Genomic DNA, 128,667 nt, shown 5'->3' on the forward strand with positions numbered 1-128,667 from the left:
TCCAGGAAATGACACTTCTAACTTACCTATGAGGGAAAAAGAAGTCAGAAGAATTGCTAAATGTATAGAGTTGTTGTCATATGATTGGTTGAGTTGACTTTTGCAAATTCAACAGGTGTTCTTCATAAAATGCCTGTTAGAAATGGGTTTTCCAGTTTAGCTGCATTTTCATTGTCAATGTGCGCAAATATTTGAAAAATATGCTTTACTGTTTAAAAAATAAAAATAAAAAAATACAATACTACGATTGTTGTTGTTGGTTGCAGCATTTCCTTTAAATAAGAAACAGTTGAAAGGAATAAGTTTTGTTTATGCAATAAATTATTAAAATTCATGCCACACCATTATCCTTCCACCACTGCCTGTTGTCTTCTCCATATTTCCGGCAGTAGTAAGTACCAGTTGTTGATCACAATTCGCAAGATGCAAAAAAATGTCTTTCTATTGCTGTTTTGCAAAATACTGTAACTTTGATTCAGCCTAAACCCCCCTCATCCTAGCACAAAAACTTTTTATTAAAAAAAGGTGAGCTTTGTAGAAATTGGTGTGTTTCCATTAAGTAAATGTATTTTTGTAATTTCATTTCGTGCAATTACATGGTCAATGGAAACGCAGCTACTGAAAATGACAGTTTGACATCCTGGATCACAAAGTTAAATCCTGGTTAGTTAGAAAGTAGCTACTTTCTATCTAACCAGGATTAGTTAGTTTGATATTTTCCTCAAGCCAATAGTCTGAGCCTGAAGTTGGTTGGGAGTTGGAGTTGTTGAAGTTGCTCAACTGTCATCATTAAATGTCAAATCAGCACATGTTCTGTCATGGTTTACTTGCTTCTGACCTTCAGATTTGTGTACAGCGTCCTCCACAACTCCCACCACCCCAACCCCAATTCCCTCAGGATATTCATCATGTGATGAATACACAGCTGTTGGCAACCATTTAAGAATCAGAAACGTAATTAACATATCCTAAAAGTGGAAGCACGAAGATCATCCAAATCTTTCAGCAAACATTTGGTTTAGTTGTTACCCAGTATAAGAGATTATACTAGCAACACAGAAGAGTCATAAGAATGACTGACCCCTTTCCAGCAGAGGAGACAAAGCTTGTTTTTGAGTCTTAATGTTTCTATTTTAGTGTCTTGCTCAAAGACACTAAAGTGCAGGCACTGTTATTTCATGGGGGAACAAACTGCTGAACCTTTTAAAAATCTTCTTACTGCTCGAATATCACTTAGAAATGGAACTGTCCCCATATAGACAAAGCTTGGAAGAGCAGCCAACCTAGGACTGGATATTCTGTGGCAACTCTGGAAGTCCAAACCCTGAACAGGAGCTGCTGGTTGTCCATTATTCAGTCTGTCTTGTGTTTGTCCATCGCTGTGTGATTTGATTCATCCACAAAAGAGGACAAGACCAGCCAGTCACGAGCAATTAGGTCTACAAAGAAGATTATTGGCGTTGACCTTCTCACCATTCAAGACTTTTTCAGGTCTAGGCTCAGGAAAAGACCCCTGCAAATCCCACAGTTTTTTTTTTTTTTTTTTTTTTTTCCCAGGCTGACTGTCTGATGAACACAACCCTTCATACCAAGTTCAAATGACAAGGTTTATATCCCACTTTTGGTTCTGAATTCCCTTTTCTGACATTCTTAAATATGCCTTGATTATCAGCAGAACTCTTACAATAATCCTAAGATATTCTATAGAGAGTGATCTGGTCTGCTTGGGAAAACAACAGGACCAAGCCAATCTAGAATCCAGGATATTCAACATGTTGGATTGTCTTGGCCCAGCATCAATGTGCGCTGTTCTCCAAGAACAAACAAGAACGCAGTCTGCTGAATATGACGTGCAGCCAATCAGACGTGCGCTTTGACGAGGTGATTTCTGGATGATGATTTGATGTTTAGGCCTCTTTGAATTCCAAAGAGCAGCAGCTGCATCTTCAGCTCCTGTGGGCACCATGTTCATCATAGCACCCTGTCAACAAAATTTGCGATGCCACGCTGAACAGCCACGCAGCGGCAGAATCACAGTATTTCTGTGGTTCATAAATTTAAATGCTTTGATTGGCCACACCTGAAACAAAGTGCATCTGGAATGGATTCCTGATGAAATGTGGGGCATTTAGGGCCTTACTACTGGAAATCAAAATGTTTGTTTATGTTTTTGTACTTCGTAACAGGCAGAGGTGTTAAACTTTAATTGCAAAAGGTTCATCAGAGCTGGCATTTGTAAAACACACATTAGTTTTAGAGATTCTGAAAAAAAAAAAAAAATGTTTTATTGAGATCATGCATTGGTACTTCTAAGGAAATTCTCTCAGTGTTGGTATGTGTGTGTGTGTGAGTGCTTATGCTTGAGTGTGTGTGTGGGTGTGTGTGTGGGTGTGTGTATGTATGACATCTACAAGCCTGAAACTGCAAAACTCCCAAGGGCTCACTGAGTTAATTAGAGCCAAATGACATTCTGAGACATTAAAGTTAGTAGGAAATTCACTTCTATAAACACCAAGAGGAACTAGAGATCTTTTTGATTTAAGTACAGAACTTCTCTCCATTTTAGTTTAGTGGATGTTCTGCAAAAGACTCCAGTTTTTTTTCCTTCTCATTCAGACATTCTCAAGAGTTTTGTTAATGACTGCCCTGCAGCTTCTTCCTGCCTGAATGCCCAACTCTATATGAAGCGGGTGTTTGAACACGCTTTGTGATGCTCTTAAAGACATAACAATCTTACGTATTTTTATGTGTTTTGTTGTGTGGTAATTTTTTTCCCCCCTCCCTCCACAATAAAAGTTAGACCCTTGGACACAAACATCAACAAAAAAAAAAAAAAAGAGCCCCGTTTTTGAGTGTGGAGGGTAGTTTAGGGCCAGATGTGTTGAATTAACTCCTCCTGCTGCATCCCAGAGTGCCTCTAAGGCAGCTCTGGCTCATAAATCAACATGATCTACGTCTACAGACAACAACGGCGCAGTCAGGGACACCCGGGTTTTTTTGTTTTGGTGTTAGTTGCTACCTCTTTTGTAAAGGCCACCTTTATGCTTTTCCGCAATGACTCAGCAAATGTCTGCCAAGAAACATCCACTCTTCAAAGTGTTGTTAAAGAGGCTCAGGGTGGAGGGCTGTCAAGGGAAGAGGGGGTAGTGGTTTGAGGAAAAAAGATCTGCAAATAGGAAGACCAGAGAATGGGGTATAATTTCCATGCAAATTTACCATGTGGTCCAAATTTTATACTGACATAAGCTCACGTGTTCCAGATTTCTTTCTTATGCAACTTTCCGGGAAACCGTCTGTTTGGGTCTACTTCTGAGACACACACATATCTAAGCATTTTATTGGACTGTGTTACTATTAAAATATTTCTTGAAACTAGCAGCAGTTACCTATTTACCTTTTATTAAATCTTTTAAAGATGTTGAAAACAGAATTATTCCCCTTCAAATTCTGTTGAAAGTTTATGAGCTACTAATATTTAACCTATAGCAAAAACATAAATAACTAGCTAAGTATTTTTAAAAATAATTTTATGTTTAACTAGCTTAAAAATGGCTAAATTTATCCCTGTTTAATTGTAATTCAGTCCCAATGTCAAAATAAACCTGACAATGCACGCTTTGGGGTTTCCACAGGCAGAATAAAGAATCCGAAAATCTCAAATTGTGTTTGAACTGAATTTTAAATTAACATTCATTCATTAATAATTGTAAGAAGGTGTGGTTTCTCATATGGGCAGAGGATCAGAAAGATAATTGCGGTGGTTGTGGTCCCGTATAATGATGCTAGAAACTTACAACGCTCTCTTTCATCTCTGAGTTTTGACGTATCAGGCTATGATGAATAATTCAGGTATTTCTATCACCTCATCATAAAACAGCATACATGCATGTCCAGGTATAGCTAAAACTTGTATTTATTTATTTTTCAAACAAACAAATGGGGAAAAACAAATACCATCATAAACTTTATGGAAATTTTTATTTATATCACTCCATATTTTGCAATTTATTTGTGTCCTAGTTTTACTGTTTATCGCTGGTAAATATACAAATATTTTTACAGTGTATACAGACCTGGGTCCTGGTTTGGTTGAAGTGAACTCTGGTGGGGTTTAAATGCAGATGTAGACCAGAGACTGCTCCAATCTTAGAAAGTGGGCTATAGCGCAAAGCATTCTGGGTAAATACAGCCAGAACAAACAGACAATAAAAAAGACAAATTGTACATCTGCTAAAGTCCTGAGACCACAACATTTTTGTTTACAACTTATGAAGAAGGAAGTTGCGTTATGTGTCTTCTTCTGAGGTTTTGGGTTTGATTTGGTTCATTTGCCACGGTTCTGTGTGAAAGCAAAGCACAATTAGACTGTTTTGAAGACTGTCATGTTTGTAAAGGACCATTGCTGATATAAATCAGCTGTTTAATTAAATCAAGTTCTGCCTTCAAAAGGCAGGGTCCAGGATTCCTGCACATTCTTATTTAGCCAAGAAAAATTCCACTGTTGTGCCAAGATTTAAACATTTGAACTGATGAAAGTTTTATATATAAATATATATACCAATCAAAATTTGGAACTTCATTAGAGCTTTTTAGTCACTTTGGTTAGATCATAAACTCACAGATTAAGTAGTAAATTCTGCAAACTCAAATATATTTTTATATTCTGTTTTCCATTTAATAACTTTTTTATACCTAGAAACCCTGGAACTCTACTTTGAATTACAATACCAGAGACAAAAAAAGATATCCAAACCAAACTTTTGAACTCTAGGAATATTGGAAATATATTGCAAAAATGGGAACTGAATCTAACTGGGGTTATTAAAGTTAAAGCACATACAAGACATGAGATGCTATAAATTAGTTAGAGATGAACAACAATAGCATTTAAGCTTTATAATTTTATTGTAAATGTGTTTTACATAGTAGAACAAAGCAAAAAATATATAAGAATTTGAGTAAATTCTTATTTTTAGTGTGTACAAACCACATTTTGTAAACAACTCAGGAGATATTTTATGATGCATCATGTAGAAGCTGCTATTTCACCAGCTGATATGACTTTGGTAAAAATATGTTTTTGGAAAAATAGATGTCCAGGTAAATCTGAAACTGTATCCTGACATATTCACTGAGCTACTTTAACATATGTGGTCTGGGAACACCAGAAAAAAAAATATTCTCCTTATTTTACAATATACATATATATTTTTATATTCGAAATATTTTGTTATGTACAGTTTCTCTACATTTTCACAAAAAAAAAATCTTTCACAATCACAGATATCATTACAAGCAGTTGTCCTTTCTGATGCATGTACATTATTTACATACATTCATGGATCACATCTATAATACACATTCAGAAAAGTGTGTCTTCTGTGTGCATGGAAGGAATGCCTGACAGAGCAAATACACTTTCTACATACAGCATCCAGGGCTACATGCTGAACATTCAATTAGATCCGTCAATCACTGAGAAAATGAACACAAAAAAAACACATCATTTTACTTTTCAACAATCATTGTTTTAAATGTGATTAAAAAACGCTGACACCTGTCACATTCATGTCAGAGAAACCGACTCCTGCCTTGCTGTGGCACATTTGGCTTAAGTTCAGCTGAGATGAAGAGATACTTTGCATCGTACAGAGGCGAAGGAAAGAAAGAGGAAAACTTAATTTTTAGGAAGATGTGACGTGGCAAAAAGCCCAACACTGTTCCCCTAAAGAAAAGGACAAAGGCAGATAGATATGTGACATGTTCAACACTGAGGATAGTGTTTCAGTGATGCTTTTTATTTTCTGTTTACCCAACTCTGCTTTGATGAAAACAATGGGTGAGTTACATGATGCAATAACTTCCAGTCTCAACAAATCCAATTAGAAAAAAAACAATCCAGTTGAATTTGTTCATTTCAAGTTTCTTTGAATTTTTTTCAAGATGAGCCCAAACACTCCACAAATTAAAGTGACTCTACTAATGGTTTATGAACAAGACATTGGACTTTTATTATTAACTGTCTGCCAGTCCAAGTTTCAGTAGTTGACATCAGGCATTTTTCCATGATTATTACTAAGATTCAGTACCAAAGGTTCTAAATTTTCATGTCGTGCCCATAAAATACACCAAAAGTAAAATTTCCCACTATGTTCAATCAGTAAATGCATCAAAACACAGCATGTACTTTACTAAGAATCAGCTGAATGTTATTCAAATGTGGTTTGATAAATAAATGAGAATACTCCTCTAATGTCTTCATTTTCTGTGTTTTAAAATTACTCTCTTTGCAGCGTTTCTGTTTTTTTTTTATGTTTAAGACCTACTAATAATAGAAAATTGCAATTAGTAAATATTGGAATCTGCAGGTCAGATCTCAGATTAATTGATATGAACCAAATTACCAAAATGATTGGTGCATCATTACAAATTTTCCCAAAAAATGATCCTGGTTTAAACCAGACAGTTGCCTTGTTTCTCTAGGATTCTTCAGCTATTAACAACAATAGATTCAACAGAAAGTTCCTGAATTGCAACAACGGTGTAAAAACTGAAAAGATCCTGATAATCATAAAGATAATGAAAGCTGCTAATTATCTCATTTTATTCAAATAACTGAACCTGAAAATATACAAGATGTGATTTTCTATAGATCTTAAAAATCAACTATTTCACAAGAGAGTGTTGTAAAGTTTGTTGCTGAGTCTCAGTTGAATGTCTCTTTGAAGGTGTTGAAGGTTATTTTCTGCTGACAGCCTGGCAACCAAGTCACTCTGGACATTTCCTGTTTGGGTTTTTAAAATACCGAGCTCGCTAAAAGGTCCGTTTGACTCTTAGTCTTCCTCCAGTCTGAGTCTCTGTTCATTTCAGTTTGTAGAAACATTTTACAAGTTTCTTGTAGAGTTTCTACTGAGGGAAAGGAAACTAACACTGAATAGAAACTCACTTTAGAAAATATGAACTTTACATCTTTTGAACTTTCCAGTATTTTTTTTAATGGCCCAGTATCTTGCCCAGCTTTTTTCTTAAAGTCTTCCTTAGACAGTTACGCCACAGATCACCTTTCCTCTGACAACCTGGGGTGATTTCTAAGTCAGACAACATAAATAATACTGGTGTTCACATTCAAAATCTTATTTTTTTTTGGCAGTGGAAGAGAAAAAAAACAAACAAACTTTGTTTCAGCTTATTCAGATTAGGTCTACTGCTATTTCACCAAATGAAATTACATAAAGATATGAATGATATGGCAAAATATCAAGTTGTAAAACAGAAGTTGTGCTGCAGACACACAGGACCATTAGAATCCACTGTTAGCTTTAGCTTCCAGTCACAGTCGTCCATCAAAATAGGTTTCAATCTGATACAAGGGTTTTGAGGAGAATCAACATCAGAACTGACTCAGTAAAACAAGACAATTTACTCAGAGATTCTCCCATGGTACAGACCACTGAAGATTTCCTGTGTGCCAGTGCTAATTACACAGTGTGATTATTTACGATGGAGAGCAGTAAATCAACATGTAACCGAGATTTATTATGTTTTGGAGCTTTGTCAACATTTTTTATTCCAATTTTGAGACTCTGGGGCGTCAAAGAAACCTTTTTAAAGCTTGAGGAATGTTGATGCATCTGCTACTTTGACATTCTTGAGAAAGAATTCATCCAAGCCTGCTGTATCATCCTGTTATATTTAGGCTCCATTTTCACGTTGTTGGACAATAATTTGTTTTCCTTTTCAAAAAAAAAAAAAAAAAAAAAAAAAACAATTACCAGAAAGGTAAAAAAGGGAGGAACTTAAAAAAGTAGAACATTCTTCAGAGACTGAAGAAAAAAAGATTGATATGGATGATTTGTTCATAAAATGCTCTTAAAAGTGTAAAAATAGCAAATTTGTCTTCTAAACAGATAAGCTAAAAGATTTGAGGATAAAATTTCTATATGATAAAAGCTTATTCCACCTGTGACATTGGTGCGTCAAGTAACAATTTCCTGTTTAGTTTTTTACAGTCTTCTCCTCGTTACCAATAAATTATCACAGTACCATGAAAGCGCGTCACACGCGCATGCAGCTCTTTAGTGAGGCCTTTTAAGGGTGTTTGGACTGTCCTCCTCAGTCTTTCGTCACAGACATCCAGCCCTCCTGCCGTCTCCTCCGCTGAGCGTCACTCCGTCACGTCAGGGGTCAGAGGGGTCCATTTACAGACCGTCCTGTCCTGTTGCTTCGGGGAAAGCGGTGGACTTTGAGGTGTTTTGACAGGTGATCACTGCGAGCAAACTTCTTCTCGCAAACGATGCATTGGTACGGCTTCACACCGGAGTGGGAGCGGCGGTGCCTTGACAGCTCATCGGACCGGGAGAACCTGCGGCGAAGAAACCAACGAATGAGATCCATCACATTTTATCAAGCGAAAAATAATATATTTGTAAATTTTTTTCAACTTAAACCTGACCAAAAGTGTTTTAAAACATTGAAACTACTTCAAAGTGGACAAAGACAAACCTAATCTTCGGTATAAAGTATTTTCTGAAAAGATTAAATTAAGTCTTGTTTTATGTGTCCCAATAAGATAAAAAAGTTGTCAGTCTGTTTAGATGAGGGAAATCTGAGAGGTGTAATACTTTGCATGCAACTTCTCTGTGAAGTCAAAGAGCCATCCCATATTTAGCTCAACACATGAGCACGGTTAACCTAGTCCAGGTCTATTCCTGTTCTGATCTGCCGTGGTCGCTACGGGCTCCAGCCAGCTCAGCTGCCGTGACAGCAAAGGGTTAAGTGGATGACAGAGTCGTGCCTCGATGGACTACATGTGCATCTGTATACGTTAGTGAAGCTGTTAAGATCAAATTAATCTGTAACAAAGATCAGTTTCACAGTGGCTGCAACCTGCTGTAGACATGAAGGTGATAATTCACAGAGATGTAAAAACATCATTCGCGGTTATGTTTGCCTATTTGCACTCCAGACACGCATACCACAAATGGCATACCTGTTACTCAAAAGACCCATGTCTAAAAGAAGAGAAAATACTGAAAAAACACATCAAATACCTATGAAGGTTACATTATTATTTATTGTCTTTCTCATCTGATCTGACATACAGTCAACATACAAATAATCAGGTCAGTGTTGTACTCAAGGTCAGTCTGTAGCAACATGTTTTGAGGCTGCAGCTATGCCTTGGGTGTCACGACATTGGAACATATGTCACCCTTTGTAAATAACAGACCAGTATCACCTTTCCATGCATCTGGTGCTGCAATTGGATCGTCAGCGCAACCATCTAACGCAAATACTTAGTCATTTCACTCTCCTTTTACTCTCTTCAACCAAATTAGTTAACATTACTAGAAAATTGAATAGAGACCAATTGCCTTAAAATGATGATTTAAGGCAATTAGATTGCCTTAAATTCATTTGATTTAAGGCAATCTAATTGCTTTAAAGTTAAATGTGTTTAATGTTAACGTAGAACCGCAGAGCAGAGTTAACACAGCAGGAGCCCCAGTGAGCTTCATGCTTCTGTCTTTAACTTCCATGACAGGCTTCATATTCAACTGGACAGAGATTCTCTGAGAACTAAACAGGCTGGGTTTAAATGAAAAGCAGGTTAAAGTTTGGTCAATAATAGCTCATCAATACAGTCATGTCTAATTTAAAATGACTTGCTAAAACCTGATTGAAGAATTTATGAATTTGTCAGCAATCTTCTGAATTGGAGTAAATTTCTGTGAGTGTTTTACTTTCTTAATATAACAGACAGCTAGCAGCATTAAAAATGTTGAAGATGCAAAGCAACTTGTTCAACAAAAAGCAACGGTAACGCGCCCACACACTGCATAAAACTCACAACTTAGGCCATTTATAGCTGTTTCAAACTCAACATGCCATCAAATACAATCCAGCCTGGAAGTCTTTGTTAACATAAAACATTATTGTTTTGACAGACTTGTAATAACTTGAACGGTTGCTGGCATTCATAATACAATCTTTGTTCAAATGTTTTTGTTTTTTTTATGAGTAAATTATTGGTCCAAAGTTTTTTCATACTCTATCAGAACCCATTATACACACACCAAATGTCCAATAAGTAGTACAGTTAACTACTTTGCTAATGCCTTTCTAATTTAACCCAATTTGCAGTGTAGGACAGATAAATACAGCACTGCCTTATGGCCATAAGTCAACAAAGTAAATGTTGTGCTCCACTAATGAACTTAAGTGATCCTGGTTGTGGGAGCACAGCTAGTCGCTCTTGGTTTGCCTTATGTTGGTTCCCACAACCTCCAAAAACAAACATTCAGGGCATCACAAGATATTCTTTATGTCCAAAGGCAAGAAAAGTGTGTTGATAACATGATTTTGTTTTAAAATCCATAAAGTCATGGAACTGACTGTTGATAGAGAAATAACACTTGGAGATTTCTATTCAAGCCTTTGACTCCCAACATATATATTGTGACTTTCTTCTAAATCCTGCTGCATCCAATCCTATCCAGGTGTTTTACCCTCTGGTGGAAGATATTGCCAAATATATTTATGGAGCATTAATACCTGACCAACCATAACGTGATTGGTTGTACAAACAACCGAGTTTTTCATTTTCCTGAAAGAATCAATGACATGACGCTTGATTTGCATGTCAACAGAAAGCAGCACACCTTATGTCTGAGTAATCCTGATCAGACAATGACATTTCCTCTGTACCCAGAATGCATCACTGTAGAAGAAGATCTTGTATCTCAATAGTAAGCAATTTAAAACCTACTGATGTCCTCAGTGCTTTCCAACAAAAGCCTTATCACAGTCAATTAGGCATCAGAGTTAGTAATACTCAACAATTCTAAAACTGAGACCATGAGTTAAAGGTCTATTCCAATTCCAAAGAAGCTCAACCATTCAGGAAGATTTACTATAACAAATTAGACCTTGTTGAGTGATGTTCTATGTTGTAATGTCCCACTGGCACATAATGAGTAAAAACATAGTTTAATTTAGTGCTCTAGAATGAGCTCCAACTAAATACTGTGTTGACTTAGCACTTTAGCGTTGAAGTAATGTTTACTTTTTTTACACTAGCAATTAAATTTTTGGTTAGAGGTGCTTACCACTGTAAATAATATAAGCAGAATATGTTTGGTTTAACAAAGTCTTAATAATATAATATTTTACATCAAGCATCCTGAAAAGGAAGGTCAGGTATTATAGCTCATTTATTGAGAATTTATGGCAACATCTAAAATGTTGTGTTTATTTTACGTTAGGCAACTTTCTGGGATTTGCCATCCCAATGACAATATTATGATTTAATACCTAATCAATATCCCACATCCTTATTTAAATCAGACCCAAAGTTTCTGAAGTAGGTGTTTTCTACCACAGGCAACAAATCTGGAACAAAGCAACCAGTTCAGGTCTTTACAGGAAAACCTTTTCATCAAAGTAAACTCTATACTCTAAGTAGCTCTACATTTGCTGTTGGTAAGCTTTGGCTGATGCATATACACACATTAAACCCTGGAGCGGTGCACAACCAACTTCAAGCAGGGGCAAGAGAGAAACCATGTGCAGCTCCTTGACATACTGGCACGAGGCCAGAGTCCAAGTATAACCAGCTACATCCGGAGAGAGAGGGTGGCACATTTCAGCGAACATGAAAAACTCATATGTTTCTCATTTTTAATTTGACTCACCAACGGTTTCCTTTGAAATAATTCATTATCCCATATTTATGGTGGAGGTTTCTGAGCTCTGTAATCTCTACATTTCAGGGATTGTAACCGATGTCAGGGAGTTTATGGCTGCATGGATGGAGGGCACTTCTGTTGATTGTCTAAAAGTGTTTTTCACTTTTGATTGTGGGTTGGAGTCCTGGAGGCAGCTTGGTGTGGCTGCTGTGCGACACATAGCACACATATCAGTGTTGGTGCTGTGGGAAACATGTGCAGGCTTTGCCCCAGCTTGTTCTTAAAGCTAACACTGCAGCTACGAGAAAATAAAAGCAGCGCCGAAGGTGGGGCAGTCAGGTTGGTTACAGTTGCACTGCAGCCAGTATTCGTACAGTACACAATTGGCTGCGTCATCTTCACTTTTTGATACAGAACGGGATCTCTCCTCTCGTTTTGCCTCTTGCTTTCACTCCAAGAGTCCAAATGCTAAATCAAACTGCAATACGTCTGTCATCACCTCCGATTGTGGTGTTGTGATCGCAGATGAATCAGTTGTCAAAGACAACAAACCACAAACCTGATGATAGATGACAAGTACACACACGCCGCAGTGTTGCTACAGCAAACTCTGCTTCAACGCCCAGCCAATGAGAACCAAACAGTGTCTTCAAGCAGGTGGGAGCTGGAGATACTGCAAGCTCATGGATGTTGTATGTGATCCAGTCCAACAGCACTGCTAACAGCAATGCAGATTGAGACGGCAAAACATTAAAAAAAAAAGTTAAAGAGTTCGGTGAAAAGAGAAATACAGCTTTGACTGAGTAACCTGTTGGCCAGCAGCCAGTGAAATACCACCTCTCTCAACATCAGAGGGGGTAACACATGGAGCTCTTCTAAAGTTACAGAGGGTAAAAGGTGCCTGCCTCACTGGTTTATGTCCATTTTCTGGTCCAGCAGGAAATTGGCAGTGAAGGGGCAACTTTATGACACAGTAAATTGCTGTGGTCACACACACAAAAAAACAAAAAAAACAAAACAAAACAAACAAAAAAAAAAACAGTCTGCAGGTGCCATTTTTAGTGCACTGAAGGTTCCCAAAAGGAACAGAGACCTGAATGTCTGAAATACATAAAACTATTATTATAAATATACATGATGTTTGGCCAAAAATATACTATTTATAGTTTGGGAAATGTATTCGTTTTGTATTACACTCAGAGTGCAGACTGTCGATATGTAAAATTTTCAACATTTTGGAATGGATTTTGGGGCATTTTGAGTGAGAGACCAAAACAAAGTAATGTAACACTGGGAAGTGGAAGGAGTACAGCTTTATAAAAATATGCTTACAAGAATAGCAGGCATAAAAATTCAACCCTGTTTGGTCCAATATAATCCATTGTTACCAATTACTTTTAAAAGCTCCACATAGGATGTGCGATTTAATCAAAAACCCAAGTGTTTGGATTTTGGAGTTGGATCCCCCTGATTTAAGGGAGCCCCACCAATTGCACAGAGTCACTCAGTGTGGAGCCATCTCTGCTCCTGCACTAGAATTTGGAATAGTTGATTGAATCGATGTGTTAACTTTGCAGCAATCCCTCATGCTGAGCATGCATTTAGATGGACAGAGGAAAGAAACCCCCCAGAGAAACAGACCACCAGCAGAACACAACTCTGGCTCCAGACACAAAAACACGAGTCCAGGAGGCCTTTCTATGTCAAAGAAAAGTTGCATAATGGATAATCCATCAACTGACAGTGGAAAGACTGTAACGCAACTGCAAACATTTAAACTGGCAGAGACAATCACAGATAGAGATGTCCTTTTTTTCTCTGGACAAAAAAAGTACCCTTCTGAAGTGCGTGTAGGTCATGGTACTATTTGTGATTTAAAAGCCTCTGTTTCTACACGTTTGCTATTTTGCCCCACAATATAAGAGGACACTTATATATATATACATGATGTTCAAGCTGGGCCTGTAATAAATCTCACACAACTAAGGCAGGTTCTGATACACACGCTGCAAAAACAAGACAAGATCTGAATGACTTGCGTTTATTGGCACAAACATAATAGTAGCAATTGTCCTGTTTTTCCCCATTCCCTCAGTAAAATACTTACTGAAAGAAATGATTTAGAAATGAAACTATAGTTACTGGATTTTTTTTTTTAACCTAAATTTACAAAATTATGCCATGCCATGCTAACTCTAAAAAGCCAATATATGGAACATTTCATCTCCAATAAACTTATAATTTTCTTGAAATATCAACAAAGAAAAAGTTTATACATGCAAATGTATCCCAAATAAATTCTGTATCAGAGAAAGCCTTTTCTCTTTCCAGGAATGGTCCATCAATGGTGGAAGGACAAAATGAGTGAATGGTGACAGATGTGATCACATTACTCATAATCAGACATTGTGTGCTTGGATTTATGAAAAGATTACAGTGCTTAATGCAGTCTATTTGCTGGAGGTTAATGCCTTGTTTTTCACTGAGCCAAGCAGTGTGCTCTGTTGCATACAATAGGGATAATGCTGTTGGTTTGTGCTCAACTGTTGTCAAATGCACATACTCCTGAGACATAAATCAGCCATTCACTGAGTGCAGAACGTTTCCTCTTTGTCCACTAGCAGCTAACATGGAATGCAGATTTTAGATTTAACTGTTTAAAGACTGGGATTATATGGACAAAAAATAGTTTTGCAACAGCAGTAATGCAGTTTGATCACTCATTTGAGTCTTTTCATTAAGTGGCTGTAAAAGTACAAGTAAAAGTATCCTGTGAACCTTTCAGATCCAGTTTTGCAAAATCTAATATCAAGATTGACACAAGAAAATCAGGAAGTCAAAACATTTTTCTCCAGTCAGTCCAACCTCATGAATAAAAACTAGTTGTTCAATCTCAGTCTCTGGAGGTAAGTGCTCTGACGGTGTGAGATTTCTTGTTGCTGCCCGACTTCCTCACTGCACTTTTGTCTTTTAATTAATCTCTTATCTCCAGACAGCCGGAAACCCAGATAACTATTTTCTAACCTCTTAGATACAGGACAATAAAAAATAACATAAATTGTGAATTGTGACATCTGGAGGGGTGGAGCAGTTGTTTTTAAATCAATTTTGAAAGGAACCAATATTCATATTCACCGATGACACTGGAGCTTCTTTAGTGAAACCAAACATAAACGGTGGTATAGAATCATTAGAATTATTTTTTACTCTATTCACAAATATTATGTTAATCCCCCCGCCCCCCAAAAAAAGAGTTATTGTTATGATTTGACCAAGATCCTGACTCTTACCCTATCTTGACCCTGTCAATAGCAATGCAAATGCACACGACTCTGTGTATAGCTTTGAGCCCTAAGTATACCTTTAGAGGTTGAATTTATTGACCGGGAGTTCAGAAGTTGGCACAATTATCCTAGAGTTAAAGTACAGACAGGATTTTTCTCTTCAAATGGAGGCTTTGATTCCAGCACAGAACGCTGCCTGGAACCTGGCAAAGGGAACTTTGTAACTGTGTCGTGGACGTATGATCATGTCAGGCACAAAACATGGTAAAAAGTCTTTTTGATGCATGATTGTGTATTCAGTGGTGGTGGACAGTGAGCAAACAGGTGCAATAACTAACAGGGGACAAAGTCTGCATATGGACGACTTGAAACGGTGCTCTATCTAATCTGCAACTTAGCCGTGGTTCAAAAACACACTGATAGCAGAGGAGACACAGCTTGCAGACAAGAACAAACTGTAATTGTAAATGAACACTCCATAGAGCTCCCATAGAAAATAAGCTTCCTGATTGAAATCCAACCATTTCTTCCTCAAACTATTTTTCTGCATAAGAGAATATGCAGAAACACTCTGCTTTGGAGTGTTTCTTTGAAAGGTATGACAATCTGCCAGTGCATTAGAGCTAACATAAAAGGGATAACAGCACAGGAAAACAGTTTGTCACTTCTAATCTATAATTACTCAGCAAAACAGGGCACTGATGATATGCTTGTTTATAACATGTAATAAACTCTCCAGATTGAGTAGCATTTTATCAACAGATGTCTGTGAATTAATTTATATGGTCCCATATGGAGTGGAAGTTGATAACCTTGTTTTCTGTTATATCAGATGTGGGGAAGAGTAAAGGTATGGAAAAAAGTGATGGTGGTAAAATTGTTGCCTACTTTGAAACTGCAGGACTATGTTTGGTCTAGTTCTAAGCAGAAATGGCCAGTGTGACACCAGCCCACACAAAGGTGCTGGCAAACGTAGCACAGCTTGGCACAATTAGTATTTATGTCAATCTTGGCAGAATTTATAGCTATGCTATGTTTTGTAGCATAATACTGCCCACTTCCAGTCCTTCTTTCAGTTTAATGATAGGCATGTGTTGGCACATGAGTCACTTTAGAACTAATATATTAAATTTGGTTTGCTCACCTCCATCCACAGCCAGGCCATGTGCATGCAAAGGGTTTCTCCCCTGTGTGTCTTCTCAAATGTGCTTTGAGGTGGCTGCTCTTGGTGTACATCTTATTACAGCCAGGAAATGTGCACTTGTGCATTTTGATGAGGTCTGCCACTGTGCTCTTCTGGTACCGCTGACCTCCAGAAAGGACGCCCGCCGCTGAACCTCCTAGACCTAATGTCGCTTCCCCAAGCCCATTGGGCTTGGCTGCAATAGGCACTGGTGCAATTCGGACGAATTTGGATGGAGCAGCGCTCCCTGTTTTGCCTGAGTTAGTTGATGCAGGGGAAAGCAACTGAGGCACTAAAGCAAATGTCTGTCCCTGGATGTTGACGAGGAGCTGGGCAATTTTGATAGATGATGGGGATTCAGTTGGTTGGGAATGGGTTTTCTGTGACTGATCCAGGATGGTGTCTGATGCAGCACTGGAATTTGGTTCTTGTTTGACCTGTATGGGCTGGATTTGGAGGATGACAGGCACACTTGAGGCAATGGTAGCACTTTCTGGTGTCAAAGGTGTCAGTGATCCACAGTCTTCTTGCTTGATCCCATCAACACAACTGTCAGTGGAAGTAATTACACAGCCATCACCTTCTGTCACTGGTGAGTTGTCTGTATCTGAGGCACATGCAGCATACTTGGCCTCTGACTTGGAGGCCACAGGGACAGTTTGATCTGAGTTCTGGGACGGTGATTCAGGTTTTGCTGCGAGTGTCATTGAACCTTCTGACTCCGTATCATCTGACATAGATATGGGAGGTGACATTTCCTCATCACTCCCATTCTCTTCCTTCTCCATTGCTACCATCATGTTCTCTTCAAGGAACTCTTCAATCTCCTCTAGAGTTGGCTGAAAGAGGAGTGCTTCAGGATCCTGCAGCTCATCAAGGAAAACTGGGAACTCAAAGCACTCCTCTTTGGTCAAGTGCTGCTGGACTCCAATTCTCTGCTCCCTCTTGGGCTCCCATGCTAGGCCCATGGGTAAGAAAGGGGATGATGGAGAGGAGGAGGTAGAGGAAGATGGGGAAGAGAAGGAAAGAGAGGAGGAAACAGAAATGTTGCCGCAACTGGAGCTGAATGAGGTTGTAAGGGAGGCCTGTGAGAGAAGGAGGTCCAAAAGACTCTCTTGATTCTCTCCTCCTGACGAGTTGGAGCACCCACTGCTCCTGTTGCTCCTGCTTTCGTAGCTAGAGCAAAAAACACTCCGTGACGCTGAAGACGTGGATTCGGGGCTGGAGCAGAGGGAGGAGCGTGGGCTGGAGGAGTCACTGAGGTCATCTTCAGAGAGACAAGGCGAGGAGGAGAGCTTCAGCCCTTGGTAAGGCTGGTGCTGATAAGTGCCCGCATCAGTCACCATGATGCCCTGCGAAACACCACCCTTGGTGTGGCGAGACAGGCACCCGTAGTCGGACCCTGGAGAGCAGGAATAATACAGGAAGGTCTCCTCACCAAGTGGCAAGTGATCAACCATTCCTGTGAGGATTGATGGCTGCTGACTTTTCTGGGTTCTGACGATCAAGCTGTTGATGAAGATTCTTTTCTTTTTTCTGGAAAAGAAACAAATATTTTACTACAACATAAGCTTTACCAGACTTCTCAAAACTTTGGATATATCGGTTAGAGTTAGGCATTTCTTTTCCCCATTCCCCTTTCTTGCCCATAATCTACCAACTTCACACCACTGCTACACTGAGTAAGGTCATACTGCGAGGTACACAGTAGTCCCTTCGGGGTCCTTAATTACACAATGAACCACCAGACTAAAAATTATTATACATTTCTGGTCCCTGTCAAATATCTGCTGCTTGTTTGGAAGCTCTGCAAACTTATGGCACTTCAAAAGGGAAGGCAACCACATGTTAGGGAACTGGAATGTGTGTGAATGTGTGTGTGTGTCTGCGTGTGCATGAATGTGTGTCGAATTTGCAGCTGCTGGTCCAAGCTTCAAGCTGACCATGCGGAGTCAGGCGTTCCTCTTTTCTCACCACTTTTAAGATTAAAGCCACATGGTCACTGAACAGTGTTTCTGTTTGTCTTCCCTCGTGGTTCTCAATGCATGCTAATCTGAGCAATAGAGATTTTCTTGCACCGTGAGATTAGAATGATGAAAATAATCTACCAACTTCCTGCAGACTAACCAAGAAGTCCATTTATATGTCAAATCAGTTTAGAATACATAGAGTTTCAGGAGGATGATGCATAAGCAAAGGATTTATTCTCTATTTTTATGCACCCAGAAGCTCAGGAACAATGCTCTGCCACTACATTAAACGGATTAAAAATACTAGACGACATCAGATGGCTTTGGAGGAAATGAGTGGCCCTGATGTTTAAAATGAGTCTGAAATCCTTATTAAATCCTCAATAGTGTCTGAGAACTGAAAGGACTGCCGTTCTTTCAGTGAGGCTGTTTCTTATAAAGAAAAGAGGGAAAAAAACAGTTCCTATGAAAGGCTCCATATGTTTCAAGTAAAATCTGGTGTTTAATTGAAGTGGTTGACACAACTACACAGTGCTTTACTCAAATACATTTGCATTCAATTTTGCATTTAGTAATCTGAGATCTTATGAAGGGGGTTACATCAAATTACATGGATTGTCAGAGGAGGGGGGTCTGCAGCTGTGGCTATGCCTCATGGAAGGGGAAAAAAGTTTGCGAGGAGAGAGGACACCTCACTTTGGCCAAGACTGAAGTCATTTGTCCTGCAGTAACCCTCCGGGTGTGGAACATCAAAAAAGGGCTTTGACAGCTGGATGCTGTCTTTACCAGCGCCGAGGGGTTTGACCTGAAGGGTTTCTCCTCAGCATTCGTGGCATGTTCAGCGCTGCAGCCTGAGACTGCAAGTCCAACCGCAGTTTCAATCAGGCTTTGGTTTCATGAAAAACCGAGACATTTGTTCAAAGTTTGGTGTTGTTTTTTCACCAGAAAGAGAACGTACAGAAGCTCATGTTGCTCACATGATACAGATGATACAGACTTCTATTTACTCACCAGTGCATAAGAGATCATGCATTGTTGGTTAAAAGCGAAATGAGCTCACCTGTCAATGCAAGGAAACTAAACCCCGCTCCTTCACAGCGTGCGCTCCAGTCCTGGACGAAGGTTTCTGTGCGTAACAGCACGCATTGGCAGTGCAACTCCAACACACGAGCTTTGCTCTTTGCATATCCTTATGCCGCTCTCTCTCCTTCCCTCCCCTCTCTCTCTTACACACTCACACACCCCCCCCCCCCCCCCCCACACACCACACACACACACACACACACACACACACACACGCATGCACTCACTCACTTTGAAGGCCTGGCGGATCGCTTAACCGTCACATGATCACAAGCTGGGAACCCGTCAAATCAGGGGATTGGCCCTGTGAAGGCTCGCCTGCTTGGAGCATTACAATTGGCTCAGGACAGAGAGAGGCAGCCCTCAGAGAGTGTTGTGAGAGGAAGGAGGTGTAGAAGGGAGTGTGTGTGAAAACTGGTTTACATCATAAATCATTTAAATGTCTTCATTCTAAACTCAAAGGCTCCAGATGAGACATGTACAGCACTTTACAAAGGTTCACTTACATGCGGCAGAGTGTGCAAACACATGCCTCTTTTATGGACTGTTCACTGCGCTGCTCCTCATGCAATTTGGTTCATGTGATGTTGGAGTTCTTTTCTTTTCCTGTTATTTATTCATTAATATTATGGCTAATACGAGATGATGCTGTGCCACCTTGAGACCAGACTTGGCTCATTTCCCAGCACAAGGACACAGCACAACATGTTGAAGGACTTTGATCTGAAAAGATGAGATCAAATTGAAATATTCTATCCTAAATGCAAACAAAGCACATGACCCTCAACACACTCTATGGTAAAACATGGTGGTGGGAGAAACACGCAGAAGGATAATTTTCTTCAGCAGAACTTGAAAAATAGAGTTTTAGTTAAAATTGTTTGTGCAAGACATGCGTTGGGGCCTAGAGGACGAGGAATCAGTTTACATCAAATCATTCTCATGTGTTAAAGTGGCCCAGTCAAATTCCAGACCTAAATTCAACTGATAATCTGTGGCATGACTGGAAAACCTTTGCTCCCTTCATTCAGTTTGACTGATTGTGAGCTACTTTTCAAAGAAGAAAAAGCAAACTGTTCAGTTTACATGTGCAAAGCAGGTACTGACCACCCCCCATCAGTAGGGGGCACTGTGAGAAACAAAAATGTTTGTCAGACTTTTCAGGTTGTATGCATTTCTGTTTTAGGCTATGCTTACAGGAGGCAGGATGTGTCTTGGGGAATCGTGGACAAGAATGCAAACACATTGATCTGTTGTAGGTGTCATTCCAAGCCACTACACGGCACTGTGATGTTAGCACTTCATTAAAATGTCCATGCTCTTTTGACAGTAACCAGTTTTTTTTGGTTGTTTTATTCATTTATTTTTGTGTGTGAATTGTACAATTCACAAAAAAAAAAAAAAAGCTTAGAAATTTTTACAAGCGGAATTTCACAATGAGTGGGCTAGTGCAAGCATAGTATGTTACTCCTCCATAGGGGGTGTTACAGAAAAAGTTCCTCTCTGAGACCTGGTTTCAAAAACTATCAATGTCAAAGACACCAGAAATATGAAAACAAGCGACTAGATCACAACTAAGGTGCTATAGTTTCCTGGATCACATAAAATCCTATTCAAAAGTTGTAACTTGACAACATGTGAAAAAAGTTCAGTTGGTGTAAATACTTTTGCAAGGCATTGTTAGTGGTCAATTACTTACTTCCCATGGGTTTCAGAAATAGAAGTTTTTCTTTCTTGCCAGTTAAAGCAGAGCCCGTATAAACAGCTTAACAGGCTGAAAAAACATCACTAACCCAAATTAAACTGACTTTTCTTCTTTAGGTTACCTTTCAGAGTTCTGAATAAACAGCCCTTTTTTACCTGCTTGTAAACTTTAGGACTGCTTATTAGTAGTAAGGGGAGTATACACTCCAAAGCTAATGGACAGTACGCTGTGTAAAAAAATATGCAATATCACACCGTGAAAGCCTTGTACTGATTCCACCTTGTTCAGTTCCAGCCATTGCTGTGCCTGTTTCTCCTTCGACTCTTAAAGTCTTAGTTGCCAGAACATTTACTGCTACTGTTCAAACTACCAAAACTCTGGATATTTTTAGTTTTGTACATTTTCTCCACCCAACATGCATACATGTATTTTGCCTGCAGAGAGCTTGAAATTCCTGTTTTTAACTCTGGTCTTTACAAATTACAGGTTGATTCTGTAAGTACTTGATGCTTTTTCTTGCATTTTTAGCTGTCATACTTGTATGTTGCATTGCACTGACAACACTCAAAACTTGTATTTACATGGCAATAAGTTAACTAAATATAACATCAGTCATCATTTATTTATTGAATGGTCTAATCTGGAGAGGCCTCATACACGCTGCTAGTAAGTATTGACCCTCTGGCAGATTTCTTTCATTTTTGAGATCAGTTTTAATATCCAACAAAAGTGACTTGAGTGAAGTTGAGTGCCAAAAATGAAGAAATATGGAAAGGGTGTTAATACTTTTCAACTGCACAGTACATAGCCAAAAACTTTGTTGTACCACATAAGCAAAGCTCCTGAGCCGCTGATAGCCGGGGAAATACAACATGAAGGCCATTTCAGTCCCGGGGTGAGATGTGGGGGAATAACTTCCCGTCCGCTAACAGGGGAGTTAATTTGTCACTTAGCTCTTTTGCTAGCTTTTTAGATTTTTAACACACTTAGCTTCCGTTAAGTTTATTTTGCCAGATAAGTCCTAGAACCCTAATTTACTAATGCTTTGTAATTTTTTAAATTCTTCAGACATTTATATTCCTGAAGTAGATAAGGACTGTTCACACCCAATAAGTTTCAGCAAGAAATATACATATCAACAAAATAAAAAAAATAATAAAAATGTAATAATAAATACAATATCGAAAGTTGTTATAAAATATCAATTATTAAGTCAAAATTAAATTGCAGTAGTCGTTCATGGACAGATATAATTAGAATTGAAGTTAGCTTTAGTGTTAGTGGACCTAATACTTATTATTAGTGCTTTAGGGTTAGCACCCCTAACTAAAGTTGTCCTGTTTACATGGTATGCCAGATTTGAGATTTGATACTTTGCTTATGTACTTTACAGAGTGTTTAATGTATGTAAGTGGATTTGTGTGTGATCTTTCTGATGTGGCAGCATGTGATGTAACTGATGACACAGAAGCAGAATACAGTATTTGTGACTGGCATAAATATATGGAAATAAATCAGACAAAAAAAACAACAACAACAAAAAAAACAAACATTGAACATGATTATGAATGGACTGATACTGATTTAAGTTCTGCACTCGGTCATTGTCCTGATCAGATGCTTCACTATATCTTCCATTATGGCTCATGGATAACTAGTGATATTGTGGTTCAAACATGCAATGCTAAACAGCTTGAAGTAGGAACATTTACTTTTCATGGACTTCGGTCAGTGTTTTGACCTTTTGCTGTCTGCATTTAGGACTCTCTGTGATCTCAGGTGAACCAGGTGACCTGGATGTTCACTACAAACAAACTTATTTATTTAGCTCGCTTTTCGAAACTTTGCTATTTTGGCAAAATCCTGCTTGGGAAATTCAGTCTCTTTACCTTGTTGCACATGTTGATCCTTACTATGACTGGGCACAATGTTAAGTCAGTTCAATGAAACTCTGCCATGCGTTGCACCAGCCTGAAATGTTTACTGTCTCTTCAATCAATAGTAGAATTATTCCTACAAATGTAGGGAAAACTGTAAGTTCTTTTCTGTGTCTATTAAAACTGTCATTTCCATTAAAGTTTTTGCTGCTGTTTCTATTCACTAATATCTGCTATTAGTGCTCATTGACTGCATTCCTGCTATCTCGGAGTTTTAGATGTATTTAGTTGATGGTAACTATCACTCTTAAGGTGGTAAAGTGTGAATGCTGGTGTGAAATTGGAGCCTTCTGGACAAACGGGTGACGGCATGAAGTGGAGCTTCTGCTGTATGGAAGGTAAAGGAAATGGTACTACATCACTTCCTGGTGCCAAAACCTTCCAAAACGAGGATTGATCATGTAATTGCATTCATTGCCGTAACAGATGATGATATTTGGTGATTTTTAAAAAATGAAAATCAGATTTTTCTTGAAAGAAAAAGACAAAACAGAACAAAAAAAACATTGGCTTTCTCAGCAAATAAAATGGATCATTTACGAAGAACACTGGCTAATTTAGCACATAAACTCTCACACCAAGTCTGTTAAGTTGCTAGTTTAAAAAAACATTAAATGTTTAAAGAGAAACAGATTCACAGCAATCTGTAAGCACTTGCCTTTCCTCCCCAAGAAGTTGGTTAGATCTAGGCTCATTTTATGGTTAGCTCGTTTAATTGAGTTCGGCTCGTTTAACCATCTTCTCTCTGCAGGTTCCACTTCCACTGGAGGCAAAAGAAATAAATATTTACATTTTCTATCTTGTGTAGATATTATATTTTTGGAGAAGCTGAGTGAGAGCTTGATTAAGTCTGCAGTGGGTCTTTTCTTTGGCAAACTGGTTAATTGAGTTCGGCTGCTCCATTCGAACTCACAAACACCTACACATATGCACATTATGTAAGCCCCAGATGGACTTAATGAGTCAAAATGATTTATATCCTCTGGTAAAAGGAGCATTAAGCCAAATTTGAGAAACAAATGTGTGTTTCTGTCGTCCCTAACAATGCTTGGAACAAAGCTGGCATTCTGACTGAAGAGGGTAAATAATGCTGAGTCTGTGAGGGACAAAAACCAAAGTCTGTTCCAAGGTTTGCATATTTAAAGAAAAAGATTTGCATCTGTACCGAAGTTTCTCGGGTTCTCCCTTCAGCTACCTGAACAACTTCACAGTTTTTTTGAGTATCTACAGACATTTCTATCAAATGCTGCAAAAGTATGAATACAACAGCAGACACCACATTCTGCTACTTCACATTCTGCTGTGTTATGAATACTTTTTTCAGTGTATTATATTTACAATTGACAAACATTAAGTACCTCAATTAAGAAGTAGAATAAAAAAATCCATGTTTTTCCAAATCAAAACAACATTTTGCTCCAATGCAGAATACATTTAATTGCAGTTTTGCATCTACAGAGACAAAATTAATAACATTTAAAAATGGTATTAACTTTGAATGTTTTGTTCTAACACATTAATATGCTTTGATGGGAACCATTCATCATATCAAGTCTTTTGCAGTCTTCGTTTAGGACGTATGCTAACTTTGAAAACATTTGGTAAACTTTTAAATTGATGTTTTCTGACAAATTCCAAAATGTTAATTTACACAGCTGTTTTATGAACTAGCAGAATAAAGTTTGACATCTGTGTTGATGTTTTGGTTATCGACTTTGGGTATCGACTGTATCAAATCGTTAGCTGCATGTACTCACGCTTGTGGCAATACCTGCGTTTCTATTACAAATGTGTGCAATATTCTGCTAATGTAGAAAAAATAAAGTTTTGCAATTGTGTCCAATAAAATAAAAATAAAAATAATTAATTGAAATCACACAGAAATAAGTGATAAGTCATTACAAATCATGGCAGCGATAGATGTGAACAGCTCCGTCCATGTATTTTCTGCTCCTTAACAGTTCTAAGAAATATTTATGTTATTTAGTTTTGGATGATAAACCACTTCAAAATCCTTTATCAGAAAATGTGATATTTTTCCAACGTTGCAGTGTTTCAAATAAGAAAATGTATTTTTGTAAATTTGGCTTCCTCAAAGTTAATGGAAATGCATCTCGTGTCTTGGGAGGTTTTCAGTTGTTCTGTACTCTTTTCATATTCAGATGAATGTTTGAATAGAGGCCTGTGTGATATTAATATTTTGGGATTTGTTTTTCTAACATAACTCCACTTTAAACCTCTCCAGATCTGCTGTTCCTTCGTCTCTGTTTGTACACTAAGAAATTTCCGAGGCCTTTACAGTACGGCTAAATTTATACTTAAAGTTTATACATTTTCATTTTTATTTAAAATAATGCAAAAATAGTTTTTATCTTGTCCTATATCTGTTACATAAAATTCCAATAAAATAGATTTAAACTGTCATGTAACTTGAGAAAAGGTAAAAAAGTTGAAGGGAATGGTTTTGCAATAAACTGTAAAACATTTAACTTATTAATCTTCCAGGTGTATTAAATATATATTTTTGCTAATCTGATGTTTTCTGGATGTTTCAGTTAAAGCCATCCTGACTGTTGTCTCACTGAGTATTTATGCTGTAACCAGCTTAAGCCTCTCCAGCTGACCAGCAGATCCCTGTGGCTTTAAGCCCTGCCATGTAAACAGGAAGTTGTAGAAGTTCACTGGATAATCAGAGCTAGCCTCTCCTCTCAGATACCAACTTGACACTCTGTATGTACACAAACACAACTCATCTCATCCACTGACGACAGAAAAAGAATCAAATCTGCTTCTGTTGTGACAAAAACAGCATTTACTTTTTTCTCTACCCAGTGTTCCAAGGTAACATCTTTCTTATTGTGAGTGAGTGACCCTTGACCTGGAAACAAAATAGAATGTTTTCCCTAGTACAGCAGAGACATCTATTTTAAGAATCCCTTGAGATCATCAAAGTACCAACACGAAGAAGAAAAGCTCTCTTTAGCAGGGTTGCAGGGAACAGAGATCCCCTCAGAGAATTATGTAACAGGTTTATGATAAAACTATAAAGGACCTTAACCCTTTCCACTCTCACCCAGTCCCTGTCTCTGCCGTAAACACTTGCTCGTATAAACACCCCTCCTCCATCTAATGAACTTTGTAGACAGCTTAGCTGGCTTTTAGTTACACTAGCAAGTCTCATCCTATTTGATGGATTAGGTATACTTTCTATTTGTCCTCAGAAACTTTATGGCACGCACAGATTACACAGATAGATATGTACCTGGATACCCTGACATATCATGTGGAGATAAAGTAGACCCGCTGGATCCACTGGATCCACGCACAAGAAATTGTCCCTCTTGGATATTTTTTTAAAATCCACTCAGTCCAACACAGTTTTGACTCAGGCTACTGACTCATACTAAATGTGACAATAAATGACCTCTGATGAAGGTCAGAATCAACCAAAGAGAACCACATTTCCCTAAATTAGACTGACAACATTTTTTATAAATTACTTTTAGCTATCGATTGTCAACACAGGTACAAATTTATGAATAGCAGGTAAGAAATGTCCCATGATGACATGGTTCTGGCTTAAACATCTGCAAGGTTCACATTTTGAGTAGCCTGGTTGATTCAATCCAAACCAGTAAATGTTTATATTTTTTTCTGCTTTTTTGTCATCGTAAAATTTCGCTCAAAATTTGTATGACAACTGAATGAAAACACAGAAAAGCATCTTAAAATGTGCGTATTTGTCCGGTGGTATGTTGATAGATCATCATTTCATTTAAAGAAGAATGGGGGAAGGTCTCAAGTCCGAGAACCTTTCCACTGTATTGTGTGGCTGCGTATATGCAGGAGGAACTGGTGCACTTTACAGTGTAGATAATGTCATAAGGAAAAAACCTCAAATATTGAAGACGGGATGTCTTCAGATGGGCATTCCAAATAGCCAATGACTCCAAGCATTTCATAATTATCTCTGAAGTGCCTTAGGGAGAAAACTGTTTTTAGAGTGGCCAAAATCTTAAAATCTCAGTCCCACAGAAAATGAAAAAGGTCAGGCCTCCCTGACCCAGTTAGACCAGTTTTGTCTGGAGGAATGAGCCCAAAATGACAGAAAACTATTATGACAAACTTGTGGAAAGACACCTGAAACATTTGCCCCACGTCAACTTGAAAAAAATCTCTTAGAGATTTTTTTTTCAAGTAAATATAAAAACCTTTGGCAATTCTAACTGATCTACATTTGTTTGTTTCCCTCTTGTAGTTATACTGTAAATAAAGGCCAGTAGTGCCAGGAAAACCTTTAAGAAAACAACAGTTTTACACCCCCATTAATGCTGTTAAAAAAAACAAAACAAAACAAAAAAAAAAACACAATTTTGTCAACTTTAGGACCGAGGCACACACTGAAATCTCAAGTCAACTTGTCAAACCTAAACTGGATTTGTTTACACTGATGACAGCTCCTTTCAATGCAACTTGTGACCAGTGAAAAACAAAGTTACTCCCAACAGTATTTCTTCAGATCTCATCTCATTGTTTCTCACCAAACCTTTCAGTACCTCTGATGTTGTGTCTGATCAGTTTAAACTCTGTAGTCGAATATTAAAAAATATCAAATGTAAAAACAGGCTTTTGGCAACAAAGTGCATCTTCAGTGATGATCTGAAATGTGAGAGTAATCTGTAGTACATCTGTAGGTTGTTTGCTTTTCTTCCCTTTCCATTTGTTTAACCTGTAAAAACACCAGGTCATCAAACAATTCTGTCGTCAGCAAAAACCTTTACATGCGTCCTTACTTCAATGTATGCTTGTTTCAAGTTCTCTAAAAGACGTAAGACTTTTGAGTTACTGTCACTACTGCTAAGTTTCTTCATCAAATCTTCCTCCTTTGTGTCCTTCTGAGTCTCTGTTTGAATATGCAGATAAGTCATCACTCAGACTGAAGTCTGAAATGAAACGTTCCGCTTGGAGGAACTATTGGAGCAATCTGTCTGTGAATGGCTGTACGATAAATACCAGATGCTAATGTGAAAAAAAAGAAAAAAAAACAGTTTACTCAGACGCAGGACGATAGGGGGTGAGATAATATGCAAAACGCCTGTTGAGAGATTCATGTCCCTGCTCTGCTTTCTCTAAACCTGCTGGGGGCCGAATGGATCAGCGGCAATAAATATCGTCTTCCTCTCATTTGATGGGATTTCTCAGATGAAGATTCATTCATCAGAGAAGAAATTAGGCTATATGTGGCAAAGCGGTGGTTCAACTGGCCTTTTAGTCTTGGTTTTTATAGAATTCCTTTCTTGGCTCTTCAAAAATAATAGTGTTTTTTCAAATTTAAAACTATAGGTTAAGCTTAAAAGATGGTTATTTTGTACAAATCCAAGAAAGTGTTAAAGATAAAGGTAAAAGCTAAAAAATCTCTACTAAAAACTAAAAACATTCACAGTGAAAATAATAAACAAATCATTGCAAAACATAAAGTATAAAAATTTTTTTTGACAAAATACTCTTAAAACATACATAAAATGTAAAACTTCTTATTTAGCTGTAGTTATTGGCATATCTTTTTTCAAAACAGGTAAAATATCAAAAGGGGAATAATTATGGAATCAGGTTGTATTTTATAAAATGAAATTTGATAAGAATGCAACTTACTAATATTGACTTTTCTGTTTTTTTGGTTCATGAGTCCATTTTTCTCAAAAAATGCCCAGTGTTTGAAAAAATGATACTTATTACAATTTCTTGAAAAGGTAATTTTACAAATGCATGCTCGGAATAAATAATATGAGCTGTCATGTTGAATTGTTTTTTTTTTTTTTTTTTCCAAAATGTGAAATTTAAGTTTGCAATGGGTTTTATGTTGTTTTAAAGGCTCAGTGTGATGCATGTGCTGACATCTACTGGTAAAATTAAAAACTGCAACCAACTGGAATTTTGTCATCCTGAAACTTCTATATTGTGGTATTTTAAACACTGTGGAGGTACAAATGAATCGTTAGGAATCATGCCATCCAAGAGTGAACCTTTTGCTTCTTGGACGTTCGATGCGGTGAAGCTGAATAATAAAATAGATAATCTCCATGGTTTTTTTCCACACTCTTGAGGTCCCAGATGCTGCCATTTTTACCCACACAGAGGCTGTTCTGTGTAAAAGCTGCTGTCATGGCTATTGTCAGGGCTCCACAGAGTGCATTATGCCTCCAAGTCCTGCATCTGTCGTACCAATCCCAACTGTTTCCAAGCACAGAGAACAAAGGCTCTCCTTTGTGCAAACTCCAAAATCTGCGGTATTATATGTCCCCTTGCTCCTGTGTGTGTTCTGATCTAAAAATGTTTCGCTTCAGTATAAAGAAGCCAAGTCCGGATTTAATGGTTTTAAATGATGTCTCTTAGTAACAGATTCCAGGCGCAGAAGATATTGAATAAGAAGGAAGAGAGGTATTGTCAAGCCAGCGCTGTAGTAGGCACACACTGATGCTGAGATACTCAGGTCTGGAGGGACTGAAGAGAAGGTTTGGATAGGAGGGAAAAATAGTAATGTGTTATGCAGAGCCTACACACTGGTGGACAGGGCCTGAGGCAGAATTAGATATGGGGCCCTATTCAAGTTGAGCTCACTGTCTGCTAACTGCTACAGCACTATCAATGTCATAAGTTTTCAATGCCTGGTCATTCCTTACATTTACTAGAGATTGTTAGTTAGCTGGAGATGACATATTAAAAGGAATAGTTTTTAGATTCTTCATGTCTTCCATTGTAATTTCAAACTGCAGCGTGCACTGAAGAGTACATTTACTAATATGAGTTCAAAATGTCATATATAATTTGTTCCTAGGTTGAAAACAGTCAGCCTGAATGGTAGAGAAAAAAAAAGCCTCCAGATTTCCTTACAGGTACTGGAGTCCCATTATACATGTTCACAGAGGCAGCGACTGTGTCGACTTTGGCCGTGTTTCTGTTCAGTTTACGCCTCCATCTGCAGCACCTCTCAGCTGTGACAGCATAACAACAACAAGAAGCTGTTTTATAAAGCTGCTCAGAGGTGAGGTAAGTGGAAAAACAGAAAGCCTACATAGTGGCTGCCTAACACTAACACAGCTTCTACTCGTTTTTAAAAAAAATGGAAAACCCACTGCCTTCTTGATTATTTACTCAGGGTGAATGTACATCAGAATCTGCCACTTGGTATTAAACACAGTCATCTTATGTGTCTGTAGCCTCTTCATAAGTGTTTGAAGAGGCTCCATTCACGTTGGCTCTTAATAATGTTTTGAGGAAACCGCTCTGAACAAGCTCAAACATCTCCACTTTTTTGTCCTCACCACATTTTTCAGAGGATCCTAACAGTAGTTTGTACAACTCTTGTAAAGCAGCTCAGTGAAAACTTCCAGAGCGCCCCCATGTTCCAGCTTGAAGGTCTCATTTATATTTGCCCAAAGTTTCCCTGAGCTAAGCCTCCCTGACCTATTACCCAAAGTCCCACAAAACATGGTTTGTTCGAGTCCTTTTAAAAACACAAGTTTTCACCAGATGTTTTTTCTTGTTTCTTTCCACAAAGTCATAAAAATAGTGTTCAGAAAGAGTTGGACTGGGTGGGAGGTACACTCTAATGACATCATGATCTCCTTGTTGTTGTCCAGAGCCACTGCAGAGTAAAGTGCTGGGAGGCTATTAAAACTTAAATCATCTATGGTTGAGTGAATTTCTACGGAAAAGCTTCCACATTGCTTTAAAAGCTCTGGTGTCATTTTCTGTAACTATTACCTGCTTCAGAACGCCTCCTTAGGCAACCTGATAACATCTCCCACTTGCTGTCATTATAGTTAATAGGCCTTTAAAGTCTGTTCAGGACTGCAAAAGCACTAATATGGGAGGCTAATATAAAAAGCTTAGTCAAGATGCCAACATGACAAACCAGATTGATCACTGTCTTTGGCCAAATTAACATTTCCACATGGCAAATAAAAAGACAACTTTTTTATTAGTTTGTTTTACACAATATAGTGGCAAAATGAACAGTACCAGCTGAAAATATAACCAAAGTTGCAATTTTGGTCAAAGTCTACCAGACTAACAGGTGTGAAAACATTCTTTAAAAAATATCACTGGTGTTTCCTGTGACATCAGACTGAAGCTGATTGTGGAGGCGCAGAAACCAGATGTATGAAAGGGGAATTTCTGATGAAACTCTGCAGATGTGATAACTTTGGTATGAACATCGTGGCAGGATGGACATCTGGAGCACACCTATTGTCTTGAGAGATCTGAAGGACATTTTCTGCATTGTTTCTCCATGACCTCTACTCCTTGCCCCCTTACAATTTTTAAGGAATCTCACATTTAATTCTAAATATTTTAACAAGGAAATGTCTCCCCCAGCGTGAACAATGTAGTGGCTGCAAATGACAAGATATTACATTTCATGTGTAAATCATAATTTCAACATGCAACAGTTGAGTAGTTTTATTTGAGTAGTGATTTTACAAATGTGCAGCTGCTTCTGACTGCTTACTATGAAACATCACTTTATTTTCCCTGAGAAAATAAAGTGATGTTTCATAGTAAGGAACGTTGCGTTGAGAACATCTCTGTGATGTTCTCATTACTAGATGCTGTCCACATGATCTGTTGACTGGTTTCAATAGATCTGAATGCGGTTTAGGTTTTCACTGGGTATTCGACAAACTGCTGTTTGGCACAACAAAGACAGTTGTCACTTTTACATTGGGTTGCTCAGCTTTCCCTTTGTTGTGTGACATCTCTTTGTAGTGTTTTTAGTGTTTGCAGTTTTTTGGTGACTATTGTGATTTTGCATCATTTTCTTGTCATCTCGAGCTGTTTTTGTGTCTCTTTGTTGAAGTCTTGACATAAAAACAAACAAAGTGGAACTTGGAAGACAAAGATGCGCCTGTCCTGGCAATTCAATGCATATGAGACATTGCATTGTTTGATATAAATAATAGTGAAATAGCCTCTCTGTGACACAGTGGGAGACAATTCGGAGACGTACCAAGATGATGATAAAAGCATCACAGTGGATCATCTATTTCCATGTCTTCTATTGTCTTACAAAAGTATTTATAGCCTTGTTTTCACAATAGCTACAATTCCATTACAAGTATACGTAAGTTTATTTTTTGATATTCTGCTCATTTTGAAAAAACTCTATTTCACAATTGCATTGTTTCATTTTATTAAGAAATGCAATTAAAATCACACATGAATAAGCTTGGTCACGTCACATCATTAAAAATGATGGCAGCTGAATGCCAGGATTCCAACTGCCAGGAGTATATCGCATGTAAATACTTACATGGGATATATTAAGTATATCCCATGGGATATATTAAGTATTAATATCTTTTATTAAGAGCTTTTTGTTCTTGGGATCAGCCACACATTCTGCACTTTTGGAAAATTGAAGTTGGTGGTTTTATAGAAGGTCAACAAATGTGACACTTGACAGACAAACTCTGCCTTTGATGAACTGTGTGATGCTGGATCCATCTGCATGTTGTCCAACAATGTCAATGCCTACAAATAAGTGTTTTACTGTTGCTGTATAACTTATTGTTGGGTCTCGCGTGATTCATAAAGTTTTTCCATTGAAATACTCCATTTTTGATTTAGCTGAAAAACTACCCCATGCTAGCACTATTATTTTTTTAATCAAATTATGTTTTTTCAAAATTATTGTTTCCAGTAAGTGAATTTATTTTCATAATTTATGCAATTTATGCAAGTTTTATGTCAATGAAAACAGATAATAAAATGAATCAAAAGCTATTATATAATCCAATGATTCCCACACCACGTGTCTGTGTGGTTGATGTGTTCAGGGTGTGAACACATCACACCCTGAACATTTTGCATTTAGATCACAAAGTTCCAATTTGGCTCCTTTGAACGCAGCACCTTATTCCACTTTTACTGTCTTTAGGAAACAGCAAACAGAACTACTTACTGCTTTTTCTCTGCAACAGATTTCTTCCGGGCACTCTTCAATTAAAGCTGGATTTGTGGAGAGATTAGAGCCTCTTGGTTGCTTCTCTGTTTACTGCTCTCCTTACTTGGACTGTGAGTTTAGGTGAACGGTCACGTCTCTGTAGGTTTGCAGTAGTAGATTACTCTTTCCATCTTTAGATGATGGATTTCACAGAGGTCTGTGACCTCTCTGCTGTGTTTCTTGGTCTTCATGGTGCTGTTTGTTCACTAATATTCTCTAACAAACAGGAGACTCAGCCTCCTGTACCTTACCTGTCCTGTTGCTTACACACATTATTTGCTTTCCCCCAGGCACACATTTCCTGTTTTTACTGTCTTCACATATCACAGCATTGCCTGACAAACCAACTCCATGGGGACTCCTGGCAGACCTCATGTGTCAAAGTGTCCATCACCAACCCACAGGGTGACAGACAGCTGAAGAAAACTGAAGTTTTAGTTTTGCCAAACTAAAACTTAACCCTAACCCCGAACTAAAACTTTAGTTTGGCAAGTTGATGACCACTTAAAACTCTCTAACCCCCACCACTCAGCTACCCTCAAAAGTGGCATTGCCTGCCAAGCTCCCAGTTGGTTTGGAGATTTCTTGAAAAGAAAAGGTTGACCTCAAAGATCACCCTTAACGCTCAGATCCTATTTCTCTTTCTGACATACAGACTCTGACTCAAGGGTCCGTCTTCAGACCGTTGGACTCACAAGAGTTGGTACCAGAAATCCTGGCAGCATAAACTCAAACCGGTTTGGCAGTAAACTCAAAGCTGCTCAAAATAGATTACCATTTCCGTAACATTTTTCTGTACATTCAAGGCTAACTACAGAGCTTTTTCTATATGAAAAGTATTTATTTTATTGTCCTCCAAAGCAGATGTAGTTCACTTTTCCACCATGTCTAACTTCCTGTCTCATTCATTCCATTCTTGTGAAATAACTGTGTAGTTCTGACCAAGGCAGACCACAGGTCTCTAGCGGTCTGCAAGACCCCACTGACATTAATGCGTTCTGATTTCTGCGTACATTTTCCAGCTTGATTTTCTGTTGGATCGGATGCCAAATCAGATCCAGTGTGTGTTGGTCTTCACAATTTTTTATTTCTAATCCCTGCATTAAGTTGTCAAATGCTTTCCTTCCATTTTTATGCAAATAACTCTGCAATTTACAGGCATTTGAATCTCAACAGTCCACTTTTGATGCAGTAAATATTTGTCTCAAACAATTGAAACCAAATTTAAATGATGAACAATTTGATACAAAAACATTTTTCAAATTCATCTATCCCTTCTGAGAATGTTCCCTTAATATGAACTCTCCAAATTAAAACTGTCAAGCTATGAGCCAAGTAGGACACAATTATACATATTATACATAATACACTATATATATATATATATATATATATATACATATACACTTTAATCTGAAATCCACATCAAACATTGTGTGCAGAGTAACAAAATCAACAAATACAACATAAAATAATCAGGTTACAGTTGAGACCAGCAGTTTACATACACCAAATTAAGATTTTTTTTCTTACTGTTAATTTCCTTACTTAACTTTCAAGTTTAATCAGAGTGAATTTTAATTACAAAAATATTTTTGATTTGCTGAATACCGCAGTCATGACAGAAACAATGTTAGAGTTAGCAATATCTATCAGCTATCAGTTGTTAGTTAGCAATATCTTTAAAAACAGTACAAATCTCATCAGTATTTGGTAGATTTGCTTTTACATTTTGTCTTTCCTTCCAAAAGATTCTCACAATACTTCATATTTTGAAGATGTTTATAAATAAGCCTGTGACATATTGTGTCATTATTGTCGCATTTGTAGAAATAATTTTGGTAATGCTAACTGAACTAAAGCAAGAGAACTTTGGTCTGATTTGACTTCATGAAGTAAGAATAAAATGTGTTAATGTCATTTAATTTGGTGTTTGTAATCCTCTGGTTCCTGATATTAAAACACAGCAAGATATTCATCAAAACATTTTTTCCTAATTTCTACATTCTTCTTATTGGACATTCTTCAAAGGATCTCAACACACATTTATACAGTAATTTGCAAAAAACAAACAAACAAACAAACAAAAAAAAACATTTCTACTCCTTATGAATCACATTTTGCCATTTTTTATCTACAGAGCTTGATGTATTATTACATTATAATTTTACTTCATAGACCAACACAAGTAACCTTTTATACTCTGTGTTTGTTCATCACATATAAACCCAATAAAGGTTTGTTGCTGTAAGGTGAGTTTAGAGGAGTTAAAACTTCTGCAAGAGAGCCATTATGTCTTCCCGCAACACAGATACAGACTGCTCTCTACTTTAAGCAAACAAGTGAAAATGTTTCTTGTCACAGACATATATATATATATATATATATATATATATATATATATATATATATATATATATATATATATATATATATATATATATATACAAATAAACATTACATCTTCCTTTCTTTGAAGGATTACACAGTCAATCTTAGTCAGGCGATAAGAGTCATCTGAATCAGAGGTCTGCAACCTTTACAAGCTAAAGAGACATTTTTACCCAGCTAAGTAAAACTTCAATGTTAACAAATGTTAAACTACCTTCTCACAAAAAAAGAAAACTTACAATTTCTGATAAATATCTATTGCAGAAAATTTGTTGTCATGCTTAAAGATCCGTTTTACTTCTATTTTTAGGTGTTAAGATAAAGAAAAACATAAACTCTTACATTTTCTTCGACAAAAACAATATTTTATATTTTTGGAGCAAAAAAAAAAAAACAAGACAAAGAACTTGTAAACAAGATTTTAAGACTTGATTTCCAAACCCTAAAATCTATATCTAAGCCTCAAAAAGTATTTTTGGTCTCTAGAGTTAATATCTTAGTGCACTTGAATAAATAAAAAGCTCCTAGTTCCACAGGGGGCTGCACAGTGGTGCAGTCGGTAGCACTGTCGCCTTGTAGCAAGAAGGTCCTGGGTTTGATTCCCGGCCCAGGGTCTTTCTGCACAGAGTTTGCATGTTCTCCCTGTGCAACGTGGGTTCTCTCCGGTTACTCCACAGTCTAAAAACATGACTGTCAGGTTAATTGGTCTTTCTAAATTCCTCTGACAGGCTGGTGACCTGTCCAGGGTGACCCCGCCTCTCGTCCAGAACGTAGCTGGAGATACCAGCACCTCCCGACCCTAATAGGAACAAGGGTGAACAGAAAATGGATGGATAGTTCCACAGGACTTTAAAAAGCTCCTATATCTTGTTGAAAAGTAACTTGTTAGTTAGTTTTGTCTTATTTCAAGTGCACTAGATATTTGCACTAGAAACTAGAAGAAAAGACATATATATATATATATATATATATATATAATATATATATATATATATATATATATATATATATATATATATATATGCAGCTCCGGCCCCACAGCTTGCAGACCCCTGCTCTGACTTCATCAGCATTCAACAGAATCCAAAAATGTTTTGTCTTGATTCTTCAAGATATATGTCAAAAGAAATACACATAATTTCACCGGATTCTGTAAAACAGACCAGATGTGAAATCTACACACAAATGTTTCCATAGACACAGAAAAAAAAATGCATATATTTGTTTGTATTTTCGTTTTGAAGTGGGGGGTGTGTAATATTTAATAATACACTGTTATATAATTCCCCCTCCACCCAACATGCACAAAGAAACATTTTTTTATTATAAAAAGGTTCACGTATTTACAAAGCACACACAGAACACGTCTCTACACCACGTGACGCTGAGGCATCGCACACGGACGGCTTGCATGTCTAGGTCTGTTATTTCTATGCAGTCCTCGGTCGTTGTTGAATTTGGCTGGATGTGTTCATCATGCACGCGTCTCAGAGGAACGGGGGCTGTACAGCAGTTCATGCATAATATAGATAGAGGTCCAGCTATACAGGGGGTGAGCACTAGGTGGCAGCCTTTTCCCACTTTGTAAGCAGCTCTGAAAGGAGCAGGACATGCATAAGGCAAACACTACGCTAGGAGTCGGTCATATTGCTTTTCATAGAGTGTGCATTGATCCTAGATTAGCATTGTTTGGGGTTTAATTGTGCATACTTTCTTTTTTTAAACTAAAGAAGGGACAGAACTGCAGCTGGAATAAGATAGACACTTTCTCTCCACCTCACCACGTCCTTGAGCATACCTGTGTCTTGTCTCCTCTCTTCCCTCCCCCTGGCTCTTTTCCTTCCTTCCTTCCTCTTTCCTCCTCCTCTCCACAGGACAGCTGGAGAGACTGGCATTTCTCTAACAGCAGGGGGGAGGGGGGGGGGGCATCTGCACCCAGCCTGGGCTCACGCTGGGCAGAGAGAGGGGTGGGTGTGGCCTCGCAGACAGAGGTGTGTGTGTGTGTGTGTGTGTGAGAAACTGATGCATCGTCTGACCCTACCCTGGAACCGCCAGCGCTCGTCTGCAGCCTTCACAAGAGTGACTCAGGCTAAATGCTCCGGAGCAAGAGTCGCTCCGTTCATGAATCAGGGTGAAAACTTCTCACAAGAGACGAGGTACTGTACCTGTACCTCTCACTCATCAAGGGCCCCAAATGATTTAGTTTAGATTAAATACCAAACTGGGCTCCTAATTGGAGAAAATGAGACAGATTGTAAACCTTCTGCAGGAGAGGTCTCCGAAAAAGACAAATGAAGGGAGTTGGACACAAACACAGTTGGCTGGTTGAACACCAGCCAAATGTGTTGAAAAGCAGACTGACTCTATACGGACAACAAAGTGAAATTTTGTCCGCTTAAAAACCTCCATCTCTGTTTGGTTGACGTGAACTATGGTGTGGTTTGAATGCCAAGCTGACCGGAGATTGCTCCCAAAGCAGGAAGTGGATGACAACACAGGGCATTCTGGGTGAATTTTGGGTGAAAACAACCTAAACTTCTCACACTAGAGGAAAAAATGAACTTGTGGTCTTTGACCAAAAACAAAAGAGAAATCCTACAACAGCTAAATTCAGACTCCACTCCATTTCTTTACTTTTTGAGAATGTAATGAAATTGTCACGTCTTATTTGGATGTCTTTGTGTTGTTTCTTTCTGTGGTTCTTGATGTAGCGCCAGCACAGATGAGGAGGGGAACAGGTTTTTCAGAGTTTGGATTGTTTGACGAAGTGCAAACAATCCTAAACATCCAGCTCTGAATGTTCCAGAAGGTTCCAGTCAGGGGGTCGGTCCCAACGCTCTTTAGTAATGTAACAGAATAGTAAGAGGAGAGAGAGGAACAGATGAGTTACAGCAGCAGGTGAGTGGAGGATGAGCGCCTGCTGTGGTGAAGGGAGGCCTCTGTTTAGACTCTGGGTGAGAGAGCAGCAGGTTGACACTTCCTTCTTTTTAAAGAGCCAAAGAAATGGATGATAAGAGAAGCCAGAGGAAGAGGGAAAAAAGGAGACAGACAGACACTGGGAAGATGTTGGGGATTGTGTGGGTCAGATGTGCCGGTGCAGCGCCGGTAGGGGGGAGGAGGAGAGGGCCGGTCGCGGTTCGATTCCTCGACTCTTCATGAACGACAGCAGCTGGTCAGGGATCTCTGCCAGGACGTCTTTGGCCAGCCGGGCCATGCTGAGCACCTGGTTACCAGACCTGTCGATGTAGTCTCTGAACGGAACGAACTAGAAGCAGGAAGGAAAAAAAAAATCTGTGGCAAATATCACTCCTGGTCACGCTACGACCACAGATTTCACCGTATTTCATCAGAATTCTAAAGACAGATCAACATAAAACAGAGCTGTTTGGCTGAGCCGCAGAGGAGCGGCGGCGTCTCTCATCTGTCCTTGATGTGGGACAGAGGAGACCAAACCAGGTTCAGAAGTGTGGACCACAACCACTAAATCTAACTGGTAAAAATCTTAAAAGTGTGGTGTGCAATTTTGTCAACAGAATTCAGAGTCCATGTTATTGATGATTTTGGTTGTGTGTGGTTTGTATTTTTGCTTTTTTTGATGTTTTTGGTTGTGTTTTATTTTGGATTGTTATAATATCTTCCAGCTCTCTTTTGCATTATTATGCCATTATCAATATATTATTTCGAAATGGTCTCAATACAACCTTATTATTATTATTTTCTACTGGGACAATTTATCATGCAGGATAATTTGTTATTGCAACAGGCTTAGTAATACATTTTGGTTATCAGCCACAATAGCAGGATTATTATTGGCTATTGATATTATTATTGATATTGGCCTTTATTTTCACATTCTTGCATTCCTAATCGAAACCATTCCAAAATCCTAATAAAAAGCATTCAAATCTGTTCTTTTATTAAGGATTGTGATCATCGTTGCAAGCATTTAATCAGCTGTGGACAATAAAGACTGAAGGACATACGCTTCAGGTAATGTTCTTATTTTTTTTTAGGCAGATGACATTTTAAAATGAAGCAATTTTCACTCAAGGAAGCGGTTATTTCTGTAGGACTCTACAAAGAAAGGTTTGAAAAAAGATGATGATGCTTGACAATAAGCAAAAAGAGATAACAGAAATGGGAATGAAAGAACGGAGACGTGAAGATGAATTTAGACTGATAAAGAAGCACTAAAGAGAGCTTCCAGCAGATAAACCAGATGTATAAATAGCCAGCTGTAAGAAGTGGTTTGACACCGCTGATGTCTCTGGGGTTACATAATCGTCTGAATGTTGAATATTTGTGTGTGGAGAAGGCCGATAAAACTGCATTTTTAGATTAGATTGCATCCGACTGGAGGATTCGGAGCCGTTGCTGAACATCCAGGATGTTCAGACCAGAAAACAAAGTCAGCAAGAACGAGATGGATTTTTAACATTTTTGTTCCGGAATGAAAAGAAGACACCTGTAGTGGAATTTTTTGAGTGTCCATTAGCATGAAAATGCTTCTGCCTCCAACCAGTTCTGAAATTATTCAAAAATAAAGAAAAACACCCACTACTGTTTCTATTGTGTTATTCAGTTTTGAAATATTAAAGAACGTAAAAATAATAAGTACGGGTCAATAAATCGATCAAGTATTACAATTTGAAACAATGAATAGATATTTTACTAAAGCTGTTTATGTAATAGCAGATTTGGGTTTTTTTACTTTATCAAACTGGGTCTCAAAAGTCTTTACACCCCTGCTTTTTATGTGACATACATCTTAGGGCTGCAACTAATGACTTAAAAAAAAGCCATTATTTATTTTATTTTTTTTACACTATTTCAGAAATACTTTAAAATATGCTAACAATGTTTTAAAGACAAAAGATTCCTTTAGCATATGCTTCATCTAAAGATGCTTCTGCAGCTGAAACATACTGTCTGCTTAACTGTTGGTCACTTTTTGGATTAATAAATAGCAAAAGGTGCTTAAAAGGAGAGTTTTTTTTGTTGTTTTTACAGGATTTGGCAAAACAAAATTACAAAGATTCATTCATTGTTTATCTTATGCCAACATTAATGTCTAAATTTCTTGGACAATTTGGGCTTAGTTACTGCTCTGAGTGTGTTGTTCTTTCAGCAAATGGCCATTTTTAGTCTGAATCTCCCAGTTCATGAGCAATCGATTAATAAATTAGTTGATAATAATTTCAATAGTTGATTTATCACACATAATTTGATTAGTCGTTTCAGCCCTAATACATTTTGTGTTATTCAAGTGAAAAATCTGATCAAATCTGTAAAGAAGCTGCAATAACCTGGTTCTGTGTCTACACATCCTAATCTAATACTTGTAGGATAAATGTACAAAGATATGAGTCAGGAGAAACGCCATTCAAGCACAATCGTAAAATGTTTTGTGCAATCATCTGAAACCACAGTATGTCTTATTTTGGCCAAACAGTGTCAGCCATCAGAATCTGAGTCCCTGAATCATCCCGTCTTCCCTTCAGAGACCATTTTGGGAATGAATGAATATGACCTCGTTTTGGAAGACACATAAACCTGAAATGGATTCTGGTTTACTCTAAATTCAGAAATACTTCAATCTTTTTCTTCATTTCAACTAAAAACCATACAGCTTACAGTATGCGACCTGTGTGATATGAAACAGCCTGAACGTGACAATAAGGAGAAAAATAAAATATGACACAAACAGAAGGAATGTGTTTTGCCCCGTCTGTGACGTCCTTCCCTCTGAAGGCTTAATTAAGGCAAAAACGGAGGGAGAACTCTGCGCTTCTTCAAGTTGATCCTAACAGAAATTCTCTCATCAGTTGCAACTTTTATGAAATAATAATTTCATCTGCATATTTCAAAGTCTCACAGTGCAACCACAAAAACAAGAGGGTACTGTGCATATTAAACACAATCCTTTGGTAAGCTAACTATAGCGTTGCACTTTGAGCTCACGTCACAGAAAATGAACAATTGTTTACATGAAGTAACTTGTGGGCCATTAAGAGGCACCTGCAGACCACCAGTGACAAATTTTTTTCACAGATTATCTTTATGATTTTATGGTGTCACGACAGAATGATAGTATTAATACATAAAAAAAATATATTTTGTAATTAAAGTTACCTACTACAGTTTCCAAGCTGAGCTTCTACATTACAGAGTAGCCCTAATCTGCCACTCCCCCCACTCAGACCACAAAATACTTTAATCTGGTTTAATATGCACAATGGAAACCATCTCAGCGCTACTGCAGAACCTAGCATCAACTGTCTTCTTTATATCTGCTCTTGGGGGTTCAGCCAATCAAAACCAAGGAAAACAAATGCTACTCCTGGATTGGCTACTTACGCATTTATAAATACAGCCATACAGTTTAGGGTACTATCTGCATATTGCAGAGTAATTGCTAAATATGGAGGAAAAAAAGAACTGAAATGTTACAGATCCATCATCCTGCCAAACATTTGAGCTGAGAATCACTGTTGTTAGAGCAAAAGCAGTCACCAAATGAAAATAATGACACAATTAAATGCAAAATAGTGTGAAGTGATTGAACTTCCTTCTGTTGCTGTTAATCTACACATCCCTGTTAAGCCACTGCTAGAAGGTTGAAAGCAACTGAGTGATTAAATGTGATTAGCATTGCTGGGAGAACAACTTTAATCACCAGGTCAATAACAATAAATAATAACAACAGTGTAAAAGCAACATAGAGAAAAAAAACATTTTTATTAGTGAAGAATTCTACTTACGGTATTCAATGTGTGGAAATAAACAGATATTGACAAAATATGAAGCAAATATGTCAAAGTAGATTCTACAAACTGATAGTTTATGATCTAAAATCCTAACATTCCTGTAACGATGATGATGATGTGCATTCATCATCACAAACCCTCATTTATCATCGTATGGTACTCTCTGGAGGCGACAGAACGGTCCTCACCACTGTCATCTCAATACTTAATAGCACATTGTTACCACAAGATACGCTTATCTGCTTCCTCATATCCCTGAAAGGTTCTCCAAAACAACTGCTGGCAGATGTGGTTTTATCGCCTGCTCACGATAAAACACACAGCAGAACAAGTTTTCATTTTGCCAAAAAGAATATGGGCAATTTTAGAGCTGGTAATGGATGAAATAGTGAATGTCTTTGAGGAGGAAATGCATTGAGGACTCTTCTTCACATGCTTTTTAGCCACTTCCTTCATAGCTCCCTGTGAAGGATTGCTATTTTTGGCAGATAAATGTGCTTTCAAGTGTTTATCAGGACAGTGTTGTGCTTAATGCATACAGTAAAGGAGAAGAAATCCAAAACTATATATGGAATTGGACATAATACAGAAAAGAAATTTAAAAGAAAAATGCTGTCGAAAACCCTATAGGTCATGAAAAATCATTAAATATCACATTCACTTTAGTTGGAAAACACAGACATCATTTATGAAACTGCAGTTATATTATTATTATATTGCCCTTTTATGTTGTGAGACCTCAAAGTGCATAATATGGATTTTCTATGTGGTTTTACCCTTACATTATATACTTGTATGTTGTGACATTTCAAATTAATTCATTTAGTAAATTATATTTATATATATATATATATATATATATATATATATATATATATATATATATATATATATATATATATATATATATATATATATATATATATATATATATAGTAGATTTGCAATATATAAAAAACATTAATATATTTGTTGCATCGAGACAAAATCAGGAACAAGTCACCACAGTGGGAACAGAAAAATAGAAAAGAGAATCATACAATTCAGAGAAAATAAGGATGTTCCTTTTTCTGTTTAATATCCTAGTTGAAGTTATGAAGAAAATGCACCATGCATTCAAAAGCAGTTTCTGAGCTTTTAAAATGGTAAACGCTGTGTTTGCATTTAGCTTGTTTACAGAGTAGATTTGCATCGTTTTGGGGGGAATTTATGCTTCTTTCCAAAATGTAGCTTACTTGTTGAAACCAATAACAGAATTTGTGTAAATATCCAAACAAAGCCAGGATGTTGGTGAGTTTTCTCCAGCCCCTGCAACGGATCTGATGACCGTATGAATTCAAACACAGTTTACCATTTTAAAACCTGAGTAACTGTAGCCTGCCTCTTGGTTTTATTTTCAGCATTTATTCTAGTGATATCTGACGTAAATGTTACTGTTATGGCTGATAACATATAATTACTGATTATGTATTTGAGAGAGCTTGAAAAAAGTCAGCACACAGCTGCCTGTTTGTATTGTTTCTGTTTGTCCTTCACATGACCGACCAAACACCAAATGACCAACCCTCTGCCCTCCAGAAACAAACAGCAACATTGTGGAATAAATATTGGTATTTCATATCAGTCCAGTTTTTTTAACACATCAAAACAATGTGTTAAAAAAGAGACTAATATAAAAAGAAACCGATGTTAATGACGATATATTGTGCATCCCTAATTTATTCAAGTTTCCTTCAGTTTGTGTTTTTGTTGTTTTTGCTCAGCAAAGAGCTTCATAATTCTTAAATGTGTGTCTCCCAGTATTTTTACTGTCTGGATTCGGTTGGTCTCTATTGGTCTGCAGAGCCTTCTAGACAGTAGCTACTAATAAAGCTCAGTTTGTACATCCGTGCTCAAGGCACATCCTTGACTCATAAGGATCAATAATTACTCATATTTGCTGTGCCTTTCATTATTTTCAAAACACTGAAAATGATCCAATTTAAAAATGTCGAGTGGATATTCTAGATCCCATTTTCCCAATTAGCAGCACAAAGATTGTGTCTACAACAGACTCCACACATTCTGATTGGAGGTCTGCTTCACAGTACACCCAAGGTCTGGCTTAGCGCTTCAGGATGTTACTTAATGACTGCTATGTCTGTGACGTTCTGCTAACTCATAATTTAAAAAAATTAAGACAGTAAACAAACAAAACTTTGCGCGTACTAAAACACAGTAGGCTCCACTGATATCTGCATTAAGTAACTTTCTACCAAGAAGGCATCAATATTATTATTACTATTATTTAAAAACAATAACAATAATAAGAATATACAATTATTCATGTTGTTATATTATAATATTCTTAGTACAATCATTATCAATAGTAATAATAATTATCAATACAAACAATTCAAATTGTTATCATTTATTAAATTGATAATAATTATTTATTGTTATGAACAATAATTACTATGATTTATTATAATTATTTCGGTATAGTACTTAGCAATATAATTATTAAATTACTAATTATCATATTAATTAGATGCTATATAATTAATTGTATGTTGATAAACATACTAATATATTTATATTTATATTAATTTTGCTATTATTATTACTAATAATAATACAAAAAAATGTTTCCATCATCCATCTATGATCTAATGTGCATAAAGTCTTTTTGTACTGTGGGAGGAAGCCGGAACACCCGGAGAGAACCCACTCATGCACATGGAGAACATGCATAAAGAACCCACAACAGTCAGGACTTGTTCCTCCACCTGTACGGGGAGGAAGGTTAACCTCCCGTTCACCGGGGTAAACCCCAACGTAACTCTCCAGAAAGACGGAAAACATCGTTACTAAAACCTCCTCCATTTGAAAAAGTCTTGAAAAACACAGATGGCTAATAGTCAAAGGGCTGCTTGTCTACTACCTGATGTTTTGAGATGGAAGCATTTATAACCTCAGATGTTCTTTGATCTATGACATAGATCTGTGTCATAGACAGTGAGGTCATAGCTACAATGAGCTCATTGTAGTTCTGGGGTAATGTCCTGCTTCTGATCGTTGCTATTGAAACGGTCAAATCAGTTCCGGCTGACTCTAACTATTAATCCTATGCAACTGCATCACTTTACCATTTGAGGCAAACAGTTAAACATGATGGACGTTTGAAGTATATATTTCAGGGGGCTAGGGATTAAAACAGGGATATATACATTTAGATACACATTTAATGTGACATGATTGAGTCCTGAATGAACTTTAAAATATTTTAGTTATTGTTTCAAATGGGGAAGTTGGAAAACTTCAGTACAGCTGTGTGATTCTCTAGCCAATCAGAGTGCAGAGTGTGTAGCTGGAGTGAGATAAGAGGTCTTGCTGGTTTAACTGGAGCTCAGCTGGCTCCATACCTCCCATCCATCCCTGTGTTTGTGTTTTCTTTCTCTTTCTCTATTCCTGTTTACTTCCATTTCACTCAACTTTACTTAGTCTGCCTGGAACACCCAGCTTGTTTGGGGAGGTGTGAATCATGGTTTGATGCTAGATATTTTGACTGTATTACCAAGCCACGTTTATTTTATAAAGTTGAGACAATTTATGAGTGCATGCTGTTTTTTAGCAAATGTGTCTGAAAGGGTCATTGTTTAAAATGCTTTTGAATGTTCCATGTGTGTAGCTAACTACCTGACCCCAGATTTCACCAAACATCACGGGTGAGATTACAGATTAGATTAGATTGTCACTCTTCCAACATCTGTTCAATTCACCCCTTGCATGTGACTAATCTACATTAGTCTAGGTGATGTCAGTTGTCAGATTCTGTTGTTATAGAACCTATTATTAGATTTTAACGTATAAAATCTGTTTTGTAAAAACAAAAATGGGGATTCTTACTTTTACCAAAAGCTGTATCTGTTTGTTGTATAAAATAACTTCTATTGTGTTTTGCCTCATTTTATGAATTGAATATGAAATTGCCAGACAAACCTGGGAACTTAACAATGTAACACATTTGGGTATAAACTGCTGAACAAGTTGAAAAGACACGATTAAAGGACCCTGCTGAATCTTTTTGAGACACCAGTTTTCCAACTCTGAAAAAAATGTAAGAATACAGTAACCGTATTCAACCATATAACTAAACATTAATGTAGGCCTGTTTATTTTCTCTCAGTTGTCATATTATTGTGTGTTTGAATGCCTGATGTAAATTGTAAATGTGACCCACTCTCTTCGGGGGCATGTACCTCCTGTGGTTTTTCTTTTTGCCGAAAAGCTCTTGTGACAGACCTGCAAATTTAAATATAATCATGAGGAGTACCTGAACAATGTCTCTCTCAGCAAGACGTCCTCTGGAGGATACTCTCACCTCGTCTCCATCAAGCTCCTCCATCGCTGAAAGGACAGACAGCGACACGGGGAAATTACTCAGTACAGGAACCACCGGGAGAGAGAATAAAAGAAGCTTTGAGATGTTGATTTTGCATGTTCAATGCGTAATTGCTGAAGTGGGACACATCATGGGGACTGGGAACAGGTACACAAACTGCTTTACACATGGAAAATAGGATTCCTCATGGAAAAGAAATAGGGCATAATCAGACCAGTTGGAAAATATAGTTGAGACCACTTATTGGGAAAATTTTGTTGTAACCAGGACTTTCTGTAAGTACAGCTAATTACAGAATTGTGTCTGATTGCAGATGATTGTTTGAGCTGGCTTCACAAAACCTTCAGCTTTAAGTTGCCAAACATGTAACATGATTAACCAATTCCAAGTAGTTTTTTCAGGTCATATAAGAATCAGTCTACTTATCAAAATCAGTTTCATTAGTTCAAAATCTGAGTGATTTATTATATACCCTTTCTATGCTCTATTAAATATCTAAAGACAAGCAAAGATATTTATGATTAGAAAATCTGAATTTAAGTTGACTAAAATTGTTACATTCGTTGAAGGTTGATCAGTTTTTCCCAGGGTTTCTGTTATAGACACATTGTAGCTTGACTACATGCACAAGCTCCCTGCTGCAGGGCAGAAAGCTGTTTGCTGATGATAACTGCAATTAGTCATAAATCTACATATGATACTGTATATATTAGAAAAAGGAACACAGGTATTTGCTACTAATCGTCAACACTACAACAACTAGATTACAAGACAAGGACAAAGTTTTGATAAAAAAATGAGAGGAAGAGTAAAGTATGTCAGTTTGCTTTGACGGGTCTGTGTGTCAGCTAAGCTATGTATATATATATATATATATATATATATATATATATATATATATATATATATATATATATATATATATATATATATATATATATATATATATATATATATATATACATATATATATATATATATATATATATATATATATATATATATATATATATAATTTTTTATTATATTTAGATTTTTAAATTTGTTCTCATACATGAAGAGTTAACTGATAGTATGCACTATAAAGACACTCAGTAATCTAAAAGTGTGGCACTGCCATATAAAAGATAGTGATGCACAATGTGAAGCTGCATTAGCAAGAACTAGTCAACAAACATTACAAGGAAACACTATTGCATGTCAAATTCAGAACTAATTTGAAGAAAAGAGCCACAAAGACTGTGAGGTTCTATTGACAACATGACCTTCACCACACCTTGGTGCTTTCACAAACCTCCTGCCACTCAATTACTTAAACAAGTGGGAAATAATAGGTCCTACGACACCGTGATGAAGTGTGAAGTTGCTACACCATCCTGATCTGAAACAGATTGTGCACACTCTTACTCCAGCAGTCCCCTCTGACAAATAATCCATTGATCTAAAGCCTGTGTGGCGGCCACACACTTGACTTCATAGAGCTTCCACAGTGTTTCTTCCAGGACGGGGAGCAGAGCATTAACCAACATACAGACGTCATTATGTCACAGCTGCTCTGGCAGCTTTCCTGTTTGAGCCCCTCAGAGTCAAGCCAAAGTCAAGGTCACCATTAAATGATTTTTTTCTGCTATAAAACATCACTTCTGTGTGTCTTAGACTGAGTGATGCTGGAATGTAAATGGCTTTAGATGAAAGCCTGATCTATTCATGCGGGTGTCTTTTTTTTCAGGGCTTACTTGTTATTTCAGCAATTCATTTATAGGACACACTGTTGGTATATTTATTTTCAATAGTACAATTCCCTTTTACTTTTAGTTATCAATGTCTTTTCGTAGAGCTATGTAGACTTTAATATTTTTAAATCACGCTAACGGCAGAATCTGCAACTAATTAATCACATGTTGATGAAAAACAGAGAATCAATAAAATAAGCAAGATTTTCAAATCAAAAAACTTATTTCTGCTAAATTGCTGAACTAATGGAAATGTGAGATTTACAGTTTGGAATCTGTTATTTAAATTAATTAATAATCAGATTGATAAAAGCTCAATTTATTTACCTTCTTTGAGTCGTATCATATTCTTTCTACTTTACAAATATCTTCTAATTTGTGTTAGTCACATAAAATCCCCAATGAAATGCATCAAGATTTGTGGTTATAATGTCACTATATGTGGAAGCTGTTCAGGGATATAAATACTTTTGCAAATTATTGAGCTTATTAACTGTGTCAACTGACTGAACAGCTCTAAGGTGATGTTAACAACTATATAGAATTAAGAAATGTTTAGTGAAGGTCATTTTATGTTTTGTGAAACTCTTCCAATTATTTTAATTAAGACTGTTTCCAAACTGCTTCTTGGTGTCTCATCGTGATTTTTTAAATGAAGGACACCAAAGCAGGAAGAGCAGGACAACCATAAGAAACAAAGGCTGGATTGAGGAATTGTTAAAGCAATTTATCAGTTTTTTGTGACTCTCTGTATCTCAGTTTTTACTTGCTCAACTTCAACTTTCCTCCCACACTGTGTTCTATCCTGACAAATATTTTCAGTATCAAAAGGCATGGCACATGGGTATAAGCGTGAAAAAATGATATGCAATTTGTGGAAAATCAAGTCCTTTCACATCTTTGAAGACACTGTTATTTCTGATGTGCCCCCATGGTGTGTGGTGTGTGTGAGAATATTGTTGATTTTTGCTCATATAAGTTCTTTTTCAGTGCAATGCTGGTAACGACTTCAGGACAAGGGGACTGTTTAAAAATTAACTCATATCTGGGGAAGACACTTCAGTAGAACGAGTTTTTATAATTAGTCATAAAATTATTAGCTCAAATAATCAGAAAGAAGGTCAGGTTGCTGTTAGCTGGGGCCCTCCAAACATCTAAGCAAATTACTTAATCTTCGTGAGTGCAGACAGAGGGTGTGCATAGCACAGCAAGTGGTTATTTGATTAAAAGGGTAGTATTATGTAAAATCAATTTTTTTGAGCTTTACATATTTGAGAAATACTTTCATCATTCATCTTTGCAAAACATCTGAGTGAATATAGCTCCGCCTTCAAGACGCAGCTCCTCTTGGAAGCTACAGTTTTCAAGCTACTGAGCTTCCGCCTCACATAGCAGCCCTCCCCATCACTCCTCCACTCAGCTCCTTCAAACTAGCCAGCAACAATTAGCAAACACCTGGTGGAACAAAATTAAAGTTACTCATATGAGCTTGAAGGCTGAGCTCGGTCCACTCAGGCATTTTGCAAAGGTGAATGGTTGCCATGGAGATTAAATGATTTCTCAAATATCAAGGCAACATTCCAGGTATGTTTTTGATGAGGGAGTAACATCATACCAAGAGGTAAAGCTAAAACATATAGAGTTTACAGAATACTCCCCTTTTTATCAAATATCCTCCAGCTGATAAAAATATTTAAATATTTTTAAGCCAATCTTTTGTCAGAAAACCCCACATTCTACTCAATTTTTTTTCAAATCCCAAGTTAAAATGTTAAATAACGGATAATCGAAAGTTCTACAGCAGTTTTATCTTCTCTGTCATGTTTACTCATAATAAAAGAAATGATTCTGCTCACCGTCAAACTCAGCAGGGCCGACGCCAACAATGATTATGGACAGAGGAAGTGATGCTGCCTGTTAAAAAAACCCAGAAATATTAAAGATTGCTTACATTTTAAATTCAGGAGATATTATAGATGTTTATTAAGTCAACTGGTCGTTTGGCTTGTCAATGTATTCAGTATATCAATATAATTGATACAGGGAAAATGAGTTATTCAAAGACACTGTTTTGTGTCAAAATCAATACCATATGAATAGCAGTGATTTGATGTGAAAAAGCGGAGTCTGATGAGTTCCTTTCACTTATTGGCTCAACAACTTTTTTACCCCCAAAAGATCAATGTTGTCAACACAAACTGTAACTAGTTTTGATGAAAACTCTGAAAGCAAGAAAAAAAAAAAGATAAAAAAAGCGTGTCATGTTTTCCAGATTTACTTCCAATTATTGGGATCTAACTGGGCTGATTCTTAACTGTGCTAATTTGTGAAAAAGGTGTGTTTGGACTAGAGGAACAGCCTTCAGGTAAACATTCTGGAATTTTCAGACATAAGCAGAACAGTGTAAGATGTTTTGCAGCTTCACTTTGGGGAAGGCTTTTAAACTGATGCAACACCCTGAAAAATGCTTATAGTCAAGGTTCAATGAGATGCCAACACTATTTTTTATGTTTTACAGCTGAAAGTTTTGGGGGTTTAAAGCAATTGTCTCAATTTTTTTTACCTGGCAGGCAGCAGGTTTTATCAAAATCAAATAAATAAAAACACTTGTCAGAAATATATTCTGCCTCATTTTCTAGCAGTACAAAAACACAATGAAGGGACACAACAATATACATAAATATTATCGCTAAATGAGATGACAGGACAGTAACCCATCAGGTTCTAGCTGTGTTTTCTTTTGTTTCTTTGCTTCTTTCTCCATTGTACATGTGTTGTGTGTGTGTTGTGTATTTATTTATGTGTGTTAGTTCACTCACGTTGACCACTGCCTCTTTGGTCTGGACCATGTCAGATATCACTCCATCTGTGATCATCAACAGGACAAAGTACTGAGAGCCATCTGTAATCTCTGCTGCACAGCTGGACACACACACACACACACACACACACACACACACACACACACACACACACACACACACACACACACACACACACACACACACACACACACGGTTTAAAGCTCACATTTTGATGAGGCACAGAAACTCAAAGAGCACCTGCCTGACCTCTGGAACAGGAAAGAGGTTGAATCAAGTTCTCAAAATCTAACAGTGTATATGGAAGGCAATGTTGGACAATGACAATACATATAATGTTACAACAGAAAAATGTACAAAGCTTCTAGACTTGAAGTTTGCTTTGTAAATATTGATATTCTAGTTTCAAGTATATATTTACTTATAATAAGTAATATTTTCTTAGTATCAAGGTTTTCTGTTTTACTGAGATAATTAAGTACAAAAACACTTAAAAAAATATTCTAACATTGTTGAGAAAAATTATCTTGTCAGAAAGAAAACAAGCATAAATCTCCTTAATTTAAAATATGTAATACAATTTCAGTTTTTGCAATGTAGGTTCTAATTATTGGTCACTCATCTGGAACATTATGGATAACACTAGTCCTGCCCGTACATTTTGAAATATCACTTTGGAAAAGGTTGCTGGAAATAGCAGAATTTGCAGCAGCTTCTTCAATCGTGCACTAAAGTTTGTAAAACAACACACATTTGCTTGTGTTGTTTTTGTATTTCCCAAAGAGTCCTGGAACCCATTGACTGAATAGGTTCTGCTGTAGCAAACGCCCGGGTCCACTGGTGGATCTCTGGTAAGGCACAGAGAAACAAAACTCTGAGAAATTACAAAGTCCAAACCTCCAGGGTGGAGTGGAGAACTTTGTGAATTAAATTACAAAATTTTTTTTAATGAAAATATTTTCTCAGCTTTTAGATTTTGTTACCAAACTTTCTTTTTAGGTTCAATAAACTAACTCCAGTCTTGAAGACAGTGTTTAAAACATTTTATGTGCTTGCTGGTTTTCACAAGACTCATACATTTTAACTGGTTTGGTCTCAGCAAGCTTACCTCCAGCCAATAAGGATCATTTCCCAGTGTTATAGTTGGTGCTAAAAAAAAAGAGCAAGAACTGAAACTATTCAAGCTCTGTCCAAGATTAGGAATGGCTGGATTTTTCACATCAAAACAAGAAATAAACAAGCGTTATGGTTAAACTCCCAGCTTTTTGCATTCCTTACAATTTAGTGCTGATAAAAAAAAATGACTCAGATACTCCTTGATGTTATTGGCTGGGCAAAAAGAATCACTGCATTGTGTTGTTTTTCTTCCTCAAATGAAAGCATCAGGAGCTCCTCAGCCTCATTTAAATTCAGCAAAAGCTGGTTAAACAAAGAGACAACGCTGTTTTTATCAAGGGACTGGACACATTTCGATGCAGAAGGTAAGCCACAAACAAACACTTGTACACAACAGAGAAAGAAAATAGGGCGTTCATGAAATAAATACTTCCAGCTGGAGAAACGGTCCTATTCAAACGTCAGCAGCTATTGTCTACTCTAATGCTTTCTGAGACAGGGTAATGGTTTTCCTCTTTACAGTTTCCATTATGAAATTTAATGGGATATTGAATAAGTTTTTAGGAAAGCAAATTGTATTCCATTTTTACAATCCACTCAGAAAAATGACTATTGTAATCCATTTGAATTCCCATTTTTAGATGTTCTTGGTTAATTCTGATGTTTCCAGATATTAATGATATGATGTGAAATATGTGATGGGGAATGAGTTCAGTTTCAACATGGACAGTTCTCCTACTAGAACATTGACAAAAGAGAAGACAGCCTAATAATTCAAACCACTCACTTAACAACATATTAAAAGCATACCCTGCTTTGGTTTCATTGAACTGCTGTTTTAATTTGAAACCTGCAGGTTTACAGCTGAAATTATAAATGGTTTCTTTTCATGTTTTTTTTTTTCTTTTCTTTCTGAACTAAAAGACCACTGACAATTTGATAAAGACAGACAACGCTTAATAGAATGTGTTCATTTGCTAAATTATGTTCCCGTTTAGAATCATATAATGAAGAAGCAGGTCATGCTTCAGCCAAAACCACCTTTTGAGCGAGAAGTCAGTGAAATGTGAGTCTGAGTGGCTTTTCTGTCAAAGCCTCCTCCACCTCACATCACTTAAAAAGGCTTTCATGTTGGAGGATCAGTTCTGTATCATAGGTGAACAATTAGGGCCTTCAAGGTAGGGAATAATAATAATTTAATGGGGCTTTTCATTGACAGCATAATGTGCCCTCTGATGGATTTTTGTAGCTTAATGCAGAAATTGGTTCATTCAAATATTGTTTAAATGTGGTCTGCAAGGAGACTTTTAACCATTTACCACATCATGCATTGTAAAAGTCTATTACACTTCAACTACCAGTCCACAAAAAGCTCCAAACAGAAAGATTGTGGGACATAAACATGGTATTTCCTCCAAGAATCTAGATTAGGAGACAGCACGACAGAGTCTGAAGGGAAATCCCAGATAAGTTTGAGGGATAATGAAAAGATCTCCACTCCCTAAGCGAAAGAGGAGGACGCTGTAAACAAATTTTAATGCAGGAAAAGCCTGCAACAGCAAAATACTATCAGAAAAAAAAAAAAAAAAAAAAACTTGCATTAGTCACAGGATTTAGTGGAAACAGTCGAGAATGTACTTCAATCCATTTTGTCTGCGTCTCATGTGATTAGAAGAGACAGTAACAAGTGCATCCTGCACTGCTCTGTCATACAACTTTAAGGCCATTTTACCAGCAATGTTAAACTTCTGCTAACCATGATATCAATGGAATTAAGTGCAAATTAATTATGAAAAATTAATAAATGTGGGAATTTTTACTGATATCTTTTATAAAGCTATAATCTTTTTAGCTCACAGTCATGATAAAAATAAAGTACACCCCCTTTCTGTGGTAGGTGTATAACTGCTGAATGATCTGTCCTCAACAGTTTTGAAATTCATTTTAAAAAGTCTAACATTTTATTAAACAAGAACAGATCAAGAGAGAGAAGTGTGTGAAAAAATAGATACACTTCTCAATCCTTTAAGTTTCAGATTTTAAGATAAGAATCAAACAGCAGCCCTCCCAAAGCTATTCTGACCTTTAAGTTGATTTCTAGGCCTAAGCTTCAAGCGGTAGGATTTGTCTGAAAGGAATGTTTGTGTCATCAGCGTAAAATGTTGAATTCCTTTAAGCTTACTTTGCTACTTTGTTGATAACTGGTGCGAAGTTGGTGGGTCCATACAGCTGCACTGTCCTCAGGCTCTGGAAGTAGGCCTCCAGAACTCCCTCTATGCCCACACAGTTTGGCTGATCGCTGTCGCCATTCTGCAACACAAAGAACAATATGGAGACACACATAGCAAAGAAACTATTCTGATGGAAATAAAGTGATTGTGATCAATGTAATTAATTGATACTGTGAAAACTACTACAGTTCAACATTATCACATTTCATAAATGAGAAAAAAGTTTTAATAACTTTTTCTGAGTTTTATTTTAATTTTTTTTTAGCTCCCGAGCTAAAAAAAAAATTGCTAGAGAGAGGGACAAAGGTCAGCCACGCGAGGTTGACTTTAACAATTTAATATGAAGAAGTACTACAGAATTTGGTGTATTTCTGTTCAGTTAAAAAAGAAAAAAAAAAGTGGATGACCCATAAACAGACAGAGCAGCAGGAGACAGTTATCTAATCAACTTCTGCTGTGTTCAGACCATCACTTATTCCATCCATTTTCTTCCACACTTAGCAGGAAAAATAAATCCTCTTTGGAGCACAGTTTTGCATGCTTCTAAAAGAAATTGAAAGTAATATTAACAGGTGAATTGTCATGTATGGAAGACCAATCCTGATATTATTAGGCAATTCAGAAATAAATGCATGAAAGCTTAATAAGTTAATTACTCACCACAAATTAGTTCAACAAATGAATTAATGTGCCATCAAATGCAACAAGATAAAAACACTGATCAAAATTAGACTTAAATTAATACTTTTTAATTAAATTTTATCTTTTTATCTATTATAATGTATCAATGTATAATTTTTCTAATTTTGTTTTAATATATTTTTCTTTTATATTAGAGAGAGGACAATTTGTTAATATATTTTTGTAGTCTTTGTATTTTCTTATTTTATTCCTTAACAAATATATTCACAAAAGAAAAAAAAAGCATTTTTTTGTTGTTCTTTTTGTATCTTACTTCTTGTTTCTGGCAGGTTGGGACCTCCAGGAACTTGGTCTTCAGACATTTTGGAGACTACTGCTATTTTTGAGTTTTCAAAAAAAATAATAAATAAAATAAAACTCCCTGGCTTCCCATGAGCACTTTAGCTTCCGAATGTTTACCCACATCGCAATAAATGTGTACACCACATTTCCTGGCTGTTCAAAAACAAGTATTTTAATATAAAAGATTGTGGTGAAACGTAAAAGTAAATCTGTTTCTAATTATTTCCTTCATAACATGCAACAACATATTCATCTATAATACAATAGAAAAAACTACTGAATTTGAAGCATTCCTTTAAAATTGTGTGTTCATTTGCCTAATAATCTTTGCCTATAAAATAAAAAAGTTTGTGGTCATCTAGAGTTAGCTTGTATCTAACAATACAAATCCCTTAGTTTTGCTTCAGCTTAGCATCCAGAAATGTTTGACAGTCTGCCTTCTTCCCCTGGGGACGGAGCCAAGAGGAAGAAGAGAGTTTGCCGGGAGATTCCCGCTGGCAGGCAGATGAGCTATCGTCTCAACTTGTGTGCCCAGCTGTTGTTGTAGCCACACGTCTTGGCCCAAGCCGACTGCATGGACGTGCTCCGCAAGTGTGAATTTATGTTTTGTGTGCATGTGTCCGTCTTACCAGTGGGAAGGCGTGGGAGATTTTGCCATCAGGGGGCAGCTTAGCTCCAAAACCGTAGGCAGGAAAGAGCTTGTCACTGTCGTAGTCCTGGATAATCTCCCCCACTGCTTTCAGGGCCATGGCATATGCATTCATCTGGTAGGGACTCATATAGTGGAGGGAGGTGGGCTGGGACGGGTTACCTTAAAAGACAACACAATAGGCATTAACAAAGGAAATATCTCCATGCTGTAACAGAGGGTTTTCCCATACGTCACACTGCATGTTTGACCAGCAACAGATCTAAGTGGATTTTCGCATAAATTATGGGATTAGGAGTACGACTCTTCATGTTCTCAATGTTACATTTGTCACATTCTCAGCTGGTGTGCTTCGTTCTCAAACTGCATGGTGTCAAATGAAGCAAACCCTTAGAAAACCTGTTCCATTCTCCCATATGGTGCCGCTATTGAAGAAAATAAAACGCAGCTTCCTTCTTTAGGACAAGTGAACAAAAATCTTTTGTCATTGGTAAAGTCTATAAGACTACATTTCTCCTGCTAGTGCTAGTATCTTTGTTTTGGTTGTATTTACCTATAATTCCTTGCAATGTAGTCCGTTTCGTGCTTTTGGAGCGGACTCCGGTCCAGTTGGTGTTCACATATGCACAACAGTTGACCTTAACCAAACCTAAGCCTCGGTTTTTTGATGGACAAGAGTTAACTTGTCTCTTGTCCATCAGAGTTTGATCCATCAGAGTTTGATTATACATTCATACTAATGGTAAACCATGTCCAAATACAATGTACATGATGCTAGAGTGGCTTTTGTAAGTGGCATATTTTGATAAATGTCAATACACATTATGTGATTCTCTTTGGAGCGATGGTCTATTTCTCCTACTTCAGAACTCAATAAATTTTTAAACAAATTAATTGTAAAATGTGACACTTACAGCCTGAATTAGACTCTGGCCTCCAGCCAGACACATACTGTTCAGGTGTCTCGGGACCGTCTGTACCTGAAGACCGTGACTCAAGACAAACAGTAGGGTTTGAAAAAATACGGGCTCCTTTCTCTGCTTTGATTATGTAATCTACTTGACACACGGGCTTCTGAGAGTTGTGTGAATGCTTGGATAGTATCCGGATGGGAAAGGAACACAGATCCATGAGGAGGCCCAGTTGAATACATCAGCCTAATCAACTTCATCAAAATTTAATGGCAATGTGTTTTACTGGGAATTGCCGCATAACTTTATTTGTGCCCCAATAACAATTTTTGGCAGTGTTCACAACTTTGGCCCATAGGAGGCACAGTGGAAACTAAGTTGTAGTTTGACAGATTTTGGAGGATTCCTCCTCCTCCATGGTTTGCCATGGTGGGTTAAAATTGGCCGACCACACTGATTAAAGCTAATTCCCTTGAAAATGTGTGGCTTTGCTTTTTTCCAAACTTTCATTAAACTTGAATGTAGAACTTCAAATGATAAACAAATCCTTTGTGTTTCATATTGTAAGAAACTAAACTGACCCGTGCCTGGCTGGTCAGGCTTAACGCTACAATGTTAAAGTTTCATCAGAAAATAAGTTTTATATATATTTGTTAAAACTGCCACCATGTTGTGATAGTATGTTATGACACACAGATGTGTGAACAAAATTTATCTACTCCATTTTCTTAGTATTGCCATCTGACAAAATGCACCACTCCTGACCAAAAACAACCAATCAAAGCCGGGAGGCAGGGCTTAGCGCTGTCAATCAATCTCTTGTATTCACTGCTAAATGCTAATGGCAGAGAGAAAAAAAAATACTTAGCAATGCAGGAAAACCGTTTAACTGCCGTTATCAATGGCTAGACTAAGCAGCCAGTGCATTCACAACAAACTCTGCTAACTGCAGATTTGCTGTAAATGTATGTGAAAAACCCAATGCTGCTAAACCTGAGAGCAGAAAGGAAGAATATCACATCTTATAGCAAACAATAATCAATAGAGTCATAATAGGAAGTAATCAGTCTTATTATAATGTTTTAGCATTTACCCCCACAATGATTATCATTCCTGTAGTAATAGCTCTTACGACTAAATGCCATCTGTCATTCCTGGGTTTATGATAAGATTCTCGTCAGAGAAGCTTTCTATTAAAGGACAGGAAAGGACCCATTTGATCTAAAAAGCCATAGTTACGCTGACGTTTTCCACACTGACAGATCCAGCTACGTGATTCCCCTTATCTAACTGAACTTCCAGTTACGCTGCGGGTGTACAATACGCTTCTGAAAATATAAATATCAAGTTGAACTGTGCGGATCTGACATGTTTTAGCAAAACTCATTCATTATTTTAAACCTATTCACTCAGTAGAACACCAAGAAGTCATGAAGGGATTCCAAACAAGAGCGTTCCTGGCCATCACTCTGACCACGTCCCAGATAAGAGGTTCAATGGATCATACTATTTCTAAAAGGTTGTATATAAAAAGTGAAGTGTTCCTTATTTGCTAAAACACGTTTTAGAAACGGCCTGAGCAAAATAACATAGTCTGCTCAGTCTGTGTGTTCAGTAACTTACCATCAGATGCTGTGAAGTCAATCGCTACAGTGAAGTTCATAAAATAGGGTTAAATTAGTCATAATCTTGTGAAAATATAGTCATAATAATACAAAAATAAACTCAACCAAAAATAAAGGTGTAGTTTAGACTGAAGAAGTCTTCATTCATAATACAAGAATGACGTCATAATATTCCAACTCTCTCCTCTCATTATTTTATTTACTCTGGTATACATTCATTTTCATATTACTATGAGTTTATTCTTGTAATTTTACTTTTTAAAATGTTCTTAGCAGAATTCGAATTCTATGACCTAATATAATCTTATGAATCTTAAAAGTCAAGTTTTCATTAGATCATAATCAACAACATAAAATCTTGAAAGCATCAATTACAATGGAAATAATCTATATAATGTATTTCACCTAACGATAGAGTTGCTGAAATGAACTTATTAATAATATCTTAATGTATTTCAATAGTTTGATCTTAAATCTGAAATGAATCTGCATCCAAACAAAACATTGGATAAAAAGGATGTGGAATGAGTAGAACATGGCTGTTCAGCCTGGAGGAAACAAAGCAGGTGAGATCTGTGATCACCAGCTGCTAGATAAAATTAAATGAAAGGTTTGTTTCACAGCTATCAGTTTGAAACAACTGGATCAATCACAGGAGTCCTCCCCTGCAGCTTCATGCACCTTTCATGACCTGACATCATTTCCCCCATGACTTCTGCAGATAATTGTACACAGAGTCTAACGTGAAACAAGTCAAATGTGTATTAAGAAAATAAAAGAATCAAGATGGTGCAGTAAAATGGCAACGACAAGGAATGAAAAACTTCAAATGCAGCGCATGGATAGCTGCGTGACTGACAGTTCAACGCTCAACAGTTCAACAGGAGAAGGGAGGCAGCGAATGCTTTGTGGGAGGTTGTCTGCATTATTAAAAATGTTTTGTCTTCCACATTCCCAAATCACAAATCTTCAGTTGTATTTTTGATGGATTTTTAACCTAAGCTGAATCAACTGAATCATGAAACAGATAAAACAAACCTTCATGATCTTACTTGTTTTCTGAATGCTCTGATAAAATAAAACTACATATTTTTCTACTTTGCTTAAAGCAGTTTTAGTGAATGTTGTAATTTTTGTAAAACAGCATTTTGATATACTATGTTGTCATCAGCATATTTAATAGAGCCACAATAACAGAAAGTTCTAAAGTCATTGGACATTTGGTGGTTCTGTTGTTAAAACCTGGAAAGTATCTCTTACAAGTCATAGCAGACAACAAATGATGTAGTTAAAATGTCTGAAAATATTTTCCCTCTATACTCAAGATCTATTCCATTGTTTGAAGATGTCTGTCTTCACTACATCTTACTCAACTCAAATCTGGCTACTCTTTAGAATAGATACTACATATTTTAAGTCTTCTGAGAAACATCAAAATGATTCAAAAAGCCTTTTGAGAATTTTTTGTGATAATTGAGACTAAAATTAGGCTAGAACTTTTTATCTGTGGCATAGTTCATTAAAATGGCACATTTCTGAAGTATTAAAATTGATTTCAATAGGCACTGTATTAGCGATTAGGTAATGCATTCAACAAGTACTTTTACTTTTTTAATAATTTTAAAATCCAGTACTTTTTCACTTTTACTAAGTGAGAATGTTTATGTAGTACTTTTACTTTTACTAGAGTACATTTTTGTTTGTGAAAATGTTTTGAGTACCTTCTCCACCACTGATGAGTTACATGGGGATCATTGTCCTAAAATATAGCAGAAACAGGCAAGAAAAACGCAGCAAAAATTTTAGTAAATTGTAGTACAGAATTGATGTAACACTTCTCCTGTCATACCAACAGCAAAATTTCACAATAGCCCTGTAGTGTCCGCTTTAAATGAACTCTAGTCCATTTACCCTAAAAAATCCAGTTTGTTTTGAGAGATGTGAAAGTGCAATCAAACTCTGATGCTCACTCTGGTCCATCTAAATACTTATGTCTCAGTTCAGTTGAAGTGAACTCTGGTCCAGTTCAAATGCTTATGTGAATGCAGGCACCGACTCTACCACTGATCCACAGGGACCCCTGTTAGGCTGCCGTCTTTCACTTGAAGATCAAATATAACTTCTGGATGTTTGGTATTTTTAAATAAAATAAAAAATACCATAAAAACTGTTAATTTCCTTGAAAATGAGCAAAATAACAGTCTGCTCAGTCTGTGTGTTCAGTAACTTACCATTAGACGCTGTGAAGTCAATCGCTACAGTGAAGTTCAGTTGTGTCCTGTTGCACATGGAACATGAAATGCTTCAGTAAACCTGACATAGGTTATATGTCTGACACTCAATACACTAAAAATATACACTACAATTCAATCAGTTTCTTGCTGACTGCTTGGTGGCTAATTAGTATGACATGACAGCAGCCTCACACCACCCTGTGGGTTTAATTGGATCAAACTGATGGAAGCCGTAATTAAAGGAGAACTAAATAATAAAACTGCAATGAGACCTTCCTCAAAACGTAATCAATTCTCTACAAACATGATTCCATATTATGCCCACACTTGAGATTTTGGGGAAATCCCATCAAGTCTCTTCAGTCAAACACATGAACACACATTTACAAACAACAGGGAAAAAAAATCTGTTTGGTGATGTGGTGATTATCATTCCACTCACCCTCCACGGATGAAATCCACAAAGGTATACTCCGACTCCACTTTGAAGGACAGCAGAGTTACCTGGAAAAACAGAAACACACACGCATATCATCAGACACACACAGAGGCGGCGAGTGGATTAATGAACGACGGAAGAGAGGAAGGTAAAGAAACAAAACAGCTGGCCAAACAGCAAAGAGAGTCAATAAGAGGAGCAGGTCCGAGAGGTGAAATTTAATTCCTTAAAAAATACGAACGATGCGGTTCAGAGAAAAGGACAGAGAGTTACAACCGATCAGGGCGCACTTACAGTCCCAGAATTGATGTATTTCTTCTTCTTGCCTTTCTTCTTGGGGTTTAAAACCTGCAGATGAATGGAAAAGTCATTTGGAGATTGAGAAAATTTAACAGACACGCTTTGTACTCCAGCAGGACAGTTAATGAATGAGCATGAATAAGTCAGTATGAAGGCATTTGAAAAATGATGAAGTTGTAGTACATCTTCACTGACACAACTATGGACCAGTGGACGTATTAAACTCACCATACAATTCAAACCCGCTGATGTTTAGGCCTACCTATCAATGTACTGCAGGTTCAGTTAGTCAAATGTTGCTAGGATGGCGCTCGGCCAGCTGGCCAGATAAACAGAGTTAGCTACCTAAATGCACTAAGTGGTCTTTTCAGGCTCTTAGAGGGTTGTAAAATGTTATCTTTTATATAAAAATTACAGCATAAAGATGAAAAAAAGAACAAACAAACAATGCTGAATAGAAAGAAAATAAACAGAAGCATATATTGTTCACCTCGTAGACATTGAACTGATTCTGCCCTCTGGACAGCTCCCTGTAACTTGTGGTGAACTCTCCAATGAAGTCATGGCTGCAGACAGAAAAAATAAAAAATAAAAAACAACATAAAAAATAATTGTCTATTCAAATAGGCAAGCAGGAGACATCATTTTATAATCTAAGAGGGGTTGATGTGTTTTTCTTTCCATCCACATTTCTTTCTGAATTTCGCCAGATGTTTACCACATTTCTTTTCTTAGAATAAATAACTTTTAAATCAGTTTGCTTTTCTCAAAATCTTTGCCAGAAACAAAAACACACACAATAGAAAAAAGGCTTTTACCTTCCATCTCGATCCCAGTCGTACACGTCCACCTTCACAGTCCTAAAAAACAAATTAAACATGAGACTTTTTCTGTACCACACGGCCTCATGTCACTTGAAAAGAACAGCAGGTTCTGGTTTAAGAGGAAGGGGAAAAAAATCTCTCCATCATAGCAGAAGCAGATAGAACAATTACAGTATATATTGAATAAATGATAAATCACACTGAAGAACTGTTGGCGCCGCAGGTACTGGTGATTATCTGAACTCTGGGCCCAAATTAGTCCAGAGAGAGAGAAAACAATTTTGACATGTAGGAGAAAATCATTTGAAGTTAGAATGCATTAGCATAAAAATTATTTCACCTTCATGTTAATTTGCTCAGTTGTGTGATTTGAACATCACATTAGTTGGCTAAAATATTGCATGTTATTCAAAGTCATTAGCATAGACAGCAGAAAATCTGAGCATATTGGGCTCTGACTGCAGCTGGGAGGGACTGACACACGACGACCAGGTCGTAGGTGAGAGCTGTGAGACACAGGCGACGCTCTGTAGTCACTCTATCTGTCATTACACTAATCCCATTTTGAAAAGTAATTACAGACTGGTCTGAGTGGTCTCCAGCAAGTGATGTGATGCATGAAGCAACTTTTAAAAGCATGGCTGGCCTCAACCTTACAGCAGGTAGTCAGCAGGAAAAGTCCAGGAAATACATAACTATTGGCTTTACTGTGAATGAAAACTGTTATGTTATTTAATCTATTTTGATATAATGAAATATAGACAATATTGTTGTAAATTTTGCACAAAACATTAAGATACCTTTGTGAAAAAGATTAAGCTGATGAAGCCAACAAGTAATGGAGCTTAAGCGAAAATTCAACCTTGGAGACTCGATCCAGCTGACATTCGTCTCGCAATCGCCACGTCCTACCTCAACCAATCAGGGCTGGAGCAACTCTCCGCTTCGAGCCTATCATCATCCAGGACCGTCTTCAAAAGGCAAGCTATCAGAGGGTCGACCCGCTCGTCGCTGCACACAACCCACCTCCCTTCCCCTCTTCTCCACCTCCGTCCTGACGGATGTTTCCAGGATCCTTATGCACCCAGCTCCACCACCGGTTTTCGGCCCCGCGGAAGACTGTCCGAGCTCGGCCGAGCTGATGTCCTGCCCGCGGTGATTCGCGACTCACAGTCTTCAGCCGGGGCCGAGCGCCAAAGATTCTGTATCATTAAATCTCTAACTGCTATTCTCTTCTCTGTGTGAGTCTCTCCAGATTGAAATGAGTGTTTGTAGCTTCAAAAGGTTTTCTGTGACGAGCCTGGAAGATGTTCATTGCAGTGAGTTATTTACACTTTCTAGTTTGAGAATCACACAGTCTGAGAAATCTCCATTAAATCTTATAAATTCTTAGTAAACTAAATTTGGAAGGTATTTTAAGACTTAACTTAAACAACATAATTTAGGGGCTGCATGCTTTGAAGGACCCAGACTGTCTTAACCCTATATACTCCATGACAAGTTGTTTTGGAAAAATGTGGCTTTTATTTCTTACATTATGACTTAGCATTTTTGTGTTTCATGATGTAAAGAACTTGAAAATGCCTTGTTGTTGAAATGTGCAATAAAACTAAAATTTGACTTTGATTTTTATTATGAGTAAACAACCCATAGAGGTAATTATTTTCTGAGGCTGAGAAATATGAACAAAACATGGAGCTGCAATAGCATCAATAAACATTATGATGACAAATAAATGTTCATTAAAATCACCCTTCCTTTTTCCATTCGCAGTATAGAGTAGAGTTTTAATCCGTGGCAGATACTGCCAAATATTATATCAAGGCCTCTGAAGTTCCCTTAAAAGTGATTTTAGTTTTCTTGTAAACCAGTAGGGTGCTACTATAAATTAAGCATCCTGGCTGCTTCGCAAAATAAATTGATTTGTTGTAAGATAGTGTTTTAATATTAAAAAAATATCTTCCTTTATCCCCATCATCTCTGTCTATTGTAGCTTGGAAATTGTTAACAACGTATGAATGTTTATTAAAAAGCAAATATGACAAATATGTTGAATAAACAACCTAATAAAGAGCTGTAGTGAAGCGAGGCTGAGTGGGATCTGCCTGCATTCGTCTCTCTCATGAACTGCTGATGGGAGCAGCTCTCAATTTATTCCAGTGTGCTGCGAGAGCCGACTGTCAGACATGAATTCATGTAGTGTTGTTCTATATGATAATGCATGAAAAGCAGCTACATTTTCATCTGTAAACCCCATAAAAGTAGCATTCAGTTGGTCGGATCCTATCATCAAGGCTTTCTTAAACAACAAAGAATTTAATATGGAATGATTAAAGGTGCATCACTTAACTTTACACAAGCATCTGCTGTTCTAAAGGGTTGACAATATGTGGTACTGTAATGGTACTGTAACACTGTGCCCGGTCCGGCCCGATTGGTATGTATGAGACAGCGCTGTGTGAACACTGAGTCAGTCTCAATAACACCAGTGCTGGTCCCTGGGACACCATGACCGACTGCTGGCATTATTCTGACCGCCCCAGTAACAGGTGATGTCATCTATTTTAAAAGTCAACTTGAAACTTGTCCCCATTTAATTGCATTTTTTATGAGACTTGAGTGCTTCTCTCTTAATTTAAAAACGTCAACAAATTTGTGGATCCCGGGATAATAAAGCGGTGAGAAAATTCCCGACCTGTCATAGTCGCCGTTGCAGAGGGCTCGAACGGGGATGGTGAAGGGCTGCCACACCGGATTCAGCGTGTTCTTGATCACCTCCGTCTTGTGGCAGATGGTGAACCTGCCAAAAGAAAATGACATATGAGGCGATAAAAAAAATGTGCAGATAGCTGTGGGCAGATCATTACGACAGTGTTAGAAAATTCTAGATAAGAAATAGAATAATAAATCTCTGCCAAAAAAAAAAAAAAACGCAGACATTTTCTAGAAAAATAAGGAAATTTCAGAGTTTGAAAAGTCTTGGTGAATCTCAAAATATTAGATTTTTTTTCTGGGAAATGTTTGACTTTTCAAACAAAACATGTCCAAAAGTTTAACATTTTTGAAGCTCAGAAATCTCCAAAGTTTTTTCTAGAAATTTTCCAAGATTAGTCTAAAAACGTTTCGAGTTTTTATTGTAGAAATTTAAATAACTTTTCAAACTTAGAATAAATTATTTTTTTAAAGCTAATTTTGGACTATTAAAACCCAGAAATGTCCTTGTTCTTTTGTAGAAAATCTCATAAATTAATAATTTTCTGCTAGAAATATACTCTTTTATTCTTTTCCCATCTGAAGTGGCCCTAATACTCCATCTCCTGTATTTTTCTCTATAATTTGGCAAAAGGGTTCAAGGCAACTGTGAATGTTTCTGCATAAGTACTTTTTTGAAACAGAACAATTGCAGATGAATATTTATTGCTGCAAACATCTCTAAAAGGCACATCTGTGGAAGAAAATAAAAACTGATGGTGAAAACTGCGTTAGAAGACACAGGCGGCCGAATTAATTTATGTTCAAACAGTAAATGTGGTAATTGGTGTCACTGAATGGATGTAAAATCTCCCGGTGCATTCCCAGCACATCTCTGTTATTTTTTAAGCCTGGACTGCGCAGAACCAGTGACTGCTGAGGTTCAGTGCTTCCATCAGCGTTGCCTATTAGTGATGGCGGTACTTTGGGATAATTGCCTGAAAAGGTTTCTCTATGCAGCCTTATCCTGTCATCCCTGGAGTTGAAGCTTAATAATGCGGAACTGAACATGATTGACTGGATGCATTTAGAGATACTCAACATAAAATACTCAATGAGGTTTTTCAACGTTGGACAGCTGTGGCTATACAGCCTGTAAGATTGGTATTAAACACCTCAGTTTATTTCTCAGTAAACATCAATTTACTATTTCTATTGATATGACATTTACACCATTTGTCAGTGTCAATACATGTGAAATAAAGCACACTAACTGATTAGTTTATAAATTAAGACATGCAGTAAAGAGGAATAATATGGGCAACACGTTCTGAAAGGAAACAACGTCAAGTTGCAAACAATGATAAAGAGGCGACTTATGAATCTGGCCAGCAGAAATTTATAAAGAGTTTCCCAAGATGTAACTTTGTATTTTATTTATTTTCGGGGAGTTCAACTCCACATATCAGCTGATGACTTTGCATACATTTGCATGCACTTAGGGCTGAGGTACTTTAAATATTTAGTTTGAAGCAAAATCTTGAGTTTGTTAGCTAAATATTTAGTTCAGAGCTAAGTATTTAGCTTGCTAATGAAATATTTTGGTTTGAGCTAAATATTGTGTATGTTAGCTAAAAATGTCATTTCTTTTGCAAGTTTTAGACAAATTTATATATGTAGTTAATGATTATTTTCTTGTTAGTCCCATTTTTGGGGATATTTTTTGTATTTTAAATAATGCAAATAATTTTAAGGCCACTTACCCAGAATTTCCATTTTGTGGACTAATATATTCTCATTTCTTTGTACATGCACATCACTTTTATTAATAATGATTTTACATGCTGTATGAAGAATTTTCATACACAGAATGGTTTGATCTTATTTATTCTCATGGAATGCAGTGAATAGTGCATCTGGAAAATATTCACTGTGCTTCATTTTGTCACATTTTGTTATGTTACAGCTTTATTCTAAATTTTATTAAGTTTATTTCTTTCCTCAAAATTCTGCATAAATACCCCAGTTTGACAATGTGGAAAAAGTTTTGCGATTTTTGCAAAATAGTTATGAATTAGAAAAGACCAAGAAATTAAATTTACATAAGTGTTCACAACATTTGCTTTATAATGTGTTGATCCACCCTTAGCAGGAATCACTGCTGCTCTTACAAGCCTGTTCCTTGCAAACTGAGTCACTGAATTACTTTTGGTTGGTCAACATTCATAAAAGTTTGTGTCCATTCTGAACCATCCCGTCCTGGCTAGTTAACTTGGAACATAACTCTTTCTGTCAGTAGCAGCGTTCCATTGACCATTTAATTGCGCAATTTGGCATTGTGAAAATAAATGTGCTTAATGGAAACTCAACAGCTTCAGAAGAAACATGTTTTTCAATAAAAGAATAGTGGTACAATTTTGGGCGCACATTTGTAATGGAATGACAACTATAATGATTATTCAATTCCATTTTTCAAACTGTAAACGTAAAAGAGGCCCGTCCAGCCACCCTGACGAGTCATACTCACGTTCCATCCTCATTACTGCGGTAAAACACCAGGAAAGGGTCAGACTTTCCGAAAAAGTCTTTCTTATCCAGCTTGTTGGCACACAACTGCATCGTAGCGATATCCTGACGGAGAAGACAAGTGGGTTTTCAACATAATGGTTCTGATGCAAGTTCTGTTCGAACGGGGCAACCTCGTTTCCAAAGGGAGACATTTTTTTTGTCTACTAGTGCAGAAACTTGGTGCAAGACTTTGGCAGAATAGGTTTGGAAATGATTGGCAGAAAAAAAAAAAAAGTAATCCATGTTGATTTAAATATGAACCAAAACATTAAGAAGGATCTCTATGAATAGTTAAGTAATTTTTGCATAAGAATTACACAATTTAGTAGGGAGGGAAATAAATCTTATTAGGCCATGTCTGCAATATAGTGAAGGAGGCAGAGAGGGATCGCCTCATACATATGCATGAGTGGCTATGGCTGTTAATGAGGAGCTGTGTTTTTCCTGCTTCTATGCAGAGATGCCTGGGACAACCGAGGCAGGCAGGAAGGAAGGAATTAAAGATAGACAGATAAATAATTAGACCTTTTAGTTGATTTCTCCTGAGGGAGAGCATCTTGGGAAAACCCTAAGCTTGCCACTGACAGCAATTGGATCTTGTTAGGGAGCAAAAATCTCCCGGAGTAGCAAAGGTAAACACAACTAAGATAAGCCAGTTTATATAATGATCTCATGAGCACACACATGTGCACGCGGAAATTCTCCCAAGCATCTGATCGGCTGGTTGTGGAGTTAATACATAAGTGTGTCGGGGGGCGTTCGGGGGCACCGTGAAATTGGAGGGGAATTTTGCTTCGCGGCAGAAAACCGTCTTGACAGTTTATCTGAAACCTGTTTAGAGGAATGTGGAGCACTCTTGCTAATGGAATGTGATTTGTTTAACCTTTGATGGGGTAGGAGGAAGTGGTGTGTGTACACACATTTTTGGGGCCATGGAGGAAGGTCCTCCAGTGGGGAAAAAAGGGCAGCTTGTGAAAATGCAGAATTGTTAGTGTGAGATTCATATAAAGCTACAAACCTGTGGGGCACTGTTACAGTGGGCTTTTAAATCCAGAAAATGCTACATTGAGCCCCTCACAATACACACTTTCCCTGGAAAAAAAAAAAAAAAGAAAGAAAGAAAACAAGAAAAAGATTTCAGAAGGGCACTCTTTTTTTGTGTCTGGAGAAAAAAAATGGCATTGGCCATTCCTAGAGTCTGTCTGTGTACAACCCTGATATAAACTCTGGGGAGTTCTGTAATACAATTTTCTAGCCATGTTTGTATGGACTAGGATTTGTTGCTGCGTGTGTACACAGACAAAGGCAAACTGCTACAGCAACTTCATAAATATTGCAATGAAAATTTCGAATATTCAGTCTGGATTTGGGTATGTTGATGAATGCATGTGCGCGCATGTGTGTGTACTGACCCTGCAGTTACTGAGCTCCTCCGCTGCCAAGATTATGACTCCACACTTCTTCCCTGGTATCCCACTGAGATCATAAAGAGAAGGAGACAGAGAGATGCAGTAACTGTATCGAGGCGTGAATAATAAGAATGGAAAGCAGATGTCATTCATAGCTAAAAGCTGTTATTGTGCCAGCAGACAGCCCGGCATGCAGTTACTTGTTTCCCAGAAAAAATTCACAGAGGGACTCACACTTACTGTCTAATGGGCGAGCTAATTCTAAAAATGGACTACAAGTGAAAATGAGACGGCAAACCCAACGCCATGCAGCACAAAAATACATATTTGAAACCAAAAATATACACACTTTGTTAAGATCGTTTTTGTCACTGACATTAAATTTGGGCATTTTTTTGGGTTAGGAAAATAATTTATCTTTGTCAATACAAAAAAAAAATGACGAAATAATTTAAGATGTCTTTTATTACTGTCTATACATGCAAAATTGCTTCCTAACTGCATGAACTGGGATAAATACTTTTGGTATCCCCACAATGGCTTATTGGAATATTAGCCCATTCAAATACCCTGAGAATTTTTTGGATGTGGATTTTCCTACATTTTTATATTAAAAGAAATCAGGGCTGGGAATTCAGAAGTTTCATTTTGAATAAATGATTACATAGATTTTATCGGGTTAAAATTTTTAAACACAAATAATTGTACTTATACACGCCAAAGCAAAGATTCCGGCTGAAGCTTTCATTTTGCTGAGTTTCTGGTACAACAAAAAACTTGTGTTCAAGTTGTGCTAAAAAACGTTAGCCTAAAAAATTATTTCAATGCTAAACATGTAGCAGCAGAACATTAGCACGCTAACATCCACGGTCCACAATTCTAAAAAAGTTTCATGAATGATCATGAATGCTTATTGGACAGAATAGCATTGTAATACATTTGAAAGAGGAATAACATTAAAAACAAATATTTTTGTTGTTTATGACAAAGAGATTTAATAAAGTGAATTATTCTTATTAAAAATGTAATCGAGTTGCACCACCATAAAAACACAAAGAATATCTACACTGTGGGCCCCCACTCACCAGGGGATTTCGGTGTCATAAAATGGCAAATACAAGAAATATTTTAGAAATTCAACTAGATTAAATTTTCTGTTGAGCCTCATCAGGACATTAATCCCAAACATGTGCTTCTGATTAAATAAAGCAACATCATGGCAGGAAAATAGGTTATCTGATGAATAAGTGTAAATGTGATATTTCAAAAAATGCAAATAAGTAATCTTTGCATAAGTGCAGCATATTCATGGCGGTGGACGGTATTTTGCATTTGTTTCCTGAGCAGAATGAGTCATGAAAAACTAGAAATGTGTTCGCTCAGGTGTGTGCAAACATGCATGCGTTCTTTGCATAACAAAGTATATGTTTAGTTTCTAGCAAGTGTTCAAAGATTGCGATTGTTTCTTTGCCTTTTTTTGTGTGTGTGTTTCTGTTTTGGTCTTATTTAAAATGACACTGAATGTGAAGCTTCGAGATCAAAAGGAATGCAGTGAATGTACAAGGGGAGTGATCTGTCAAAGAGCACTGCACAAAAACACAACACCATCTACGAAAACAGAAACGGCGCACGCCTTAAGAATGAACGGGAGGCGCAGCAGCAGCCGGAGAGCCAGGGAGGCGAAATGAGAGGATAATTTCAAAGACACCAGGGCACAAAGGGGCCAAGCCTGAGTGCTGCTTCATTACCTTTTTTTTTTTAAAGAGTTGGAGAAGGAGAGATAAATGCAGGTTGAATGAAGACAGAAAAAGGGGGGAAAAAAAAGGGAGAAAAAGATAACCCTATGAGATATTTTCAACTCTGACTTGCCTTCACAGCAATTTGTGCTGGGTGACTGTTTCAGGCTCTCGCCAAAATGAGCAAGTTGTCTGTCGGCCAGCCGCTGTAAGGAAGCACAGCTGGTCCGAAAGACAATGTCTGATTAAAACGTTCCACTTTGAGGAGAAAATTAAAGGGCTTTTGCAACCACTTCATAGGCTATCCTTCATTTTTATTATGTTAACTTGAAATCCAAAGATCTAGCAAACCACAGAGAGAAACTGGACCTGATCCATTCATCTCATGTTGGGAGCCATCATCGGAGGCTATCATAACAAGCTTTAACATTTATGACAGGCTAACCTGACAGGTAGAAGCTGTGGCCTACAGAGGGTTTTTGTTACACATGAACACGAACTTGATTAACAGCGCTAAGACCCTCCTCCTGACTGTGATTGGTTGTTTTGGACAGTTTTGGGGTATTTTTTGCAATTAGCACTGGGAAAATTCAGAGGAATTGTGTTTGTTTTTTCACAGATTATCTGTCTCATACCAAACCATCAGAACATAGTGAAAGTTTTAACAAATTTAAAAAAAACATTTTTGTTCATAAATGTTCCATATCTTTTATGAAAACAAGCCAATTTCGGTGCAGCTTTTTTTGCGAAAAGGTTTTGGCCTTAGGATGGGGTGGTTTTTCAGCTGTATCATAATTGGTGTATTTTTGTAAAACTGTAATAGAAACACTTAGCTCATCATGGCAGTTTACATAGCAAAGTGGTTATTTGTAGACACGAGCCTCCGTGGAGAACACACAGCTGGCTCTACCAGAGGACTCACAGCATCAAAAGTCGACTTTGTTTTTGGAAAGAGTTGAATCCACCGGTATTTTATAAAATCAACGATTATAAAAATATATAGACTGATCGCGGGCCTTTTGACCCCTGCAGACCCTATGTGTACATGGAGTCCTATGGCTCGCAGTGCAACTATTGACTGGTTTACATCATTAGATGTACTTCAGATTGCTTTTCAATGAGTAATGACTTCCTTCAGGATAACAGTTTATCTTGAGAAAAACAGGTTTGATCTCGAAACAAGAGACTATTTATGTTACAAAAATGAGAGGTTTCTGAGAGTAGATCCAATTTCAATGTTTGGCATCACTCTGAGAAATAAGGATGATGTACAGTGGTGATCAATGTCTTTCAATGATGGATGCTTGTTGATTTTTAGCTTGAAATAGTTTTCTGCATCACTGGTACACTGACATCAGTGTAACAAGATATATTTTCTTACAAAAACAAGTTTCTTGACTTAGAAATACTGACCGGTATCAAAAATATATATAACTTCTGTTTATGTATATATCAATGAAACACCTTTTAAAATTGAATCTTATTTCTGGTTATATTCTGAATTTTTGTGTGCTTTTTGGACTAGTGTCTAGCTAGTACATTTTAGCTAATGTACTAGCTAAAATTATTGATGCTAACTCCATTTGCTCTAGTTATAGTTATGCAATTCATAAAGTATATTAAAGAGATGTGTCTGACCAACCTGCTCAATATTTTTGAGTATAAAATATTAAGTGGAAGTTAATTTTAATTTTTACTGTAGGCTCAAAATGCATTGTTGTTTCTTTCAGAAAATCTCAATTTCTGCTGTAATTTCTCAGATAGATTAATTATGGCAGGTAAAATAAAATTTGAAGACATCACAATTTTTTTCATAGTCAACATATTTCTAAAGAGATTATTGGCATGGCATTTTCAGCAGGTGTTGGTAACAGATGAGTAATCTGTACATTGAAAGAAAGGAAAACAAGTTCCGAAATTAAGTGATGTGTAATGATGTTAAGATATTAAGATTAAAAGCTGATCTCATTTCAAAGAAGGAATTAACATTTTTCATAAAAATAGGAATTTCCTGTCACAGTTTGTCACAAAAACATGAGAGATTTCCTCTAGGAATAGTTTGAGTATTTCAGGAGAAACTTTGAATTTTTCATAAATGTTCAAAGGCATTTCTTTTCCCACCACATTTTGATTTAACATACAAAGCAACTGCACAATCACACCAACATCAAAAGATAACAGATCAACTTGACTGTTTTTTATTATTGAGAATCAAGATTACATGATGATAGGAGATGAAAGCCCATGCAGAGGAGAACTGACTTAAGGTTACAGAGGAAGAGGGAGAGTGTTGTGTTAGCTATTCACGCATCGCCTCCTAAATCCTTAGCCTTGCATGACGCACTTTTCAAATCGATGGATTCTCTCACTCACGCTGACTCCCAGCTGTACCAGGCAGCAACAGTGAGAGAATTATTTATGAATTTACCTGCTCAGTGTTTCCAGCTGCACACCCGCAAGCCAGCCCACCGGATACACACACACACACGCACATGCACACACACCCTGCCTGGACTCTGGAGTATCCATCTGAGCCCTCATGGCTTCATAAGTGCAGAATAATAATGACATAGCTGTTCTCCTGCTTGACCTTGGCCTGTTTCTCTCATATTGACAAGTTTATGATATATTTGGTTTGATGAGGGAAAAACAATATAACACAATGTAAAGCTTAAAAAAGTTGATTTTACATAACTATGTTTTAGAAGAAGATGAAAATGTTTTTTCACATAAATAAGGTTAATATGAGATATTCCATATGCTGTAAACAACAAGAGGAAACAAATCAAAGCTGACATTGGATGCTAATAGTGTAATCAAGAATACATTAGATGTTTAATAAAAGACTAGCTAACATGATGGATTCCTTTGCAGTGCCATTACAAGTATTTTGATATCACTGATATCACTAACTCATATGGTACTGTTTGGATTCGTAGCATCACCCCAGAATAGTCACAATAGATTTTTGTCCAACAGTATTTTACTCAGACATTCCACCTTGGCTTTTAACCAATGTGTAGGTTTATCATTTTATAAATGATTCAATAAAAAACAAACATATTCCAGAGCGGTTAATTAACAATTTTCTAACATAGTTACACACTCATTAAATACAAATGCAATAACTTGTCAATAACACAAATGATATTGGTTTTACTTATAAATAATAAAAGTGATGTGTTTACCAATAATTAATGTTCCTTTTCCTGATATTATAACTGACAATGACTTCAGGGAACATTCTGCGGCTCCATGAACCACTGTACAGTCCAGCATTTTGGACTTTTGTCCACTACATCCCAATGCCTTTGCATTAGCTTACAACGTCTGTAAGGCTCTCTCTCAGCAAAGATCTCAAGCAAAATGAGATGCTTGTTTATTTGTGGATGTTTTGTAGCCGTATGTGACAAATAAGTTCATTAGAAAGAAACAAAGAGAAGGAGCTTTGTGAAAGAAAGCATTAAGGTGCCGCTATGAGTGGGAGATTCAAGGATTCCTCAAACATGCATGAAAGAATAAAGGCAACAATTCAGGTTTTTTTGATGACAGAATAACATAAAGCTATTGGGAAGACATAAAGCTCAAAACTGTCAATGTTACATTATAGTGCCCCTTTAAAGTGAAGATTATTTTTACATTTCCCTGGTTGTCCACACTTCAGAAGATGATCAACTATTTAAATGTTTTCCACTCTAATAGTCATTATTACTATAGAATGGAGTTTCAATTGTTTGGTAAAGACCTCATGACCCTTCCCAGGTTGATGTTTCGAGAACAGCCGTTATCTTTCTTAGTAGTGCACACATACACGCGCCAGTTGAACGTGTTGCACAAATTATGCTGCACCTGAAGCTTCATTAGTTATGACAATGAATGCAGTCCATATTGCCCGTCACAAGTTCACAGCTTTTCTTGACTCCAATCACAAGACAAAAACATTCAGCAAAGATAAGGAAGTTCAGTCCACAGAAGTTCTGACAACTGACCAAGCAAAAACACAAAAAAAGGCCTAACATGTATATTCATGAGCTGAAGCACAAGCCACAGACTTTTCTGATCATTTTAATCCACCAGTGTTTAAATGTTTATCCTCTAACCCGGAAGGACACCAGACATTTTAGAACGCCGCTGCTTCTACGACATTACTTCCATCAAGTGTGCAGCTCTTTATTTCAGTCATTTTTCCAGTACGGTTACATTTTGTACAAATAGAAGCACCATAAAGCGACAAATCCAGAAAAGTAGCTGCACTTCTGCGTGTCTGTCTGCTGAAGGTTGAAGCTGATGGGTGCAGCAGGCTCTTCGCTGGAGGATTTTTTGCATCCCATTTTTGGCTGTTGAGTGAGTTCAAGGCCAATTATGGTTTCCAAAGCGGAAATTGTCTGTGTTTAAAACATTTACTCAGTCCCCTTTACCTCTGTTTCAGAGGGTGCTGAACAGATCTCTGCTGCAGAAAACAGCTTCAGGTACAGCATGTGGGTGTCATTTTCACATTTTGGAAGTACTACAGAAAACCGATACGGACAAAACTTTAACTGTCTGAATAAAGAAAAAATGTCTCATAACTAGTTAAATTGATTTTGGAATTAATTTAGCTGAAGATTTTCACATTTTGTCATGTTACAACTACAGATTTAAATTTATTTTATTACAATTTTGTGACAACAGACCAAGACAAAAATCAGAAAGTTTTGTAGGTATCTTTAAAAGACCTGTACTGCATTTTCATAGTGGTTCCAGACTAAACAAGGTTTGATTGAAATGCACACCACATTTTTTGTTTCTCCTCACAAAAGCAAACTGTTCTGGGCTGATATATATTATAAAATGACAAGCTGAGAATTGAGTATATAGAAAATATCACAAAAGAATAAAATGTCAACAGCAGTGGCGGCCACTGCTAGTTAAGACGTTAGCTGTGCTAACCCTAAAGCACAAATTTTGAATATTAGTAACTTCTGCTAACGTTAAAATGCCACATATACCAACATGGTATTTAGCGAAAGCTAATGCTAAAGCAATAAATTCAATTATGTGAATTTCTGCATATATTTGTTTAATTAACTCATTTGCTTGTTTGTTTGTGTAAGTTTTGTTTCCTTCTGTATATCACATTTGTCTGTTTGTTGTATACCTGCTACTTTCACAGTAAAGTTTTAAAAAAAGAAACAGAGTGAGAAGAGGAAACAGAAATAGATAGTCTTCACCCACCTCAAAATAACAGCATAGATTTAAAAACTGAACTACTGGTACAACTTCTGACACTCGATAACCAAAACCTCAACACAGACCTTGAACTTTTTTCAACTAAAAGTTTATACAAAACAGCCATGCCTATTAATTTAGGGGAACTAAACGTTTTCAAAGGTACCAAAAGTGTTGAGCTGCTAAACAAAAAAATAGCTATTAGCATATTAGTAGAAATATGCCCACCACTAGCCAACGGGAATTTAAAAATCAGTGAACAATGACAGATAAATGTTTGGTTTCTCTAATACAAGATATTCTTCTTTAAACTAAGAATCCTTTGCTGTTTCAACAAGTGCTTCTGGTGATGGATAACTTTTGTCACTGCTTATGGCTGCTGCAGCAAAAGAAATTAGCCAAATACACAAACAAATCCTTGATTAACCCACCCTCAATTTCCAAAACCACACAAAGAAACCCTTGTAAAAGCGTACACAGGGTCAGTGCGGTTCTTCCGTACTGCGCTCAGAGTAAAAAAAATGTGGGGTCTAAAAGACCATGTGTCTTAGGAGTAGCTAATATCTGTCAGTTGAAATATATAAAAATCTGTTCAGTAGATTTAATGGAGTTTTGAAATTGATAGAAATATAAAACTCAGTTATTCCACTGTTTTCTCAATACTCACAACAACATACACAAATCCTCCCTGAGGATAGTACTTGTTAAACTTGAAGCTCGACAAGCCCAGCTGTAATAATAACAACATTCATAACAGGGTAACAAAAATGTTCACACTTTTAGCATGTTCCAACAGAAAAGCAGCAGAAAAGAAGAGTCTTGTCTGTGTGTTTGTCATGGTAGAGCTGGCCAGATGAGTTGTGAACTACAGGGCCAGATGGCAGGTGACCGTACGGGAAGACGAGGACCGCAGGGGACAGATGGTGACATGGAAATGTGTTCACGGGTGTGCCACAATATCAGGAGACAGATTTCACAGAGTTTCATTTTCTCAAATCTTAAATTTACCCCGACTTTCTCACCGGAGTTCAGCAAATCTAGTAATAACTTAAAATAGACAACATTGGAAAAAAACTGAGGCTCAATCAAGTCTGAAGACAAGTTCAGCAAATAACAATATGTTCACAGCAGATGCTTAAAGAACAGTGCTGAATGAATAATCTTGCAAAAGGAAAGAGAGATGCACAATACATAACAATTATATTGCCATTGCAATATTCATATTGCAATCTATTGTCTTGAGTGGCATATTTGTTGGATAGCAAATTTGAACTGATGTGAACTTGCATTTTGCATGGTAATGTTATGTTTAGTCAGCTGGACAAAGTCATGGATACTCCCACCAGACAAAAAGAAATGCTCTTTAACTTCAAATTAAGGGTGGTAAACAAAGACAAAACCAGGCTATGTTCATAAGGGAATCTCCTTCTTGGTCTTGTCCAGGTTTCACCAAACTTCATCATCTGTACAACATGTCTGCCGACCAACATTCTCCCCGTTCAACCTGTTCCAAACCTCCATCGCTCCTAAAGTCAACCTTTTCTCTGTCCTCTCCACTCAAACTGCTCCAAGTTCATTCACCTCTGGCTACTACAAGCCCCCACACAGACCAACCTCCCCAACTCCCCTCATTCCTCCTGATGGATTTTAGTGCTTCATAGCCTCATCTCTCATCTCCTGCTTTCAAATTCATATATCTCAACTCATGAGTCATCTGTCATTGGCATGGCGAGGACATAGAGGGACTGACACACTGCCTGACGGACTATCTGAACTTCTGCGCAGATGTGGTATCCCCTGCTAAGACTGTCCGCTGTTACCCTAATGACAAGCCTTGGGTAACGCAGGAAGTCAAAACTGTCCTCAACAAGAAGAAGGTTGCCTTCAGGAGAGGAGACAGGGAGGCCATGAAGGCAGCACAGCAGGAGGTGAAGCAGTGTGTGAGGGAAGCAAAAGACAGCTACAGGAGAAAGGTGGAGCAGAAGCTGAGAGAGAACAACATGAGGGAGGTCTGGGAAGGTGTGAGGACCATCACTGGCCTCAACACAAAGACCAGAGTCGTTGAGGGAAACAATGGAGAGGGCAAACGAACTGAACAACTTCTTCAACAGGTTCAACCAGTCTGTGCCCCCCCAACCCCCTCTCACTGCAGCCACCTCTGCTCCTTACCACACACCTCCCCACAGACAACAAAACACTGACAACCCCCCCACACACCTCAGCACAACCTCGACCCCACATCACCACAGACCAGGTCAGAGAAACAGCTGAGGAAGCTCAAGCCCAGGAAAGCAGCAGAGCCGGACCAGGTGTGTCCAAGGCTGCTGAAGACCTGCGCTGCTGAACTGGGAGAGCCACTACAGCGGATCTTCAACCTCAGCCTGCAGCTAAGGGAAGTGCCCACCCTCTGGAAGACATCCTGCATCGTCCCAGTGCCCAAGAAGAACAGGCCCAGCGAGCTGAATGACTTTCGGCCCGTGGCACTCACTTCACACCTGATGAAGACGTTGGAGCGGCTCTTCCTCGGCCTCCTCAGACCTCAGGTGGAACATGCTCAGGACCTCCTGCAATTCGCCTACCAGGCACATGTTGGTGTGGAGGATGCCATCCTCTACCTACTGCACCGGGCCCACTCCCACCTGGATAAGGGCAGTGGCACAGTGAGGATCCTTTTCTTGGACTTCTCCAGTGCCTTTAATACAATCCAGCCCCTTCTGCTCCAGGACAAACTAAACAGCATGGAGTGGACCAGCACCTGGTCACCTGGATCCATAGTTACCTCACCAACAGGCCGCAGTATGTCAGGCTAAAGGACACCGTGTCTGACACTGTGGTCAGCAGCACAGGAGCCCCTCAGGGCACAGTGCTGGCCCCTCTTCTCTTCACCCTGTACTCCTCTGACTTCCACTACAACTCGGAGCTGTGTCACATACAGAAGTATGCAGATGACACAGCCATAGTCGGATGTATCAAGGACGACGGAGAGGAGGAATATCGCTGTCTGGTGAGGGACTTTGCTCTCTGGTGCCACACAAACCACCTGGAACTCAACACCGCTAAGACGAAGGAGCTGGTTATAGACTTTGGGAGGTCCAGACCAAAGCCGAGACCAGTCGTACTAGAGGGAACGGAGGTTGAGGTCGTGGGCTCCTACAAGTACCTCAGGCTGTGGCTGGACAGTAAACTGGATTGGTCAAAACACACCAGCCACCTGTACGGGAAGGTGCAGAGCAGGATGTACTTCCTGAGGAGACTGCGGTCCTTTAACATCTGCAGCAAACTGCTGTGGATGTTCTACCAGTCAGTGATCGCCAGTGTCCTCTTCTACACCGTGGTGTGCTGGGGAGGCAGCACATCCAAGAAGGACACGTCCAGACTGGACAAACTGATCAGGCGTGCCGGCTCTGTGGTCGGCATGAAGTTGGACTCTCTGGTGACGGTGGCAGAGGCGAGGACACTGAACAAACTGCTGGACATCATGGACGATAGCAGCCACCCTCTACATGCCGTCATCAGCAGCCAGAGGAGCCTGTTCAGTGACAGACTGCTGCTTCCCAAGTGCCGGACCAATAGATTCAAGAACTCCTTTGTCCCCCACGCCTTCAGACTGTACAACTCCTCACTGGGGGGTCGGAGGTGACACAGGACAGAGGGAAGAAGGAGTAGTTTTTCTACAAATGTGAACTCCATACTTATCAGGCCAAACCATACAGTGCAATACCATATCACTGGTCAATCTATCCACCAAATTGCTATAATTTCCTTTTGTGTTGTATTTATATTCTTTGTTTTGTATTTAATTTGTATTTTTTTGTATTCTTTAGTGTATGCTTACTGTGTGCCACATTTTTTGCCTGTGAGCTGCTGGTAACTATAATTTCCTGAGGGAGTCTTCCCAAGGGATCAATAAAGTCAAGTCTAAGTCTAAGTCTAAGTCTAAGTTCCAGATCTATACATTACTTATAAAGGTTTATTTAACCATGATTTAAATCTTCCCATGTTCTCATGACAGTTATCTTGCACGTGGATCATGAGCTTATCTACAACTATGATCAAAAGACAACAAAGCCGACACTGCATGACAGAAAATAATTGAAGACAACTGGCCTTTTAGCAGTTGCTCATAATAATAGGTTAGACTAATGCTGTTTATAACTGGATTGCACTTTGCCAGGAAACAAGATCTTCTTGCTCACCAGGCAAAAGCCCATTAATACCCACAATTAAAGCATGAAACATTATGACCACAACTTTCTCTCATATTTAGTGATCTTTAGACAAATATTACGAACAAAGAATGCTGGTTTTGTATCTTAGTTTATGCTTTACATCGCATCAATGAGAAAGCCAATGCAGTTTCATAATAAGGATCAAAAGATGAAAGGGGTTCAGGTTTTCATTATCATGAAAGGCTCAAGCAGGCGCAATTCACTCAGGAATTATTAAACCAACTCTAACCAACTGACAGATCAGCACTGCCATCCCTGTAGAGGTTAGTGGGTTAATTAAACTGCAAGAAACATCAGCTTGCATTGATTTACAAAGCTCGTATCTTACAGATACTAAAAAACAAAGCATGAAAAAGATATTTCATTAAAACCGACAACGTTCAATTGATTTCCTGGCATGGCGTACAATACACAGTGAATTGGAAAAAGATTAATACCCTTTAAATAATCTCATACATTGTCATGTTCCAAGCACAAATTTTGTCTTATTTGGGATTTTATGTGACAAACCAGCTACGATGGAACACAGTTGTGATGTGGAGCAGAAATGATGCGTAGGATTACATTTTGTTTGTATAAATGCAAAAACTTAAAACTGCCCAATGCTTTGTTTACTTTTTTTTTTAATTCAAACTTATTTAATACAATACAATCCATCTAATGACTATACCAACATCCCCATGCAGGAACACGGAGGAGTTGGTGCGTATCTGTAGTGGTCATTGGGTGAGATTTAGGTTACACCAACCCACCAAGAAACAGAATCTATCATACACAAACACATTTTGAGAGTACACAGCAAGAATCCATAAGGGAAAACATGCTAACACCATACAGAAAGACACCAGGGTGGCATTTGAATCTCCTGTGGCAGCCAATCAAGGCTGACTTAACATCTGCTCATACAAAGCACTGCTTATTTACCCATATGTCCGCCTCAGAGCTGCAATCTTCAGCTGAGCTCCACAGAGCACCTCCCCCACACAGCTAATTCAAAACTAGCAACAGCAATTAGTAACCGCCTAGTGGAACCGCGTGTCTCCTCAGCTCATCATAGGAACTACAACACTCATGAATGGTTCCAAACAGCATCAATGGTCGACATGAAGCAGTGCTGTTGTGATGATGTACTTTGTCAGAATAGGTAGGAGGTTCTTAAAGAGACAGAGGCAAATTTCAAGGGGTCAGATTCAGCTTTGCAAAGTCAAATTTATTTTAACTTGTTTTTAATATGAACTTACTTGATTGTTGTATTATATGGTACTTAGCACCTGGAAAAGCAGTTAGAGGTTATTGAAGACTTGAGATTCAGATGGATATTCACCTTCCATTTGGGTAACATAGTCACTACAACAAAATGCTTTTTCTAAGGCATGCAAATGCTGTAATAGTGGCCAGCTAAATATTCAACAGCTACACTAAAGGACACAGTTCAGAACTTCAACGTAGAATCAGGTGGCAAGACTTGATATGCACATAGGCTCTCCACCCAGTATGTAATTTACCTCAAGCTCAGCCAAACACAAATGGCCAAAAATGTCAGCTTCAATTTGCACAGCAGTTAAGAATATTTCAACAAGCATCATTTTCCATCCTAATCACAACATGAGTTCTCTATTGGTCTATCCCAGGAAATCACCATGAAATACGTTGAAGTTTCTACTTCTTACATAACACAATTAAAAAATAAAAACTTTTCCAAGGCACTGTGGTGAGATAGCAGACTTTTTGAATAAACCAAACTGTTGCATCAATCTGAAAAATCTATTGCCTTTCATCAGAACATCAGGCAACTCTGCTGGCGGCTTATCAGTCATGGCAGCAAAACAGTTGCTTCCGTCTGCCCGGTGTTTTTTGCGACCGCTCACAGAGCAGAAAATGTGTTATTCTGTCTGGCTGACAGTCTTTTCATTCATTACGGTTGTTTTCGTTCTATTTTTACCCGCTGGCCTTTGTCTGTGGCTCACGCTCATGAGCAGAGGGCGTCCTGCTAACTGCCCCCAATCACACACCTTGGCCTCCGACACCCGGTGCCAATGTCTAAATCTCTGTCTTGCAGCAGAAACCCAGAAAAACACAACTTCTTGTCATCAGGCAATGCTTTGAGAATCCCCACCATCAATCTAGGTGTGGAAACCTGGCAGTGGGCGGGACTGTTAATGGATGGCCCTCATTTTTTAATCCCTGATTGCATTAAGGAATGATTGATTTGTCTGTTTTTTTTTTTTTTTTTGTCCATTACTCATCTGTAAGAGGTAATAATTGGTATATTCAAAGTTACAGCTCATGTTGGGCATTGCTGTACTTCCTAAACATGGACACACATTGATTGTGTGGGTGTATTTGGTGTACCCGAGGTCGCGGGGTTTCTCTCTAGACAAACACCGGTTTCAAAAATACCTCCAGGTTGGCTCGGCCCCACGTTTATTTCTTTATTGTTATTAATATACATATATATTTTTCACTAATGGGTGTATATTTCAGATCACTGTTCCACTTTTGCCGCCTCTGCTGATAGCCTCCTTGGGTTACCATGGCAACACACAGGTAAAGTGGGGAGAAGGAGTGCTCAGTTCGCCCGTTTCTAAAACTGTTGACCTATAAAAAAAAAAACGAACACCCACCGATGAGAGGAAGCTGGAGAAATTATGTCCCAGTGATCAGTGACGGCACAGAGAGAGAAATATCTAATAATGACTGCACATTTGAATTTTTTTTTTTTAATAAATATTGCTTTTTGTATGTGTGTCTAATTGGTTTCTCCGCTCCTTTCAGCCGAGGCAGCTGATACGAACCTGTCTCGTGAAGTTTGTCCTCCGCCAACTATTCCTTTAGCTAAGGTATTTCTCCTCACTCTACTTCCTTCCTGACTGATCATGCTGTCCGTCACCCAGAGACGTCCCCTCTCTGTCCCCCTGCCTCTCCCCCGTTTGCCTTCATCTCCCATCATCCCCTTACTTCCCTCCCTGTGGGCTTCTGCTGCGTCTGATGTATGTGGAGAAGCTGACAGCTGTCTATTCCCTGTAGGCAGCCTTCAGAGATTCTGACCATATGGCAAGAATAGTGATTGGGCTCTGCTGGTCTCTTATTGTTTCCTCTTTTTTTTATTTTATTTCCAGCCTGTTATTTCTCTTGTTTTAGTTCCTTTCTTGCACAGGCTATCAAGTAACAAACTGTTAAGCCTGTTTCTGTGGGAATGTCTTTGCCCCCCTAACCAATATCTTCTCATGGACTGTTTTGTAAGAGTTATATGTTTAGGATCATTAAATAAATCTTTCATTAAAGGGAAAGAAGCTACCTAAACCAAACTGACCCTATGTGGAACAAGTAATTGCCTCCTTATCCTAAGGTTATTTGTCCATTCGGTACGGAGATAAGAACTTTTTGTTGGTTGGACATAAATTACAATATTATGGGAATGTGTCCCTTGATGGCGTCAGAACCAGATCTGCCCTCATTGAGAAAGATCTGACAAGTGGAAACCACAAAAATAAGTCACAGGAATGATTGGGCCTCATGTGACCATGATACCACCGGCCTGAAACTTCCAACCCACTACCAGAACGTAACAAGCAAATTGAAGAAATTAAAATGACAAGATCTCCAAATCGGTCATTTCAATCTCTTAAGATTTTGGCGGACAACTGAGAAGTTACACCAACATATCCTCTTTGTTATTTTTAAACCTTTTGAGCATTTTTATCGATGTACTTAGAAGTGCATCGTCGGTTTTAAACATTACCCACCAACTTATCTTCTTTTGAAACACCACTCTGTCACATCAAAGGAGGTTTGTGCATACCCGCTTCTTTTGGACTTTGAAGACCTAACAAGCAATAAAGCGGCAAGAAGCTACTTACTGCTGTGAACAGAAAAGCCAATGCCATGGAGATATTTTTTTTGTCTTTGTGTTAGATCTCTGCAACTCTTTATTTTTTATCACACACACAAGACTCCGACATTCCAACATGCTCATGCTGTGTCTCCTTACTTTAGAAATGTTTTTGTGAAGTGTAACAAAGCAGTCATGGTCTGAAACTAAAAGGAAAATGAATGTAAAGCAATGCAGTGTAAGTCTGATGTTGGTGAGAGCAGCTCGGTGTGGAACTGCGTGTTTGTGTGTTGAGATGATGGCGAGGAGCTGAATCTCACTGTATCTACCCACATTGATCTGCGAAGCTGTGTGACAACCGGAGGGGATGGAGACGGCACTGCTAGCATCGATGTCAACGCAAATGAGAATGTAATTAAATTCTAATGCTTAGCAGTGAGTGAACCTCAGTGAGAGGAGGATTCACTAAGAACAAAAAAGAGCCACACAGAGCAGAGCAGCTTGCTTTTTTATCAGATTGAAATTTTTCTCCATTCTTGTCTGCAAAATAGCTCAAGTTCAGTCGGACTCGGTTGAAAGTCTTTGTTACATTTTTGAAATTTCTCAGGATATTTTTCAAAGATTCTACTCATGTGGACTGAGAGCTAAACTTTGAGTAGGCCATTCTAGCATGTGAATATGTTTTGCTCTAAAGCATTCCATTGTTGCCCTGGTTGCATGTTTGGGCTTTTAGTCCTAGAGGGTGAACCACTTTCCTAGTCTCAACTCTTTTGCAGCCTCCCAGTATTGCCATCCATCTTTTACCAGTTATGATCAACTTCCCAGTCCCAGTTAGCCTGGTCTTTGCCTTCCACTCGATTCCCATCTCTCATCTGGGATTTGTCCAGCTGAAATTCAACTGGACCAGTCAGCGAACAGAAGGAGGAGTTAAAAACAATGATGTTGTTTTTCTGCACTCTTTTGACTTTGCTAAAAATCCAAGAGAATAACTTTAAGTATGGCTTACTATCCCCTTGTTTTAACATTATGTAGGTAACATTAGAGTCTGAGTCTGAGCCAGTGGCAGAGGCTGTCTCCACGCTGCGGAGAGTGGCGGCAAAACTCTGGTCACCTGCCTGCCTGAGCAGAAACTCTAACACTGACTTCCTTCTATGAGGCTAAGTATAGTTCCAGGGTTTCCATGCCGATTTAGAGTGATCCGTCCTTTATATGATGTCTGAAACAAAATGAGCATTTAAGCATTGATGCTGAAAATTGCTTCTCTACATGTAGCCTAAAGAAGACAGAGCTTCCCCTCCCTCCTCTGAGTGCATGTTACGGGTCTAGGTAGGTTTGCAGTTGTGCTGGATGAACATTGCTCTGAGACTCTGTGAGATTTCTGAATCTTGGGATTCTGTTTAATAACCAGACTGCTAGAAACTTCTCCACAACTTTCTTTGTTGCCTGCTGTGGTCCTTTATCTTTCTAATACAGTTTACTCTCTAATGTTCATGAATGAAACACTTCACAGTTTTTAGATATTTCTCAGAAAATGTTTTGTTTTCACTACTTTGTTTTTGGCAAATCACATCAAATAAATAAATGTGATTTGCCACCATTGGCTACAGTGTGGCAAGAAATTAATAAATATTATACGGAAACTAAAACATGAGTGATTTGTCTGCACTGTATGCTGTTGTTGTTTTTTAATATTCCAAAATGAATGGTGTCCTAAGGAAATCTGTGGCTAAAACTCTGGAGCTTTTCATTACAACAGACTGGGGACTTTAAACAAAACTTATAACAAGATCTTCCTGGTGATAACGAGTATGCGGTGAACTTTTTTTATGTGATGAGACCTTTGTTCTGAGAAAATGTCAGCTTGTAGCTTTCCAAATCCCACCTTAATATTGGAGGGCCAAAATTTCTAATCCAATAAAGCACTCCTTGTCCTCTTAGAATATGTCATTCGAGAATGTCATACAAATAATTAAGGTTTCCCAATCAAAGATTAAACAACCGGAACAAAGTTTTTGCTGTACATCAAATGATCAAACTATAAACATTGGACTGTCATGCTTTTGCTCCTTTTTATTTCTTCAGAGCATTAAAGCTGCAGTAACTTATAGAAAGATGGATCTTTGTTAAAACTGCCACTATTTTGTGACAGTATGAGACATCTGTTGCATAAAAATGTGACAAATGTTGCAATTTTGGTCCACAATTTTACCCAGTCCACCAGACTATCGAATGCAAAAACCACCAGAGTCAGAAAGAAAGTCACCAACTGGGGAAGAACATGTAACTCAGGTAAAAATCAAAATGGATTTACTAATTAAACCGTCTATTGAAGAGAAAGCTATGATTAATTTTAATGGTATTAGAATAAATGTGAGACAAAATAAAATCCCGGTTAGATAAAACGACCGTACTGATAACTGGAAAATATTTTAACCAAACTCAAAGCAGGCATATTGTCACTGCTATTTCATAAAGAACAATCTCTCTGACTGCTTTCATTCATTTAAAATAGTATTTAACAAAATTACCTTTTTTTCATTTCTTGATGAGGGCATTTTATGAAAAATTGGAATTTCAAGACAGTTCAGTAAAGTCTTTTGGCGACTTTTAAGGAGTCACCAAAGTCAAATATGAAACCACATCATTTTTAATAATTTGTGCAAAACAGCAACAGCTACTGATTTATGACCTGTGAATAATATACTGCTTCACATTCTAATTGAGGAATTCTGCAAGCCAACCTCCATGGTTGGTAAAGGTAAGCCTCGTCTTCATATGAAGAGACAAAATGAATTCAGATGCTCTGGACTCTGACTTTTGTTTCTGGACAATGCAAAATGCCATCTGAAGAGTAGAAAGTGCAATCTGTTCACATTTATATCCAGAATGAAAAAAAAATATTAAGGTTCCACCATTTATTAATTTTTGTTAATCTTTGTCAAAAAATATATTTTGGTGTATCACAAAAATAACACATCATAGAAGGCCAGAGAAAAGTACAGCATAATAGTCCAATATATCAACAGATGAAACGGTTTAATTTGGTTCAAGCATAAAAAAAATACAAGCTTCTAGTGAAGTGTTTTGGTAACCAACATAGATATGGAACAAAGACAAATGAGGGATTCATTAAAGTTTGAGTGACTGAACAATTCCATGTTCACATAATTTGTATTCAAAATAAATGAACAAAACACCCAAGCAGAAAAAAAATAAAAAAAGGTTTTCCACATGGGACTTACGACAGGGTCCTTTCCAGCCGTCCTCCTGTTGAGCCGATTATCTCTCCAAGTGTGCAGAACGTTTGGCCCAAAAAGTCCTGGGCATGAGGAAAAAGTATTAAAAAGAAAACTTACTTGTGTACATCAGCAGAAAGATGGTACCTTCATCTGCAAAAGCAAGCATACATCTCCCATTTTTCACATTTTGTCACATTGCAACTACAACTTCCTTTACTTAATTACTGAGACTTCAAATCATAGATCAACATAAACTCGCACAGAGTGGAACGTGCAAATTTGAGTTTCAAATCGAATTTTTTAAAAGTGATCCCAAAAAGATTTTCTAGTAAATTTTTGATTTTTCAAGCTCAGACAAAATTCCCTTGTTCTTTCTAAACCCTTTATGAGATGAATCTAAATATTTCTGAGTGTTTTGGCAGACATATACTCATCTTTTCCCCCCCCCACATCTACAATAATGAATAAGTGATGACCATTGTTGACACATTGTAAGGACGTTGAGAATCACCCCTTTGACACCATGGAGATATTCTAGAGATAAAAAGCTCAGTAGCAATTATGAACAAGTGTAAAATTGATGGGGATTGTTACGGAGATATTAATGCCATTAAAGTTCAATCTCATCGTTAGTGAAGGGCAATTTTAAATTGAACATTAACTTTACAGTTTAATTTCTCCACATACGCAGACATGCGTGCATTAACCCAACGATGTCAAGCTGCAGAATTTAGCTGCCTGTTGGAAGTTTTAGTAAATGTCATCAAAACAGGACAGAAAGGGTCAGTGAGGAGGAGATTTTTATGTTTACAATCTTGCCACAGTTGAAAAAATAAAAAAAGAGTATGGCAACATAACAAGTAGAGTCGATGTGGTGTAATAAAACACCGCACAGCATCAAGAGCTGAGCGCTGATATTTGCGTTGTGTAGGCTCGAGGTCTGCTGTAGGTGTGAGTCCCAGCGGCCTCTGTGAATGACCCGACGCGCATGATGTGCCGTAGTACACAAGTCTAGAAACCACAAAAGCCACTTTGAAGTGCAGTTCTGAAAGTTGCTTTTACCTGAGCCACTGAGAAAATGCAGACAGACAAAATGTGGTGCAACACAACAGGAGAAGCGTTCCGGGTGTCTGCGTTTGTCCACGATTAGACGGGTAAAATGAAAAAAATGGGAGAAAATTCAATATAAACCACAGTAAATGACTCACGTCACAAAATTACATGATGACAAATGAAAATGGAAATGAACAAAGTGCAATGAGTCATGACGTCAAAAATGTAAAGGCAAATGTGCTCACCTTCTGCTCCACAAAGAGAGTCATTTTGGAAGGAGAAAAGAGAAATAGGTAAACACACAAAGAAAGGGTCAAGGGGCATATCAGTGACATAATAAATTGAAATTAAATTCATAATGAATCCCTATCCGGTCTTATTCACTGCAAACAAACTTTAACAGAACATAATTCTATGAATAATAAGATCACTTCCCATGTCTTTTGACTTTAGGCTAGTTTCACATGCTGTACTCACGTGTTTGGATATGTTACAGCTTCTAGAATCCACATTGTACCTGCAAGCACAGATCAAATATGAGGACACTTTGAAGAAAACTGAGGACTATCAGAAGACTAAAAATTTGTGAATTATGGTATATTATGGTATATGGTATGTTGAAAGAGACATTTTCACATCTAAACCAAAATATTGCTACTTAAGGTTGATGTTTGGTAAATATCTTAGTTTCTGATAACATATGTTTGGTGTTTCCAGCAGGAAATTATACTTTTCTTTTTATTTCTTTCAGTCACATGTCAAGGATAAATGTCTCACAATGTAAAAAAAAAATTATCCATGGTAAATGAAAGAAATGGTTAAGTCATTTGGGAGCATGGCTAGTAAATGTCCAGTTCTACAGTATTCTTGTTTTCAGATCAGCACTGCTGTCAGTAGAGAGGATAATGGTGTTTTACACAAATTCATCAAAGTGAATGCAGACATATTACTCATTACAATCCACCTTCAAATCAACACAAAGCTTCATCTGTAGCTCCATTAAATGTATTTTTCCTACCACTTTTCATTTTTCCCAGTCTCTAAACATTTTGGTTCGTCTGGTCCCTTTAGGTGAGATTTTTGGTTGGATTTTGATGAAAATATCTTCAACATATAAAGAATCTGTTAGAAGTTAGGCTAAACCTACTTTACTAAGAACTGTGATGGCCTCCAGTTGCTATAGCCACAAATACAGGATTTTTTTAATTTGACGTATAGGACAAGAGTCTGAAGCAGAATCCTTGCATAAGTCTTGGATAACTGCAGGTTGTGGTTCCACAGAAATAAAGATGCTATAGGCTAATTTGTTAGCAAATGAAAAGCTTTGTGACACGACTCTATTACTTTCAACATACAAACTCTGTTTTCAACATTAAGACAAGGTCAGATGGCTGCTGCTATATAGATTACTTCAGCGTTAGTCATGACTCTCATCTGGACTGAATGCAAGCTAATTGTTGATTCTTAACTGCTACGTTTATATTCAGTCCAATGGAGAGCATTCGCTCTGTCCACCTTTCTTTCTCCATTGTGCAGACGCTGTTTTGTTTAGATGTAGGTTCATGTGCTATGCGGGTCATGGGTCTTATAAAATATGAGGTGATAACAGAGTAAAAAAGGTTTTCTTGTACAACAGTAAAAGTGTGTAACATAATTTGTTTGCTTTTATTTTGAGTTTGACGATTGAACACAGTGCCACATAGTGGATTTAAAACATATTCCTATCACTGCCAAATAACCTAACATATTATCTGTATTATATTACAGATAATATGATGTTATCTGCAGCATTCAATGTATTCTAGGAATTTGACACAAAGACTTAAACACAGAATTAAATAAAGGAGCCACAAAATTTTATAGAAATTTTAAAACTGTGCTGTGTAATATTGCACTTTTTGCTACTCTGCTCCTTACAGAGCAACCCTTTGGTTTGATCAGCAAGTTAACAGACATGTTATGTCATCATGTCTCTCCAAGAAGTGCTCCTTTAGTCTTACCACCATAACTTTTGAAAATTAAAAATCTAACCTAAATGTATCTTATTTGTGAGAAAGACATTTTGTAGTCTACTTTCTGCCAGCTGAGCTACTGTGAATAAAAAAAAAAAAAACATGTATTGGCCTTATGAGTATTAAAACCACTTTATGTAAGTACTGACAAAAGTGTTATTTTGATCACTTATCTTTGATTATGAGCTCAGAATCTTTAAAGTTGGAAGGTTGTCCAACATCAGCCTCATTTTTTGTGCCCTCCACAGATTTTCTATCAGATTTCAGCCAGGACCTTACCTGGTTCACTCGATAGCATTCATATGATTATTTATTAACATTATTATTATACCTTCATCTAGTTTTCGAGGTGAGAATTGTTTTTTTAAAAGGTGACAAGTAAATACTTACACATCAAACCTGAGATTCTGCTTCTCTTCAAAGAAGAAATCCAGCACAAACTTTCTGACAAAATCGGGATTTCGGGTGTTGTCGATAACTTCTGTCCTGCCAAACTTTCAAAAGACAGAAGAGTTCAATTATTATCAGCACTGATTCAATCGTTGATATTTTACATTATACAGACAGAGGACAAAATAGTTAAAGAACTGGATAAAAAAACTCTTTATAATAGAATCTATGGGTACAAAATCTATTTTACAGATATGGGACTACCCTGCATAATGCCAAGCAGTCTGTGCTAAAGTCCCTGACCCCAGAGAAATCAGGGTAGCTACATCAAAGTGATCTTTGCCCCCCCCTCTCCCCCGCATTGTGTGCCCAGCAAGGCCTGCTCCCATCTTCCCTCCAGAACCATGGCGTCTTTCTATCAGCCTGACAATCACACCGCTAATCCTCCCGGGGGTTGCGGCCTTGCCTTCGCAAGTCTGGCCCGACAGCACCGTGTAATGAGCTATTGATTTTGGCACTGCCTCACCGCAGCTTCAATACCTCGACTCGTGTCTTCAGAGGCCGGCGCACATAATCCGTGCTATCAACTGTGTCCCCAGCCTATCCATTACCAAAACCAAGCAGGGAGGTGCATGGAAGCTCAGAAGTACTTGCTGCATTGATCCAGGCAGGAAAGTCCCATGACGTTTGTTTGCGCTGTTTCTATTTTTGGCCTTGGGGGACCAGTTTGGTTAATAATTTCAGAGATGAGATTGGTTAATCGGCGCCTTGTTGCTGCAAATTAGGGAACAGATTTGTCACCATTGGAAATGTTTTAGTTGTCTGAAAGGCATGTATTTCTTAATAGTGTTGGCTGAATACACTGGACAGGTTCAAGAGTGTTTTTACTTGTACGCTTGCCAACCTTAACGCATGTAATGTATCGTAAAATAATGAGAATGAAAATTGTGTACGGTGCTTTGAAAAAGCCTCTTCAGTTTTTTGTTTTCGTGTGTAAGGTCATACTACAATGTCTCAAATGGATTTAAGTCCAGACTTTGTTTACACCACTCCAAAGCTGCGTCTTGGTATATTTGAGTCATTCAGGATTCTTTCCCAAAAGTCTCAGGGATCGTCACAATTTTTTGATAAATATGAGACAGCCATCATGTCCATTTTGGTCAGCAGTGATTTTAGCCTTGGAACTCTTCAATGGAGGCCTATTAAGTCCCATTCTCGTCCTAATTGTCAAATCTTGAGCACTTACCTTAGCTGAATTTTTGTTGAGCTCTCCTGGAAATGTTTCCTACTGTCTTCTCCAGTTGTAGATTATGGCTCTCATATTAAGTTTGTAAAGTCATAGAAATGGCCCTGTAGCTCTTTTCAAATTAATAACTTTGTTTTTCCACTGTTTTTCTTTGTTGTTTTTTTTTAGATGATGAGTTGCATTTTGGGATATTTCAGCCATCGGAGAGGTTCTGTTTCAATGTTTTATTAATATCTCCAAGTCAGGTAATAGTCATGCCTGCTTTTGCCTGGTGAAATTGAGCCCAGCTTTCTAAAAATGTAGTTTAATCACATTTAATGCATGATTGAACATGGGAGGCAATTACTTACCCCCACAGGCTCAGGTTGGTTTGGATAGCTTTTTTCCCCTTAATGAATAAAATAATCATTTGAAAATTGCTTCTTGTATGTACACATGCTATTTTTATCCAGTGGTAATGTTTGTTTGGTGATTTGAAATATTTAAGATTTTTTTCCCATACAATATATGTGTATATGTACAGTCCTAACTTTGCTTGTGAGAAGGAAATATATATCTATTTGGATGGACATATATAAACATGTCACAAAAAAAATAAGCTTCATTGTGTTATTTAACACTTTATGAAAAGATTTATTGAGGCTCTCAGAGAAGCATGCCACAGTTACTGAATGGAAAAGTTTGAGCTTAAACTAAAGGAACTGTAGCATAAACATAAAAGCTTAAAATTAAAGTATGTGTTGACAGCAGTAAGACCTGCATGACGCTCAGTGGTAGAATGCGTTCAGAATCGTCCTTGAACAGAGCTTTCAAGAGATAGTGGGTGTGATTTGATAGGAACATACTTGCTGATGAATGGCCCTGGAGCATGGGCAAGTCATTTCATCTTTTCCCAAAACATTTGCTTACACACCCTGCTAAACACCGTTTGCTGATAGAGCCGATTGCCCCCTCCACATTACAAGAGAAAAGTAATTATGACTCACACAAATATCACTTAAATAAATTAAACTAATCTAATATAACACACTAATGTATTTTGTTAGTGCCATTGGGTGTGTGGAAATGTGTTGTAATTGACTATTAGCTTCTGAGATACTATGCTGCTAGCATCCAACCTAACCGGAACTATACCTGGTGAAATTTCTCAAAACAAAGTAAAAATATAAATAACTAAAATAAAATAATAAAATAATTGCTTCTATGAGGTAAAAGATTTTTCTAAGCATTTCAAGCCAATTTTAGATGTTTTCTTTACCATTTTCTTATAATGATTTGATTGTGGGACCTCACGGTCAACTGTCCTTTGTAAATAAAATCCTGATCAAAGTCTTAACACTGAGAAAAAAGTTACGGGTTACAAGACGTTGCTGTGGAGCCAGGCAAGAACAAAAACATAGCAGGTGAAATGAAAGCATTCTGTTATGCAAGTAAAAGCAGCAGTGTGTGGGGTGGCATATAGGTAAAGCAGGTCCCCCAAGTAATTAGTCTTCAACACAGCTGTTTGTGGTTTGACTCCAAACCTTGAGACTCTCACTGCATCCCTCTGCAGAGAACTGAGACTTCTGAGAGTAAAGCCAGAATATGTTGTTTTTTGTTTTTTCTTCCAGTGGTTCTAATTCTCTTTTGCAAATTGTTGTGGATAAGAGCCATTAAATATATATTATTTAAAGCAGTATTCAGCTGCAGATCAGCTTTGTTGCCCAACATTTTTCCCAAAATAAATCTTCAAATCTCTAAAACGGACTTATTTGTAAGCCAATGGGAAAAAAAGAAACAAAAAAGAAAGGTGAAGCCATCAGCTTTCCTTGTGAAATATTAACTTATCAATAGCTGTGTTTCCATTGGACATATAATTGGGCAGTTTGGCATTTCAAAACTAACTCTGCCCAATAGAAACACAGCAACTTCAAAAAACTAATTCATCCATAAAAGGTTTTGCCGCTAGGATGAGGCTTTTTAAAATTTTCATCTGTATCAAACTTCGGTTGTTTTACAAAACTGCAATGGAAACAATTCCAAGGCATCACACGAGTCATATGGTCAATAACAGGATGTTACACCTGGTGCAAAATCACGGAGAAAAAGACGTCAGAAAGTTGATGCAGTCTGGTGGCAAGGCATGTTTTTTAATGACATATCAAGTGAATTATTCACTTGTGATTTTAAGTGCATTTCTAATATAATGGAAACAATGCAACTGCAAAATAAATAAATAAATAAATAAATGTGTTTGTTTTTTGGGTTTATATTAGTGGAATACTGCCAAAGATTTGTACACATTTATAATGTAAACGCAGCCACTGTCTGAAGACGCTATGGTGCTTTTTAAGTTTAACGTCTTACTTCCAGAGTTAAAGCAAACATCTTGCTTCCAGTTTGACTCAGGTTGACTACCATCACCACCTACTCAGAATTTTTCCAGTCCTTCTTTGCACAAAACTTGACAAGGAAAAGTTTGAGAGATGAGAGTGAGTGGGGGTGGGGTTGGGGGTGGGAGGGGCTGTAAGCACATAAAGAACTGCTGAGTGCCAGAGAGGAAACTGGAAAGAAACAGCATCATAAAGCACCTGCCACAGAGCGCTGTGAGGGAGAGGGCTTTGCTCCAGCAGAACCCCTGCAGCAAACAAACGGTGTGGTTGGAGACCAGAACGGTCCCGAGCTGAAACATGTCATGTCGTTGGCTGTATCCACAAAAACGCCCAGAGCAATAAAACCTTAGGTGAAAGCAGTGGCAGCAGGTGTATGGAAATCTGGCATTAGTTTAGTATCGAAAGACGGTAATTGTAGATCACCAATAAAACCCAGACTCCGAATAATTATCCAGAGATCAAATTATGTGATGACTGGGGTAAACAAGCCAATTCTATTCACAGAGCACCAAACACCACTGCTTTGTGTCATGAGTTCTGATGTACCAGCAGCTACAACTATAAAGAATAGTGAGGCATTCTGGACCATTACACTGTAAACAAACCGCAGCATTGCTGAAGGGAAAGTGAAGAAATAATTGTGACAAACATAAGACCCAAGTTAGTGAGTTGTGACAACCAATACAATATTCTTTTTTTTTCTTTTCATTTTCACCCATGAATGGGTCTACTTCAGGTTTGACTCCCTTTATTGTACAGCAATGATTGATGGTTATGTTGTCAATGTCAGATGTCAGATTAATTGTTATACTGAGAACCAATGTCAAACAGTGTGCATACTAGTAGAAAAAGGTATCAAAGTGATAAGTAGCTTGTTGAAATTAAGTTTTATAAATACATATGTTTGCCATTATCTTTAGAATCTTTTCTGTTTCAAAAATCAGTACAAGTTCTTATGTATCAAATGTTCATGGTTCTTTAAAGGTATTATCCAAACAATGCCAACCTTCACAGATCAATTAACTTCTTCAAAAGGGATAACTCTGAGCTCTGATATTGAAAATATAACTTTAGGGAATTACCTGAAGCTAAAATAATTTCCCACACGGCTTTAGAGTCATGTTTTCAATGGACCAATTTCATCTAGTTACCTGTTGAGACAATACTACTTTGTGCAACACTTTCTGACTGTTCAAGATTTCAAAAGTCACCTGTTTTCACTCTAACTCGTTTCATCTTTATGGAAGATATGAACATTTCCAGAATATTAAAATAACACATCCAAATTAGAGATCTGGTTAGATTTTATAATTTTTGCAGTAATGCAGAAAATTAGTCATACCTGTGATAAAGCACACAAGAATGGCACAAGGTTGTTTTCAGTATGACTTATACATGTTTAAATTCATAAAGCAAAATGTTGCTCTCAGAAAAAGCAACATTTTTATTTATATATCTACTTATTAATTTGAACAGAGTTCCATGCTCCATTGGATCCAGCCTTTGTCTCCACAAGCTTGGACCTCTAATTGTACAGCATTTGCCACGGTAGAGTATCATAGAGTGTACAGCTGGTGACAAGTTGTTTACTCCACTAATTGCGGCACAGTTTGTACCGGGTTTCTGATTAGGACCTTCGAAGTGGAATAGAAAGTCATGGGGTTCCTTGTGGGTAGTGAATAAAAGCAAAAAAAAAAAAAAGAAAAGAAAACCCTCAATGCCTCAATGACACAATGTACTAGACGTTGGATTTCAAACCGCTAAGAAAAATCAAACTCAGCCTAAACATAAAACTGCGTGACACATAAGAGACAAAAATGAAGAAACTCACAGAAGTCACCATAAATCTATCGAACATGATCCTGATTCAAAAACAGTGTCTGGTCTTAAATGGCCACAAGTCAAAGGGAAGATTTTAGTTGTGAGTACAATACACCTATATCTTTCTTCTTCCCTTCAGTCACGACAGCAGTTAGTTTGGTGTAGCACAATAAAATCAGCAGGTCCTTTATATTTGGGATTTGTCAACCTTTGCTTTCACCTCAGTTATTACAGGAGTTTGTTGCTTGTTTCGCCCAAAGCTGGAAAGTTGTCAGTTTAGGACGTAACTTCTAGACTCTTGTTTTAGTAACACATCTCCCTTACATAATTTAGACATAAAGCATTCTCTGATATTAGAAATTAATGTTAGGTTTCTCAACTTACCTCCCTCCACTCTTTGGTTCCCACACCTTGCACATATAACACAACCACTGGAAGAGAAGCAGAAAGAAGAGAGAGGTGAAAATGGGGATTAAAATAAAAACTGTTCCAGCTGTAGCAAAAAAGCCCATTTGGTTTCTGTATGTTGGCACCTGGAGCACCTGCAGATATCAAAACATTGCCTCTCAATTCCAGTTTCATTACATTCGTTGTTGCTGGGGGTGAGTAAACAATTCTTTATTAAAAGCCAAACCAGCACCCTTTAAGGAAATTAGTTTTCTTACCTCCTACCGAAGACATTTGTGGTAAATATTTGAACATACTGGATCCTAAATTATTAAACTACAGGCGAACCAGCAGAACAGAGCAGAATTAATAAAACTTCTTCACAGATATGCTGCTACCTAATAATTTGAATAAATTCAAAAATAAGTGGGAACCGTTTGGACAAAACAAAACATGACCAGGATGTAAACTAGAGGAAACAGGAAGAAGATCCGTACCTGCTCATTTATTTATTTATTTATATGTTGCTTTGCTTTGTCTTCACTAACAATGTTAAGCGCTAATGAATCTTTTATGTCTGAAAGTCGTTTTTTTCCCCCTTAACCACATCTCTATGGAAATTGCATTTGTGGAGTGAGAAGTGTGGGTCAGTACTGAGGTCATCAGGAAATCAAAAAAATCTGTCAATGTTAAACAGCTCATTCTGTTTTTGACTCTTGTTTGAGCCTCTGGTACCTCTGGTACAGCTGAATCAAATGGAATCGACTTTTACCAAGTCCTGCTAAGGTTCTAATGTGATCTTCTGTGATTCAAGTTGAGAGTCCTGATTGAAAAAGAAATAAAAGAACTTTCAAAGGTTCTAAGATTTATAACAAAGAAGCAGTGGTAGGCACACTTTCACTAACACTGGTAACAATGGAGCAATTTTTTTTGTTTCATGTGTTTGCTAACTTGTGAAGCGGTTAGCACACTTAGCGCTCCCTATTTTTATTTTTTATTTTTCAGATATATTCTAAAGCACAAATTTACTTTTTTAGTTATGTAGGCTTTTAGTAGAACATTCAAAATCTCACTTTTTTCCTCAATAACTTTATTTCAGACAAACACACAAGGAAAAAAAACAATCAAACACAGACAGTAAAGAGCAGATATGAAGATTTCGGGGATTATAAAACATGTAAATTATCATCTCAGTATCACATTGGTGCTTGAGGTTTGTATTGTTTCAAGGGCAGATTTAATTTGGGTTGAAATTAGCGCTTTAGCATTTACTTCCATTAAATGCCATGTCACTGCAGTGACATGGCATTTGTGAGTTAGGATTAGTGGGTACTAACATTTCAATTCGCAGTACCATTGGTCTAGCAAAATATAATGAAAAAAATGTTGCTTACTTTTTTTTTGCTAAAGTTTATGCATGATTTAAGACCATCTAAGTGAAGAACTTAAACAAACAAACAAAAAAAAACATTCATTAAAAGCTTTAATGTGATGTGCATTCATCCTGGCCAAGTAATGTCATTTGTGTCTAGACACCATCAGCCACTTTGTGCCTGTTTGAAGTTTGGACATTAGCTCTAATGAACTTTAGATCGTCTAAATTAGAAGGTGATTAAAACCACATTTTAGTGTCCTAATGAGCAATTAAGAGAGGAGCAGTAAGAAAGATAAGGGGGGCAGGCAGTGGATCTTTTTGGCCGGTGCTTTCACAAGAAAACAATCTTTTCTTTGTCACATTGGTAACCATGTGGGAAGCTGCAGATTAAATTGGTTTTGTAAATCTGATTAGTACAGGCCAATCAGTTCGTGACTTGCATGTTCATATTTTAATTGAACAAAGGGGAAGATAAGTAAAACCAAATGAAAGGTGTAGTCTGTCAATTTCCTACCCTCTAACAAACTACAAAATGTAAAAGCATGGTGCATCAAGAGTTTGGGGCAGTAGAGGCTGAAGGAAGACTCACATTCATTTGAGTTAAGGTCTAGAGGACCTAACTGACTGCGCAAACTGCACTCAGAAAAACCCCAGGCCACAATCTGAAAACTCAGAACCTCCTTGCTCCAAGGCAACAGTGGCAGCAACTGTGTCATCACGCGGCCTCAGGCAGAACGTCTTAATGTCATTCCAGTGTTGATGGCCAAGTTTGACAGCAGCAGTCTGCCCTCTTTATTGGGCAGACTGAGTTGGACCTTTTGTCTCTGGAACTGCCTCAGTTCTTTCTGCCTCAGTTCAGCAACTTTGAATCTCTGAAGGTCTTGTTCCATCACATCCCAATGCAAAGTACTGTAATGGATTGAGCAGACATCAATAGACCACTACAGTGTGATAATAAAACATTTTGGCTCTGGCAACAATATTAATGGAGTGAATACACATGTAAGTTTGTGACTAAACACAAACTTAAATGTTTCTCACTTGGTCCAAAGTGAGCCCAGAAAATATCCTCGACGCCATTACAACACCAGCAGCATGGACCATGGAGTTAAGCCTGGATAGACGGCCGCTAAGCGAACAGAAGCATTTTGGAAGTCCAAGTTAAGCAATGTGAAGCGGAGGCAGATTTCATCTGAAGTAAGAGTGCAGTTCTAAAGGTGCTGGCTGTCAGGAATCTCTCTAAAACACACCCCTCACATAGCAATTAGGTAAGTGAGGGTGGTCACATCCCACCTAATCTAGTGATTAGCTGTCAGGCGAGAGATAAGGCAAAGTAAGCCAGAAACCTAATTCTTGAACCCTGGAGAAAAGGCCACGGCAACTCTGCCGTATCAAATCGAAGGAAATCTAGTGCAGCCGACAGGTTTTTTTCCCCACTGGAATTCCCACAATTGGTTTAAGTCGTGAAATTGTGTAGTAATACAATACAGCTGACATATTTAAGAAAGTAATAACTCAACAACTTATTTAATTGCCCAAAAGCTCAATAGTGAAATGTCAACCACATTTCTATTTTTTGCAATAAGTGAGTCATGCACTTGCTTTTTTTTTTTTTTCTTTTTTTTTTTTTTGACTTCCAATGTAATTTCTATTCATAACTCTTTATATTTTTACAAAGACAGAGAATTTAATTAAGAAGTAAAGAATTTAAGTATAACAGGAAACTGGCTAAATACAAACTGGCTGTAAAATGTAACTATAAATCTCAAAAGTATCAGAACATTTTTTTTACTGCATAAAAGTAGAAAAGGAAAAGAATCTTAAGCCATAAAGCACCACTTTGTTTTCAGTCAGTTGTGCTCTGCATGGAAGAAGAAAACTGGTCCAGAAAAAAAATCATCTGCTGTTGTATTTTGTCGTGGCACTTGCAAAAATTGATTCCTCTGTCAAAACATCCATGCTGATCCGTTCATGCGAGGTCAGGTTGTGGAGACAAGTCAAGGTGGGAAACCCAGACATCTTTCTCCCTAGCAACGCTCTCCTAGCAACTACTCCTGAGGGGATTCCACTGCACTTCTCGTAGCGGTGGGTAACAGCACAACATTTAAAATATACAAAACATACAAACAGTCAATGTAGTATATCTTAGAGCAGGGGTGATCAAGTCCAGTCCTCAAGAGCTGCCATCCTGCAGCTTTCAGATGCTTCCCTGCTCCAAATGAACAGACGTTAGCAGGTCTGTTCAGAGCTGATCCTGGTCCGTCGGAGTGAGGATGCATCTAAAAGTTACAGGACAGAGGCTCTCGAGGACTGGATTTGATCACCCCTGTTATAGTGTATTATTAGTATTAGTAGCAGTATTTTATGACTTCTTTTTTTATGATTAAGTATTTTAATTTCCATAAATGATTATGGGTTTGTGATACAGTAGAAAGCGGAATGGGTAAAATAACACACTAATAGACTCATGGTTGAATACTGTAAAAAAACACCTTAAAACCAGTTAATGTCTTTGCCGTTGAGTTTATGTGTATGTTTATTCAAAAATTTAGCAGCAAAAATGCTTTTGAATCAAAAATGTTGCCTATTTTGTCAATATGTAGTTTGGTTAAAATGCAATTAATTGAATTGCCCTGATTCAATATATTTTTATCAAGTTTCACCTCTAGTTATACACAAACTTATTTTAAAATCAAAATATGTTGTGCACCTGAGTGGATACATAAAAAAAATGATAATAAAAAACAGGAGAAAGTGAATGAGGTCATCATAATTCATGCATGAATTGATTGCTAATTTATAAAATGTCCTCATGCAGTTTTTAATAATTAATTTTTTTGGATAACTTTTTTTCAGGCTACATTCACATCATGCATATAGATGATTATCCTCATTATAATGTAGGGGTATTCTAAAGCTTGAGCTCCATCTCCTATTACTGTTATAACCACTGGACTGGTAATCTGTTTTTTTAAGTTGTCATGGTTATTAAGTAGAGTGAGTGATGGATAGAGGTCTGTGAATCTGTGATTCAACTGGTGATGCTCACTCGTTCCTCAGATCTCATTAGGAGACCTCAAAGGTAATTAGAGACCAGTGACCTTTATCCAAAGGGTTTGTCACAGGCCTTGCCTTTAATTCACTGATTTATTTACTCATATTTGACCAGCTAGACATAAAATCTGTTAACCAACAAGTAAAAAAGAAGAAAAATGAAACAGTATAGATTTTAATATTTTTGCCTCCCACCATCCTTTACATTCACATTCTTAAAACAACTTAAGTCATTACATTTAGTTTTAATTTCAACCTTAACCTTAGTCATCTGGTATAAATTCACCAATCAGGCTTAAGCATTGACAGGTGAAGTGAATAACAATGATTATCTCTTCATAATGGAAAGTATTAGCAGATGAAATATTTCAGGCTGTGAGTTGACATTATGTTCTAAAAGTAGAGAAAAGGTGGAGCGTAAAGATTTTAACAGGAGGGAGAAACTTTGAAACTCTTCTGGGGTTGTTTACAGTCTCCATTGTAAATGTGCTCAAATCTTTGTTGATGTAATAAGTCATAAAAAAAAAAAAACATGCCGCACCATCATCCTCCCACCACTTCCTGTTGTCTTCTTTGATGTAAAACCTGAAGTAAAGAGCAATAAAGATTACTGTGGATGTTGGCTTTTGTGGTAGTTCTAAGACGGTTCCATTGGGCGCATTAAAGTTTATTAAGGTTAGTCAGGGTTTAAACCATTTTAATAGGAAGCTATAAGTGCTTTTAGAGGAGGTCTCAAGTACTTGCTGAAGATATTCACCATAAAACTTATCAAAACCCCAAATAATCAATAATTTAATAATGTCAAATCCACTACATTAGATCCTATTCACACAGAATTAGTTTGACATCCACAAGTCAGAGGATTAATTAATTTATTTATTTATTTATTTGACTCAGCAATGCTGACCTTGAATTTTCTAAGGAAAAACTGGTATTCGATTAGCAAAACCGATGCTCAGTAGAAAATTGTGTATTGGACTGAGGGGATTTTATTTATGCTGACAACGTAAGACTGGTGAAGTCAGCACAGACAATAAGAAAAAAAGACATTCATTTTTATAATAATCACATATTTTAATGAGATTAAGTAAAGGTGTTACAGGACTGTACAAGAGTAGACCTAACCTGGCCCCAGCCTGTCCCAAGCTAACGATAATGTGGCGGTCTATCATTAATCAAACCAGTAGCTAGCTTCAGAATGGATATATTCTGAAACATGGAAGTAGCCACCGGTGGGTACGCAACCGTTCTAAAAAAAAACAAACAAACAAAAAACATTTTTTGCTCTCAGGCGAAGCTCAGGACAAAATCTTAAAACTCATTCCACATTTGTTGCACTTCTGAAAAACATAAACTCCTACATGCTTGTGACTCACAATCCTTTACTGACCATGTACAAAATAACACATCGTATATAAGAAATATAAGTGACTAACAATCAGAGACTACACTGAAATTACAGTATGAGTAATAGAATATCATACCGTATTTTATTCAATCATTGATTTTACTTTTAACAGATGCTGAACTGGTGGGCGTTGGATGGCCATCTCTCATATGGATTTTAATGGAGTGAAACACTTGTGTGTGTGTGTGTGTGTGGATGGAAACTTCCAGTATTCCCCCAGAAAATGATATTACATAAGATAAGTGGGATGTTTCATATGGAGGCCCGAAAGCAGTGTAGATGATGGTGTACAGAAATAAAAGAGAGCGAGCAGAACATTATGTGTTGCTGCAGGAGGCCTACACAATGAGAACAGCTAAAAAACACTATGTGTTATTAAAGCTTTCCTAGTTGTAATGATTCAGAGGGACATGAGCATTTTTTCTGAGAATTTCTAAAAAAAAAAACACACTATGTTGGAATGGGATTGAGAGTTGGACGCTGCTGTTGGAGAAGTTATGGGAAGAAAAACTGTAAAACTGAAGAAAGAAAAACATGTTAGAAATTCAAATATTCTCTCATTGTGCAAAAGAATGCATCACATCAATATTTCTTTCTTTGGGTAATTAACATAGCCATTTCTGTGAACCCGTAATGTCATCTGCTTGCTTTTGGTATTCTTAGCCACCAATTTTTACCTGCTCAGAGAATTGCACACAAGCCGACTGTATCTCTTTCCAAGGACAGCGGCGTGAGGTCATGCATGCCTGGAATATGCTAACATCCCATCAGAACAGCTCTGGATCAGACTGAAACATAAGTCAATGTGTGCATTCAGATGCCTAACAAAGCATTGTGTGTAGAAGGAGCTTTGTAATAAAACCAGGCATCTATCAATATTAAAAGACATGTCTTCTGAAACACTGCTACATGTTGTAAATTGGTAAACATTATAACTGGATGCCTTTCCACAGTGACATATACGACCTGGTTACAGTGATAAATCTACTGTGTGTTGACTGATAGGATTATTATGCTTCTCCTTTCCAAATCTTTTCGCTGTGAAGGTTTTCAAAGCAAATAGAAAAAATATACATTTCTTATTCTGCAATCTGTCCCAAGAAAATGCCAGTTATTATACCAACACTGAGAAAAATTATCAGACTGTAAAAAATTAAAGTCTTGATTAATTCTTGACTGTGAGCCTAGGAGAACAGGAGCTGTGCTTCCATTACAAATGTGTGAACATCTTTGTCTTTGTTTGTATTATGTTAATGTCAAAAAATCAATTTTGCAATGTGGTGTTTCCATTAAATACGAAGTTAAATGAAAATCACATGTGAATAACAAGCAGTTGACCAAAATACACCTGTTTTGAGAAAGCTGAAAAACCTCTTCCTCCTAGCACAAATACATTTTAATCAAAAACATTTATTTATTTATTTATTTATTTTTTATTTTTTTTTTATTTATGTCATGTTCCCTTTAAATTAATTTCTTTTTGGAACTGTGTTATTCTGTGGGTCATGGAAACGCAGCTTATGGCATCGAGCTGCTAATCATATAAACAGGATTTTACAGAACTGAATAGCAAACAGTATTTAATAATCACACAATGTGTACAATTGATGAGATGTTAGAGGGCACTGAGTTGGACTGCAGATACTCTAGACAGTTAAACAGTCTGATAAATACCCCTTTTCAGTCAAATTTATGTTGAGTTTTCTGATGACAAAAGTATTAAAATGTATGAATTAAAATTCAAACATAAAGCAGCTGCTGTTTTACTAAGTCAGTCGGTATGCCATATAGTTTGTGAGCAAAATCAAGAGGGAGTAAAATGAATACTAGACAGATGGAATAATTAAAATTAAATGAACTATTTATCAATTTAAATAGATTTTATCAGGCCATTGGCATATAGTCACCACTAGATGCCTACAATACTCCAAACTATCACATATTCTATAAAATCAGAGCAAATTAGTCCATAAATGAAGCAAATGAAAGAAACCAAATGACTGTGTTAGAATACTTGGGTTCTGGCTTGTGTTTTTGTTTTGATTATTTTCTTCTTGTATTGGTCTTGGCATATTCATGGCATTCCTCTCTATTCATTATTCATAGTAAGGTGTTGCAATACTAGTTAATTCTTTGTTGTCTAGTTTTGTTATTTATTCTGTTCTCTGTTATTCTAAGAAAAAGCAGCACCTTGTTCTATGCTTCACTTTGTCCAGAGGAATTGGGCTCTTGGCTGTTGCTTCCTAGAGATAGTGAAGTTTGAGATTTTACCCAATCGATAACGTCTCCATGATGTATGTATTGCCAGTTCAACCCTAAAAAGCTTCCTCCAGTGCGAAAAGAGAAGCTGTTAACAAGAGGCGGCTGTTAACGTCAGATCAATCCTTAGAAGCATGACCAACATTCACTTCCTCTGCTGCCGTTGCACACGGACCCAAAAGAAAATTGACATCATTGTTCACAATTTCTTCTGTTCACTGACTGGCTGAGGTTCTACCAGAGAAAGTTAGGTCATTTCATTTCTAATTTTACTGCTACTTTTTTCCTGCTTGCTGCAAATGCATAGAAATGATTTCCTGCATCCAATCATTACCAGCTCCTTTCCATCAGGACAGTTCAAACATCTCTTTAAATTTACTTTACAGCACCTGCTTTGAAGGTCACAGTCCATCTTAGGAACATGAATTACAGACGAACACAATTATGATCACTAAATTGGAGACGTCTCTTATATCCCACAGCATGAAAAAAAAAGTTGTACATGCAAAGGTCAAAGAGAACGAAACATGCTGCCTCATTTGCATGGAAAAAATGTGCTGCAGTCTAATGTCTAATGGCGGACAGATTGCATTCAGTTAGTCAAGGCTACAGAAGAATAAGAAAAAACCTCTGACAGTCATCTCAGTAGTTCTTCCCTTCATAAAGAAGAACACGTCGATTGGAGCTGCACATCCTTCGTCCATGTGTGGGCGGACACACAGAAGCATGAGGTAATTTAATGGCGGTGTCGGAGAAACTCAAAGTTAATTCATACAACGACTAGACCAAATTGTCACAACAGCACCAAGGACAAACTTTAAACGACGATAAATCTGATGAGAAGAGGTGCTTGAAGAGATGAGTCTAGGTTTGTGGCAAAGCTTTGTACAAACGAGCGACACAAACACACGACACATAAAACTCTGACAGGATAAACTGGGAGATCTTTATACTTTACATTCAAGTTACTAAAAGTCACTTGAATGTTGGTGAATTTAAAAATGTGTGCTTTGTGAATTTCAGAAAATGAGGGTAATTTTGTGCAAAATCAAGTCTGATGTAAGTCAAACGTGTGTGTGCCTCGATGTGCTCCTGTTCTGAATAGTGAGACTGTGCAGGGATCAAGGGTGTGGGATTCCATGTTCCGCTTGGTTTTTAGCAACATTTTTTTTATGTTTAAAAGTGCATTATTATGTGTTTCCCGCCACATAGTGCAATTTTATTTCGCAATCAAATAACTATATTACCTTCAGGTGTTATAAAAACGCTACTTATATCACATGACTTAAAAGAAATTTGACTTCATAATTTAACGGCTTGAAGTTGACCTTCTGTCTCTCTAAGAAAGTTCCTCTTTCTGAAACCTCCATTACAACATGGCTCCTCTATTAACTATGTAATAACATTTTTACCAGCTTTAGATGTAGGTCCTATAATGAGCCCAGCAGATGCGCAGATACACCAGGTGTTTGCTAATTGTTCCTGGCTAATCTGAAGGAGCTGCCAGCAGCGGTTTCCTTCTGTGTGAGGCCACTTGATGATAACCACGTGTTTTTTTTTTGTTTGTTTTTTGTTTTTTAATGATCACAAGCACATCTGCTAAACTTTGAAATTAATAGGGACTTCACTGGGACTTTTTGCACTGTTTCACCACTGCAGACATTATGAATCCACTGACATGAAGTTCTCTCATTATTTTGAGCTCAGGCATTGTGTTTTTCATCAAAAGCCTTTCTATTATTAGCTCCACCTCTTCTTTTCATCAAAAGAAGTCGTTATATGTTAAATCTCATAAAGATGGGAAAGAACGGCGCAAACAAAAACCTCCCAAACTTCTTTGATGCTTCTGCGGTGCAGCTAACCCAGTTACTCAGGCCTTCCTATTAGCTCGGAATAACATTAAGAGTGATTAAATCACCTGCGATTTTGTCATGGCAAGACACACTCTTTTGACCTGATTGCATGCTCCGTTATTTTGGCTCTCTGACTATTGAAGTCTCTATATTTAGAATTTCGACAATCAGCGCAGCTGCCACAGATGTACCTCTGATTGCTTTGATTAAAACATTTTTTGTGAGGATAAAAAGACGCCAGAGAGCCGAGTGCAGTCTCCTCTCAGTTCCTTCTCCCTGCCAGGACATTTGCTCTCGCTCATCTTTGCAGCCGGATATCAAACACCTAGGCACTTGGCAGCGATAAAAACTGGACGAGACATGGCAGAGGGAGCAGCTGTGAGAGGAAAATAAATCAGTTAACTGGTTTGACTTGGGGAAACCACCTGTGACGTACAGCTAGAAACGAGACCAAAATGGACAACTTCAATCCGTTGTAACAGCACAGAGGACGTTCCAGGAACAGATTTGTTCAACGTTCTCCAGGATTCTGCTGGGCATATTGTCAGATGAAGGCTTGGCAGGAAGCGGAGAATATATTAGAAATTCCTCCAGTTACAATTAAAATTAAAACTTGAGACAGCAATACATTCAGATTCAGCTACATCACAAATATGTCCTGACTCCTCATCTTTTTCTGTGTATTTTATTGGAATGGTTCATGACAGTCCAACACTTGGTGTGAAAATTATAATTAAAACAAAGTATATTCAACCTTCTCGGCGCTTTCATGATATAAACAATTTAAAGTTCGCACACTTAAATTTAGCCTTTTTTTTTTTTTTTTTTTTTTTAAATTGAGTACAGAAAAATTGAGTTCTAGCAGGTCTTAAACCAAAGAGATCAATCACATGTCTCTCTAGATGGATTTATTTCTAATAATGTAAACATTTCATTGTCTAAAAAGGATTAAAGTGGCCTCGGTTTCAGTTCGTGAACTCTGTTGGCTGAAACGTTGACCAACCCTCCGACCGGATCCTGTTACTGACCAGCAAAACCCTTAACATCTGCTGAAGTTGAACCGATGTTGAGACCCATGCATCACTTCTTCCTGTCTTCCAGTAGCTCCTCAGGCAGCCCTCACATCTGTGATCCGTCACCCACATTATCACCCGAGCCTCAAGACCAGGGATTTAGACAGCTGTGCTCTCCAGCTGTGATTTGTGAAACTCATTTCAGTCTCGACTGTCTGTCAGGTTGCGCCACATCGTTCCTCTCTGCAAATCTGTGCCCTTTGGACTCGGAGTCGCTCGGCACTACTTATCTGCTCGGACGCTGCTGGGCTCAAATTAGTCGGCAAAAAGCTTTGATGTCAAGAGGCTGAAAGGAAAGAACGCATAAAACTGGTAATAGAGCCGTTAAGATTGGCAGGTGCAGAGAATGAGCAGTCGCCATGACTTTCTGTTCACGGCTATTTGACTTCTTAGTCTTTTTTTTTTTTTTTGACTAAAAGTAAATAGGGGTGTGCCCAAATATCCAGTCAAAAATATGTTTAAAAACTTATGAGAAAATGTTTAACATCAGACTCACATCCTGTCTGACCCACAATCAAACAAATTAAATTGAGAAATAAACTGTAAAGTCTGACTGGGTTCAGCTGTTTACAATTAATTCTTTCCAAAGGCCTTTTACACACAGAAAAAAAATAAAATTTATACAAATAATATGTATTTTATGTGACATTATTAGAGCTATGCATGGTAACATGAACTAGGCCTGTCGCTGTAAACAACAAATAAATTAATTGCATAATAATTTTTAACAAGCTCCATAATTTCCATTTGCATGATTTATTTTTTTTTTCCCTTTACTCTCTTTCTACAAAAAACTGGATGATAAGAAAATGAAGTCTGGTGTTTTGATCTCAACTAGCCCTTGTTTTTTAAAGACAATTTTGTTTATAGAGACTTAATAATTTATTAATTTACTTATTTGTTGTTCCTGTTGCTTTGTTTATTTTGGATAGTAAAGATATCTTCCAGTTCCAGTGTTAAATATTCATTAGAATTTAAGGAATTCTAATGAATTCATTAATCTTTGGGAATGTCCTATTGTGTTATTTATCCATTACCATTGTATTTCTTGAAGATGGTCTCAAAACAACAATAATATTGTTTATCGCGATACATTCTGGCACAATTTATCATCCAGGAAAATTACTTATTGTGGCAGGCGTAACGTTAATGCATGCGATTAATATGAAAAGATTAATGCGTTAACATTACATGATGCAGCATTACCTATTTTTTATGTAAAAGCATCTCTCCCATAGAGCGTTTCTTGGTTCACTACAGCTTGTTACACAGCCAACTGCGGTCAAAAATTCAGATTCGCAAATAAGAATGAAAAGATGGGTGAGGAGAGTAAGATTGTTGTGCTCTGCGGTCAACTTTACTTAAGAAAACACAGCGGTTAGAGAGGACGCCACAAAAACGGAGGCAACAAATCTCGATGCGGTCGTCGAACCCCGTCCTCGGGTCCTTGTCTTTTCCCCCCCTTCTCTCTGCCCACTTCCTATCAGATTACCGTCAGAAAAAGAACTGAAACACCGCAATGGACGTTTGGATAAAACCAAGGTAGAATGTCCCCTAATTTGCAGTTATCCTTCCACTGAAGGATAATCAACTTATAGTTAACATTTCTAAATTATGTTTGAAGCAAAAATTACGTCTTTTAAACCTACCTGACTATGAAAACTTGGAAAGCTGAGGTGTTTGGTTTGAAACAAACTGATTCCCTACACATTTCTTGAAAACGTGGGCTTTCACATTTCAGGCTTACAAAGTTAATCACAGTGCCTAACTGATTAATCACAACACTGGAGTGTGATTGACTGACAACACTCGAAATTATACAGCGGCAGTACATTTGCCCACTTCTAAATATGCAGTCAGACCAACTCCTGACATTTACTTCATGCTAGAAGCATACACCAAGACACTAATCAGTGGGAAAGTTGGGGTTAAAGGTCATGCCAGAAAGTAACACCGACAGTTAACAGGGGAGATGGAAGCTAGAATTGATCTGCATCATTGTTGATTATTGGATAAAAACAACCAAAGTGTAGGAATAGCAAACTCACCTATTATGTAAAGCATAAAAAACATGAACATGTAAAGTTGAAAGCTGAAATTAAAGTCTGTTTTTGAATCAGATGAAACCCCACAAAGTCTGGTATTCAAATACAGAGAGGTTCATATCAAATTATACAGTATTTTGATCCCTGCAAATCTCACACCATAGAATACATTATCTCTCCACAAATTGTCCTCAGTTGGACTCACAAATTGACACATTGAAATGCTTCAAGGCTTTTCATCAGAAAAAGCAAAGCGTTCTACTGGAAAGTCCAAATAGTTTCTTTTTGAGAGCCTGTCAGTTCATTCATATACGAGCTATTCTCACATGACTGCCACCCAAAACGAGTTCCTCCTTTTTGGTTCCATGGTGAGTGAACTGAGTCCAGACTACAGTATAGTTAAAAAACCTGGAATTTCCCCAATGTTCTTTTTCTTTCTTTTTTTTTTTTCACAGAGTGAAGGTTTCACAAATGAAGCGATATATGAAATCATTGGTAATCCTTGCAGAACAGCATGTTTTGAATGCTCTTACCAAATTGTAAAGTAGCTGTAATACATTGAAACTATTGTACATTTCACACATTAATCTCAGACTATGTTCATATTCAGTGAAGATTCTATTCTAAGCACTTTGGCACTTCCACTGATGTTTTCCTCTGTCTTCAATGTTTAATTGTTAGTTCAACTTTTGAATGAGAAACATTTCAGCTCTAGTTTTAGTCCCGGTTCATTTCTTTACATGCTTTTCTTAAGATGTTGACCCGAGAAGTGGACCATTCATTATGTCTTATGCAGGCACAAATAAGGTAAAGAGCAATGCTGTTTTATGAAAGGTTTTTACATAAAAATAAAGAAGTTCCGAGAATAAAAATGTTGACACATACCAGGATCTGACTTGGAGAATGTATCCACATCCAGTAGACTCCTGAAAAATAAAGCAGAAATGTAAGTAAAAATGGTTCATTCTGACTTCCCTCACTGTGTTCTGACATTGGATTCATTCATTAACATTTCCAGGATTCCATTTGGATCTTTTCTCTTCATTTCATTTTTTGAGAGTTCCCAAAAAAGCCTTAGCTAAGCCCCCAAAGCGCGCAGTCATGAGCAGATTTAGATGTTTCCACAAAATGACTGGGGAACCAGCCATCAGAAAGAATGTGTAATGCGTTTCCATGAAATGAGTGCAGTATTGAACTAAATAAAACGTGGCTATCACAAAGACCCAATAATATGCTCCGGAAGGAGCTGATGAAACTGGCTTTGTTCCACAGTGAAAGCAAGTCCATGTCAGTAACGCAGTGGAGTTAACTGTATTAAAACCAAAAGCTGGTATAAAATAGAATTATAACACTAATTTAACTCCACTGATATCCACAATTTGGCAGCATTTCACATGTGAAACGTGATTTAAAATAAAAGGCCCACACATTTTGAAACAGACAGCAGTAAAAAAGACAATATACATCCTCTCACATTTTTACGGTTTGTTTATGTGAGAACTGGAGATTTTTTTCATCTAGAGAGGAAATTTTAATTATTTTAGGGCCTTCAGATACTAACAGAATCACTTTAAGAACAGCAAATCTGAAGTAATCTAAGAATCTTAGTGCACTTGAAGTAAGACAAAAGTAACAAGTCAATTTTCAGCAAAAATTAAGTCAATAATTCTTGAATATAGAAAAAGTACCAGGTCAACTGGAGATTATCCCACTTAACATTAGGAAGATATCTTACTATGAGGGGGAAAATACCAGCTGAACTTGTACTAGTGTTTTATAAACCTGTACAAACCTGTATTACAATTTTTATTACTTTTAAGGGTGCTCTGATCACACATCAGTTTAATGGGGGATGTATGTGGCAAAAGAAACTTGACTTCCATATTACAAGAAAATCATCCACCATCTTTACAAAGCACGGCAACAAATAAACTCGACCGGCTGCTTCTCTGATGCTTAAAACTTGGAGGCGTTAATGCGCCTCTAACACTCTGTCAGGATATTACTACAAGTTCTCATTACTGATCCGGAGACATTCTCACAAGTAATAAGACACATTGAAGTGCTCATTAAAGCACAATCTTATCTTTAGAGGTTTTGTACATCTTTCAGTGGATCAGGGTAGCTTAGTACATGTATAGCCAATGATTTAAAGCATTTTTAAACATTTTTTGTCATGTGAAGTTTTTCAAAAAGGGAAAAAAGACTGTGTCCTTTTATTTTTATTTTTATTTCTTTTTTAGATCAAAATGTTCTCCACAATTACAAATAAATGACAGTGGATGTTGCGGGCTTTGTCTTTAAGCAGAGGAATTTTAAATAAAATTTTATTCAACACACATCAGAAAATTGTTTTGAGTGAAAGAAATATCTTGATATTTAAACACCTCTAATTATAAAAGCCACAAGGCATCAAACTTTTGTATGAATATCTTGCAGTCACAATAGCAGCATGGTCACTGAAATCAATTTTAAAAAATAAATAAATAAATGAGATTTTGAAAAGTATCTTTTAAAAGACACTGGACCTGTGTCTTCGTTCAGAATTTGCGAATTGACAGATTGATCTGAGGAACAGAACTCAATTATTCACAGAAAATCTACTTATTTGTTCATACCAATAATACTTAAAAGAAAACGCAGCTTACAAAGTTGAAATACCCAGACACACTGTTGATTAGCATTCAAAAAAATACCAAATTCAGGAATGCCATTCTTTGTCCTTGGAGGTGGAAGGCTATAGTAAGGTCACAACAAAACATGGAGAAGAAGCTAGCTAGCGGCAAGCTAATAGCTGCTGACCCTGGAACATTTAAATATGATCCACGCAAATGTTTGTTCAAAGTTTTGCTTTGTCAACAAAGACATTGGAAGAAATTGTGGGTTCTTCTTTGACACGGCAATGCTGGGATGTCTGCGGGAAAAATGAAAGCTAAACGCAAAAACACAGACGGTCAACGACGATGTCTGTGACAGACGTAGGACATAGAGATGAAGATTTTTGTCAATAAATATGGTTAGAATAAAAAAAGTAAAAAACTGAAAATTTGAATTTGGGGAAAAAAACTGAATTTAAAAAAAATAATAATTATAAGACCCTGTTAAAAGGATTTATTAAAGGAGGTTTTATGTATTTGTGGCACTGAAGCCTTATTTCAATCATCACTATTGAACTTCAAATCTTATAGGACCGTTTGAAGGAGATTCAATGAATACCACAGAGGAAAAAGTAAATTGCCTGCCTACAGCTTTTTATACTCAATGTTTCAGGTCACCAAGAAAATTTTAATATCATACAATATCACAACGAAATGTCGTTTTCTTAAATGATGGACAAAAGACATTGCCACGGAAAGTATCCTGTGAAAATGCTGGGGATCCCACTGTGTAATGCTAAAGCAGCAGCATTAAGAGAAATATGACTATAAACACGGTGGTGATGGTGTGATGCTGTAGGACAACTGCAGTGCATTAGATTATGACTTACCATAATTGTTGGTATCATGAAATCCTACTGGAAAACATTCAGCTCTCAGTTCAAGATGACTGAATATGATAATATGAGCTCTTGATGGTGCTTATACCATCAAGGGCACCTCTAAAATAAAACCTCAGAAGTGGCCTAGTCAAAGTCCAGACATGAATGTGATTGAAATGCTGGGGTATGAGTAGGCCTGTCGCGATAAACGATTCGAACGATAAGTTAAAACTATCGACCTCATTTTAATTATCGGCTATATCGTGTCATCTCTTACTGTTGATGACACTGAATGAAAAAAGGCTCAACTCCGGTGCTCTCCACTGACCCTCCCTTCCTTATTTCCTTAATGTAATGCCCAGCGCGCGCTGCACGATCTTATGTCGCGGATTGTCGGCCCATTATCAAAACCTGAGAGACACATTAGCCGACAGAATCCTCGGTGTAACGGTTCGATCGAAACCGTGTTGTGTCCAACAATGGACACAAAATAATAAGCCCAGTTCACTAACTTTGAAACCAGGCATTAATCAATTCCTTACTACAATCTACTTGCAATGCATGTGGCGAGTGTCAGTCTGACTGAATGAAAATCATTATAACCTATTTAGGTCACGATAACGAAGAACAGCTGAAAAGTTACCGGGTTTTCTGGTAGTAATTTCGCTCCAACTCCTCCCCGAGTTATTTATATTTTCTTTGCACGAACTCTTGAATAAACATTCATGTTGTTTCCGATGTCTGCTGGACTTCGGGTTGCGCCAGGTCAGCTGTTTGGGATTCCCTCCGTGTTTCCCCTCAGAAAGCAGGAGGAGAATCCGCGCTTTCTGATTGGCTACCGGTCACATTCAACAGGCTGCGTCACTCTCCCAGTCTGGATAAATCCTTGATTTAGATCGGAGCGGCCACGACGATCTACCGTAACACACAACACAAGTGACAATCTTAGAACGAAGAACGTTCTAAGATTGTCGTTCGGGGTAAAAAATCCTGTAGTTTGAACTATTGCATCAGGCAGTCGGATTCTTCTCTATTTAAATCTAATTATCACTGAAGGGCAATACACTATACAGACTTCATAATCTGCACTCTTTTGGTTGAATGCAGTATTTATTTCCACTTTGGCTTCATGTTGTTTAGTTTTTATTCAAGTACATTTATTGTTAATTGAGACTAAGAATCTATTTTATTTTTGGTTTTGGTTTTTTTATTTTGTGTATCAGTCCCAGTGTTAAGTGTTCTTTTGAAAGTAAAGTGTATCTATCTTTGGCAGGAAATCACATGTATTATAATGTAATTTCCATTAAATCAATGTAAAAATGTCTTCAAACAATATTATCGTCTATCGCAATAATTTTTGAGACAATATATCGCCCAGCAAAATCTGTTATCGTGACAGGCCTCGGTATGAGCTTAAAAATGATGGTACTGCTTCAAAATCCTCCACCTTGTCAGAATTTAAACTGTTCTTGAAGGACGAGTGGGGCTAAAATTCCTCCATAAAAATGTTAAAACAATCATTGCTGGTTATGGAAAACCTTTTGAGTTGCACAACCAGTTATTAACATGACGAGTGATTATTTTTTCACACGTCCAGGTTAAAGGAAAAATAAATAAATAAAATGTTTTCACTCAGGCTGTCTTTTCCTGATATTCAAAACAGGTTGATAATCAGAAACAATTAAGTCTGACAAAATTATGGAACTTTCAGCATATCATATTTCATAGCACATGGCACACATTTGGTATTTCACATTTGAATCCTGCACTAAAATACAGCCAGATATTTGACAAGTGGAGGAAACACGGCAAACCTAATCATAAACATGTTCTCTCGTGAGTTCAGTTTATGCTCCCAGGTGCCGGGGCCCCGTCTAACTCAGGTGTCTCAAACTTCGCCGAGATCCCAGGAGGATCTCAACAGCTATTCATAATTCAGGAGCGAGCTGGAAGACAGTGAACTCACCGCCGGGCGAGAAGAAGACATGCTGGAAGGAAGAAAGATAGAGGGGGAAAAAACCTGCTGAGTTTTGCTGAATTCTGTCACTTTGTCTTCTGATCAGTGGGGGAAGAAAAGTGTTGACTTTTAGGACAATCCTATATCTGTGATTATTAATTGTGAACCAAGTTAAACTGGGAATTTTTGAATGTTTTCTCCCCTGCTGTGAAGAGCAGAGGGGATCCTCTGGTTGTCAGACTGAATTCAATAAAATGAAGAAACTAAAAGGATAGATAGATAGATAGATAGATAGATAGATAGATAGATAGATAGATAGATAGATAGATAGATAGATAGATAGATAGATAGATAGATAGATAGATAGATAGATAGATAGATAGATAGATAGATAGATAGATAGATAGATAGATAGATAGATAGATAGATAGATAGATAGATAGATAGATCATTCTTTAAGATAAGTGCATTATTATTGTCCAATAATAATAATAATAATAATAATAATAAATCTCCTACCTGCAGGACACAGTAACTTCTATTTTAGTTGCAGGGACTCTGGTGTTCAGAGGGTCGAATTCGCCTATTGAAGCCATCATCTCGCCTCACGACGCTGATGATCATCCGCAAAAAGCGCTTGGAAATCCGGACGAGTGAAGATGTGACGGTTCAGCACTCGGATCGTGATCGCAGAAAATCCATGGCTGAGATCTGCCTCTGGGTTTTCACCTGCGGAGCGGCGGAGGCGGGAGAGGAAGAGATTGTGTGTGTGGGTGTGTGTGTGTGTGGAGGGGGGATATGAGGGCGGCGGTGGTTGGGGAGGAGAGACCGACGGGAGGAGAGAGGCTGAAAGTTGGGAGGCAGATTTAAAGTTCATTCAGTTCCTCTTGTCGTGTGCGGCGGGCGGCCACGCTGCGCTCCAGGGTCTGTCCCGGCGGTGGCTCGGGAAGGAGGACAGCGCCGCCCGCCGGTGGCTCCAGGCAGCAGCAACAGGAAGGTGCAGCTCGTTTGTCATCACCAGACGCTGGTGGATTTAAACGCCTGACCTTTTCCGTTGCTTGCTGTCATCGGGACTCTCCCTTCTGTGCCAAAATCTCTGGCTATTTCTGCGTTACAACAGTAGCAGTTTGAAAATCCTGTTTATTAGAAACACGTCACAGTTTTTGTCCACTTCTAACTGCATTTTGGGGTGAAAATATAAAAAATAGAATGTATTAATATTATGCAGAAATCAACTAATAGGGTTAAAACCCTAAAAAATAAGTTACCAAAAGAAGATTATCTACATATTTGTACAATAATCTGTGGAACGAAGTTTAACTTTGGTTACGGTGTATGGGAGTACCATTTGTAAAGTTACACAGTAAAAGAATTAACTGCAACAATTTGATTTAATTAGCCAGACAAAGATTATCATATTTTCACAATATTATTCATACGTTTATAAATGTCATACCAAAATATTTAATTTAAAAGCTACATATTTAGTTGCAAACTTTGTGTTTAGCCTGGCACAGAGAAAGTTCAATGAAATGGATAGCACTCTGAACACTTAGCAAGCTAAAATATATTCAGCTATAGTTAGCAAGTTAAATTTAGTAGATTTTTTGCCAAATATTTAGTTAGGAAGTAAATTTTTAAAGTCTGAGCAAAAATATAGTTTGAAAATATTTTGTCATTGCCATTCTAATTTTAGTTGGCACACTTAAAGTATTCAGCTCAACATTTAGTTGAGTTAAACATTTAGTTAACTAAATATTAATTTCTAATATTTAAATTGTAAACTAAACATTCAGTTTGCAAAATAAATACTTGATATACAAAGTAAATACAATATTTATGTCCAGCAGCACCTGGAAAGTAGCTTGTGTGATGAGCTCAGCAGAAGTAGTTCTGCCAGGTGTTTGCTAATTGCTTCTGGCTGGTTTGAAGGAACTGAGTGAGGAAGAGGGTGGAGCTGCATGGAAAAGTTGATGCTCTGTCCATTCAGTGATTTTTGCACTACTGAATGGTTGACCTGGAGACCAAAGGGATTCTTAGAGATACATTAAAGAAATAAACAAAAATAAAAGCATCCTCACATGTTGAAAAGCTCAAGAAAATTGATCTTACATAATACTGTTCCTTTAACAGTTTGAAATTATTAGTACTTAAGTTCATGCATGTACAGTAATATGTGGTTTCAGAGCCCTTCATAGTTTGAATCTTTTGATTTCAACAGAAAATTGTGTGTGTGATCTATGTTAACTTTGAGGGAGTTGAATATTGAATTGAAAATCACTGACTTGAGAATGCTTAAATAAAAGAAGACTTAATCATTTCAAATGCATTATTATTTCTCTAGCATCTGGCTGCTTCCAGCATGTTAGCTTGTTGATATTTTCATGTGAAATTTCCCTCAGCAAAGCCTCCTAAATCAATCAATCAATCAATCAATCAATCAATCAATCAATCAATCAATCAATCAATCAATCAATAAAATTTTATTTGTATAGCACATTTCAGCTACAAGGCATTTCAAAGTGCTTTACATCATAAACACAAAACACAAAGGCATGCAACATAGAATAAAATACCAAGGTTTTATTCAAAACTCGGTTGATTATTATCTGACTATTTCTTCCTTCACATCTGTTATTTTTTCTGCAGTTGCTTGAATAAGGAAGATTGCTGTTCTACAAAAAGTTCATCAGCTCCCTAACTTCAGCAGACATAAAGACAACACATAAACCACAGCAGCACATTCAGGAAGGGAAGATGGAGTTTTTTTCTGAACTTTCATGGTGGAGCGAACTCAACTGGAAACATGGAGAACGGAGAGCTGCATTATCTGGGACAGGAGGGCTGTGCCCAGAACATGATCAGTTCACAGCAGCCGGGCAGCCTGTTCAACCTGCTTCCATCTGGAGGGAAAATGGAACCGCATCTGTAGCAGCAGACTTCACAGTGGTTTTCTCCATCCTGCTGGGAGACGACCAAATTCATCCTCTACACACTTCACTGAGATCCAGTGCTTGTTACTTGATTGATTTTTGTGTGTGTGTTTGGGCAGGGTTCCTGTAGATGCTTCACAAAGCGACTACTTATGTAAACTGTATAATTAATTCAAGGCCGACTCTCAAAATTCATAGATTTTTGCTATATTGTGAAGTAAAACATTCCACACAGAATAACACGTTAGGTTACTGATATCACAATTTCAATTTCTATCTGTAACCAGTGCTTTTAAAGCGTGACATGACTGCTATTAAATGGTACAGCTACTTTCTCTCCAGCACAAATCATAATTCCAAGGCAGGGTCTCAAATAAAACAAGTGAAATGTTACAATTTACTGCTTGGTTTGGGTTTCCACATTTTACAAATGAAGTCCATCAAAGCTCTACACATGCGGTTGTTTTATTGTTTTGGACCACTGTTTTATAATGTCGGTTAATAAAATTCAAGTATGCCACATAATATTCTTTTTTTTGAAGGCCTCAGAGAATTATTAGAGATTGGTGAACAAACAGTATCATGAAAACTATGGAATACAGTAGAGAGGTCAGGGGGGAAGTAATGGAGAAATTTAAAATCAGAGTTAGACTATAAAACAAAATCTCATGCAGCTCTGTTCACTCCAGTTTCCAAAATGGAAAAGAGATTGACAGAACACCAAACCTGAACATGATCATCCAAGGAAAACAAATAGCGGAGAGGAGAATGAAGTGGCCAAGGGGATTGAGAGATGCTTATGAAGATTGACTGAACAACATAGATACGTCTATGAGTCTTTGTTGTTGACTTACCACCAAAAACTACAGTACTTCTGTCTGTTGTTGTTGGTTGTGCAGGAGGCTCGACTTCAGCTTTTCAATGATCTGCAGTTGCACAATTGTGCACTTACCATTTTCACATGCGAGTGTAAACGTTTAGTTGTGGGATCGCTGCTTAGAAGCAGATTATTTTCATTTAAAGTGACAAGAGGCTTTAAAAACCGCTGAACTAAAGCAGAACTAAGCAGAACTAAGCAGGCCACAATCTCATTACCGAAAAAATTATTTTGTGCAAACAATGAAATGAACATGTTTGGTATAGCCCAGAGTTATTTTAACTTGTTCAAAGATGCATAACAGGTCATGTTTGAAAGTTATGCTCTACTTTGTGTAGGTCTATCATGTAAAATACAAATAAAGTATAGTGTGAAATACTAAATTATTTTAAAAAGGAAGAACCTCCTGTATTTATATTCAGTGGAACAGACATTGAGTTGGGGCTCCACACCCACTGTCAATTAGCAACCCAAGCTGCCATCCTCTGACATCTCCGCTTCTAAATCTGGATGACCTGCTCCACCAAGCAATTCCCCGTTAATCACTTCTCCTTTAAGCGTCAAGAAACCTCTGTAGAGCCTCCTACGAAGACCTCATCATCCCATCATTTGTGGAAAAAAGTCTTGTATTTTTGGAAAATGCAACGACACATGGTCTCACAGTCATATGAAAGCCTTGCCCAAACATAAGGGGGATAAAATCAAGAGGAAAAAGAGAGCGCCAGCAGGAAATGATGATGTTTACAGTCACACAAGCTTGGTGGGGTTTAAGCTAAGAAAGAAGGGAGAAGGGGGAAAACTCAGTCTCCTAAGAAGAAGATTCAAGTCGAACAATTGTCCAAAACATTTAGGGCTTTGCTGATGGTTCATCTGTGACAGAAGGTGAATGTGGCTATATCAAGTTTCCACTGGTCTTGCTGCACACTGATAACGGCAAATAGATGTTACTCTCTGCTGTGTGTGTGTGTGGGGGTGTGTGTGTGCATGTGTGTGTGTGTCTTCCTCTGTCTGCATGTGTGTCTGCAGATCCACTCAATTTTGCAGCTGATCAGGCAGAAATTGAAAATGTTCATGGGGCCAAGGAGACAGCAGAGAGATAAAATGGGAAGTAGGGCAGAGATGGAGAGAAAGGAAGATGGAGGTCTGGGTGATGGGGTGGGGGGCGATGGAATAGGATGAAGAGAAAAGCTAGAGGAGGCAGAAGAAAGTCATGTTATTTACCCAATTCCCCCCATCTGCTGCCTCTGGATCGTCCATAGAGGAGACGTGTAATCGCATGATAAAAGGGGACAAGGGAGAGAGTGTGTGTGTGTGTGTGGGGGGGTGTCTGTGTGTGAGGGGAGGGGCAGCTAATTATCCACGGAGGGGAAGTCCTGTTTAGTTTCCATCTCAGGGTCCAAGCAGAAAGCAGGTCCATACTGACAGAAAGAATGGAAAATAGATGATATTCTTTTGTTTGCTCAAAAATGTTCCCCTGATTCAATCTATTTATTCTACCAACCATATAACTTGGTATGAAGTCTGAGGTCAGCATGTTCTCAGTGTTTTTTGTTTTATTTTATTTTATTTTTGAAAGACAGCCATAAAGAATCACTGTAAAAAAAGTTTGGTTGGATTTAAAGTAAAAAAACAAAACAAAAAAAAAAAAAACTTATTTTGATTTAGTCTTACAGTAGGAATTATGGATGAACAAAGATTTCACTGGTTGTAAAAAGTATGACTTCACACTATTTAGAATTGTGCAAAAAATTTGTTTTACATTTTAATATATAACTGTGACTAGTTGCTGTAAATTTTTTTTTTTTTGTAAGGACAAAAAATGTATTTGATTGATTTAAATTTCATAACTGACTGAAGCTCTAGGTGGGTGTTTACATGTTTGTTTTAATTCAATTTGAATAAGCATTCAAAAAAAAACAAGCAAACAAAAAAAACCTAAGGGTAAAGCATTGTGTGTTGATAATGTTTTATCAATCATGTATTTATCATGCGTTTACTGGAGTCTTTTTACTACAATGTAATAAAATACAATCAGTTGTGTTCATTTTTCCTTCAGCCAGCACTTACTTACATTAGACTTTCTATTGTTATTTCCAAAACCACTTTTGGCAATTGATTACTTTGGCCATTACTTCATGAAGGTGATGATATTGAATGTTTCCAGAGACATCCATTTTTATGTCTGTTGAAATAATGTTTCCTCATAATCTTCAGCTCAACGGTAATTAAATGCACAAATCACAAGCTTTCGTCTTGTGATACAGTTGTCTCTGATTGGGAACTGATAAACCTGTCTGACGATGCAAAGTGAAACGCTTCACAGTTCCGGCGAAGATAACTGCTTACTAATTCACACAAGCCCATGCTGATTATAGCAACGCAAGCTGGTACACTTAATAACCAAATCTGTCATTCATAGAGAGAACATTAAGAAATAGATGCTAAAAATAAGCAGACATACTGGCAGTGTGACATGGATAAAAGAATGGGCAACCACTTGTGTTTTGTCAGTATTTTTTCAACTCGCTGTGAATGTTTTCTGGATTTCAACACAAAGCCCAGTTTTGAAATGTCTTTGATGATGTGACAGCATATTTGATTCGCAAGGCCTGTGTGTGGATGCCTTGTAGTGAGCAAAGTGACTGCCAACACGCAGCCTGTGATCATCTGAACCTTCTTATGCAGAGATCACAAGAGGCTCTTCATTAAACCACATAAAGGAGTAACAGAGTGAAGAGAGAATGGAATGTTAGGCCTGGATTGCTGTGTCTGTGTTACGATCACATGATTGTTTTTCCATATCCTGAACTTAATTAACTCTTGAGTGATGTTCATACATTGTTAATGTTACAAGCTGTTTTTCAATTGAGCATAAAATTCTGCAAATTGGAATTAGAAAAAATTCTGAAAATAGAAACACAGCAATTTTGAAGAAACTCAGATTTTTCAATGAAAAGTTTTTGTGCTACTATGAAGTGTTTTCTTTCAGTTGCATCAAAATGAGTGTATTTTGCAAAACTGCAATGGAAACATGTTTTACACAAAACACAATTCACAGGATCAAATGCTGGATATTACTACTGGAGGAAATGGCAAAGAAGAAGACAACAAGAAGAAGTAGGAGGATCACAGAGTGGCATGTTTTTAAATTTGAACTTCTTCAAGTGTGATTTTAATTTAATTTCTTATTTAATGTTTTTTTAAACCACATTTAATGTTACATTTCACTGTAATGTAACAGTGAAATGTTACATTAGAGTAACATAATGTAACATTACTCTACATCACAGTACAACCACCCAAAATTGTTCATTTCCTTGTTTATGGTTCCCCCCAATGATGAAACGGGATTTCCTCCCTTGACAACATTACAACTCCCATGTTGACTCAAAAAGGTCAGGCATTCAGCTGCCATCCCTTCATTTCTTAGGAAGATAATGTCTCATAATGTTTTATGGTACTACATTTCACCAAGCTAACTTTAAGTGTCTTTTTCTATGGTGGTAAACCATGGTTTCACATCACTTTATATGATTTTTATTACCACCTACTGTAAACAGTATGGTCAAAACAGACTCCATTTCTGTTTTGGGGGGTGGGATGGCATTTTTGCATGAGGAAATAATACATTTCCTGTGCAGTGCTTAAATCTAAAAATTACATAGTTTGAAATGAAAAGATGAGAAATGAACAAAAACACATTGTTGGAATTCACCTAAAAAGTGATTTTACAATATAAAAGAATATATTTTTTGAATCTTCATAAATGCTTGATAAACCAAGACTTGCAAGGTTTGACAGTCTTGTAATTCTACTTTGATGGAAAAAATAATTTTCAAATTTCAAACTAATTCTGACAATAACTTGAGTCTCAATTAATGTTTCTTAGAAAAGCCAACATTACAATTATGAAGCTTGTGGTAAAAAACCCAGATGCCCTCATGGGCTTCCCTTCTCACAGCATCCCCCTGAAACCCAAAGGTCAGCTTGTCATTAAATGTGGAGACAAGATATGTATACTCCCTGCCCAGGTAGACAGCCTGATGATTCATCTCTGGAGTGACACATCAACATCTATTACACATGTCTGGATGATCAGTTGAAAGTTTCCCTGAAACGTTTTTGTTTTGTTTTCCCTCTGCATAGGTTGTCAGATTACTTTTTACCATTGGATTCTATTCCTCCATGCCAGGTTATCTAAAAGAGAAGTGCAGTGACATCTAGTGGATAGCATTCAACACAGCACCAAGAAAGAATTTTTATAAACCAGACAAGCATGGAAAGTAAACCTTAGATAGGGCTGTGGATTATTATTCTTATTATTATCAAAGAGAATATATCACCAACATTAAAAATGGTTTTTATAAGCCATTTAGGCAAAACGAGATAAGTGTCTCTCTCATACACAGAACAATGCAAAGTGCTTTACTGAGAAATAAAAGACTGTAAAGACACAAAATACACCAAAAGAACCACAAAAATGTTAGTGCTGTTTCTTTGATTCCTACATGTTCAAATTCTTCTGAGAGAATATTATGATTGTATCAAATGCAATACATTTGAGATCTGTCAGGACAAGTACGACACAGCTCCATTATTCTGAGGCCATGAGATTGTCCTGTTTTTACCCAGAAACACACAGACACAACAACCCGAAGCCCTAAACATAAAAGCCTGTACAAGCCTCTCTGTGTTCTGTTTAGATAAAACACTCTTCATTCTGGCATTTTAAAGCTCTAATAGGATAATTCAGTAATAGACTCAATGTGGGTGTTGTAATTGAGGTCAGAGTCTTTGATGACACCTAGTTTTTTTGCATGCTGTGTGATATTTAGCCAAATAAAGTGTAGGCGAGTGCTGCTACTGTTCACATAATGTCATACAACAACCACAAACTATCAAGTGTGACATGAAATAGTAGAACAAAGATGGATGGTTTTCAAAGATCCTTCAATTGCTGATTGCTCTAAAAGAGATGGAGACATGCTTGAACTGCTTGTCTTTTTGGATCAGTCATGTAACAGGTAGTAGCATGTAGTCACTGTCACTTTGCATTCAAATGGAAGGATACCCAAAGGATTGGCCAAAATCATACAGCTTAGAAGGCATTTTCTACCTGGAAATGTATGTAAATTTTCATTCACAAATAATTTGGATGGCATCCATCCAAAGTGGGATTGATCAGGCCTGTTTTCACCAAAATGCATGCCAATTATCAATATAACCCACATCATTCTCAAGACACCACCTAGAAAACTAGTGGTTGTATGACAACACGCTTTCATCACTTTTACGATCTGGCAGGGGACCAGAGAAAACTATGGAGTCCAACTTTATTTTGGCAAACTTACACGCTATAGTAACACTAACATTAATGACCACTAACTGGCGTAACTGGTGCCAACACTGGCACCATAAATAACAACGCTTATCCTCTGCCAGCAGTTTTATGTAGGATTTGGTGTTCCCTGTTCTGACCCCTGGTAAACATTTGACTGTGATTGTTGGTGTCTCTAATGCCACATTTATGACTATGGAGATGCCAATTATCACAGTTTACAGTATTTGAAGGTGGATAATTATTGGTTTCTTCAGGAAGCACACAAACTGTAATTGTGAGAGCTTTTGACTAAAGGTTGTTGTTTAAGGTCCAGGTAGACAATTAACACAAAGCTCGTGCACATTGTGGTGTGTTAGCTTCATAGGATTAGCAGCATCGTATCGAAACCTCACCAATGGCAAATACAAGAATCAGGAACAAAATTGGAAGTAAGTGATCGAAAGTGGTTTTAAATACATTTCATGTCATGTAGAATGAATGACAAAAGTGTAATTTATAAAACTGAATTATCATTTTTCTTTGTTCATATGTGGGGATTGGTTTTATTCTTTAATTTTTATTAAAGAGTAAAATAAAAGCAAAACATATAAGCCAGAGATAAAGGGAGCAGCCTTCCTTCCTCTGAAGCATGAACTCTGGGTGACTTATTAAAATCCAGTTGATGCTAATTCTCCCTCATGTATTTTAATCCATAGCTGAAAATAGACCTTACTTAGAGTATTGCATACTAAATACTACAGCAGCCCCAGTGTTTTAGGAAATTACTAAGCTTTAAAAAAACAAACTAAATACTAGTAGGAGTTTCACTATTCCACACAATAGGTTTTCCTTTGCCGTTTCCTGTGTTCATATTGTGTCCTGAATTTTATTCCTGCAATTCATTTTTAATGCAACAGATGGCAGCCTTGCACAAGCTCCTGGGAACAACCGACCATGTGCTGCACAGCGGACTGGAAGCATGAAGGGAAAAGCTGTGTGTTGAACAAGGCTATTGCAAGCTCTTAACATGAGCAATGTATAATTCAAATATCATTCAGTGCAAAAAAAAAAAAAAAAAAAGAAGACTCAAACTGCAGCTTAAAGGCAACACAAGGCTGACATTATGACATTATTCTCACATCAGCAAGCACTGTCCTCTTAAACTCTCCTAAAACGCATGAATACACACATAAAAATAAATAAAAAAGTAGCAAAAAGCGTCTGTTCCCCAAATGACAAAACCTTCTGCTTCTCAAGAGGCTCCCCAAGCTGTGCACAGGTCTATTTTCTCCTACTGACATGTCCTCACTTCAGCAGCTACACACCACCTTTTGCTCTCACTCTGCCAAATTTAGCACGCATTCGCACATGGGAAGGATACACACACACACACACGCACACGCACACACACACACACACACACACACACCCCCACACACACACACACATACACACACATGCATGCAGCTCGTCAACTCCCCTGCTGCTGCTAACAGATGACAGGAGGCCTCAGGATCAAGGAAGATAGAGGGCTGTGAAAACAGAGGGCAAAAAAAATAAATAAAAAAATCCATGTTTGTTTAGACAGCATCCAGATGTAGTCTGAGCGCTGTAACATTACGTGACCAGAAGACTGGCCAGAAACATTAGATTTTCTTTGCCGTTAATTGCTTCTGTACTGAGTTGGGATAATCAAGATGAAGAATGTAGATTTGTCTCACCTGGCTTCTATTCTGCCTTTAAACAGACAGACTGTATGATCCCCTCCTTCAAAACATATAACCCACACTTTTTACGGGCTAGTTTTGGCCTAGTTTTAGTGTGAAGTTGCTAGCTGCAGGGCAGATGTGTTTCTCCCCTGAGTGACTAACAAAGCCCTTAATGGACAGACGAAGAAGGCTTGAATAGTTAAGGCAACATCTGGTCCCGAGGAAGACAAGTCGGCCGAATAAAGGAGGCAGGAAGTGAATGCTGCGCAACGCAGCATTCACGCTCCTGTAGACGGCGGATTTTGTGCTTTTTTTTTTTTTTTTTTTTTTTTTTTTACTCAGAGTTGTATGGGAATGTTAACCCCATGATCTGCTGAAATGACAGCTACTTATAGGATGAGCAAAACATAAGATTTCACCAGGTTGTTTTTAATCCTGAACATTTGGACACACATTAAAGTTGACAGATCAAAGTTTAATCCAAGTAGAAAACAACTGCACCATTAATGTTGTTTTACTGATTAATCTAAAAAGCGTCATCTGCGTAAAGTTATCCAGATGAGAAAGTTATCTGAAAGTCATTAAACTGCTAAAAATCTGAATCCCCACAACCAAACCTGGAGAAGTAGCTTTCTGCCTCTACACACCACAAATCTGGCAAAAACTTCCAGAAAACTGCGGATCATCTGAAATACTCTAAAGGATTATATGTTTAAGAGGCACATAGTAATATTTTATGAAAGGTAGCTTCTACAATGAGCTCAGCAAATGCAGTTTCACCTGGTGTTTGCTAATTGTTGCTGGCTAGTCTGAAGGAGCTGAGTGGGGCAGTCACAGGATAGGGCTGCTCTGTGAAAGGCTCATGAGTTTAGAAACTGCAACTCCAAGGAGGGGGAGCTGGGTCCAGCCAGTGGTTTTGGTGATTGCATTCTTTTGTCTATTTTTCTATTGTATTTTATTATTTTTAAAACATAAAGACCAACAAGGTTGACAATGTTTTGCTTGTGATTTCTTTTTGCTCTACTTCATGCTGTCAGACAGCTGCTATGAGTGATTTCTGTGTTCTCTAGGTGTGCCTATTGGAAATGAACTTTGGTTTCTCAACAATTGTGATCAGTAAGAGCTCAGCTGAACAAGAGGGAGAAGGATCTTTTTATTTATTTATTTATTTTTTTACGTGGGGCTAAATTTGAGACCTTTATGCCCCTGTTAAAGACACTCATGACAAACTGGCCACAAGGTGAGGGAGTGGAGAAAACACAGATTAAGTACTCAATCTAATAATAATACATTAATTTATTTAGTACTTTGCACTTTACGGTACTCTAAGATGTTTATACATAGAATAAAAACAGTTTTGGGGAGTTTCACTAACGCAGAGCAGTAGGGGTGAAGTGAGTTTTTTTGTGTTGTTTTATTTTATTTTTTTTTTTTTTCAAGGCTTCAAAGCAGTGATATCACTTATAGGCGATGATATTAATAGTTTAATTTCCCAAATACCCACATTTTCATAATGGTGCATCCCTAGATTTGCTTAGGTTATCTTATAATATGATCATTTGTTTTAAAGCATTATGAAATATGGACTTTTATGAGCTATACATCATGCTATGATGACATTCCTTCATCAAAAATATACCTGAAGTGTTGCTTTGATTCTTTCATGCACGTTTGAGAAATCCCTTCATCTCTCCTGGCAACCATGCAGAATGGTTGTGATGGCTTCCTGCAGGCGTTGTCTGAAAGAACAGGAGCTTCTTAAAGAGACAGAGACCTAATTTCAACGTCTTACATTGGAAAGTCTAATTTCACCATTTCACCAAGTCACATTTACACCATTTTTATATCTGAAGAAACACTGAAAAAAACAGCTGATCCAACATAAAAATGGTTAAGTTGTTCCTATTAATCAAATTAAGTTTATCTAAGTAAATATATTAAGTTTAATAATTTGTCAAGTTAAACAAATGTAAATAAATTAAGGTTGACAAACTTCATTTTACATGTAACAAATTAACTCAGTTTTAATAAGTCAAAGCACCATTTTCTTTTGTCAGTGTGACACTTGATTGTGATATAAAATGACACTGTGTGAAGAATATCGAGTATGTTAATAACAGAAAAATTAAGTTGAAGGAAATAAAACGAAATAATAAAATAGAGAATACATGAAAATAGAATATATTGAAATTAGTATTTAAAAAATATATCCCAGACTATTTCCTAGATTGTGCAAAACTCTAACAAATGGCTATTAATAATTGGCAATTTATTTCAAATTTCACCTCAGACTGTCAAGTTAAAGTGTCAAACTAGATTGAATGGTCCAGCTCATGGAAAATAAATCATTCAACAGAGAATTCGCTTTTTTTTTTCTTTATTTCTCTTTTTGTTCTCTCTCTCTTCTTGATTTCAAATTCAAGGTGATCAAGGCGGAGGCGCGCACTGATGCAAATTTTTACCCCCACCACCACCGCTGCTGCTGCTGGCGCCGTGAACGCGCTCCATCGCTGTCATCAGTACAACATCAGCATCTTCCGGGGGGCGCGCGGAAAACCGCGAGGAGGAGGACAACGGAGAGAGAGAGAAAGAGAGAGAGAGAGAGAGAGAGAGAGAGAGAGAGAAAGAGAGAGAGAGCAGACATACTGGTTAAAGGCTACGACAAAAAAAAAAAACCATGATGATAATGGAGTCAAGGCGGTGGAGGATGTCGGATTTACGGGAAAGGACTGTTGAAATTTGACAGAGAGCTCGCGTCAAAGAGAGCGTTTCATTTTTGATTTTCCACCTTCTTCTTCTTCTTTCTTTGGTTTCCACACGCTTGCGTGGACGCTGGAGAAGCGAAGGGCAGAGGAACAGAAGCTTCCT

General features: G+C 37.5%; 2 protein-coding genes across 2 annotated transcripts; both read right to left on the reverse strand.

Moving 5' to 3' along the window:
• Positions 1-4,886: 4,886 nt before the first annotated feature.
• LOC129371743 (Krueppel-like factor 15) lies at positions 4,887-19,301 on the reverse strand. The gene is made up of 3 exons (XM_055048522.1): positions 19,185-19,301; positions 16,116-17,690; positions 4,887-8,362 (listed from the first exon to the last, which is right to left on the reverse strand). The coding sequence occupies exons 2-3, from the start codon at positions 17,612-17,614 to the stop codon at positions 8,185-8,187; spliced, it is 1,677 nt and encodes a 558-aa protein (XP_054904497.1). The 5' UTR covers positions 17,615-17,690; positions 19,185-19,301; the 3' UTR covers positions 4,887-8,184.
• An 18,920-nt stretch (positions 19,302-38,221) lies between these two features.
• LOC129371809 (copine-9-like) lies at positions 38,222-115,799 on the reverse strand. Its single transcript, XM_055048618.1, has 21 exons — positions 115,480-115,799; positions 110,411-110,451; positions 96,456-96,502; positions 90,633-90,736; positions 88,708-88,747; positions 88,476-88,478; positions 87,181-87,257; positions 68,937-69,000; positions 67,484-67,587; positions 64,961-65,065; positions 62,260-62,301; positions 61,932-62,007; positions 61,436-61,489; positions 61,145-61,206; positions 60,700-60,746; positions 55,913-56,094; positions 54,251-54,378; positions 50,950-51,052; positions 49,987-50,044; positions 46,329-46,402; positions 38,222-38,511 (listed from the first exon to the last, which is right to left on the reverse strand). Exons 1-21 carry the CDS (start codon positions 115,557-115,559, stop codon positions 38,329-38,331), a joined length of 1,674 nt encoding a protein of 557 aa, XP_054904593.1. The 5' UTR covers positions 115,560-115,799; the 3' UTR covers positions 38,222-38,328.
• Between the last annotated feature and the right edge of the window lie 12,868 nt (positions 115,800-128,667).

The sequence above is a fragment of the Poeciliopsis prolifica genome, unplaced genomic scaffold (genome assembly GCF_027474105.1).
Source record: "Poeciliopsis prolifica strain line A6 unplaced genomic scaffold, Auburn_PproV2 SCAFFOLD027, whole genome shotgun sequence".
NCBI lineage: Eukaryota > Metazoa > Chordata > Actinopteri > Cyprinodontiformes > Poeciliidae > Poeciliopsis > Poeciliopsis prolifica.

Excerpts from the sequence above, each read along its gene's own strand:
- LOC129371809 (XM_055048618.1), bottom strand. The coding sequence starts at position 115,559 with ATGATGGCTTCAATAGGCGAATTCGACCCTCTGAACACCAGAGTCCCT. Across the intron at positions 96,503-110,410 it reads ATTCTCCAAGTCAGATCCTG|TGGTTGTGTTATATGTGCAA; the intron begins GTATGTGTCAAC and ends CTTCTCTTCCAG. Across the intron at positions 38,512-46,328 it reads CTGAGAGAGACATTGTTCAG|TTCGTTCCGTTCAGAGACTA; the intron begins GTACTCCTCATG and ends TCCTGCTTCTAG.
- LOC129371743 (XM_055048522.1), bottom strand. The coding sequence starts at position 17,614 with ATGGTTGATCACTTGCCACTTGGTGAGGAGACCTTCCTGTATTATTCC. Across the intron at positions 8,363-16,115 it reads TGGCCTGGCTGTGGATGGAG|GTTCTCCCGGTCCGATGAGC; the intron begins GTGAGCAAACCA and ends TCTTCGCCGCAG.